The 116,662-nt window shown below is 30.2% G+C and overlaps 12 protein-coding genes across 13 annotated transcripts; 9 read left to right on the forward strand and 3 right to left on the reverse strand.

Moving 5' to 3' along the window:
- Positions 1 to 5,526: 5,526 nt before the first annotated feature.
- LOC124931247 lies at positions 5,527 to 8,604 on the forward strand. Its single transcript, XM_047471672.1, has 2 exons — positions 5,527 to 6,163; positions 8,131 to 8,604. The coding sequence occupies exons 1-2, from the start codon at positions 5,709 to 5,711 to the stop codon at positions 8,369 to 8,371; spliced, it is 696 nt and encodes a 231-aa protein (XP_047327628.1). The 5' UTR covers positions 5,527 to 5,708; the 3' UTR covers positions 8,372 to 8,604.
- Positions 8,605 to 18,527: 9,923 nt separating this feature from the next.
- Positions 18,528 to 20,198, forward strand: LOC124931502. The gene has a single exon (XM_047471980.1). It carries the CDS (start codon positions 18,637 to 18,639, stop codon positions 19,966 to 19,968), a length of 1,332 nt encoding a protein of 443 aa, XP_047327936.1. The 5' UTR covers positions 18,528 to 18,636; the 3' UTR covers positions 19,969 to 20,198.
- A 5,824-nt stretch (positions 20,199 to 26,022) lies between these two features.
- LOC124929709 lies at positions 26,023 to 27,581 on the forward strand. Its single transcript, XM_047470104.1, has 3 exons — positions 26,023 to 26,109; positions 26,179 to 26,694; positions 26,895 to 27,581. The coding sequence occupies exons 1-3, from the start codon at positions 26,023 to 26,025 to the stop codon at positions 27,579 to 27,581; spliced, it is 1,290 nt and encodes a 429-aa protein (XP_047326060.1).
- A 2,213-nt stretch (positions 27,582 to 29,794) lies between these two features.
- LOC124929711 lies at positions 29,795 to 31,338 on the reverse strand. The gene is made up of 3 exons (XM_047470106.1): positions 31,252 to 31,338; positions 30,667 to 31,182; positions 29,795 to 30,466 (listed from the first exon to the last, which is right to left on the reverse strand). Exons 1-3 carry the CDS (start codon positions 31,336 to 31,338, stop codon positions 29,795 to 29,797), a joined length of 1,275 nt encoding a protein of 424 aa, XP_047326062.1.
- Positions 31,339 to 39,159: 7,821 nt separating this feature from the next.
- LOC124929408 (protein PHYLLO, chloroplastic) lies at positions 39,160 to 53,407 on the forward strand. The gene is made up of 28 exons (XM_047469763.1): positions 39,160 to 39,694; positions 39,783 to 39,974; positions 40,282 to 40,499; positions 41,024 to 41,141; positions 41,384 to 41,500; positions 42,659 to 42,760; positions 42,974 to 43,033; positions 43,193 to 43,261; positions 44,223 to 44,333; positions 44,409 to 44,603; positions 45,047 to 45,145; positions 45,439 to 46,005; positions 46,291 to 46,515; positions 46,908 to 47,207; positions 47,846 to 47,913; positions 48,302 to 48,460; positions 48,669 to 48,794; positions 48,880 to 49,008; positions 49,100 to 49,211; positions 49,319 to 49,474; positions 49,610 to 49,846; positions 49,926 to 50,093; positions 50,372 to 50,515; positions 51,092 to 51,553; positions 51,937 to 52,236; positions 52,334 to 52,491; positions 52,594 to 52,701; positions 52,884 to 53,407. Exons 1-28 carry the CDS (start codon positions 39,509 to 39,511, stop codon positions 53,125 to 53,127), a joined length of 5,130 nt encoding a protein of 1,709 aa, XP_047325719.1. The 5' UTR covers positions 39,160 to 39,508; the 3' UTR covers positions 53,128 to 53,407.
- A 643-nt stretch (positions 53,408 to 54,050) lies between these two features.
- On the reverse strand, positions 54,051 to 58,304 carry LOC124929409 (telomere repeat-binding protein 2-like). Of its 2 annotated transcripts, none has more exons than XM_047469765.1 (10): positions 58,094 to 58,304; positions 57,351 to 57,503; positions 56,710 to 57,274; positions 56,470 to 56,634; positions 56,353 to 56,388; positions 56,179 to 56,258; positions 55,697 to 55,950; positions 55,076 to 55,339; positions 54,937 to 55,000; positions 54,051 to 54,541 (listed from the first exon to the last, which is right to left on the reverse strand). In XM_047469765.1, the coding sequence occupies exons 2-10, from the start codon at positions 57,426 to 57,428 to the stop codon at positions 54,368 to 54,370; spliced, it is 1,680 nt and encodes a 559-aa protein (XP_047325721.1). In that variant the 5' UTR covers positions 57,429 to 57,503; positions 58,094 to 58,304; the 3' UTR covers positions 54,051 to 54,367. The 2 variants fall into 2 exon arrangements, with proteins under 2 accessions (XP_047325721.1, XP_047325720.1); XM_047469764.1 differs by having other exon boundaries at positions 56,470 to 56,637; positions 58,094 to 58,303.
- A 1,877-nt stretch (positions 58,305 to 60,181) lies between these two features.
- On the forward strand, positions 60,182 to 61,142 carry LOC124929712 (glucan endo-1,3-beta-glucosidase-like). Its single transcript, XM_047470107.1, has 2 exons — positions 60,182 to 61,027; positions 61,125 to 61,142. The coding sequence occupies exons 1-2, from the start codon at positions 60,182 to 60,184 to the stop codon at positions 61,140 to 61,142; spliced, it is 864 nt and encodes a 287-aa protein (XP_047326063.1).
- On the forward strand, positions 61,142 to 61,756 carry LOC124929713 (glucan endo-1,3-beta-glucosidase-like). Its single transcript, XM_047470108.1, has 3 exons — positions 61,142 to 61,282; positions 61,355 to 61,634; positions 61,734 to 61,756. Exons 1-3 carry the CDS (start codon positions 61,142 to 61,144, stop codon positions 61,754 to 61,756), a joined length of 444 nt encoding a protein of 147 aa, XP_047326064.1.
- Positions 61,757 to 66,645: 4,889 nt separating this feature from the next.
- LOC124932589 (ENTH domain-containing protein C794.11c-like) lies at positions 66,646 to 68,292 on the forward strand. The gene is made up of 4 exons (XM_047473244.1): positions 66,646 to 66,813; positions 66,957 to 67,082; positions 67,187 to 67,348; positions 67,428 to 68,292. The coding sequence occupies exons 1-4, from the start codon at positions 66,716 to 66,718 to the stop codon at positions 67,912 to 67,914; spliced, it is 873 nt and encodes a 290-aa protein (XP_047329200.1). The 5' UTR covers positions 66,646 to 66,715; the 3' UTR covers positions 67,915 to 68,292.
- Positions 68,293 to 68,847: 555 nt separating this feature from the next.
- Positions 68,848 to 71,467, reverse strand: LOC124932868 (actin-like). Its single transcript, XM_047473580.1, has 5 exons — positions 71,342 to 71,467; positions 70,549 to 70,621; positions 70,076 to 70,469; positions 69,312 to 69,925; positions 68,848 to 69,147 (listed from the first exon to the last, which is right to left on the reverse strand). The coding sequence occupies exons 2-5, from the start codon at positions 70,606 to 70,608 to the stop codon at positions 69,082 to 69,084; spliced, it is 1,134 nt and encodes a 377-aa protein (XP_047329536.1). The 5' UTR covers positions 70,609 to 70,621; positions 71,342 to 71,467; the 3' UTR covers positions 68,848 to 69,081.
- Positions 71,468 to 86,752: 15,285 nt separating this feature from the next.
- On the forward strand, positions 86,753 to 87,232 carry LOC124929714. The gene has a single exon (XM_047470109.1). The coding sequence runs from the start codon at positions 86,753 to 86,755 to the stop codon at positions 87,230 to 87,232; it is 480 nt and encodes a 159-aa protein (XP_047326065.1).
- Positions 87,233 to 87,238: 6 nt separating this feature from the next.
- LOC124929715 lies at positions 87,239 to 87,664 on the forward strand. The gene has a single exon (XM_047470110.1). The coding sequence runs from the start codon at positions 87,239 to 87,241 to the stop codon at positions 87,662 to 87,664; it is 426 nt and encodes a 141-aa protein (XP_047326066.1).
- Positions 87,665 to 116,662: the final 28,998 nt, after the last annotated feature.

Genomic DNA, 116,662 nt, shown 5'->3' on the forward strand with positions numbered 1-116,662 from the left:
ATGATGTAAGTGAATTTTTTTTAAAAAAATTATGTTAATATTTATTTTCATTTTCAAATTCCTTATTTAAAATTTGGAATTTAGCTAGATTCCAATTTCAAGAACAAGACAGTTTTCTAAAAAAAAAATTTATTTTGATAGACTAAATTATTCGAAAATAATTGAATAGTAAAATATCTTTGGTAAATACAAATATAGAATAAAAATAAAACTGATATTGATATTTTAGTCAGTAATTTAAATGAGATAATTTTATGTTTTGCAACACCTTAATCAATAAAAAAATGTCAACAAATATATGTATATTTAAGTTATATTTAAGAACATGATTTCATCTTAGTCAATATTTGGATAAAATACTATACAAAATAATTGTTTTGAAACCATTATCAGACATTTTTCCGTTAAAACCCAACTTGTTCCAAATTGATTTGTTTCCAAACAATAATATGTTAACTTATTTGAATAAATGAATTAAGTTTGAAAATTTCACACCAAACAATACTAAACGATTCAAATCCAATGATAAACCAGCCCAAAATTGGTTGGTAGTTTGCACTAATTATGTTCCATTTGAGAATGCTAATCCCAATCAATACCTTCCTTCTTTAATCTACTCCACCTTTGCTCACCTAACCTTTTGGATCAAAATGGACATTGCAGTTGGAAATCCAACCTTCATCACGTAATCTTGGTTTGATATTAAAAGCGTTATAAGTGAAAATTGAAACCTTTGACATTTAGTTTCTTAAAAATTATTTTTTTTCATTTAAACTATCTTAGTATATTTATTAAATAATTCAAATGATATTACATGATTCTTTTAAGAAAATCTAGAAATAGATGGTGAATAGTCTTCTCTAAAAGAATAACACGTAAAATAATGATTTTTTTTTTTACATTCTCTTCTAATTTTTTTCTTAAACATATATGATAGAACTCAAACTAGTTCTTCTCGAAATTGATACGTTGACATGTTTTTCGAAGAAATATTATACTTATATATTTTCTAATTGTTTTTAATTAAAGTATATCAAATGGGATCATGTTTCAATTGGACAATGAGTAATGTGAATGGGAAGCCTCAATGGTTGATTGAGTATGAATACTTTTATGAACAATTGAAAGAGGAAGTTAATATGTTGAAAATTTCCATTGGAGGTCATTGATTCCTTCCAAGGTATTAATTAATTAATGTATACATGTTTCGAGTTTATCTTTACTTGTATTGTAGTGGTCTTTTCTTTTAGTTGGATGTTTGGAAAATGTCAAGTTTGTGAGTTGTCAAATCTTATTTTCTTTGAAAGAGTTCTTGTCAATTCAAATCTCTAAGAAAGTAATAAGACTTTAAGAGTAATGTTTGTATGTTTCATTTGGAGCATTTGAATTGATTAGAATTCAATTATTAGATGGTTTATGATCATCCATAAATCTTGTGATGTAAAAAAAAATAGTTACATTTATTTTTGCACAATCATTATTATAATCATAATTATATTTAGTAATAAAAGTGTTGATAAATATTTTTAATATAAAAAATTGATTGTGATGTATAATTTTGTTTGGAGTGTGCAAAATACAAGCTTTCATTCTCACTCAAAATATTCTAGATTTGTATAATAGATTTTCTAAACATGTACACCATTCATTTAATATTATTTTATATACAATTCTATTTTTTCTTTTGTATATAAATATTTAAACTCATAAACTTTAAATTTTCACTCATCTATACAATTCTATTATATAACATTTAGAATGTTACTTTTCTAATAAATCTCTAATAATTTGATAATAACTATTAGTAAATTAATAAAGCCGATTCACTTTGACCTAGTGGTTTTAATTGATCTATATAGCAAAAAATTAAGGACCATTTGGTTGGAACATTAAACCAAATGACTTTATTTCATTTAGAGTCTATGAGCTATTTTTTTTCCATACATTGTTTGCTTAATTACATTTTTAATATAATGATTTTATCTAAAAGAAAATTAAGCTTAGAGAGACCCTTCTACGAGGAAGTACAGGCTTGTTCGGTTAACTAATTTATATCTCAAACATCATTTATCTCTCTATTCAATTATAAATTCAATTTATTAATAAAAATATTTTATTATTATATGTTAATATATTTTAAAGATTTTTTTCATCTTTTTTTTTTCATTCTCTAAATTATAACCAATTGTTACTTCCTCACTTTTCAGATTATTTAAAAAAACTCCAATTCTGAAGCTCCTCTATTTTTACTATATTTTTATATAATTTTTATTACTTTTTTAGTTATGGGTTTGTTCGAATAAGGATATGTGAATAATGATTTTTAAAAAATGTTGATTTTTTTTATAAAAAGACTTAAACGATAATAATATATATATAAAATAATAATTTAAAATAAAATGTATGAAGAGAGTAAAATATGTTTATTTAGATTTGAGTTTAACATGTTATGAATATTGTTGTCTCGGTTAATAATTTAAGTTTTTTATATTAATCGTTTGTGTGAGATGGTTGATGAGTATCCCATGCTAGTTTCATAAAATCAAACTAGTTGAAATAGAGAAAACCAAAAACAATTAATGGTCTATTTATTTGTTTAAAACACTAATTTGCATAGCGTTTGACTTTGTAGAAATATTTTGTAGAATTATACAAGATGTTATTTCCATTTTAGAGGCTAATAGGTCGTGTTGGGCCGAGTTATTTACTGTTAGGCACGACATGAGCACAATACAATTAACACGAGACACGACATGTACACGGTACGATTAACATGAGCACGACACGACATATATCCGTTCAAGTGGATTCCAGACAATTTTAGATACAGAGAAATTACAAACATTAATGTAACAAATGAGGGAAGAAATCAATAGAAATCGTTGTTGCCATATCGTTAATCATGACACTCTGGAAGGAGAAATCCAATCAAGACAAACAAGAGAGAGGGAATTGTGAACATGTTATCTTAAAAAAAATTGAGACTTATAAAGTTTATAGTTTTTATTAAACTAAAAATAATTATAAGGACTGAATTAAAAAACATATTAATAAAAGTTAAAAGAATTTTCCGAATCCAATAAAGAATATAATTAGTTTTACACATATCTTTCATTGATTATTTGAATATACTTTTTAATTTCAATCCTCATAGGTAATTTTTTAGAAACTAACAAGAACATGTTGCACGGCCCGACACGGGCCTAGTTATTTTACTGTTAGGCACGAAACTCAAAAGGGTGCGATCCAATTTTTATTTTAAATTAATTTTAAGAAGTCTAACAAGGACCTATTGCATGAACCGACACGGCAAGGAAAGCACGACACGACAAGACATGGGACAAAAGGCCATGTTGGGCCAATTTATTTTATTGTTAGACACGACACGGGCAGAATACGATTAATACAAGGCACGGAACGATTAACACAAGCAACAACACGACACGACATGTATAACTATTACAAGAATACCTTTGCAAACATTGAAGGAATTAGTACAAATCGCTGAGATACTTCCTGGTCGACGATAACAAATATTGTTACAAGATTTACCTTTGCAACTAAGAGGAGGTATCTCATTAGAGCTACCTTCTAATATAGTAATTTTGACGGCAATAACGTTTTAAATCCAATAATGAATATAATTATTTTATACCTATCTTCCATTGATCATCTAAATATACTTTTTAATTTCAATCTTCGTATCTAACTTTTTAGAAGCCTTACAAGGACTTGTTGCACGGCTCGGCACGACACGGGCCAATAGGCCATGCTAGGCCGAGTAATTTTACTATTAAGCACGACACGAGCACGATACGATTAACACGAGGCACAACACAACATGACACAACACAGATACAGTACGATTAACACAAGGCACGACACGACACATCACATATCACTGATTAGCACGACGGGCTGGGCCGGGCCGGGCCTACCTAGTGCCGACCTCTAGTTTTTATTGTGGTGGTGACACAAATTTCCTCGATGATATTGGTCTTGAGTGGATTCCAAACAGTGTTAGTTACAGAGAAATTACAAAAATTTTCATAACAAACGATAGAAGGAATCAGTACAAATCGTTGTCGCCATTATCGTTAACCATGACACTCTGGAAGGAGAAACCCAATGAAGACAAACAAGAAAGAGGATATTGTGAACATTTTATCTTGAAGAAATTGAGACTTATCAAGTTTAAGTTTTAATTAAACTTAAAATAACTATAAGGACTGAATTAAAAAACATATTAATAAAATTTAAAAGAAAATACAGACCATAATTAAATAAAGGAAGAAGATAAAGGTAAGTATAGTAGACCATTTTATTGCTGAGATACTTCCTGGCCGACGATAACAAATATTGTTACAAGATTACCTGTGCAACCAGGAGGAGGAGGTATCTCATTAGAGCTACCTTCTAATACGGTAATTTTGACGGCAATAATGTTTCAAATCCAACAATGAATATAATTAGTTTACACCTATCTTCTATTGATCTTCCGAATATACTTTCTAACTTCAAACTTCATATCTAAATTTTTAGAAGCTTTACAATGACTTGTTGCACGGCTTAGCACGACACGGGCCAACAGGCCATGATAGGCCGAGTAATTTTACTGTTAAACACGACACGATTAACACAAGGCACAACACGACACGACACATCACAGATACAATATGATTAACACAAGGCATGTCACAACACATCACATATCATTGTTTGGCACGATGGGTCAGGCCTACCTAGTGACGACCTCTAGTTTTTATTGTGGTGGTGAGACCAATTTTCCCGATGATATTGGTCTCGAGTGGATTCCAGATAATCTTAATTACGGAGAAATTACAAAAATTTTCGTAACAAACAATAGAAGGAATCTATACAAATCGCTACCGCCATTATCGTTAACCATGACACTCTGGAAAAAAAACTCAATCAAGACAAACCAGAGAGAGGGAATTGTGAACATTTTATCTTGAAGAAATTGAGACTCGTTAAGTTTATAGTTTTAATTAAACTAAAAATAACTATAAAGACTGAATTAAAAAACATATTAATAAAATTTAAAAGAAAATATAGACCATAATTAAATAAAGGAATAAAATTTAAAAGAAAATAAGAAGTTCTCGTGCGATGCACACGGATAAAAATATAATGTTACAACATTCCGCGTTAATCAAATTTGGTATTGAATTTAAAATATAAAATGTTATTAGCTTAGTTGGTTAAAGAGTTGTACATATTTTGTTAGGTTGTGAGTTTGAAACATACACATTTACTCTTACATATATATCCAAATTAACCACAGTTCTCGAACCGATAATTCGGACATTTTCAAAATTAAGTATCATTATATATAGACAAGTGATTACATAATAAAAAATAAAAATAGTTTAAATTATTTATTTTTTAAAATGAGTGTAGAGAGTGACTTTATTTTTCTAATAATGTAATTGTTTTTTTTTTATATAAAAAGAAAAAATATATCCAGACTATCTTAATTATTATTTATATATATCATTCTTTGCTGCGCTCTGTATATCGTCTCTCCAGAGAGAGATAACGACTGTCCATGGACTGAAGGACAACTGAAAGGTTTTCACCTACTACAACATCATAATAAGCTTTCTTCTACAAGAGATCGTGGACATTGATGTTCTCCATCTCTTGCGGCCTTTACATGAGGAATCCTTCTACCTTGCTCATCGAAAATGGCAACTACGGCGGACCAAACACATGTTGATTTGGAGGACGGTTGTGCCGATATTGGACGACACCGGCATTCCGCTCCTTTGAGCGACGGAGGAGCCGAGAATCACACCTCTGCTTCCTCCGATGCTGATGAAAGATCCTGGCATTCGGCGGTCGACTCTGCTGCTGGTCGGTGCTCTAGTCTCTCTGCAATTGAGATTGTCGATTTATCTCACAAGAGGAGGGATTCATCTGCTTCCGATCGCTCGGTTGAGGTAGATCTGGAAGCTGGTGTACCTGAGAGAAAAGTACATTTGGTGAAATCTGATAGGGATTGTAGGATTTGTCATTTGAGTTTCGATGCAACGAATCAGGAATCTGGTTACTCTATTGAGTTGGGGTGTTCTTGTAAAGGTGATTTGGCTGCTGCACATAAACAATGTGCTGAAGCTTGGTTCAAGATTAGAGGCAACAAGTATGTTTTGCTTTTCATTTACTTATCACTTATTTCTTGTTTGATTGCTTCATATGATATCTTCATTCATAAGAATCAGCTCAAAATTGATTGATGAAACACATCAAAAGTGTATTGCTTAGGTAAACCACGTTGTAGTTAATGCTTCTTTTTTCTGAGTGAATAAAGCATTAACTTTAAGCCATTAATGAAGAAAGTAAGGGAAAGGGAAAGTGAAAGGGAAAGATAGAACAGATATATATATAAAAATATTTGAGAATCAAGAAATTAGGGGAAAGATGGAGGCACTGTCTTCATTTAGAAACACTATTTCATCCGATTTTCTTTTCTCCTATGGATGTGGATTTCTGGGTACAAATTCCATAGTAATCAGACTGTTGAATATCAAATGCATCTGGATATGTATATAAAAATATTGGTGGGTTCTCATTTCTCAACCAAATTTGGATCCCAATTCAGATAAAAAACTGTTTTCAAATGATGTTAGAGTGTGATCTTTTTTTTATTCTCTTTTCTAAGGGGTTTCCTTTACTCTATGTTTTGTCATGTCTGATTTTGATTAGAGATTGTTTTTGGAATTACTCAAATGCAACTTTCGATAATTTCCCTATCAAAACTCTCCAATGGGGGTAATCTGACTTTTCTTGACCATCCCTTCACTAACTACCATTTGGGGCATGGAGAATTATAATTTAATTCTCTTTTTAGGCTATGTTTAAGGGAAGTTGGAAATAGAGTTGAAGTTAAAATTTTAATTTGATTAAATTATAATTCTTATGTTTTGTCATGTCTGGTTGTTCTTTTGGTTGTTTGACTAGAGATTGTTTTTGGAATTAATCAAATGCAACTTTAGATGTTTTTTCCCTATCAAAACTTTTCAAGGTAATATAACCTTTCTTGACCATTCCTCCTCTATCAGCCATTTGGGGAATGAAGAGTTCTATTTTAATTCTTTAGGCTATGTTTGGATTAGTGAAATTGGAAATAGAATTGAAATTAAAATTTTAATTTCATTAAATTATAGTTCTTATTAGATTTTTTTGAATTTTTTTCTTTTAACCAACTTTAAGCATTTAAAGGCATCTAAATACATTTTTAGCTAATTAAGAATTAGTTGGAAGATAATCTACCGAGGCTTGCTTAAGAGATCACATATTTCTGTTTCGATTTCCACTAAGAACACCTTGATTGATGTGGGGGCTTGATAGCTTGTTATGCTAGAGTATATAATTAGAACTGAATTTCGGATGGCACCTGAACAAATTATTCACATTTTAAGTCTTTAAAAAACAACAAAATTTGAATTTGACCCCACAATTTCAAAATTCCAATTCAGCTCTAACCAAACTTAGCCTTAGGGTTGTTGTTTCCTTACCATAATTTATATATTTAACTTAAGAGATCTGTCTTCTCTCAACTTGATCAGTAATTATGAATTGCAACATGGATGATGTGATTTGAGAATTGTCAATAGATGAGATGAGACAATTGCCATTAAAAAATTTATGTTTCTAGATTTCATTTAGATCTGCATTACCCAAGGAAGTCATGACTGGAATTGGTCATAAACTATTGATGCTTTTCTCTATAAGCATTTGATCTTTATTTTATTTATTTATACCTGGTCACTATACAAATCTTTGAGAAAGTATTACACATCTTGGTTGTGTAAAAAGTTATGAAGAAAGTGACAAACAAACATCTATATCTGATTCAACTCCCACTATGCCTGCAATTTAATAATATTGTGCCTATTCAGAAAACAAGCATTTTTTTCTTTTTCTTTTCTGTTTCTCATCTGAAGAAGGTGTTATTTTGACACATGATTGTGATACTAACGTTATCAATTTCACATCTGAAAATCAATTTAGTTAAAGACTAAGGGCTGATTTCTCCTTTTTGGTGATGGTACGAATCTTTAAGAAGACATAAAAACAAAAATAACATGTGAAAATGATTATGGACAGGGTATGTGAGATCTGCGGATCAGTGGCCTGTAATGTAATGGGAGGGAATGAAGCAGAAATGGAACAGTGGAGCGAAGGAACAGATACTTCAACGGTGGTGGCTGAGGCTGTAATGATGCCACCGCCAACAATTGAGAGGAGAAACTTCTGGCAAGGTCATCGATTCCTTAACTTCTTGCTCGCTTGTATGGTTTTTGCTTTTGTCATATCATGGCTCTTCCACTTCAATGTTCCTTCATGATTGTTATTTTTTTCAGAAAAAAGAAAGAAGTTATTGAAGTTTGTATTATTAGTACTGAAGTACGTTGCTGTGACGACGACTTCTAATAATACAAACAATGTGTATATTATCAAATAGTTTGACACGAGACCATAATGTTGTTGTGTTCTGATTATAATTATGTCAAAACCTTTTCCCATTCATAAATATTGTCTATTGAGACTTGAGAGTGCATAGGGTTTAAATATTGTCTATTTCATGTCTTGTTTTCGATTATGTTTGATATTTTATTGTTTCGTATGGGCATGGTTATTAGTGCTTAAATGGGTTCAATTTTGAGAAGAAATTGTTGGGTTGAGCTTGTTTGTTCTTTTTTCATTGGATTTTTTGTTGTAATGTTTAAATATTTTAATTTTATTTGTTAAATATGTTTTTTTTATCTATAAATTGACTTAAATAGTTATATTCATGTTTCTAAATATGTATATATTTGGCCTTTTTTGGGTTTGAACCAATCATTTTTGTATAAATCATTATTTTTTTAATATTTAATTTTAATATTAATTTAAATCAAATAATATTATAAAAATACTTTAATTATATAAATATTAATAAATTTAATAATATATTTTTATTAAAAGAGAGTAACTTTTTCAGACTCATCTTGTTTAAAAACACTTAAAATGTATAAATATTATTTATTTATTTAAAAAAATATATATTATTTCATCTTAATCAATATACAAATAAAATATATATAATTAATTAAATTATAAAAAAAAATCGTCCATACTCAACTCAGGCTCAGGCGGAGGTGGGTTCAAACTTCAAACAGGATCATTATTAATTAAAATTTTAGATGAATTAAAATCAACAAATTTAAGTATAATTGTTTTTTTTTAAATGCTCCATTGTCATATTCAAATTACTTATTTTATCAACTATTTTTTAAAATTTTATTTATTTTTAACAATTAAATTACTCATTTTATCAACGGACCACTCAATTACTATATGTGACTCGAACTTGGGTTATTTTTACTCGAACGTGTAGACGAGATATGGGCTCTAATTTAGTAATTTACACTTATTTGACAAGAGGGGGCTTTTTTTCTTAATGGCATCAACGTCCTTTGTTGTATCCTATCTATGTGACATTTATTTATTTATTTTTATATTACCATGTCATTCTTTTATTTTTCTATATAATTTATATTATCAATCATCTTGAAACCACATTTTCGAATATCAACAGACAAATCCCCGGCTAGGGAGATATTAGCAACTCTCAGCCCTTTTGTCGATTTCATCCGGCCCATGCACCGAGCGGATCGTGATGATTCAACTTGAACGCCGTGAGAGCCAGGATTTTTATATTACCATGTGATTCATAATTTTTTTTCTTTATAAAGGATCTAAATGTAAAAAATAAAATGACGTGGTAAAATAAAAAAAAAAAGGATTTATTTTATTTTATTTTTTTGAATAATATGAGAATTTGTGCAAAATTCATGTGAAGATATTAATTAATTAATCTTATAACTATAATTTTTTACTGTTATTATTTTATTTTATTTTGTAAATTAATTTTATACTTAATTATATTTATAATTATAAATAATAATAATAATATATAAAGAATACAAATTTTAAAATAAAATAGGTATAAATTTAAGAAAATTCTTGATTTTAAGTGTTTATAAATTGTCAATAATTTTAAGTAAAATTTAGATTAATTTAGTCTAGTATAATTAATTTTTAATTAAATAGTGTTTAATAAAATGACTTAAAACTTAATTAATTTAATGTATTATGTTAATTTGCCACTTATTTTGTTAAAAGTATAGTTAGTTAAATGAAAATTAATAAGTTAGTGTGTTAGCTTATTTAAAAAAAAAAAAACATAAATGAACTGAAATAATTGTTAAATTAAAGAAATAAAAAAGAAAGTATATCCTTATAAATATAATAAAATTATTCATAAGCATTCCTCTTCTAGCCTAACGGCAATTCTAACCTAACGGCAATTCTAGCCTAACGGCAACAAGAGGTGGATATCCACCCTAAGTTCCTGACTAACATACTTAATCCGTTGTTCTCAACAAAAATAAAATTATTCATATATATCTCTTTAATAATATTACAAATTAAAATATATCTATTTAAAACATTTCAAAATATAATTCATACTAAAAATAAAAATAAAAAATCGTTTAAGTATACAACGACAAAATATTACATTAAATAAAAAAAATATTCGTTAGGTTATGAAGCTTGTAAGTTTTTAGAAGATCGGACTGACTCTATTGACTTTTCGGAACGAATCTTAGAAAACATCATAATAATAGCATTATGAATGATACGTATTTGACGACTACGATCATTGAAAGTTCAACGATTTCTCTCCCATCGGATAGTCCACCAAAAAAATAATTGAAATGATAAATCAAATATGTTTGCATGTCATATCAGACATATCAATCTAAATTTTTCAGCAACTAACCAATGAATCTCAGTAATACTTCACAAAAAGTTTCAGAAACTAGTCACCACTCAATAATATAAAAATAAATGAGTTGTCAATTCAACATCATCATTACATATACGACAAAAAGTAACTATAATACAATTTTTTATGCATATATCATCAATTAGGATTTTATCGTGAATAACACTCAATTTAAAGAACGAGATATTGAATGAAATTTTTTTACTCCCAAAATTTTTTCTAACAAAAAGGTATATAAAATCATTTTAGCAAACAATTTGTAACAATGTCATGAAAACTATTAAACTATTCATGTCTTGACAACGCAAAACATAAGTTATACTGTATTTATTATATTTTATGAATTAATATAAGAAAAATGATTTGGAGAAGAGAATGAGAGAGTGAATGACATGCCCAATCTAATTGACTGAAAAAATAAAATAAGTTATCTTTCTTTTTACACATTTTTTTTTTCATTTTCCTATCAATGAGGTGATGTCACATCATTCTCTCTCATTTCTAATTCAAATTTTCTTATCCAATCACTTCTCTTAATATATATATATATATATATATATATATATATATATATATATATATATATATATATATATATATATATATATATATATATATATATATATATATATTATTTATTATATTTTAAATTAATTATATACTTAAATAATAATAATATATAACTAATCATTTTTAAAGTAAATTTGGTATGATTCAATTAAAATTCTCTATTTTTGATTGATTTAGTCAAGTATAATAAAAAAATATTTAATTAGATAGTATTTATTAAAATGTAGTCCAACTTAATTTATAACTTATTTGATTGTATTAATTAATTATATAAAATATTTTAATTTTATAAACACTTATTTTGTTAAATTCAGATAATAACACATGATAAAGTAGAGTATATTAAAACTTTAAAATTTATTATCCAATTATTGATATTATCCAAACATTTCTTTGAAAATAAGTTGAAATTTATATTTTTATTTATTTAAATTTTAATAATGAAATAAGAGATCATTTAAAAATGCATACATGAATAACAAGTATAAATGTATATATAGATTGGAGAAGACATATTTAGTTTATTATGTACAAATTAAAATTGTGCAATATTATTTGTATTAAAGTGAGCTCAGCCTAATTCTATATATTATTAAAAATAATATAGGTTGACCATAATTAAAATATAATTATGTTAAAATAATTAATTTATATATTTAATCTTTTTAACTATTTATTTGTGTCACAATTCAAAATATACAACCTATACATATAGGATACACTTGCAACATACTAAAATTGATGTTTTTGTTGCTTTAGGGTATGAATCAATATGTTTTGAATCAATAACAATGTGTATGGCATATTGCCAATGTGATAATTTAAATAAGATGAGACTAGAATAGTAATGGTACTAATAATAATAATTGAAGTGCAAAGTTAATATAATTTTGAATTTTTTTATTGAGAAATTCATAATATAAATTTATTAAAGAATTACAAATAAAATTTATAATGTAAATTTAGTAAATAATTACAGATTCTACCTAAAAAGAAACATAAAAAAAAAATCAAATACAGCTCAGGCTAAATTGCAAGATAAGGTTTTGAATCAATTAAAATGATAAAGCAAACGTGTTAGTTAATTAAATTTCCTTAAAACCTGTTAGTGTTATTAAAGGTGCTTAAGTCAATAGAGCTTTAAATTCAATGCTCCAACTTTGAACCATTGAATTTTTCACATTTTTGGTTCTCTTTTTATTTCTTTTCAATAATAACTTTTTCAATTTGATTACTGACATTTCTAAATGAGATTATTATTATGGGTATATCCTACTTAAAAATATATTATTACTAACATTTTGAACTATATTAAATGATTTGTTAGCAAAATAATATTGAAGACCAAAAACATAAATAATTATTTGCACTCGTACTGTTCAATCAGTATATATAAATATTTTCCTTAAATCTGAATAATCATGAAAATGATCACAGTTGTTCTGCAAAGATTAATAATCAATCACTTAATTATAATGGTCCGTCTAATTACAAATTAATTAAGTTTGATTTTCCATTTGGTGACCGGGGCACATTTGAAATAGTTGATTACATATATTCAAAGTGTAACTTTTTCAAAACATTTCTAGAAATGGGCTGACTTTTATTCTACCACCATCGATGATTGCGGTTAAGTGAAAACAGCATTTATATTTATTATATTTATATATAGTTGAGTTTGATTGAATTAAGAACAAATTAAACCATCAATTTATTTACAAAAGTATATATATAGAGAAAGATTATTGAGATGATCACAATCTTAATTTAATAATAGAATATAACATGGATCATGTATTCATGTTAATGAAGTGATCTAATTATATATGATAAACATGATGGGTTCACTTTCTTTGGACAAATTAAAAAGATCAAGCAAGCTTTAATTGGATATAAAAGATTAAAATATATTTGATTTTTTCTACCCATTAATTAAGTTTAATTAATTTTATTGATCCAGGCAAAAGATCAAGTGATTACTACTACGGCTTAATTTGGATTTTGACTTTGTTGCATATAGAATAGATTAAAATGTAGTTGACTTTGGATTTTGACTTTATTCATAATATTGTATTTAAAAAAACCAATTAGATAAATCCTAAAGGATAAATGCTGAATAAATTATAAAATAAAACAATTAAATTTTATCTACTTGATCTTCACATAATTTGAATGAAATAAATAAAAATTAAAAAATGAATTTAATAAAATATAAAACTAATGTTTATAATATTCTATTTTAATTTATCACAACCATTTTACATTTATGGTAGATGTGATTATTACAATAATCGGGTTATTTAGAAAATAATGATAAAAAAAATATAATTTTTTATTTTATTGTTTTTAAAAAAATGATTTAAATAATAAAATATAAAATAAAATATATTTTAATATTTTAAATAATGTGATAGAATAGAAAGAGAATAATAATATGATATTTTTGGTTATGATTAATTAAATAATTCATACTTAATCGGACCAAAATGTCATTATAAAGACTTAATTAGGAGACTGTATTAAGTTACTGAATTAAAAAATAATTGCATAGATCTTAATTTAAACTTAGTTATTCACTTATCAAATTGATTTATTTCAAATAAATATTAAAATTTTCAGATTAAGTGATAAAATTGTATTTTCCATTTTTTTTATTCATTTAAAGATCAAGTGATTACTACTACGGCTTAATTTGGATTTTGACTTTGTTGCATATATAATAGATTAAAATGTAGTTGACTTTGGATTTTGACTTTATTTTTAATATTGTATTTAAAAATCCAATTAGATAGGTTTTAGAATAAATTATAAAATAAAACAATTGAATTTTATGTACTTGATCTTCAAATAATTTGATAAAATATAAAGAAAATTACAAATATATTTTATAAAATATAAAACTAATGTTTACTCTTACTCTATAAGATAAGTTAATTAGAATATTCTATTTTAATTTAATTGATGAATGGATGTCATATCACAATTATTTTATTATGGTGAGAGATTATATATTCAAATAATCTGGCTATTTAAAAAATAATATAGAGGATAATTTTAAGAAAGTGATGATTTTTATATTATTATTTTTTTTATATAAACGATTTAAAAGGTATTGATATATAATGATAAAATAAAATTTTAAAATAAAATATATTTTAGTATTTTAAATAATAAAATAAGTATATGATAAAATAAAATAAGAATAATATGATATTTTAAATAATCCATATATACCTAATCAGACTAAAATGTCATTATAAAGACATAATTAGGAGGTTGTACTGAATTTATTGAATTAAAAAATAATTATATATATCTTAATTTAAACTTAGTTTATAAAAATTAAATAATTTTAAATAACACTTATCAAATTAATTTATTTCAAATAAATATTAAAATTTTCAGATTAAGTTATATACAAATTGTATTTTCCATTTTTTATTCATTTAACAGATTTTCTTATCTCAACTGTTTCCTAAATATCAATTTTTTGAAAATTCATCCATTAAATACTGCAAATAGCTATTTTAAAACTTTTCTAAACACAAGGAAGGAGTCTACAAGAGATATTACAATACTTTTTTGCCTAAATAAAAGATAAAAGATAAAAGACATATATCAAAATTTGTAACTCAAAAAATTTATATAATATATTAACGGGTATCAAATAGAAACTATTGGTTTTTATTTATATATTTTTATAGTGATGTCCTTCACTTTTTAATTTAAAACTTTTTTTTAAGTAAGAATTAAACATATTTCTTTAATAGTTTAGATATTGACTTTTGTCACTATTTAAAATATATATATGTTTTATGTATGACTTTTTAAGATAAATATATAATAGTAAAATAAATAATTATTTATTTTTAATGTAAAAAACTAGCATGAACCCACCTCAACTTAAGTTATTTATAGTATAAATAAAAATCCGTAACATTTACTCATTTAGAAACCATTATTGTCTATTAGAAGATTCATTAAATTAGAGTTGGAAAATATTGAAGGGTTTATAATTTGATTCTCTAATAACACAGATGAGGGAGTTTTTTGGAATTATTTCCAAACTATATATATAAATAAAGCATCACTATTAAATTAAAGCTATAAAGTGACAATCATTTCGTGTATATTTTTGTCCCTGTCGTGTACAAAACAATGAAACAGCACATGAACACAACAATAAAATGAAGAAACCATAACATGATGATCCATGTATTTATTTATTTATAAAGTAATTAATTATATTCCCTTCACCGTTTTCATATATTATAATTATACTAATTAATCATTTCCAAAAATTCGGTTCACTCATCTAGCTCAATACATCTCAATTTATGTACTGATGAATGCATTTATTACTTTCTTTTTATTATTATTATTTTTTTTAATTTTGTCATCCACTATTTGTTGAGATGGGTTATTTGTAATTATCCTTTATCCCTTGTTTGAATCAATAATGACTATCTAAGATTCTCATGCAAACACGATAAACAATTTAAAAACGTTATTAGTAAGAATCGAAAAATAAACTTATAAAGAGTTGAAATCATTTAAATTATATATATAGTACGATGTCATTAAAATATATGGTAAGAAGAATTAATTATACAAGAACGTGGGTGACATGATTGAGGTAGAACATTAATATCTTATTTATATATGTATATTATATATATTAATTAGCACAAAAATCATAGGTTATGGAAACACGTTACACGTGTCAGTGAATCAACGGTGGGGAAGCCCAAATTAGGATAAAAGATTCAGCGCACTTGGTAACAAACAATATGATGAAGAAATACATATATATGGTTGTTGATTAATTAATTAATTAATTTAAATAGACACAATCGGATTGTGTGTCTTCTCAACAACCTATAATATATACTCTTTTTTCGTTAAATAAATGGAAATGTCGGTCGGCCATACCGATCGGCCGTTGCTTTGTCGAACCTACCTTCCTTCATATCATTTATTATTATTATTATTATTATGTTTCATTTAATTTATTTTATTTTAATTCAATTCTATGTTAATGTTTAAAAAATAAAAACAATTCTATAATAATGTTTAATACCGACACAAGAATTTTTAAAAATATCTAATATTAGAGATCAATAATGGAGTGGCAGGCAAGTATGATACTAAGTGAGCGCCATGGCAACTTGTCAAGTTAGTATACTGTAGGACCATGGTCCATGGCCAAACAAAATGGTAATTAACTATATACCTGGAGAAAAAAAAAGTAATTTGAATTAAAAAAATAAAAATCATAACCCCTTCCAAACACACCAAAAATAAATAAAAAAAACTATAATTATAATATACAATAACCTGACCATCGTGGACCCATCGTGGAGTAGTCCATATATAAGAGTTAGTTTAAGAGACCAATCGGGTTTGATTTTATTTGAAAGTGCGGGGTTTGAGACTAGTTCTCCTTATTTTAATATAATATTTATTTAGTTTAACTATTTATTTTATATATAATGCAAAATTATTCTACATTTTTAATTTAACTTAAAATATGTAAAACGAAAAAAAAAATTAAGTTAAGGCATTAAATCTCATAACAATTACTCACCTATGTCATAATTGATTAAGAACAACCAACCAACATGATAAGTACTTTTTTCTTACTTCGGAAGTGACTAACATGCATGAATTAAAATGTTTAGGTTAAGAATCTAACATAAAATATTTAATTTCTTACACAAAACATTTGTCACTTAAACAAGCAAAGGGTACTATTATAGAAAGAAAACATTTAGTGACATTTACCCTAAAATACAAAAAATAACTTGAAACGTTATATATACACAAGAAAATTATGTTCAAAAAGAGAATCATATTAGGAAAAAGGAAGAATTAATTAAAATATATATTGTAGTAATTAGTAAACAATATTTGTTAATTAATTTGATGAAGCTTTATATTTAATATGTAGATATTATATCCATTTAAAAAAATATATAATATAGCCAAATTGTTATTTAATCGTATTCAATATGTATAACCAAATCATTTAGTATAATAAAGTATTAAGATTTGATTAAATTCCAACATTTCAAAAACAAAATAAATCGTGAAAAATCTATTATTCTATTAATAAATTTCATTGATTGAACAAATTGTCTTCGTTTACGTACAACTAGACTAAAAATTGGATGATTAGTTGACGTACCATTAAGTCCAAACTAAACAAGAATTGTGAAAATTATAAATGAATGGTAGATTTAAAATATATATATATATATATATGTGGCACTCTATTTTTTTTTTAAACTATTTATTATTTATTTATTTAATTCTCGAGAAAATATGCACAAACTCGTATTAATTCATGAAAAATTTGTGCTAATTTGACCACTGTATTTTTTTTTTGTCAGATTTTTTTTTATAATTTTAAAATAATAATCTATTTATGAGAAATTTTGTTTACAAAATTGCCCTAGGTATTTTAATAGATGAAAAGAGTGATTAGATAGATAAAGTAAATATTAAATTGTTAGTTAAGTTTTTTATAAAAAACGTTAAAAAATCAAAAAATCTAAAGATCAAACAAAGTCTTATATCATAATTCTTAAATGAACAAATTAGTTATAATATAAATGAAAAAATAAATAAATTGTGGGCGCTTGAACCACTTCAAACTTAACATAGACATTTAGTTTTTTTTTATATAAACTAGGGGCAGATTTATGTTAAGGTTGGAGTGGGTTTTAGCACACATCAAAATAAAATAAAATAAAATATTAAATCAAAATTTTTATAATTTTTTAAAACATACTTAATCTACCTATTTTGTAAATAAATTTTCAAAAAATATTTTAAGCCGCAGTTCCAAATATTAGACTATGGGATCTAAACTTCAATTTGCCTTTTCCACCTCCTAAAATCCATGATTAAATTTAGAAGAATGGGTATTATATAAAAAAGAGAATAAAAGAGAAAATAAGTAGTGGTAAGTAGATTTAAAGTGAATAATAAATTAATTAAAGTATAATAATTAATAATAAAATAGAGAAAGTAAGCGTGCAATCACGACATGGCTGGCAAAACGACCAATTCCATGCTCTCATTCATTCGGTTCTTCTTCTTCTTCCTTTTTTCAACTCTTACTTATACTCTCCCCCCTTCCACACCATAACAACACACTACCTGCAAATCTCTCTCTATCTCTCTCCATCTCTCCTGGCTCAAAAATGAGGATGCTTTCTCCCAATCTCGACCGAGAAGACGGCCTAGAAACCGTCCTTGAAGTTCCCATCCCAGACGAGGTTTTTGGATCCAATAATAACAAAATCCGTCCATGGCAAAACATGAAATCATGGGTTAAACCTAATCAAGACAGATCTCCTTCTTCCTTCTTTGGCGGCAGCCGCAATGCCGAAATCCAACTCCTTCTCGGCGTAGTCGGAGCTCCACTCATTCCTCTCCCCATCGACGACCACACCCGCCCCATTAATTCTCGCAACATCGCCGGAAACCTCCCCATTGAGTCCTCCATCGCAAAGTACATCGTGCAACAGTATATCGCAGCCGCCGGAGGTGACAAGGCGCTCGATTCAATTGAAAGCATGTACGCCGTAGGCAAAGTCAAAATGTCCGCATCGGAGTTCATCGACGGCGACGGCTCTAACCGGCGGATGAAAACCGTCACTAATAATACCGGCGGTGGAGAAATGGGTGGATTTGTTTTATGGCAGAAACGGCCGGATCTATGGAGTTTAGAGCTTTTGGTTTCCGGCTGTAAAATCACCGCCGGTAGTGACGGTAAGGTAGCTTGGCGGCAAACTCCATGGCATAATTCCCACGCTTCCCGTGGACCTCCAAGGCCTCTCCGAAGATGCTTACAGGGTCTTGATCCGAGATCGACGGCGAATCTATTCTGGAACTCAGTCTGCATCGGGGAGAAGACGATCAACGGGGAAGATTGTTTCGTTTTGAAGATGGAAACTGAATCGTCCACTTTAAAAGCGAGAAGCAGCAACAACGTCGAGATTATTCGTCATACAATTTGGGGATATTTCAGTCAGAGAACTGGATTGCTAGTCAATCTTGAGGATTCACATCTCCTCCGTATCAAAACCCTAGCCGCCGCAGAATCAGACGATGATAATAGTATCTTCTGGGAAACGACTATGGAATCATCCATACTTGATTACAGAGTCATCGACGGCGTCAACGTCGCCCACGGCGGACGCACCACCGTTTCGTTGTTCAGGTATGGAGATGGAAACGGGGCCCATACGAGGACGAAGATGGAGGAATCGTGGATGATCGAAGAAGTTGGTTTTAATGTGATGGGGTTATCGTTGGAGTTCTTTTTGCCTCCCGGAGACTTGAAAAGAGATAAAGAAGATGAAGGTGGGATGATGGCCGCTGCTATCGGAAATAATAAGATTACCGGCGCCGGCGCCGGCGGAGATTTGGGGAAGACGACATCGCCGTGGAAGGGCAGAGGAGGAGGGTCCAGGGTAGCGAATGTGGACCTGCATTATTTAGGAACCGTTGATGAGAATAGACGGCTGTAGATGGATGGATGGATGGATGATATATGATTTTTGTATATAAATGTTATTAGCATATATATATATTTATTTATGAATTTAGTCCTGATCTATTAATTAATAGTGAAGGACTACATGAGAGCGAGCGTGTCAGCATTCATCATTTCGACATTATTATTATTTAGTGTTGGAATTTGAAAGGAATGTTATAAAATTTTATTATTATTGATCTATTTGTTTGGTTTTTATTAGATTCTTGTTTTCAAAAATAGTTATTTGAAATTTTAAATGTTTGAATTATCTTCGTATATTTTTTATAAAATACAATATAAATATTTTAATAAATAAATAAATAACTGAATGATTAAAAAAATTAAGAGATGGTTAAATTTTTATTAACAACCAAAATCAAATGAGAAAATATCATTAATGCCAACTTTGTACATTGAAAAATAAATGCTTACCTTTCAAATCATTTAGGATTCACAATTTATGTTGGATTTGGGTTGACATATTTGGGTCTACTGATTAACTTGAATCTAATCTAAATTAGATATATCTATTTTTAATTGACTCGAACCCGACTCGATTAATCCATCTCAATTCGAATCCAACCGATTTATCCCGGTGTAATAAATATTTAATATCACATCTCTCTGATTCAAATTATAATAACATAAACACAAAAAATTAAATAAAGTTAAATCACAAATTCGTTCATAAAATAAAAAATGAGTGAATCGGTAGAAAATGACAAACACAACACTTAAAAAAAAAATATTATAAACGGGTTGACGGATCTACTATAGGTTATTTCAGGTCGATTCGATTTCGACATGTTTATTAATCGGGTTAAACGGGTTGACCTGATTTCGACCCGAATCAAAAATTACATGAATATTTTCTGATTTTATTTTTGTGTGTTTGATTAGGATTGTATATACATGTTGAGTTAGGAACACCCTGCTGCTATGAGAGCCATAAGTGATAATCTGAATTTTCTGATGTTAATTAAACTTAAAAGATGTGATCTTACACTATATATAAAATAGATATTAGTTAGTTCAAGACGTTCATGGGCCTAATGGCCATTTTTTAAATTTGTCGCGATCAATTAAATTGTCGATTGAGTATATTTTCCAGCCAGGATAGTGATGGAAGTCTGGTCCGGCCCGATTCAACCCAACCCATGGTTGAGACAAGTCCCACTTTCTGTGGGTACCCAATTTTTAAATATATAATATCATTAATTATATCTTATTTATTTCTTTCTCTCTATTTTTATATTATATATATATATATATATTTCTCTCTTTTCCATATATCATAAAATATTCTTATATATAAAATTTCTGACTTGCTAACCAAATATCTTCAGTTGATAACTTTTGTCCACGTTTGAATCATCAAGTTCTATATCACCCAACCTGAGCCTAGGGACGAATTCATTATTCTGTGATGGGGTGGGGTGGATTTAAAATAAAATTATGATGGACTTAAATAAATGACGATTTATATTTTTTAATAAAACAAGTAAATAAAAGTAGTGTGAGCCTTTTGCCATCGATGTTCATGTTGTGGAGCCTTTTGCAATCGATGACCATATCCATATTGATCACAAGAGTAAAGTGCAGGAATATGCTCAACTTATATTAATGCATATTAAAAGATTTGAAAAACATTATGGAATTAATTAAGATTTACATGCATGGTTTAATGAAAGACTTAGCTCAAGACACCATATTTAGTTTGGTATTGCTACCATTCATGACTTTGAGAGTTTAGTAGTGAACTCACACATGGACCAGATTTTAGAAAATATTGTGACTATAAAAAATATAAGGCTACTATTCTACAAAATAATCTATACTGACATTAATTAAAATGAATTATTAGATCTAAAACAGGAGGTCAGAGACCAGAGTGTCAACCTCTGTTCAGAGGGGAAATTTGACGAAATGACCTTGCAAACCGGGTTATTTGACCTGGTGGAATTTTATAATTTTTTTTGCGCTCGTGGTGTTCTATTTTTTTTTATACGATTTTGCCCTTGTCGCGAAACGCTAAGTGACTTAGCGTTTCGCGAAGTGGATTAGACGTTTGTATAAATACCCAAATAATTTCATTTCCCTAAATTTTTTTCTCTCTCTTCTCCAATTCTCTCCTTCACTCACGGGGGCCGGCGACGACGGCGGCCGGCGGCGACGACGTCTCCGTTTCCATACAAATCAAACCCGATCCGAGCTCTTCTAACCTAACTAATTCATTTATGTTTATCTATTGCCGATTTCTAACCCTAGATCTATTTTGCATGCAGGTTTCTTATACTAGGGTTTATGTGATTTCTCCGATTCTAACTATTTGAACGGCGTCGAGGTAGATCTTCATTCTAACAGTTATGTTCTTGTTTAGGCTTTCTTCATTTCATAAACCTTTTCATATTTCCTTTATGTCCATCATTTTCTCCGTTTTGTTGATTCTTATTGCTGATATGGTTCATATTGGTTCATGTTTGAGCATTTCGTTAGGTTATTATTTGTTATTTGTTCATAATTGCTGAAAATCTATGTCTGATAAGAGCGTATGTGTTTCCGTTTCAGATCTGCTTACCGTTTCGCTACGGACTTACCGTTTCGCTACGGACTTACCGTTTCGCTACGGACTTACCGTTTCGCTACGGACTTACCGTTTCGCAGTATACCTCGCGATTCGCTAAGTATCAAGATTTTTTGTTATTTATAGTTAATCATGAACTTCATTTGACTAGGTATTTACATCACTTCATGGTTATGAAGAGAACATGTGTTAACAAAACAAACCTTCTAATTTTACATTGGAAACATTTAGATTCTTCAGAAAATGCCTTTGAAGAATCTATCATTGACCTCCAGATAAGAAATAAATTTCAAACAATTTTCTCTTATCTGGAGTTCAATGATCGCTTCTTCAAAGACTTTTTCTGAAGAATCTAAATGTTTCCATGTAAAATTATAGGGTTTGTTTTGCTAACACATGTTCTTTTCAAAACCATGACTTTGTTGTTGATACCTTGTCAAACGAGATAGATTACCTATGAAACCAATAAAAAATTTTGTACTTGACGATTCGCTAAGTACTACGAGCTCCAGCTAGGAGAATGGTTTGAATTCGATTTCGTTATTAAAATATATTAGCGAAAACGTATTCAAACCATCTTCTCTTAGCTGGAGCTCGTTGACCTCCCGATTCGCTAAGTCCCTCCCGATTCGCTACGTCCCTCCCGATTCGCTACGTGTCTCCCGATTCGCTAAGTCCGTCCCGATTCGCTAAGTCCGTCCCGATTCGCTAAGTCCGTCCCGATTCGCTAAGTCCCTCCCGATTCGCTAAGTGCCTCCCGACTCGCTACGGAAGTTGAAGAGACGCGCGTACTCACACGCGCTAGACCTTATATATTCAAAATATTAAGAACATTTCATTTCAACCGCCCGACTCTCTCTCTCTAACCCATTTTCTCTTCACTGAATCTTGTCAAGCTCGATCATTTCTGCTTTCTTCTCGTTCGTGGTTAAGGTTAGTTCATTATCATTTTCTGCTTTTTTGTTCATTGGTGGTTTTTGCATGTTAGTGTAATGTTAAGTGTTTCTGTTCAGTATATATTTTTCGCCAGTAGGGTTTCTGTTCAGTATATTTTTGTTTGTTGTCATTAGGGTTTCATTAGGGTTTCGCTAGGTACCTTCCGATTCGGTAAGTACCTTCCGATTCGGTAAGTACCTAGCGATTCGCTATACCTAGTTGTGGCCGATCATTTTCTGGTTTTTTGCTTATGGATTTTGGTCTTTGCATGTTAAGTTTAAGTGTTTGTTTCAGATTTTTGTTTAGGGTTTTTGCATGTTAAGTTTATTGTTGTTTCTGATTAGTTTCGTATTGTTTCCGATTCGGTAATGCTGTCTTATGTTCAGTTAACGGCGGTTTCGCTCGGTACCTCTCGATTCGCTAAGTGCCTCCCGATTCGCTAAGTACTTAGCGAATCGGGAGGCACTTAGCGAATCGGGAGGTGCCTCCCGATTCGCTAAGTTCTTACGTTTGTATGTGTTTGTTCGAACATTTTTTATGATGTTGTTTCCTTTTGTAGATGGCAGAAACAACTGTTACTGAGTTTCCCGGTCGGATTTCGTGGAAAAGTGCCCTCACCCTGAAGAAGATTGTGAATAAGTTCGAGGAAATGGATCTTCTGGAGAGTGTGTACAATACCCAGTTCAGATCATTATTCACAGCCCCCCTCTTGCAGTTCTCAGGAAGTATTGTTCATCAAATGTTGTTGAGGCGGTTAAGCTCAAACTCCAAGGAGATAACTTTCATGGTGAATGGGCAAAAGCTTGTATTTGGTATGAAGGAGTATGCGTTGGTTACCGGCCTATGTTTCGGCGTTTATCCTGAGTTGGACCAAGAAAAATTGCGCCGTTGTCCACCTCTCTCGGTTAAATACTTTAAAGGGAGCATGAGTGTGAAAATGTGCGAGTTCGAGAAGGCTTTTTTCAAATGCAAAGACAAGGAAGATGCATTCAAGATGGGGCTGGTATGCCTGATTTGCCAGTACATATTCACATTTGACCCAAAAAGAGTTATATTTCCAAAAATACTCAACCTGGTGGAAGACAAGGACACTTTCTTCCAATATCCATGGGGGAAGGTCACCTTTAGAGCCACCCTCAAGGGTTTAAACAAGAACATGAAACACCTCTGTACCTCATTTTTTGAGAAGAAAAAGTTGGCTGAAGATCCTTATGCTCCTTTTGCATATAACATCTATGGGTTCGCATTGGCACTTCAAGTGTGGACGTATGAGATCTTCGAAAACTTTATCCCTAAATTCGCCAGAAGGAATGAGATTAATGACCCTCTACGCCCAAGGTTGTTACTCTATCATTCCAACAGGAAAAACACATCGATGGAGGTTAAGACTGCTCTAGAGACCACGGATGTGACTGAGATGGAAGAGTCCTCCATGGAGAAGAGGTTATACAGTGGTGATGTATTTGAGCAAATCGACGAGACAGCTGATGATTTTTTTGAGGGATTTACTGATGGGAAGGTAATAAAAGATGATGTTGATGAAGAAGAAGAAGAAAGTGAACATGAAGAAGTTACTCCGATTCCCAAACCTGCCACGAGGAAGAGAAAGGCTGATGCTACTCTTAAAGAAGCAGCCAACTTGAAGAAGAAGCTTGCTTATGAATCGATTCCGGCCCACATTCTTACTCCCCCATCCGCGACCTCAAGTCCTCGGGCTGACACACCTTCTCCTCGGGCTCCAACACCTACTGTTGGATGTGATTTTAATGAGATGAAGGAGGAGCTGAAAATAGAGTTGAAAGAGGAGATGAAAAAGATGAAAACAGAGCTCATCAAAGAGCTAAAAATCACAATCCAACAAACTCAACAAACTCACGTTGAGTCGTTCAAGAAGATGGTTTTTAATATGTCCACACAGTTGTTAGAAAAATCCAACAAAAGGATGTCCATATTATTAACCAGATTAGATGATATGGAGGATAATATAAAGAAGAAGAAGAGTAAGAAGAAGGATTCTAAGAAGGCTGTGAAGGTTGAAGAGGAAAAGACTACTGAGGTATGGAGATATTGAATTTTGCACTTTACATTTTATTTCGCTAAGTACATATCTGATCTAACCAGTACATATTTTGCAGGTTAAGGATTCTAAGAAGGATGTCGAAGTTGAGAAGAGCAAGGTTGAACAGGAGGAGGAGAAGAAAGAGGTATTCTGCGAACTTTTCGTTTCGCAAAGTAGTTTCCGTTTCGCTAAGTTAGTATTTTTCGTTTCGCTAAGTTAGTATTTTTCGTTTCGCAAAGTAGTTTCCGTTTCGCTAAGTTAGTATTTTTCGTTTCGCTAAGTTAGTATTTTTCGTTTCGCAAAGTAGTTTCCGTTTCGCTAAGTTAGTATTTTTCGTTTCGCAAAGTAGTTTCCGTTTCGCAAATTATTTGTTGTCGATTCGCTAAGTGTGAATTTTGTCTATTTTGTAGGAGACTGTGGGGGATGATGAGAAGGTGAATGATGGGACTGATGGGAAAGACGATGTAATGGAGGACAATGAGAAGGTGGAGGATGAAAAACAAGAGGACGTTGAGAAGGTGGAGGACGCACAGAAGGTGGAGACCGATGAGAAGGTGGATGATGATGAAAAGATGGATGAGGATAAGGTGGAGAACGATGAGAAGGTCGATGATGAAGAGAAGGTGGAGGATGAAAGAAAAGACAACGATGAGAAGGTAGATGATGATGAGAAGGTGGAGGATGCGAAGGTGGAGGACGTAAAGATAGAGGTTGAGGCTAAATTGGAGGACGGTGTGGCTAGGGTGGATGATGTGGAGGTTGATCTGAAACTGAAGGATTTGAAAGTGAAGGTGAAGGATGAGAAGACTGTGGGGGATGTGAAGGCAAATGATGACAATGATGACAATGACGATTTCCAGTTATACAATACTCCTCCTAAAGGAAATTATGGGAGGAGAGTGAGGAAGCCGAAAAAAGATGACTCGTACACCAACCCTTCCTTGTCAAAAATGCCCAAGACAAAGGATCCTATGAAAGTGAATCACCTTCAAAAATTTGATGATGAGCTACTTCATAAAGTAAAGGCGTGGTTGGATGATCCAAAAACCGATAATTCGACAACGGATTTACATACGGTTCAAGCAAAGAAGGAAGTGTTGGTTAGAGTTGTAACAAGGCTTACATGGATTGAAGACGAGGTAAGTCGTTCAAATCAATTCATTAATCTTCGTTTCGCAAATTACTCTTCGTTTCGCAAAGTACTCTTCGTTTCGCAAAGTAATCTTCGTTTCGCAAAGTGCTCTTCGTTTCGCAAAGTGCTCTTCGTTTCGCAAAGTACTTACTTAGTCAATGTTGTTTGATATGTACTCAATGTATGTTGTATGCTCCCATTGTGCAGGAAATCGATGCATTCTGCCATCTTCTGCGGAAAAGGATTTCCTGCTATCCCAAAACATATAAAAATACACTTGCGGCAATTGGGGATTGCGTATTGTCGGATAGAATCAGGCGACTGCACAGGGATTTTATTAAGGATCCTGCCAAATTTCCAGTCGACGAATTCAAAGACTATTATATGGGCGCACCACATAGATATATGCCAGAGTGGTCTACAATTGACGACGTCTACATGCCAGTGAACATTAACCAGAAACACTGGATTTTATGTGTAGCACGTCTTCAAAAGTACCGCATTGACGTGTACGACTGTGACGCCTATCTTTATAAGAATCTGGATCCTTATTTGAAACCCTTCTGCGACATGATTCCATGTATATTCGCCAAAACAATCACTCCCGGTGAGAGGGTAAGGTATCCTAATTTCAACTTCGAAGGCCCCCTCCAACCAATGACATACAAACGGTTTCCACACCCCAAAGTGAAAACCGCTGCTCCTAAGGTTGGAGAAGTCCCGCGGGCAACAGAGAGCGGGGACTGTGGGGTCTTCACGCTAATGTACATGGAACACTTGACCGCTAATCAACCCGTGCATAATGTGACCTCAGAAAATATGGGATTTTTAGGCAGAAGATGGCGGTCCGGTTATTCCATCAGATTATGGAACCTTAAACATTATTATTTGTAAATTGGATAACTTATTTTGATGTATTGTAAACCTTGATGAATATGTTGGAAGTTGGATTATGTATTGTAAATTATTTTGTGTAAATTGATGTATTGTAAATTCGCAAAGTACTCTTCGTTTCGCAAAGTCCCTCCCGTTTCGCAAAGTACTCTTCGTTTCGCAAAGTCCCTCCCGTTTCGCAAAGTCCCTCCCGTTTCGCTACGTGTCTCCCGATTCGCTACGTGTCTCCCGATTCGCTAAGTGCCCTCCCCCATCAGATTGATTATATTTTCCATCTGTTTCTTTAGCAACCTTAATTCATTTCTCAATTGAGATTGGATTATATAATGCCAATTGACAATATTTTAAACAAGCATTAAACCTCAATTAATTAACAACATACCAGTACCATAGTTCAATTAAAAACATATATTACAACATAGTATCTATCAAGTATCTATCAAGCTAAAGGTTCATATTGTTGAGATGATGAGTCATGCTGCTTAGATGATGAGTCATGCTGCTTAGATGATGAAGCTCGTGCAGTAGATGGTGCAGGCATCACTGCTTTGCATGTTGCCCTATTATGTCCAAGCCCATCACATGAGCTGCATCGTCTCGGGATCTTACGGACCTCACCCTGGGATGACCTACGCTTTGTTTGTGGCCTGCCTTTCTTAACCTTCACATTTGGTTTAAGACATGAACGTTGCTTGATATTTTCGGGAACATCCCAATTTTCTTCATCACCGGGAGGATAACATGTCTCGGCATATGAATTTATCCAACACTCAGTTGTGTAATACCTGTGTGTAGGGAAAATATAACGAATTATTAATTGGTTAAACAGAATGAACACGTGAGCTAGATATTAATACCTTGAACAGAAGTCATAAGAAACCAAATTCCGACTACGGGCAGCAGCCATTGCATGCGTACAAGGAAGACCCGAAACTTCGAATACTCTACAAGTGCAGTTCATGTCTTTCAAATTGACTTTGAAATGGGACTGATTGTCATGCACATAAAACTCGAATCGGTTAAGCGATTGGACTGTATAGAATCTGGCCTTCTCGAATCCCTCACGTAACACCTTCTCATAATTTGGGTACACCTTCTCAAGTTTTATCTCCAAATTATGAGAAGGTGTTACGTGAGGGATTCGAGAAGGCCAGATTCTATACAGTCCAATCGCTTAACCGATTCGAGTTTTATGTGCATGACAATCAGTCCCATTTCAAAGTCAATTTGAAAGACATGAACTGCACTTGTAGAGTATTCGAAGTTTCGGGTCTTCCTTGTACGCATGCAATGGCTGCTGCCCGTAGTCGGAATTTGGTTTCTTATGACTTCTGTTCAAGGTATTAATATCTAGCTCACGTGTTCATTCTGTTTAACCAATTAATAATTCGTTATATTTTCCCTACACACAGGTATTACACAACTGAGTGTTGGATAAATTCATATGCCGAGACATGTTATCCTCCCGGTGATGAAGAAAATTGGGATGTTCCCGAAAATATCAAGCAACGTTCATGTCTTAAACCAAATGTGAAGGTTAAGAAAGGCAGGCCACAAACAAAGCGTAGGTCATCCCAGGGTGAGGTCCGTAAGATCCCGAGACGATGCAGCTCATGTGATGGGCTTGGACATAATAGGGCAACATGCAAAGCAGTGATGCCTGCACCATCTACTGCACGAGCTTCATCATCTAAGCAGCATGACTCATCATCTAAGCAGCATGACTCATCATCTCAACAATATGAACCTTTAGCTTGATAGATACTTGATAGATACTATGTTGTAATATATGTTTTTAATTGAACTATGGTACTGGTATGTTGTTAATTAATTGAGGTTTAATGCTTGTTTAAAATATTGTCAATTGGCATTATATAATCCAATCTCAATTGAGAAATGAATTAAGGTTGCTAAAGAAACAGATGGAAAATATAATCAATCTGATGGGGGAGGGCACTTAGCGAATCGGGAGACACGTAGCGAATCGGGAGACACGTAGCGAAACGGGAGGGACTTTGCGAAACGGGAGGGACTTTGCGAAACGAAGAGTACTTTGCGAAACGGGAGGGACTTTGCGAAACGAAGAGTACTTTGCGAATTTACAATACATCAATTTACACAAAATAATTTACAATACATAATCCAACTTCCAACATATTCATCAAGGTTTACAATACATCAAAATAAGTTATCCAATTTACAAATAATAATGTTTAAGGTTCCATAATCTGATGGAATAACCGGACCGCCATCTTCTGCCTAAAAAATCCCATATTTTCTGAGGTCACATTATGCACGGGTTGATTAGCGGTCAAGTGTTCCATGTACATTAGCGTGAAGACCCCACAGTCCCCGCTCTCTGTTGCCCGCGGGACTTCTCCAACCTTAGGAGCAGCGGTTTTCACTTTGGGGTGTGGAAACCGTTTGTATGTCATTGGTTGGAGGGGGCCTTCGAAGTTGAAATTAGGATACCTTACCCTCTCACCGGGAGTGATTGTTTTGGCGAATATACATGGAATCATGTCGCAGAAGGGTTTCAAATAAGGATCCAGATTCTTATAAAGATAGGCGTCACAGTCGTACACGTCAATGCGGTACTTTTGAAGACGTGCTACACATAAAATCCAGTGTTTCTGGTTAATGTTCACTGGCATGTAGACGTCGTCAATTGTAGACCACTCTGGCATATATCTATGTGGTGCGCCCATATAATAGTCTTTGAATTCGTCGACTGGAAATTTGGCAGGATCCTTAATAAAATCCCTGTGCAGTCGCCTGATTCTATCCGACAATACGCAATCCCCAATTGCCGCAAGTGTATTTTTATATGTTTTGGGATAGCAGGAAATCCTTTTCCGCAGAAGATGGCAGAATGCATCGATTTCCTGCACAATGGGAGCATACAACATACATTGAGTACATATCAAACAACATTGACTAAGTAAGTACTTTGCGAAACGAAGAGCACTTTGCGAAACGAAGAGCACTTTGCGAAACGAAGATTACTTTGCGAAACGAAGAGTACTTTGCGAAACGAAGAGTAATTTGCGAAACGAAGATTAATGAATTGATTTGAACGACTTACCTCGTCTTCAATCCATGTAAGCCTTGTTACAACTCTAACCAACACTTCCTTCTTTGCTTGAACCGTATGTAAATCCGTTGTCGAATTATCGGTTTTTGGATCATCCAACCACGCCTTTACTTTATGAAGTAGCTCATCATCAAATTTTTGAAGGTGATTCACTTTCATAGGATCCTTTGTCTTGGGCATTTTTGACAAGGAAGGGTTGGTGTACGAGTCATCTTTTTTCGGCTTCCTCACTCTCCTCCCATAATTTCCTTTAGGAGGAGTATTGTATAACTGGAAATCGTCATTGTCATCATTGTCATCATTTGCCTTCACATCCCCCACAGTCTTCTCATCCTTCACCTTCACTTTCAAATCCTTCAGTTTCAGATCAACCTCCACATCATCCACCCTAGCCACACCGTCCTCCAATTTAGCCTCAACCTCTATCTTTACGTCCTCCACCTTCGCATCCTCCACCTTCTCATCATCATCTACCTTCTCATCGTTGTCTTTTCTTTCATCCTCCACCTTCTCTTCATCATCGACCTTCTCATCGTTCTCCACCTTATCCTCATCCATCTTTTCATCATCATCCACCTTCTCATCGGTCTCCACCTTCTGTGCGTCCTCCACCTTCTCAACGTCCTCTTGTTTTTCATCCTCCACCTTCTCATTGTCCTCCATTACATCGTCTTTCCCATCAGTCCCATCATTCACCTTCTCATCATCCCCCACAGTCTCCTACAAAATAGACAAAATTCACACTTAGCGAATCGACAACAAATAATTTGCGAAACGGAAACTACTTTGCGAAACGAAAAATACTAACTTAGCGAAACGGAAACTACTTTGCGAAACGAAAAATACTAACTTAGCGAAACGAAAAATACTAACTTAGCGAAACGGAAACTACTTTGCGAAACGAAAAATACTAACTTAGCGAAACGAAAAATACTAACTTAGCGAAACGGAAACTACTTTGCGAAACGAAAAGTTCGCAGAATACCTCTTTCTTCTCCTCCTCCTGTTCAACCTTGCTCTTCTCAACTTCGACATCCTTCTTAGAATCCTTAACCTGCAAAATATGTACTGGTTAGATCAGATATGTACTTAGCGAAATAAAATGTAAAGTGCAAAATTCAATATCTCCATACCTCAGTAGTCTTTTCCTCTTCAACCTTCACAGCCTTCTTAGAATCCTTCTTCTTACTCTTCTTCTTCTTTATATTATCCTCCATATCATCTAATCTGGTTAATAATATGGACATCCTTTTGTTGGATTTTTCTAACAACTGTGTGGACATATTAAAAACCATCTTCTTGAACGACTCAACGTGAGTTTGTTGAGTTTGTTGGATTGTGATTTTTAGCTCTTTGATGAGCTCTGTTTTCATCTTTTTCATCTCCTCTTTCAACTCTATTTTCAGCTCCTCCTTCATCTCATTAAAATCACATCCAACAGTAGGTGTTGGAGCCCGAGGAGAAGGTGTGTCAGCCCGAGGACTTGAGGTCGCGGATGGGGGAGTAAGAATGTGGGCCGGAATCGATTCATAAGCAAGCTTCTTCTTCAAGTTGGCTGCTTCTTTAAGAGTAGCATCAGCCTTTCTCTTCCTCGTGGCAGGTTTGGGAATCGGAGTAACTTCTTCATGTTCACTTTCTTCTTCTTCTTCATCAACATCATCTTTTATTACCTTCCCATCAGTAAATCCCTCAAAAAAATCATCAGCTGTCTCGTCGATTTGCTCAAATACATCACCACTGTATAACCTCTTCTCCATGGAGGACTCTTCCATCTCAGTCACATCCGTGGTCTCTAGAGCAGTCTTAACCTCCATCGATGTGTTTTTCCTGTTGGAATGATAGAGTAACAACCTTGGGCGTAGAGGGTCATTAATCTCATTCCTTCTGGCGAATTTAGGGATAAAGTTTCGAAGATCTCATACGTCCACACTTGAAGTGCCAATGCGAACCCATAGATGTTATATGCAAAAGGAGCATAAGGATCTTCAGCCAACTTTTTCTTCTCAAAAAATGAGGTACAGAGGTGTTTCATGTTCTTGTTTAAACCCTTGAGGGTGGCTCTAAAGGTGACCTTCCCCCATGGATATTGGAAGAAAGTGTCCTTGTCTTCCACCAGGTTGAGTATTTTTGGAAATATAACTCTTTTTGGGTCAAATGTGAATATGTACTGGCAAATCAGGCATACCAGCCCCATCTTGAATGCATCTTCCTTGTCTTTGCATTTGAAAAAAGCCTTCTCGAACTCGCACATTTTCACACTCATGCTCCCTTTAAAGTATTTAACCGAGAGAGGTGGACAACGGCGCAATTTTTCTTGGTCCAACTCAGGATAAACGCCGAAACATAGGCCGGTAACCAACGCATACTCCTTCATACCAAATACAAGCTTTTGCCCATTCACCATGAAAGTTATCTCCTTGGAGTTTGAGCTTAACCGCCTCAACAACATTTGATGAACAATACTTCCTGAGAACTGCAAGAGGGGGGCTGTGAATAATGATCTGAACTGGGTATTGTACACACTCTCCAGAAGATCCATTTCCTCGAACTTATTCACAATCTTCTTCAGGGTGAGGGCACTTTTCCACGAAATCCGACCGGGAAACTCAGTAACAGTTGTTTCTGCCATCTACAAAAGGAAACAACATCATAAAAAATGTTCGAACAAACACATACAAACGTAAGAACTTAGCGAATCGGGAGGCACCTCCCGATTCGCTAAGTGCCTCCCGATTCGCTAAGTACTTAGCGAATCGGGAGGCACTTAGCGAATCGAGAGGTACCGAGCGAAACCGCCGTTAACTGAACATAAGACAGCATTACCGAATCGGAAACAATACGAAACTAATCAGAAACAACAATAAACTTAACATGCAAAAACCCTAAACAAAAAATCTGAAACAAACACTTAAACTTAACATGCAAAGACCAAAATCCATAAGCAAAAAACCAGAAAATGATCGGCCACAACTAGGTATAGCGAATCGCTAGGTACTTACCGAATCGGAAGGTACTTACCGAATCGGAAGGTACCTAGCGAAACCCTAATGAAACCCTAATGACAACAAACAAAAATATACTGAACAGAAACCCTACTGGCGAAAAATATATACTGAACAGAAACACTTAACATTACACTAACATGCAAAAACCACCAATGAACAAAAAAGCAGAAAATGATAATGAACTAACCTTAACCACGAACGAGAAGAAAGCAGAAATGATCGAGCTTGACAAGATTCAGTGAAGAGAAAATGGGTTAGAGAGAGAGAGTCGGGCGGTTGAAATGAAATGTTCTTAATATTTTGAATATATAAGGTCTAGCGCGTGTGAGTACGCGCGTCTCTTCAACTTCCGTAGCGAGTCGGGAGGCACTTAGCGAATCGGGAGGGACTTAGCGAATCGGGACGGACTTAGCGAATCGGGACGGACTTAGCGAATCGGGACGGACTTAGCGAATCGGGAGACACGTAGCGAATCGGGAGGGACGTAGCGAATCGGGAGGGACTTAGCGAATCGGGAGGTCAACGAGCTCCAGCTAAGAGAAGATGGTTTGAATACGTTTTCGCTAATATATTTTAATAACGAAATCGAATTCAAACCATTCTCCTAGCTGGAGCTCGTAGTACTTAGCGAATCGTCAAGTACAAAATTTTTTATTGGTTTCATAGGTAATCTATCTCGTTTGACAAGGTATCAACAACAAAGTCATGGTTTTGAAAAGAACATGTGTTAGCAAAACAAACCCTATAATTTTACATGGAAACATTTAGATTCTTCAGAAAAAGTCTTTGAAGAAGCGATCATTGAACTCCAGATAAGAGAAAATTGTTTGAAATTTATTTCTTATCTGGAGGTCAATGATAGATTCTTCAAAGGCATTTTCTGAAGAATCTAAATGTTTCCAATGTAAAATTAGAAGGTTTGTTTTGTTAACACATGTTCTCTTCATAACCATGAAGTGATGTAAATACCTAGTCAAATGAAGTTCATGATTAACTATAAATAACAAAAAATCTTGATACTTAGCGAATCGCGAGGTATACTGCGAAACGGTAAGTCCGTAGCGAAACGGTAAGTCCGTAGCGAAACGGTAAGTCCGTAGCGAAACGGTAAGTCCGTAGCGAAACGGTAAGCAGATCTGAAACGGAAACACATACGCTCTTATCAGACATAGATTTTCAGCAATTATGAACAAATAACAAATAATAACCTAACGAAATGCTCAAACATGAACCAATATGAACCATATCAGCAATAAGAATCAACAAAACGGAGAAAATGATGGACATAAAGGAAATATGAAAAGGTTTATGAAATGAAGAAAGCCTAAACAAGAACATAACTGTTAGAATGAAGATCTACCTCGACGCCGTTCAAATAGTTAGAATCGGAGAAATCACATAAACCCTAGTATAAGAAACCTGCATGCAAAATAGATCTAGGGTTAGAAATCGGCAATAGATAAACATAAATGAATTAGTTAGGTTAGAAGAGCTCGGATCGGGTTTGATTTGTATGGAAACGGAGACGTCGTCGCCGCCGGCCGCCGTCGTCGCCGGCCCCCGTGAGTGAAGGAGAGAATTGGAGAAGAGAGAGAAAAAAATTTAGGGAAATGAAATTATTTGGGTATTTATACAAACGTCTAATCCACTTCGCGAAACGCTAAGTCACTTAGCGTTTCGCGACAAGGGCAAAATCGTATAAAAAAAAATAGAACACCACGAGCGCAAAAAAAATTATAAAATTCCACCAGGTCAAATAACCCGGTTTGCAAGGTCATTTCGTCAAATTTCCCGTTCAGAGCTTGTCTGATTTAATTTGTTATTATTAAAATGTGTTTGTGTATTTAAAATTTAAATTTAATAAAAGTAAGATAACAGTATTAATCTTTTTTAACATGTGCATGTTATCTATTTTTAAGTTTGATTCCTTAATAAGGTTCTAAATTGAAATTGTGCATTTTAAAAATTTAAAATTTTAAAATTTAAAAAGCATAAAAAAACTAAGAGAGATTAGTTAATTGTTTTGGCTATGTCATTCATTCAGGATACTTTTTTGACAAAATTTGGATTGGAGGAAAGTAGAATATCCTATATATATAAGTTAGTTTTTAACATTTAAAGACACAGTTGTTAGAAATTATTATTGAAGAAATAAACATTCACAGAAAATATTCATTATTGGAAACACAAATAATATATATATATATATATTTATATAGTAAATAGATCAAGACTTAATAAATAATTGGATCTTATTTGATCTATTTGTGATCTAATTATTGTTGTATTCTATAGTATCTCAGAGTCAATTATATATATGTATATATATATATATATATATATATATATATATATTTTTCATTTTATGTTTTTTGGCTGTTCTTAAGTAATTTCTTATTTTAAATTGTATGAATCATTTAAAAAAAAATTGAATCTTATTTTCTTTTTATCATATAGACAAAATATAATATATATATATATATATATATATATACTTATATTGGGTGGATTAATCATTTAGCTTAATAGGTTCAGACAACGGCCTCGAAAGTGATATTGTACATGCTCATTTTTATACTTTCTTAAAATTATACAGAGATATATAATAGTTTAATGCTAAAATTATTAAAACTACCTTAGTTGAGTTAATTAGTTATATTTTTATTTACTTAATAATTATAATCCAGGAGAGTTTAGACCTTTGATTTTTTTAAAATTAATCAATTGAACAAAAAACTATGGCTATCTGTAGCTCATAATAATATTATTGATTAGAATTTATCAATCTAGTTGGTTTCCTAGTAAAATAACTATTTATTCAAAATCATGTCATCCATACTTCTAGAAGAGTTGAAAAGTGGATGTATATGTGAGAGAATTTAGTTTGAATTCTTGCTACCTGAATGTCTATGGCAATATTGTCGGATATGTATATAGTATGAAAAAATTAAAATAAATCCTGCCGTCAACTTATAACACTATTATTTATATACATATTACATAGTTGTAATAATTTTGTTCTCTTTCACCTTCTACAACACATCTTCTTCTTAACTATAAAAGTAGTTATACATGATAATATATAAGAATGTTGATAGAAAATAATGCAAATATGAAATTACAAGGAAGATCGGTAGTTCGACTTCAACACTAACATGATCCAACTCGGTCATGAATCAACCAATCAAACCCAACTGAAAATGTTGCAAAAATCAATTAGTAATAGCCTAATAGGGTGTTTGAATTATTAGTGAAACTAAAATTCTCATACACAAAAATAAACAATAAATAGTTTCTCAACATTTTTTCTTTCTTTTGTGTACTGTTTATATATATATATATATTTTAATCACAAACCTCCTAAATATTGATATCAAGCCAATTCAATCATACTCATCACCGTTTCAAACGAGATCTCGTATGATATCCAAATAATAATAAAAAAGCAAATTTGTAGCACATGTCTTTAGTACAATGATGCTTGAATCTGGATCTTAGATTATGACAAGTTACATTTTTTTTTCACTATTCTCATTTTTCTTTTTCTGAATTCTACGTTACATTGATTATCAAACAACTCCAGTCTCATTTATATCATATTGGATAAAAAAAATTAAAAATTATATAAATAATAATAATAATAAAAGTTAATATACATAGAAAAAATAATAATATAGAAATAACCTCTTCCAAAACCCTAAAAACCGCTAAAAAGTCGACCATACACATGAAATTAGAAACTTAAAGTAAATAATTCATTCTTCACTAAGCAAGTTTTATTTTTACAAAAATATACAATAACAAACTAAATGGACAAGAAGACAAAATATTCATTAAAGGGTAATCCCGTCTTTAGATTCCCATGAATGTCGTCATAAATGTGCAAATTAATGACACTTAACTCCTCTCCATGTCTTTGTAGGCCTTTTGGTAAATGTCTTCAAATATTATCCATGTCTTGTCATATATAAATGTTGCATTATTTTCTAGGCAACATGAGTAATTGATGACCGTTCTTGGTCAATTCCCATATCTAGGTTAATTATTTTTTTTTACCGTAACTAGAGAATTTTTTTAGAATTTTGCTTAATAGCATTAAAATGTTGTTTTAATGCAATAAATAATTAGGACCAAAAGATTGTCCTATTCCTTACCTAATAATGCAACTAATTTTGTAAGGGTTCATATATATGATAAAGATCTCTAATCCTTTGGTTAGAGTTCAATGATGTACATGTGATTTTTTCAATCTTAATTAGTTTGGTTGAATTAAAGACATACATGAGAAGGCTTCCTCAAATTAGAGATGACACAATGGTAAATGGAGTTTGGGGTGGGCACAACACACATTTGATACGATACAATATTTGAGTTGGACTATACTCGGCTCAGGTTTGCAGCTTGCGGGTTGGTAGACACGACACAAACACAAACGAACAACACAAACGAGCATGATCACACAAAACTTGATATATAATTTATACATGTTTATTATTTAATTATTTACTTTTTTTTATTATATATATATATTTTTATTTTATTTATTTACTAAAAAGATATGAATAAAAAATTTGTTATTATAATATTATTATTTTTTATTTTATTGAAAAAATATATGGACAGAGATAAACATTTATTTTTTTAAGTTATATATATATTAGAAAAGAAAAAAAAGTCATTTAAACGTATGTAGTTGTACAACTAACCTCACTTAGAATTAACCTCATTTATTTTTAATAGTATATATATATAAATAAATAAATGACTTTTTATTAATATATAAGTCTAAGTGAGCTTTTTTCCTATTAAAAATAAAAAAATATTTAAGCGAAACAACAAAACATGATAAAAATAAAAAAATAAAAGAAAAAAACTTGTAAACTCTATAAAAAAAATGATTAATTCCCCGACAAACTCTACTTATTTTCCTGAACAAATTTAAAAAACGCCATAATAATAATAATATTATGAATTATACAAATCAGACGATTATAATGATAGAGAGTGCACCCATTAACTTTATACTAATAATTAAGTTTAGATTTAAAACATAGTAGGCATTAAAAAATATTTTTTAAGTTAAAAACAAATATGAACCGAGCAAATAAAGGAAGGTGACAAAAATAAATAGTTTATCAAAATTGTGAAATGAGACATTTTCCTATTAAGCCAACAACAATTCTAAAAAAAAATGTCTGAAGAAATGTTTGACTTAGTGATAGATCTAATTGAGAAAAAAATCCAAGATCAAGGTTTTGTAATAAGTATTTCTTTGAAAAACAATATTTTAAACAAAGTTTGTTGTAACTTTTGGTTTTGGTAGATAGAACTTACATAATAATTAATAACTATATTTAATTTAAAAATAATAATTTACAAATTTCTGTCGATGTTTAAAGCACGTGAAAAATGTCATTTCTCTCACACACAGTGACACACATCTATCCTTCCAAATCCAATTTGAAAAATTAAATTTCAGTTCCGATGGCTCTCTCATCCTCCTTTCTCTCCTCAGTTGAATCTCCGATGTTGATGTCGCTACCTACATTTTTATGATCCACCAACCTTTCCGTCTCCATTCATGCATGTTACTTGGCTATCCTCTTCCAATAATTTATTCGCAAATCCGTCTCCTTTTTGCTATCTGCAATTACCATTCAGTAATTTCACTAATGGCGAGTCAAAGCTTGTTGGGAAGAGTTCAAGTATTTAAATTTCTCATTTCCCCTCCTCCTCAACTTCACATCCATCTGCTCCTGCTTCTCCTTCTCCTTCTCCTTCTACTCTTCTTTTCAATTAGCTCCCGTCCCTAATTGGCGCTCTGGGAGATGACAACGACAGCAGCGGGAGCTCGTATTTCCGACGCAACCATTGTATCGTCTCAAAGCTCTCTTCTTCGGTTGCAATCTGTCGCCCATTTATCTGGTCGTAAGCTCGTACAAACTGCAAAGGGGAACAACACCTCTTCCTGCCGCATCTTTCTCCTCCCCAGACATCAAAATCCTATTTTAATGGTTCTGACTCTCTTCTTTCATCTGGTATTGAATTGGGGAAATCTTGATTTGCTGGATATTGAATTTTTGTTATTCTTACTGTTTTCAGCCTGTTCGATGCGTGATGGAAAAGGTTGATGTAGTGGAAGTTGAAAAGGTGCAGTTACCTGCAGAGACCTGTATTATGAGGACTCTCGCGCCTGCATTGACACTAGAGCAGGGTCTTGAGAAAATTGAGCAGGCTCTCCGAGAATTGAAGTTGAATCCTCCTCGCTCCCCTGGCGGGTTATATAGAATTCAGGTGATAGTTGCTTTCTTCTCATGCATAACTTTTGACAGTTAAGTTCTAGGAATATCTGAACGAATCTGGACGTTGCTACATATTAAAGACTAGTGAGTGATCTTCACTAGCAAAATCAGCTAAAAATAGCTTGATCCTCAGAGAGTGAAGCTCAATGGTGATAAGTTGTGCTAAAGAGACAGGGCTAACTGGAGTAGAAAGAGTGTTAAGAACTTGATTTGAAATTAGGATTTTCCTTGGAAGATTTGATACCATAGTTGCTTGAAGGTGGATTAGCAACTAATTATGTTCAATGGTGGTTCTGCAGATTGAGGTGCCCCCAAGTGCTAAAGCCTTGAAGTGGTTTTCGTCGCAACCAGTGGAATCACAAGTATTCCCACAATTTTATCTTTCAGGTGAGAAGGACGATGCTTCTTTCAAATCTCTTGATCTGAATGGGCCCAAGGGAGTTTTTGGTCTAGGAGCTGCAATTGCTTTCAATGGGTCTACTTCATCCACATTGGCTGACTGGAATGCTTTTAGCAGGTTTTGGGATTTTCTACTTGCTAAAGATTTCATATTTTCTTAGTCATTTCCTAGTTACATTAAATAAGGTTCTCTTTAGCTGAGTAATAACCTAGATATAGTTCATCTTCATGGAATATTAGGCTTGCAACCCATATCTTAAGTGCCATTAGTGGCTGAAATAGGATTGATAGTCACCTAATACCAAGGTGAATTTGCACCCTCAATCTAACATGTTTCTTTCTATGGAACCCTAAAAATCAATCACCAGCTATTATTTCATTTCTTATGTTGACAACTAGATCAACCCAGCAATCACAAATCACAGAACCAAACACAATGAAGTCATATTTATTTTTTTACAAGGTCAATTTTAATGATCTATACCCCCAGTCATATATGTGTTTGTGTTAAATGGTTAAGTGTGTTTGCGGGTTATGTGCTTAATCCATTGTCCCATTTGTGGCCACATTTTTTTAATATGTGTTTGTCTTTTATTTGTAGTTTAAAAAGTTAATGGAAATTCTTGTGCATTGTCTCCTCAGGAATATCTCCATTGACTCAGTTCCTCTAAAGATTTATGGTTTAACGGACATTGATGTTGATACGAATTCAACTTCCATGAAACACGAAACTGGTTCATCATACCTTTTTATACCACAGGTATCCATCCATATATTTTGTTTAACTAAGTACCTGTAACTTCCCCTGATCTTTAATATCTATTTTGATGTATTATATAATTGGTTAGAATTTCAGTTTCTCATAATTTAGCTAATCATTTTTCAAAATAACCATGGGCTAGCTATCTAGGCCTTCAAGCTAGAGTTGTAGATTTTCTTTCTCTTTCTAGTGGCTGGTCTAATAAAGTGTATGCTTCTTAACATGTGAATGATTTTCAACAGATTGAGTTATATGAACTTGAAGGTTCTTCAACTTTAGCTGCAACCATAGTATGGGGTGATTGTTCTGCTCGTAATTTTGACGAGGCATTACAATCTTGTGAGTTAGCTCTTTATCAGGTATTTCCTCGAGAATTTTTTTTTTTTTTTTTTTTTTTAAGTTTTCCTTGTATTGTCCAATTTCAAATATACCTGAATATTTAATATTCTGAGGTTAGTTGCATCTGATGCTAAAGTTCCTACTCAGTAAATTGTTGAACATATTAAAACAAAACTAATTTGTTGATGCAATTTAGAAGGATGACACAAAAGTAAATTGGTTTGGATGTTTGTTCTTGAAGCTTGGATCTATAACCATCTGAGTAGTAAAAAATGTGATACACTGAGCATCTCAAGTAGTATTACAGTTGAAAACATTGCAGCTGATGTCCTGTCTGAGCTAGTTACAATTTAAAGGGAATGAGGTCTAAATGTAATCACCCAACCAGTGATATCAGAACTATACAGGTCTCCTAACACAACATGTAAACCGACATGTTTAACTAAACAAATCAATCAACTCTAAGCAGAGATCTTGACGAGAGACTTTACATTGATTATCTTCATCCACAATTTAATGCAATAATACTAAGATATTATTAGAAAAAAAGGACTTAACCTAGGTTAGTATATCATACAAGTCTTAACCATATCAATATATCTTAGACAATCAACACCAGTAAAAATACCAAGGTTAGTATGTAGAAATACAGGGGACAAGACCAAAACCTAAGAAGCATTGGGAATTTAAAACATTTATCTTGAAAATTAACAGACAATTGTTTCTAAAGAGCTGCCTTTCTGGCAATGAACTTGAGATATTTGATTACTCTCTGTAGAGGAATATTGAATCTGCGCATTTGTTGCCCGTACAGTCACAAGGCTCGTTTGCTTCTTGTAATTAGATTCAAATATCTCAAAGATAAAAGTGAGTTAGGATTCAAAAGGTTGAACTAACAAGAGAGAAAGCAACAAGATTCTCTTTTTTAGATGTTACGGATTATATTCTGAATGGATTGTATTGATGTTCCCAGAATTGCAATCTCTGATTCTTTTAAATCATTGAATTTGACTGATGTGAACTGGAATGCTCGAGTCAATTTAAATGCCTCATTGTTTGAGCTAGTAGCTTGTAATGAATTCCATCTTTTAGATTGATTGGATTCTCTGGATGTTGTTGTGAATGGTTCAAATTTTACTTTCTAACTTCTTTTATTTGGAATTATTTTTTCTGTTTAGGTAAATCAATATCTATGGCCTACAGTTGATAGATGCTATAACAAGTGCCTCTCCTCTGCTGTTGGAAAGTTTGATGTCTTGGAAGATCCTCAATCCCAGATGGTAAATTAATGAGTTATCTAGATTCTGTATGCATTGGTGTGTTTAGATGTCTGTGTGTAAGATGCCACAAAAAGATGGAGCTTAATCAGTCCTATACTGCACATTTTCTCAGCTCGTTTGTCTTAATATTTTCTTTAAACCATCTCACTTGTCTTATTAAGCTCAGATAAATTTAACCTTTACTATTTTTCTTACCTATGCCCACTTTTGTAGGTGTGTGCTAATGCTAACTCACTGAGTGGAAGTACTCATCTTACTGATCCCAAGGCATTGGTATCCCCTTGTTCCTGTACTTTGTGTATTCTCTATATGGACAGATTATAATTAGCACAGACAGGAAGGACTGATTAGTGTACTTAAGCCTCTCAGTTTATTCTTTTACATGTGTTCATGGCAAGCTGACTTCCTTATTGAACTCTTTTCTCTTTGCAGAAAGATGTTTCTTACTTTCCCCAATTCTTGGTCAGGCTTTCACGCACTCAAGGAATATCCAATAATATGGTAAAATTCCACTTCAATATTTTTCAGTTGTTTATCAACTTTGTGGACATAATATTTTATCAGTATAAATATCAGATTGTATAAAGAGTTATCCACATAAATGTCGACCCTTTAAATAAAAGAAATTCATACTCTTGTAGCTCTCTTTCTGAGTTTATGTTCCATTGATAAATACCATTGTGCTTTTGGGAACCAAGACCAAACAAAGTAAAAAAAATTCTGGACTAGGATTACTGCAGTTGCCTTTTGTGACTTGAAACTTCTGGATGTGCAAATTTTGTTTCAAGATGTTCTCTTGAGCTTGTTTTTCATGGTGTTGATGTTCTGATGAGGTTAAATATTTCAAGCAACTTCTTGATGAAAAAGGCATATGTCTCACTTTTCATTTGTTCTACATGAAATGATTATATTTATTTTAAACTCCTGTAATAAACTTCTATCTGCATCTTAATGAGAATTTCCTGGTAGAAGTGAGATCTTCTTTCTAGTTGTTGTATAAGTTCTGGAGTGTTAACCCTGTGTTCTTAAGCATCAGTATAACGTTTTAAACACTTTTTCTTGATCACTAGTCTCAAACTTCTCTTTTCTCCACAGTTAGTAAATCTCATTGTACTCCTTTCCACATTTTAATCCTTTTTTTTTTTTTTTTTTTTTTCTATTTGTGTAATGGATGGATCGTGATCATGGTTCTATTTAGATAGTCCTGTTGCTATCACAGTGGTGATATTGTTTATGGGTTAATTTTATCTATATATTTCTTCTTTTTAGGCTTTTTTTTTGAGGAAAGGGTGGACCTTTTATCAATGAAAAAAACAAATATTGTGAACAAAGAAATAGAAACTATTACTAGTTAATTCTTTTTAGACTTATCATGGCCTCTAGATCAATTTTCAGTTGTTTTTTTCTTGAGTAGTGAAAGTTCATAAACCTCTAATAATTGCATCACTGTCTTCATTTGCAGTGTGTACCAGCTCATGTTCCCTCAGCTGGTCAACGACTATCTGATTCTGTAAACATAAATACTCTTTGGGCGTCTCTTATAGTTGAAGAGTGCTGCCGCCTTGGTTTAACAGTAAGAATATATGTTATTTTCCATTTGAAGTTCCCAATATGAGAGGTTACATGTAACTTACACACTGTTCTTCAGTATTTTTGTGTAGCGCCAGGATCAAGATCATCTCCCCTTGCCTGTGCTGCTTCCACTCACCCGCTTGCAACTGCTATTTCTTGTTTTGATGAACGATCATTGGCATTTCATGCGGTTGGATATGCAAGAGGCTCTGGTAAACCAGCAATAGTAATAACATCATCAGGCACAGCTGTTTCCAATCTTCTTCCAGCTGTGAGTTCCTTGTAATTTATCTACAAGTTGACATTCTCATAATGTTATTCTTCCAACATAATTTCATCATCTGTATTTTTCTGTTTAATGTTACGACCCCCAATAATTTCATTTTTTTTGTGTTGATAAGTATTTACCTATCCCTTATGATTTAGGATGTCAAATGAGTGACTGGAAGTAGTGTGAATAACATGGATGATATCTTATTCCTTCTCTGGTGTCTTATTTCATTTATTATTTGACATCATTTAATTGCCTTTGTGTTACACTTCACCTCAAATCATTTCGATTTACTTTATTCTTTTATTGTCTGATCTCTCTCTTCAAGGATTTTTGTCTTTTCACAAAATCAATATTCTTGAATGTCTATTTTCTGGATAGCATCACAATATATACTTTTTTTTGTTGTGTTTCACTAAACATCCTTAGTTGGCAATATGTAGGTTGTTGAGGCAAGTCAAGACTATCTGCCACTTTTGTTGCTCACAGCTGATCGTCCACCTGAGTTGCGGCAAAGTGGAGCAAACCAGGCGATTACTCAGGTAAATGAATTATATGCCTTAGGTATGTTTCTCATACTTGAACCATACGCAAATATGAGATAAGTCAATGTATGATATGTTTTCTATGTTGAATGCACAAAAGGGGACCCCCACAAAAGAGCATACTAGTAAAAACCTGTCCTAACTTTTATCTTTTTATTCCTGCTTATTCTTTCTCATGTTTATGTGTGATGGAAGATGTGTGATGCTCGTCCACTGGAATTTGTGATGTTTATTGATGCTAACATCAATAATGAGTATTGTATTAATCTGCATAATTTCTTTATCCTTAGGTCAACCATTTTGGGTCATATGTAAGGGTCTTTTATGGCTTGCCTGCACCAAGTGATGATATCAATGCAAGGATGGCACTCACAACCATCGACTCAGCTGTTCATTTGGCTACCACTTCTCCATGTGGCCCCGTTCATGTTAACTGTCCTTTCAGGGATCCGTTGGATAACAGTCAAAGAAAGTGGATGCTGAAAACTTTAGATGGATTAGACTCGTGGATCTCGAGAAGTGAACCTTTCACAACCTATGTGCAGATGCAGAATCCTTTAGCAAGCAATAATACTAGCAGCCAAACTGCGGAAGTTCTAAAGTTAATTCAAGAAGCAAAAAAAGGACTTCTAGTCATCTCTGCTCTCCACACAGAGGATGATATATGGGCAGCTTTACTTCTGGCAAAACACCTATCATGGCCTGTTGTAACTGATGTCTTGTCAGGTCTAAAATTGAGGAAATATTCCCCTGATTTTACCGACATGGAAGACAATATATATTTTGTTGATCATGTAGATAACTTTCTGTTATCAAAGTCTGTCAGGGCTTGGGCACTTCCTGATGTTATCTTGCAGGTTAGTTCTAGACCTTTCTTTTAATAATGCAGAATGTCATGGTGACGAAACTAAAGTATGGAAGAGTTAACTTCGAACATTTTGTGTTCTTATAGTGGTGTCCTCAATGAAATCATTCAATTATCTTGAAAATTTCTAGGGTGAATTGCATAGAATCTGATCATTAAGCTTCAAATTATACAACCACACAGACAAACCATTTCTTATATCAATTATTTGTTTCTTGGTTCTATTCTATATCCATATGGCCAAGTCTTGGTAACTATCCTAGTTTGACTCCTACAGGTAGGAAGTAGGATTACAAGCAAACGCATATACCAGATGATGGATGATTCTGTTCCATGCTCATACATACTAGTGGACAAGCAACCGAGTCGTCATGATCCATCCCACATTTTGACACACAGGATTCAGAGTACTATTCCTCAGTTTGTGGATAGTGTGATTAAAACTTGCAGTCCACAGGTCAACAACAAATGGTTCAGTATTTTGCAAGCTTTGGATAAGAGGGTAAGCATTACCCTTTGTAAGATATTTTATTTACTCTCATAGTAATTATTGAAGGTAAACATATTGTCATGGTGGTCTTGTTTAAACATAAATAGTAGTGAATTTCTTCATTAGGTGGTGTATTTTTTTCTGATAATGTCAATGCTATCTTTGTTATATTATGACCAGTTACTTTCATTTAGTGAGCTTCCTTCAAATGCATTTGGTGTTTTAAATGTGGCTTGTAGTAGGAAAGGTTTAGTTTATACCATGACCCATGTCATGGTTTGTCAGTTTTTGATGAATGTAGAAGTCGGTTGTACTTTTTGTTTGATATAGTTACCTATGGATGGATGCTTATACTCTTCTTTTTATCTTCTTAATACCCCAACGTTACTTCTCATGTGCTGCAGGTTGAATGGGAGATATCATCACTCTTTGATTCAGAATCTGCATTGACAGAACCGTATGTTGCATATACGGTTTCAAAAGAGCTTCGTCATGGATCTGCTATATTTATTGGGAACAGTATGTCTATACGTGACATGGACATGTATGGATGTAAACAGTCCCAGTGGACTAATGGAAGTCAAAGATCATTGGCCTCTGAACTATCATGCCAGTCTATTCAGGTTGTCGGGAATAGAGGAGCTAGTGGAATTGATGGCTTACTGAGCACTGCTGTTGGTTTTGCTCGGGGATGCAGCAAAAGGGTGAGTATACTGTGAAACATTCTTCTTCAAGGTTTTTCTCTAGTTGGATGCCATTTTTTAATTATGGATCTGCTTGAATAACTATCTATTATTGATTTCCAACTGAATCAGCAATCATTTCACGTCCTCTTTCTTAACATATCCATTGTTTTGTTAATATATTATTTCATTTCAATTTCAGTTCACAGGAAGTGGCTAGAAACTATGTTAACATGTCTTTTCTTCCCATTACCAAATTAGGGCCTAATGTTGACAGATTTTTTGCACTCTCTTCTTGTTTGAGTTATAGAACAATTTTTTTGTCAAATAAATCAGCTGAAACGGTGTTATAGGGATATAGGGATGAAATAAAAGGGCCATTTAATCAAATATCATAAGGTTTCATTCTTGAAATCTTCTTTTAATTAGGGTGGATTGTAGTAGCCTAGTTGCGATGCAGCTGAGACATCATGTCTAAGCGGGATAATGGGAAGCAAGTTGTGACATAGTTGTTCAGATTTTCAAATTGATTTCCTTTAATTGTTTCATATGTGCTTATGGGATTCTGACCGCTTTCCCCTTAAAAATGAGCTTACTAGTTTTCTTGTTGCAAACTTTACAAGACTACATTTCTTACCATTTTCTCTTAATCATTCAAGGTAATATGTGTGCTGGGAGATATCTCTTTTCTGCATGATACGAATGGATTGGCACTGCTGAAGCAAAGGTAAAAAGTTCTTCTTGTAACCAAACCATATTATACATAACTTGCAGATATCTGTGGAGATCTCTTTTATGTATTTAAAAAATCCTAAGAATCTTGTCAAATGTTCTGATAGTTTTTTTCCCTGGGTTTATGTTCTTCCTTTCCCTCACTGACGGGGGAAGTTCACTCAGTAATTTTACTTTATCCATCTATAGTTTCCCTCTACTTTATTCGCTTATATTTTCTTCTATCCTTTTGGTTTAGGCAGTTGTTCTGGTTTGAGGCAGATTATCATCCATATTTTTTGTTTCTTCCAAAACACTTATTTTTCATAGCTTTTTTTACTCGTAACTAGATGAAAAGTCAGCTATATCAACTACAATTTTTTTTTTGTGTGTGACCTTTTCAGGATAAGAAGAAAACCAATGACCGTTATCATAATCAACAACGGGGGTGGTGCAATCTTCAGTCTTCTTCCAGTTGCAGATAAAACTGATAGAAAAATATTGAATGAATTTTTCTATACCACCCATGATGTTTCAATTGAGAACCTATGCAAAGCTCATCGGTAAGGCTTACAACAGAAACATTACTGCTGTAGATTTTTCCTTCACTGTAACTAAACTCACTCCACCACACCTATAGTTCTGTGACTATCATTGTCATTTTAGTCCAATGTTTCTAACGTGCTATATACGGGTTCATGAGTTTTTTGGTAGCTGAAATCATTCTAACATATCATTGCTCCAATGTATAAACTTATGCAATTTTTGCAGTCTGGACCATGTATCTGCACGAACTAAACAAGAATTTCAAGATGCATTGTTGACATCTCAACAAGGAGAGTCTGATTGTGTCATAGAGGTTCAAAGCAATATTGATGATAATGTAACATTCCACAGGTAGTCAAACTTTGCTATCTTGAGTAAACCTATATAGTTTGATAATATCACTTTGCTGACCCCTTTATCACATTTTCATTTACAGTAAGCTAAAGAATTTTACAATTCAAGGAGTGGATCAAGCCTTTGATATTATATCAAAATTCACAGATTCTGCATCCGGTGATAGTTTCTCTCTAGCTGAAATTAGGAAAATGGAATATTCTCCTTACAAGTGAGTTCATAATATTTCCCTAGTGCCTTGTTTCCTATTTTGCTACCCTAAACCAGCTTTCCTTAACAATTCAAATCTTCTTTATTGGCAGAATTCAGCTAAGTGCCCCTCCAACATATGCGTACAATGATGCTTCATTGAGCTATAGAGATGGTTTTATCATAAAGTTATCTTTTGAGGATGGAAGCACAGGATATGGAGAGGTTAGTTCATTTATGACTTTCTTATTTTTTCATAAATAAGAAAAAAAACATTGCTTTTTATATCTGATCGACATGTGGCCTTGATTACATTATACCTCTTGGGATAGGTTGCCCCACTGGGAAGTAATGAAGAAAACTTTGTTGATATTGAGGAGCAAATTCGGTTTCTTGTTCATGCTACAGATGGTGCAAAGATTAGTTGTGATCTTCCACAGCTGAAGGGCTCATTTTCCAATTGGATATGGAAAACCTTAGGAATATTGGTATGTCTGCTCATATGTGATTGCCATCCAAGCTAGTATACCATGGACTATGTCTTATGCAGCATATAAGCATCTCAAATTGTATTCAACATATAAATATACATCTTATAGAGTTAATCCTTCCTCGTTTTACAGCCAGGATCACTCTTTCCCAGTGTTAGATGTGGTTTGGAAATGGCCATCCTCAATGCTATAGCGGCTAAGAAAGATTTGACCTTGTTGAATGTGCTTCGTCCAGAGACAGCTTCTGAAGCTGAAGAATCCTCTGCAGTTCAGATCTGTGGCCTCCTTGATTCCATTGGCTCTCCAACAGATGCTGCTCATGCTGCTGCAGCACTTGTTGAACAGGGATTCAGTGCAATAAAAATTAAAGTGAGTAGAATCATCTTCAAATTCAACATCTTGATAGATGATTGAAGTATTTGGGTTGAAATAAACTTTGAAATTACAGGTAGCACGCCAGGCAGATCCTATAAAAGATTCTGAAGTTATTCAAGCAGTGAGAAAGAAGGTTGGCCGTGATGTTATATTGCGTGTTGATGCAAATAAGAGGTGGACATATGAACAAGCAGTTCAATTTGCTTCCTCAGTTAAGGAATGTGATCTGCAGTATATTGAGGTATACTCCATATGAACAGGTTTATGTGGGATTGATATATTATAAAGTAGAGGTTGGATGCCAACAAAAAAAGACAAAATGTAATATAAAATGTAGCCCGGAGGGGAAATCAGTTCTCAGATATAGCCTTAAAATGGTCAATAATTCTTCATTACCTTTTTGATGTGGTGCCCTTGTCATTCTGTAACATATCAGATTCTTTTTACAATCAATTTTGCAATATCCCTGTTTATTGAATACATTATGTAAATCACTAACTTGTAAGAGTAATCCATCAGGAACCATTGGAAAATGAAGATGAGATAATCAAGTATTGTGAAGAAACAAGATTGCCTGTAGCATTGGATGAAACAATTGACAAGATTAGGGATAATCATGTGGAGATGCTTACCAAGTTCTCTCATCCAGGAATAGCAGCAATTGTAAGTTGTGTTGTATTTCATTGTTTATTTTCTGGGAGATAATTGCTTATAGTTGTGTAAAGATAAAATAAGATACTTATCATGACATGGGATAATATTTTTGGGAAATGTCTCTGGTTACAAAATACTGGATTGAAGGAATTGAAATCTGAAAATTAAAAACCCGAGAAGTAAATGAATACAAATTGTTTGTACTGATACTGAATCTCTGTATTCTGTGCACACAAAAACATTGATATCTCTTAAAGAAGGTTAAGCATTTCCATGTACAATTCAATATGACTACTATGCTTAATTCCTGGAGCTTATATCTTCTTATACTCATTCCCCCTTATCTCATTTTATATGATAACATTTTGTAGTCATACATTCATTATTCTCTTTGGTCAATCATCACCTTCTATAGATTATTTAATATGTCACTTTATCAATTTTTGCATACCAAAATTTATGGTGGTTTGTTATGAGTAAGTTTACCTAATTAAAATTGTGAAGTCAAAATGGGACACAAAAAGGAAGGTATAGGAAGGTTCTTGCTTCTAAATTTTTTTTTTCTTTCTTTAATTTCCTTTACAGGTTATCAAGCCAAGTACTGTGGGTGGTTTTGAGAATGCAGGGATAATTGCAAGATGGGCGCAGCAGCATGGGAAGATGGCTGTTGTCAGTTCTGCATTTGAAAGCAGCCTTGGTTTATCAGCATACGTCCAGTTCTCCAAATACATTGAGTTGCAAAACATAGATGTGTGCAAAGCAATTAAAAAGGAACCTCTTCCAGAAGTAGCACATGGTCTGGGAACATATCAATGGCTTAAAGAAGATGTTTCTACCAAAGGTCTGAATATTAGACGTAGTTCGAATGTTGGCCATGTTGAGGCATCTTCTTCTGATGCTAGCTCTCTCCTGAGGAAATTTGAAGTCAATGATAAGGCAATACTTGGTAACTATTCTGGCGAACAAGTGCGTAACAACCGTGTATCAGTTGATTCGGAGGGTTTCTCATTCTCCATCAACACACATGAGACTGGACCACAGAATGGAGTAAGTTCAAGAACTTCTTGTCCCATGCTTGGAATTGCATTTCTTTTAAAAAAATGAATCACCCTTCACTGCTGCTTATTAGCTTATAAGTTATTGCAAATATTTAAAATGAAAGATGATCCGACTAAGTAAGCCCAATTTGAAATACTCGTTATTTTGTATTTGGATCTAGATACGTTTAGAAACTAAACTTAGTAAGAGGCAAATTTCTAGTTTTTTTATTGTTTCTCATGTGGATATGGATACAACAACAAAAGTTATTAGTGTTTTCAAATAGATCAATAGTCTCTATGTAAATATCCAACTATTTGAGCGACTGAAGCTTATCCATCTTAAAAAACAAATAGAATAATCTTTCATGTGTTGGATTGACTTGTATGCAGGAAAACACAGTAGTGTTTCTTCATGGGTTCCTGGGAACTGGTGAAGATTGGGTTCCCATCATGAAGGCTATCTCCGGATCTGCAAGATGCATTGCTATTGACCTTCCCGGCCAGGGAGCATCAAGGGTTGATCGTAAGATAACTAGGGAAAGATCGGATGAACCTAATCTCTCAATTGAGGGGATTGCAGATATAGTGAACAAGGTAATTTCTCAAATTGCTCCTGGGAAAGTCACAATTGTTGGGTACTCAATGGGAGCGCGAATTGCACTGTATATGGCATCGAGATTTGCAGACAAGGTATATATGAGTTTGAGTTTTTTTGTTTTGTTTTTGCTCAGATGTGGATGGATGTATATTCAAGCTACTAAAAAATCACATGTTTTTGTTTCTCAAGATAAAAGGAGCTGTCATTGTATCTGGAAGTCCTGGACTGAAAGATAGTTTGGCAAGAAATAACCGCAGGGCTATTGATGATTCAAGAAGCCAATCTCTCATTGCTCATGGATTGGAACAATTTTTGGATGGGTGGTATAAAGCATCATTGTGGAATAGGTTGCTTAATTTTCCAAATTTATGTAAAGCTCCTTTTAAATATAATACTTTAGATAAATCATTTATTTTTAAGGCTATTGGTATCATTTCTGTCATCTGCAGCTTAAGAGAGCATCCCCATTTCAAGCGTGTTGTTTCCAACCGTCTTCAGCATGACAGCGTTCAAACTCTTGCCAAAGTCCTCTCAGATTCAAGTGTTGGGAGGCAAAGGTAAACGCCAATTCATCTTTTTTTTTAAAGTTATAGTTCTTGGAAATTTTTCCTTGGACTAAGTATTTATCTAAAAGGAAAAGTAAAAAAGTACTTGTTTTCTTGATTTATTTTTTTCGAGAAACAGACAGTTTTGAAATAATTCCTATTTTTCTGATTTGTTGACTTACTTATGATGATAGGCCATTGTGGGATGATCTGAAGCACTTTAAGGTGCCTTTACAAATTGTTGTGGGAGAGAAAGATGAAAAGTATAAGCAGATTGCTGAGGAAATGTTGTATGAACTCAATCTTGGCATGTCAAGCCAAAATGGTCATGGAAAACACACTTCTGAAATCGTAGAGGTTCCAAACAGTGGCCATGCAGTTCATATAGAGAATCCCCTCGCAATTATCAGCGCGCTAAGAGCTTTTTTGAAAAAGTGAAAATAGTATTGATCTTCTTCTCCTGTGCTGTCTCAGATATCTCAATAAGACTATGGCATGACTGCTCTTCCGTTTATTTTTTGTTGTGAATATGCCAAATTAGAGGCACACATCTTGTACCATGTTTTTTTTTTATTGAACTTCCTTGTTTGGAAGTGGCCATTTTCCCTTTTTTTTGTTCCGTGACTTTATTGGCTTTTGGAGCCATTGTTCCTTTTGGCTAAATCTTTTACTAATAAAAATATGTTCGGTGGCGGTCCTGGCGGACATTGTTGTTACATTGGAAAGTGGGTATTTTGATAAATAGATAGTAATTGCAATATCATCAAAATAAAAGGGATTATGAGGTCAAACTACCATATTTAAATGGATTTTTTTTTGTCAAAGTTAAATGGGATACACTTCCAAGAGTTAAGACTAAAGTAAACGCAAATATCACCTACACCACTGTAATAATTACAACCAACATGGCACAAATGAAGGAATCGAAATGACAAGGTAATAAGCAAGATGTGGAAGAGGTCAATGTAGAATAGTTATAATCCTCCCCAACTGCAAAAGTGGCCAAATTAAGATGCTTGCCCCCAATTATGTATACTTATCTATGGTCCTAATATTTTCTATTCCAGCTTTCAACCTTTCCCCTTCTTGCCTCTTGGTCTCTTATTAAAGGAGGGAATTCTTCAAAAAAGTCGCACAAGGATCTGAAGCTAGAGAACTTTGTTATTGGAGAATTTAGGGATTTTTGTTTTTTTTAGGATTTAAGTAATGATTTAATGCAGCATAATGAGTGAAAAAATATTTCATTCCATTTTCTGATAATTTCCAGTGAACTTATTATATCCCAACTACTACATGATGATTATGAGAAGAAATTTGTCAAAAAAAAGGTTTGAATTATATTATAATAAATGATAAAGATGTACATGAGATCAACTTTAGTCCAACCACTTCATAAGTCCCATAAAAAGTGAAACAATGAAATGTAAAAGCCAACTAATTAACCTCTATGACTATCAAATTCACCAGCAACAGCCAGCAGAGTTTGAATTCTGTTAGAAATCTCCACTTTTTTGGGGGGATTGTCCATTTACAAATAAATATGCCAGTGGAAGTTGCAGTTGCTGTATCGACATCGAACTAGCTAGCAACAAATCAGTAGAGATTTTCCTAAAATCCATTTTACACGTCTTTTTGGAGATATTACTTTTGTACAAGAGCTCAGAAGTTACATCGTTTCTTAGGTCTCCAGGATCTTGAAGTGTTCTTCCAAGACGAAGAGAGGCTTAGGTTGATTATGTGACCAGAAGGCATGAGCGATCAGAACCCTATCCAACAGCTCTTGAGGAACCGGCTCCCCTCTTCTTTGCTGGGGGGAGATGTTTGCTGTGTGAACCAATGTTTTCCATTTGTCCTGTGCAAGACATAAAAAACATAAATAAATAAATCCATAAGAGGTCATTTGCTTATGTCCGTTGCCCATTCCTTCCTACAGCCACTGAAATGAAAACGACTATATATCGAGTCTTAAACACACGTGACTTAAAAAGACAATTGTTCATTATTGAACAACTCGATTATCAAGACACGTTCAATTCGTATTTATACTTTAGGAGATGGAATTTTTAGGGTTTCATAAATCTCTGGAAAACTACTCTCCATAGCTCATAACATTTGTTCATTATCTGTAAAAAAGACTTCCAAGTGATTTATTAGAGTCTATTTGACCACAATTAGGATAAAAGAATATTCTCAATATTTACTCATCATCATCATCATCAAGATATATACATTTACAGGAATACCAACCTTTAGATCCACATAAGTTCGATGCTCTGCATCCTCGAAGGCAGACAGTTTAACATCCCGCCACCTAAAAGAGCAGGATGAGAGATTAAAGCTTCATTAAAGCCGGAGTGAAATAATATTAAGACTGTTCCAACCAAACCTTCCAGTTCCAAGTTTCTCAACAGTTTCAACCAATGCTTCCACCTCTGTTACAGTGAAAGGTCTTCTAGTTCTACGCTGAACTATTTCCGACCCACTAGCTTTCTGATTTATGGGAACAACAGAAAGTGCGTCCTCCATAGCCATAGCAGGCACAGTAACCAATGCCTTTGAATAATCAGTAACTTCCATATCTTTCACCACATCAGTTTGTAAAGGAGGACCACCACCAAAAGGAGTATCCACAACTGGGCTGAGTATTGACCTGGTCAAAATAATAATCACTTGAATTTTTTAAAGACCCAAATTTGTCATGTTTCAGTTATCAGAAAACAAAACTTTTTTACCAAATATCTAGAATCCTACATCACCAACTTAAATCCAAGGATCTTGTCAACATAACATGTTAGTGAAGCTTTCTTGAGAAATATACCCAAGTCCTCCCCTTTTTTCTTGAAAGAAGGTCAACTTTTGTAACATTAAAAATCTGTGACCACAACTTTGCGTTCACTTTTTAATGATCATAAAAGCAAAAAAGATATACAAAACGGGAAAGGTTAGATTCAAAATGTCAACTTTTATATCAATTTTTTGTTTGAGGAATCTAAAGAATGAAAATTACCCAAGTATTTCATGATGTTTTGTTCCAGATGGAACCAGATCATCCAGAACTGTATGATCTTTGGGCGAGACAGGTGGAGGCTCCATCGCAGATTGAGGCTCCAAAATAAAACCTAGAGCATCTAGATCACTATTGTCACAAATACCACTCTGCAATAGGGTTCTATTATCATCTCTGACCTTTTTCCCTCGGAGTAGTACACCAACATGTAATCCATCTTGAATAATTGAAGTCACTGCCTCCATTACTTTCCTCTGTAGCCAATATCAAGCAGCACATTTATAAATTACAAAATTTCACAATCTCTCATGCATGACAGAATCTATAACTGTACAAGTAAACCAGGTCAAAATGGGAGAAGGGAATTTTAATCAATGTTCATAACTCCATATTACACAAGTTCCTCTAGATACATAAACGTTTGAAAAAAAACTCATAAATTTATTTTTGTTTTCTGATAACTGAAAACATGACAGTTTTACCTTCAGCGAGCCAACTGTGGCAGTTTCAGGAACTTCAATATACAGATCCGGTACTCTGAAGGACTTTATGCTAAGATTCACTACAAAATTTCAATATAAATCAGCAAGTATAGAAGAAAGATAACAAAAAACAGTAGTATTTGTCGTATGATTAAGAAAAGTTTCGTTTAATACCATGGGATTCTCTAACAACTGATGATGGTCCACTTGCTGCCAGAATAAAGAAGAAGAATCAAGACAATGGTGAGAAAACAAGTGTTAGCCCTAAACTTGGAGAGGAAATGTTTCAACCTATGTGCAATTTTATTGGCGATCCGTTCATGCCTCTCTTCATACTCTTTCCAGGTGAGTTGGAAATACTTTCACTGCTACCCTCACATTCAAATCCTGCCGTAGGTTTATTATGGTCATAGAATTTCCTTTTTCTTGAAGGACCCTCATGTTGACTTCTCCCATCAGCTATATCAATAAGCAAGTTTAATACCAAACAGCATATCATCAAAATAAATTAAATTCTAAGCAGACACATACTAGTTAAGGTGAAGTCACAATCTTTCAATTTTGGACCCGCTTTCCAATACTTGGACATAAGTAACTTTCTGATTCTTCGGAATCCAAAACGCGACTGCGGTCGAAAAAACCTTGTCTTGACACTATGCCCATTGAATCCAACAAACTTTTTGTTATCATCTGTACATCCTACTTTAACATAGTTCCCGTTCTTAAGAGAGGATACATTACTATTATTCACACTTGTAGCTGTCAAATCTGGTTTAATAATGACTTCAGGGTTATGCTCTTTCTTAATTACATTATCTAGAGCAGAACCACGGTCCACAACATTATAGCAGCTTACATTTTCGAATTGGATTTTTGGAATTTCCAATTTCACATTATTTTCTAAGTATTCAGTTCTCCCAGGGTTAGAATCTTCCTGTTTAACTTTCAGACTCTCAAAACTACACTGTTTCTTTCTTTCTGCATTACTAGATGCAGAACTTTCACATTCCAGCAACAGTTTTCCAGCAACAGTGGCTAAGAGTTCAAAAGCACAAATTTGACCATCCCCCAAGCTCTTTTTCTTGGAAACCTTACCCTGAAATTGAATTAAAAAAATGCATTAAGTATAAATCATGATTATGCCTAACAAGAGAACGCAATAAGGTACTTACTCTAATAGATCTTGGAGCCCGAGGTATGACTGGAAACTGATAGCCACAAAATTCATAATTTAGACTCTTCTTCAACATCACAACTCACCGAAAATAATCAGCCAATAAAAGTTCACCAGCAGGTATCAATCATTACAGGGATCCTATATAAATCTGCCCAAGGTGCAAAAGAAAATCTCAATTCAATAATAAGTTTGGCGTCTTACAGAAAGATAAATCCATTATGGATTGTTTAGATGTTCTAGGTAAACTGCTTTATTAGGAACAATTACATGGATGAGTTTGAAATAAGAAGTCTACAAGAGTTACTAAGAATAAGTTCAGATCAAACAATCTTCTCATTTAAATCATTTACGGGTGGAAAACCTAAAATGCTACAGGATTAAAACTCAATTATATATGATGATGCACTGGGAGGGCAATCAATCAATTTCAGTTATGATGAATCATTTTGATTAATCATATCATAGTTGCTGATGAGAAAAAGGAAAGAGATTTATGCATAACAGACTAGAATTCTCCATCCCCACCTATCGTAATTGGAGCAAACAGAAGAAGACAGAGAAATCTGATCAGATATCACATCAAACAGCAAAAATTCAGCATAGAAATAAACCCTCCACGCAAATTTCCCGGAATTCAACAAGATCAGAGGAAAATGAAATTCCAGATCACTCAGATTCGTAGACGAAGCAGAAACAACAATAAATACAGATTTCAGATATGTGGATCGGTTGGCTTACCAGTTGTGAGAAACCAATCTTTTGTTAGATTTATACATACATATATGTGTCAAATTCTGCAGGAAAAAAAACCCTCGTCAAGAAAACAGTTTGCAACTGTCTCTCTTTCTTTCTTTCTTTCTTTCTTTCTTTAAGGAGATGTGAAGATGGTGGACAGCGACAAAAAACCCCTGTTTCAGTTTTAACAAAAACCACCGAATTGCCAAAAAAATAAATAAAAAGAAGAATAAAACAGTTGGCTTAAACCCCATCTTCTTTTATGCCTCGGATCTCTCTCTACACTTCCCAACCACAAAACAGGGATGAGCCAGTTGAAGGTCATTGTCGTCTTTCACCACTATTTTTTTTTTTTTTTTTTTTTAACAATTTCCCGCGACAACAAGAGAATTTACCCACGACACGCATTACTCTTATGCGTTATGCCTTGTTTGTTTTCCTGTAGGTTCATTTTAGGAAGGGTCGGATTTTGAAATTATAAATTATTTTAAATATAACATATTTAAATAAAATTAATTTCATTAATAGATATATGAGTATTACTTCAATTTAATCATAATTTGACAAAAAAAAATAGAAAAAATGTTAATTTTATTATTGAACTATAACGAAATATTCACTTATATCATTAAGCAAATTTTTGTTCGTTCATATCAGTGTAGTTAAACTTAATCTTCATCTATATCAATTAATCTTTATCTATATCAATGGTTAAAAAAACATCAAAGTTCATTCAGTTTTCCGTGAGACAATGACATGTGTGATTGACATGTCATTTTTTTTTAATTAATATATATTATATTTTTATTTTTATTACTAATTTTTAAATAATAAAACTTTTATATTTTTAGAGATATTAACCAAACAATCTAAACATTTTGAGAGACACTAATCATAGTTTTTTTTTTTTTTAATTAATATATTTTTAATATTTAATTGTATTAAAAAAATTTATTATTTGGAAATGTTAATAAAATAAATATTAAAAATATATTAATTAAAAAAATGAATTATTATTAATGCTTCTCAAAATGTATAATAAATTAAGTTTTATAATTTAAAAATAGTGAATAAAAATAAATATATAATATATATATTACTTTTTAAAAAATGACATATCAATCAAAAGTGTTATCATTTAATGAAAAACTTAACGGGTTTGAATGTTTTTGTCCAGCAGTGACATAAATGAACATTAAACTCAATTACAGTGGTATGAACGAACAAAAATCAGTTCAGTGATATACGTGAATATATTGAGTGATATACATGAATATTTTCAATGATAAAATTAGCATTCCCCACCAAAAAAACTCAATCACAATTTTTTATAGTACGTTTTCATATATATATATATATATATATATATATATATATATATATATATATATATATATATATATATATATATATCAATTAAAATATTTTTTTATTATATATTAATTTTCATCCAAATAATTCAATTTTTAATAATCTTAATCTAAACAAAATTATTTAAATAATTAGAGATACTAATTGATACAAATTTTATAATAAAGTCATTTTTTCTTGAACAATTAATTTTATAACTATATATTGATCTTGCATTATATTAATAATTATTAGACAAATCGATAATGTCATTATAGAAGATCCATAAGGCTCTTGCGGAACAAACTCGTGCTAGTCATCCCCTTAAAAAAATTATAATTCTCTTGATATATTTGAGTTTAATTTATCAAATGAAGACAAATAGTTAATTAATTTATGTAACTATAATGAATGAGTTATCTAATTCATATATCTAACCCTAAATTGGATTGAGTATCATGAGTATGTAATTATAAATTGAGTTTTGTATGAGCTTTGATATTTCCTAGCTAATGCTCACCCTAGCTAGCTAACCATGGTCCATAACAATAACCATTTTTTAAAATCAAATTTCACCTCTCATGCATGCACACTATTTATATAATGCATAATTGATATTATGAAGATTGCTGGTATGAGATAGATATAATATATGTTCATTGGCTTTCCCTATAAATCTGATGAAAATATTACCATTGGTCGGGGGATTAATGGATGGCCAATATCCCTTAATACTCAACCATGGATGCATGGATATATCACTCAACAAAGAACCAAATCTCCATACCAGCCCTAGAAAGAATGGCCAAACCATTACATGTCGCCGTGGTGGTCCTCCTTTACGCCGCCGCCTTATCCCATCGTTTCTCCTTCTCATTGGCCATTGGAGTCAACTATGGCACCACCGCCAACGACCTTCCGCCGCCACAACAAGTGGCCCAATTCATCAAGGACAAAACCTTAATAGACCGCGTTAAAATCTTCGACGCCAACCCCGACATCATACGTGCATTCGCGGGCACGGGCATCCTTCTAACCATCACCATCGCCGACGGCGATATATTGAACCTCGCAACCCCTCGAGCAGCCCGCCGATGGGTTGCCGCCAATGTACAGCCGTTTTATCCGGCCACTCGCTTCCACCACATCTGCGTAGGAAGCGAGGTTTTCCAGTGGACCGACGCGAACACGATTGCGCATCTCGTTCCCGCGATGAAAGCCGTGCACAACGCGCTATCTCGAGCCGGGATAAAGGACGTATCCGTCACGACCGCCCATTCGCTCATAATCTTAAACCCATCGAACTTTCCGAGCGGTTCCTCGTTCAAGACGGCGTGGGACCGGAGTGTGATAGCTCCCATGTTGGACTTTCATCGTCGGACCAGGTCACCGTTTATGGTTAATCCTTACCCGTATTTCTCCTGGTCCCCACAAAAGGACGCGTTCAATCTTTTCCGTCGCAACCCGGGCGTTCGCGATCCGGGAACAGGGAAAACGTACTTCAACATGTACGATTTTTTATTGGATTCGGTTCATACGTCGATGAAGAAGTTAGGGTACGGAGACGTGGAGATTGCGGTTGGGGAGGTCGGTTGGCCGTCTCTAGGAGACCCCGGAATGAAACAATGTACGGTGGAAAACGCGCGATGGCATAATTTGAATGTGTTGACCAAGTCAAAGTCAGGTGTCGGGACACCTTTGATGCCGGGACGAAGATTTGAAACGTACATATTTGGATTGTTTAATGAGAACTTAAAACCCGGTTCTGCAGCGGAGAGAAATTTCGGGTTATTTCGACCCGATATGACTCCTGTTTACAACATTGGCCTCATGCGTGGTGGAGTACCACCAAAGGTAACATTTTTATGACTAAATTATTGAAAATAAATCTTTAAGTGACATTTTAAACTATAGGGTAACAATGGGGGGAATGCATTACCAGCACCATCGGGAAACCAATGGTGTGTGGCGAAACCGGGGGCCAGTGACGCCGGGCTAGGATCAGCCTTAAATTGGGCGTGTGGCCAACCCGGAATAAATTGTTCACCGGTTAACACCGGAGGACCCTGCTTCGAGCCCAACACAGTCAGTGCCCATGCATCCTATGTCATGAATGCTTACTATAAGGCCAAGGGTTCGCAGCCTCACAACTGCGACTTCTCTGGCACCGCGATGATCACTCACACCAACCCAAGTAAGCATTGACCCAAGAAATAAAATTTAAAAATTGCTTGTTTTTGAAAATTTTATTAGCCTCTTTTGTATACTAAACTAAATTTGTTTGGATTTGCAGGTCATGGAACATGTCATTATTAATAAGGGACAACATAAGAAAGTATGATGCTACTTATGGAAGCCATGTGCAGGCTATTTTGCGAAAATCTTTCATATGTTTTTAACTGTTAAAATCCTTATTAGCTAAGTATTTCATGATAAGAAAATATTCATTTATTTTTTATTAACAAATTAAACTTTCATTGACAAATGGAGAGATGACATTGATTGTTAATTATATTGCGCATAATATAAACTATAATTTAACAAAGAACAAAATCTAAATATTATACTTCTATATCTTTCATTCAAAATATATATTTCTACTTAGCATAAAAATATGGTTTTTTTTCATTGGTATAGTTATCTCAATTAAATGACCACAATAACAACAAAAACAACCATGTTTCTACTAACATATACATTTTTTTTAGTGTAGTTTGGAATCATCATATTGGTTCTAATGCTCTAAAAACTAAAATTCATATCTAGGGATGAAAATAATGAATTCAATTGCAAAAAAAAAAATAAAAATCAGAGATTAGAGGTTATAATAAATTCTATCGTAAAATAATAATAAAAAACAAAACATTTTTTTTTTCAGGTTGGGATGAAAGCCCTACTCAACTCTAACGTAGATCTGTCTCTGACCTCATTAATGAGTGCGTAAACATGCTCGTTTAGAGACTTATGAAAATGTTGATAAACATATACATTTATGGGCTCGCGAAGCTGTTCATTTAGAGGCTCGTTTAATCTTTATTAATATATTAATAAATTAATATTTAATAACTCAAAAAAAATTAAGCTCTCCGTAAAATCTTCTTATAGATTGTAAACAAGCTCTATAAACGAGTCGATTTCGAGCCGCTCGTGATTTCAACTAAATACATCCAAGTCAAGTTCGAGTTCTAATATAAAAGTTTAAACCTAACTCGAGCTGAATGTATGTTAAACGAGCCGACCTCGAGTCTTTAACTTTCGAATTCACTCCTCCTAACTAATTATAAGTGTTAAATGTTAAAAAAAAAACCTCCAGACTTTTTTTTTAACTAAATAGCCCAAAAAATAATAAAAAAAGAAGTCAATACCAGATAATTTATTCAATTGATCCCTCAATGCCAATAGTAAAAAATACTTTGCATTCCTCAGTCTATGGTTGATATTTTCTACCAATGAATGTCAAACGGCTAATACCAACGTTATCTTCTCACGTAATCCAACATACTTAATTAATTATATATACTCCTCAAATTTGTGGAATATTATAAGTTATAACATACATAAATATTTGTTGATTGACATCCAATGTTTTTATTATTGTTTTCAAATGTAAGATAGATTGTCTCTTCCGTTTCTTGAGGGAAAAGAGGCAAATTTATAATAATGTCAAATTGACTAACCATATGTAAACACTTTAATTTTGTGATTTAATTTGAATGAGAAATTATTAGATAAATGTTATTAAAAATAAATAATGTTTGATATTTCATTCATTGGGATATAAATTTAGACAAAAGCATATATATATAACTTAATTAGATATATATTTACAAATTTATTCACATTTTTTTTCATCCAAACTGAGAGAAATTAAAATGTGTTTTCAAATGAGCCTTAAATATATATGTTAGCAAATTAGTACTATATATTGTTGTCTGTTACTATAAAGGAAGTGGAGCAGTTAAGGCTGGCTGAGTAAAAAGCATATGTAATAATACTAATAAATTAATTAAAGTTGAAAAAAAAAACATTATATATAATATATATATGAAATACCTTTGATTTGTTCTGTTCTGTTTTTTCTTCAATCGTCAACCACAATACACGGGAACTGACATTTACAAGTAGAGAACAATTAAAAATAATAATTTTAATATTTTAATCAATATGAATCAACCACGTACATACAAAATACTTTAAGTTTGTGACACATTAGGGATTATTATTTTCTATAGTCATCTAGGATTATTTTTCCTCTTAAAACTCTGGTCCACTTTCAATTTTGGTTATTTAAATAACCTTATTCATGGGGGTGTTAAAAAGGCAATTTTAAAATTATTTGAATGAAAAATGTTTAAAAGATATTAATATATAATTAAAAGTTTATAAAATTTTAATGTTTTTTTATTAAATAGAAAATATTTTAATTAATATAATATTAATTAAAAATGTAAAAAATGATTCATTATCGAATTTTAATGTATGGAGCAATATTTTTTCTTCACATTTCATAAACATTTTTCTTAGCATTGCTATTGTGATATTTAAATTGTTCAATATGACAAAAAAAAATAAAAAATTAGGCACCTTAGAAATTATTAAAATTAAGTTTTTCTTTAAAAATTCAAAAATCATACATGAACTTGTTTGTTTCGAAGTTTGGGAGAGAAATAAGTTTATATAATAAATGATTTCATAATATATCAAATTTATAATTAAAATAGTGATTTTTAAAAGAAGAAAAAAAATATTTTTTTTATCAGAAAAACTGAAAATCAAACAAACCTTAATTTAGTTGAGTAGTCGATAATCTATATATATAATGATGCTTAATTTTTAAAGTGTCCGGATTGCCGGGTCGAGAGCTGTGGTTAATTTGGATACTTGGGTCGGATTGTGGGTTGACCCGTTTTTAAATTTAAAACGGTTAAAAATAAAATTAAAAATGCTAGAGGTATGTTTCGAACTTGCAACCTCACAAAACATGTACAACTCTTTAACCAACTAGGCTACAAAGACTTTTCATTGTAAATTCAACACCAAATTTGATAAACGCGGGACGTTTTAATATTAATATAAGTTCAACTTTTTAACTAACTAATCTATATATATATAATGATGCTTAATTTTTAAAGTGTCCGGATTGCCGGGTCGAGAGCTGTGGTTAATTTGGATACTTGGGTCGATTGTGGGTTGACCCGTTTTTAAATTTAAAACGGTTAAAAATAAAATTAAAAATGCTAGAGGTATGTTTCGAACTTGCAACCTAACAAAAACAAGTACAATTCTTTAACCAACTAGGCTACAAAGACTTTATATTTTAAATTCAACACCAAATTTGATAAACGCGGGACGTTTTAATATTAATATAAGTTCAACTTTTTAACTAACTAATCTATATATATATAATGATGCTTAATTTTTAAAGTGTCCGGATTGCCGGGTCGAGAGCTGTGGTTAATTTGGATACTTGGTCGGATTGTGGGTTGACCCGTTTTTAAATTTTAAACGGTTAAAAATAAAATTAAAAATGCTAAAGGTATGTTTCGAACTTGCAACCTAACAAAACAAGTACAACTCTTTAACCAAATAGGCTACAAAAACATTATATTTTAAATTCAACCCCAAATTTGATAAACGCGGGACGTTTTAATATTAATATAAATTTAACTTTTTAACTAACTAATATATATATATATATAATGATGCTTAATTTTTAAAGTGTCCGGATTGTCGGGTCGAGAGCTGTGGTTAATTTGGATACTTGGGTCGGATTGTGGGTTGACCCGTTTTTAAATTTAAAACGGTTAAAAATAAAATTAAAAATGCTAGAGGTATGTTTCGAACTTGCAACCTAACAAAACAAGTAAAACTCTTTAACCAACCAGGCTACAAAGACTTTATACTTTAAATTCAACACCAAATTTGATAAACGTGGGACGTTTTAATATTAATATAAGTTCAACTTTTTAACTAACTAATCTATATATATATATAATGATGCTTAATTTTTAAAGTGTCCGGATTGTCGGGTCGAGAGCTGTGGTTAATTTGGATACTTGGGTCGGATTGTGGGTTGACCCGTTTTTAAATTTAAAACGGTTAAAAATAAAATTAAAAATGCTTGAGGTATGTTTCGAACTTGCAACCTAACAAAACAAGTACAACTCTTTAACCAACTAGGCTACAAAGACTTTATATTTTAAATTCAACACCAAATTTGATAAACGTAGGACGTTTTAATATTAATATAAGTTCAACTTTTTAACTAACTAATATATATAATGATTTTAAGTAAATGGATACTTGGGTTGGATTGTGGGTTGACCCACCCATAAATTTAAAACGGTTAAAAATAAAAAAAAATGTTATCCGTAAATTTTTTTTCACGATTTTTATATTATTACTCGTGCAAACGGGCTAAATACTAGTTATTATGATAATTAATCAATCACTTCCTAATATAAAATGTTACATTATAACCCAATCAATATACTGATATACATATATAATTTGAAATAATCGAGTGTATTAATTATTTACAGAAGACCCATAAATAGGTCCTTAAATTATTAGCACATTTTAATATCCACCCTAAAAGCTATTTATTTATTTAGACCTCTTAAAATTTTAACTTGTTAAAATAATCCAATTATTTAATTTGACATTTAGTGGCTCTATAAATTCATTTTAGGTTAATCCAATTCGAGTATAGAACCCTTGTAGTTCTATGTGCATTTTTTTGGTCATACACCTATTTTATTTTTTGTTGTCAAAATTCATTTAGTTATAGTTATTAGATAATCATTTTTAAACATTTGTTTTATAACATACTTTTGTCATAATTTTGTAAAGTAAACGATATTATCGCTCCAAGCCTTTGTTGATATCGAAATTAGATACTAGTTTCGATTACATATCTCAAAACCAATATTTAACCCTTGTACCTTAAAATTATATATGTTATTTAAAAAACAAAATAAAGGGTTAAAAGTTTGGGGTGGAAAATAGTATAAGGGCTTATTTATTAATTTTATCAATTATTTATTATTAGTAACTTGTTTTTGTTTTTAGACAATTCCTTATCTTTCAATATTTGAAATCTATTTCTAGAATTTTCCTTAAATATTTGATAATTCATAGGCAACATGAATTAACTATATATCAACTCTATCTCTAGCCTTTCACCAAACCAAGATATATTTGAATAATATATTCCAAGTATCTTTTGACACCAAATTAAAAGCCTTGGAATATATCCAAATCAAGAACAAGAAGATGGGTATCCATGATGTTAAAAGGAAAACAGGATTTCACCTTAAAGAGAAGGTTTTGAATGCACGTTTGTCTTTCATGGGAGTTACCTTGGCGCAATAGTAAGTTGTCATATGTCAATACTAGTTACTTTGAAACAAAAAAACTTTTGTTCGTAATATATAGCTAGTGATTTTTTATATGAAGTTTAATTTCCCTTTTTTATCCGCGGTTGAATTGGTTTCCATTGTTTCGCGATATGAAGTTTAACTGAACGATCGACACGTGGAGATCATCATTGGTTACCCGACCCATGCGCGATGGATCTGATATCACGGGCAGCATATGAAGTTGATGATTATTGGAGGGTTGTAAAGATCCTTCACAAAAGGTATCTTGAATTGTGCATATGATTTTGGTAGTCTTTTCTAAGTTCTATATATATGATGTTCAAATTTATTAATTAATAAGTGGTATTTTATATTATATATATAGGTTATCAAAATTTAGTGAAAAGAAATGGAGAGGCTCTTACAAGGCTTTGATTTTGTTAGACCATCTTCTTCTCCATGGACCATTAAGAGCTGCCGAAGAGTTTGAAGATGATGTTCATATCATAATAGAAATGAAGAGCTTTCAATATGTTGACCACAAAGGGTAACTCTAAAAATTTTACCCCTAGAAAATTAATCCATTTTTTTTTTTTTTGTATTTGAGATTTTATTTTGATTCATAGATTTGATTGGGGTTTATCTATAAGAAAGAAGAGTGGGCACGTATTAAAGTTGATTGAGGACGGGTCCTTCCTGAAAAATGAAAGAGACATAGCCCGAAAAGTCAAGATTGATCGGATCAAAGGTGCAAAGAGTTTCATCTTTTGGCCTTCTACTACAAATAAAAGTTGGAAAATATTTGAAGAGGAAGGTTATAATAGTAGGTCGTGTATTTACCACCCTGTTCCTAGCAAGTGTCAATATCATGAAGATGTTCTTGAATTAGATTTGGTCGATGAGGAGAAGACAAGAATCGTGGTTGATCGATTTGAAGGGCGATATAACGATCAAAACTCCTCGGTTGGAGTTCAGGATGAGTTGTGGCTGAATAGTATTGAGGAAGAAATTTACCATGGTGGAGAAAGTCCAAGCAATTGGATAAGTTTTGAAAAAGAATTACTTTTTCCAGGCATGAATTATGAGGTATTTGGAAAAATGAGCAAGGAATGAGACCCGTAATGGTTTCTTCTATGGAAAAATAAGCCTTGGGGAACAACATGAGAATGAATGACCTAATACTTAAGTCAATCCACTTGGTTTATAAGTGTTTAGAAAGAAATTTCATCAAACATGAGCCAAATTAGCTTGTTTTTAACATGTTTATGAATGTTTCAAGTTCTACCTACTTTCCATTTTGACGAGTTATTGAGTTTTTCTAAATTTTATTTGGTGGCCAATTCGGCCATTGTCTTTATGATTTGTTGATATCCTATGTACATTGTTATGACATATATTCAGATGTAGTCTGTTAAACCTTTGAGGGGGTAGAAACTATTTAATTTGGAGAATGTTTGATTGCATGATTATACAAATGACAAGTTTTTTCAAGAAGTTATGGAAAACAGTCTCAGTCTTTTTCTTCAGTTCCATCTTGTGTACAAGAAGTTATCAAAAATGTCTCCTATTTGGATGCCAATGCGGAAATTTCATTGGAACAGAAGCTTACATACCCATAACTCCATAAGTTGCAAAATATTGTCGTTTTGAATTGCTGTAGCAGAAGCTTCCATACCCATAATTGAAGGCTGGAACAGGACCTCAAGGGACCAAATTATAATTGAGAAAACAAATGGAGCACCTAATCTAGCCAATTCAGAAACACTTTATAAAATTTGTTCTAATTATAAAGGATGATCTATTGTATTTAAGTTGTAATATTCATCAACTAATTTCATTTTCCTTGGAGTGATTTGATTTATATATCAAATTAACATATTCAAGATATTAGATAGCAAGATGGACCTTATCTTGTTAATTAACCGGCCTAATGATCTGTCATTAGGCCGTGGCCTCGCCTAAAACAAACCTGAACTAGAGGAGCGACGATAGAAGGCCTTAATCCAATGAAAACCTTCATGAAATAAACATGGAAGAGAAGGAACATGAGACTAGAAAAAAAATAATACTTTAGAATCTGAAAGGAGGAACTCTAGAATTCAATTTTAACACAAGAATATGACAATCCAGACAAACAATTTCTTGGTCTTTTTTTCAAATCCAGACACAAAAACAAATAACAGAGGCACCAAACAAACTTAACTTTTTCTTGCCAAAAATTACAAAAAACCAAAAAAATACACCCCATATCTTCAACTTATACCACCATTGAAGACCAAATTAGAAGCATTTTCTGTGAACGATAGATGGACCAGACTCATCATATTCTGCCTTGGCAATCCACATCTGCACTCAAATCAAATTTCACAGTTAGTGTGAAACAAAAGAGAATAATATTAAAATCCGGAAACAGACTCATATCATAAATTGTTACCAAATGTGATCTCATAAGGAACCAATATACTTGACAGAAAAAATATACTAATATCCAAATAGTAGATGGAACATACCTGTTGGAAGGTGCTGAGTGATGCTAAGATGGATCCTCCGATCCAAACACTGTACTTCCTCTCAGGTGGGGCCACCACCTTGATCTTCATGCTACTCGGAGCCAAGGCTGTAATCTCCTTGCTCATTCTATCGGCTATTCCAGGGAACATAGTCGACCCACCACTAAGCACAATGTTTCCATACAAATCCTTTCTGATATCAACATCACACTTCATGATTGAGTTGTATGTGGTCTCGTGAATTCCAGCAGCTTCCATACCAACCATTGACGGCTGGAATAGGACCTCAGGGCATCTGAACCGTTCAGCTCCAATCGTGATCACTTGCCCATCAGGTAGCTCATAGGTCTTCTCAACAGAAGAACTGGTTCTCGAAGTTTCAATTTCCTGTTCATAATCCAGGGCAATGTAAGCAAGCTTCTCCTTCACATCTCTAACAATTTCCCGCTCTGCTGTCGTTGTGAAAGAGTAACCACGCTCAGTAAGGATCTTCATTAAGTGGTCAGTCAGATCCCGACCAGCCAAATCAAGACGTAAGATTGCATGTGGAAGGGCGTAGCCCTCGTATATGGGCACTGTGTGACTCACACCATCACCAGAATCCAGCACAATACCTGCATACACACACACAAGAGATTCATCTTTCAATACCCATGTACTTCAATTTTAGACATTTATATTTGATTTATTCAAACATTTATTTTTCTATAATAATCCTATAATGTTCTCTACAATTCAGTTGAAAACATTTGTAAGTTACTCACCGGTAGTACGACCACTTGCATAGAGGGACAAAACAGCCTGAATGGCAACATACATAGCAGGAGTGTTAAAAGTCTCGAACATGATTTGGGTCATTTTCTCACGATTAGCTTTAGGGTTGAGAGGTGCTTCGGTGAGGAGAACAGGGTGCTCTTCAGGGGCAACACGAAGTTCATTGTAAAAAGTGTGATGCCAAATTTTCTCCATATCATCCCAGTTGCTGACTATACCATGCTCAATTGGGTACTTCAAAGTTAAGATACCTCTCTTGGATTGAGCCTCATCACCAACATATGCATCTTTTTGTCCCATGCCAACCATTACACCAGTATGACGGGGGCGACCAACAATACTAGGAAATACAGCCCTCGGAGCATCATCTCCAGCAAATCCAGCCTAGTAGTACAGGAGTAAAAACACAGGCAAAATTGTATAAATGAACATCTTCCATAAGTCAAACCATACACATCAATACCTTAACCATTCCAGTTCCATTATCGCACACAAGGGGCTGAATATCCTCGGCATCGGCCATAGTTTTCTAACTCCTGACAAACATTTAGTATTAATAGGTAGAAATAACCGCATTCATTCTTTTTTGTTCTCAATTTCCATTTATAATTTGCATAATGGGTAGATCCATATTGTGGTTTAGAACAAAGACAACTACAACAAACAGATCAAGGGAAAAAATAGAACATTTATCACAGCACATAGAAGAGTTTTCAGTGATTTAAACTTCAACTAGTCCATAACTTTCAAATCTGATGGAGAACTAAAGTAAAATCAGTTCTTGAATAGAATTATTCAAAGAATGCAAGCGAATCTATTAATATTTTGATTCATAAAACAACCTTTAATCATAACAATTCAGCTCCAAGTATTAGATCAAGAACAAAAATGGAAGATCTCAATCAATTGTCCAAACATCAAATTGACTGAGAAATATTTATAATTTAATTTCAAACTAGATCTCAAAAAACTGCATAAATCTATCATCTTCAATTACAATCATAGAGTAACCAAAAAGATCAAAGTGTTTGCAGAGAACATGGAGATTTAGAATCAGTAGCCAAAATGCGTGAAGATCTACACTGTAAAGTAGCAAGTTCACATCGTAATGCTTCAGATCTAAGCCGATGCAAACTAAATCAACAATGTTCAATCATCGGACACGAATATAGAGAAATGTATCATAAAGGGTCAAGTGTGAATCAACTAAAAGAGAAGAAATACAGATCAAAATTTAATCTTGGAAAATTTCTGACCTTGGGATGACCAGCAAGTCAGCAAAGGAGAGAGAGCGGAAATCGGCGAGCACCAACAAATGAAATCCTACCCAAGGCAAAGAAGAAATGTCGGGAGTGCATATATGTTGGGTACTGGGAACGAAGCTGGTACGTTGGATTCGTTTAGACAGTCATCATCTTGAAACCAGTGTAGGGCCAAAAAATGGACGGTTGTTTTGGTGGACACAGCGTATCCTTCCCCAATATCTTTTTTTTTCTTTTCTAATAACTAAAATATTTTTTATTTTTTAAAATAATAACAGCAATATTAGAGTAGAATCTTTTTATAATATATAATTTGATAAACATAGCTTTTAAATTAAATATTTGTTGAAATTACAGTGATTTAGTTTCTATATCTATTTAAGATTTGATGTCAATAATATTTGAGTACTAAGATAAGAGAATAAAATTATGAATAAGATGGATATATTAGATATGAGTAATAAGAAGATATATAATTGATATAATTTTAATGTTTTGTTAAGATTATTGAATATTCTTTTTTTTCATTGATAATATTTGAATTTATTAAAGAGATTATTATTATTTTGTAATCAAAAATAGTATTTTAATATCTCAATTTCATTTTATTATATTTTATTTTATTAAAAATATAAAATATTATTATCTTTTACATTATAATTTTTTTAATATACAAAATATTTAAGTATATCATAATTTAATAAAATATCTCACCAAAAAAAGGCTAATTAAAACCAAGGTTTTGAAAACCGTTTCGATAATTAACCCAATTTTTGTGGTGTACTTCGGTCCGACCGGTTAAACCATTGGTTGAACCGGATTTTTTTTAATTTTTTTTAAAATAAATTTAAATTTATTAATACATAAATTATATATATATTAGTTAAGCATATAAAATAATCAAATAAATACTAATTGAACTTAATAATTATCAATTAAATTTATATTATACTAAATATCCATAATTTTCTACAATTAAATTAACAAATAAAATAACCATAATTCCCTACAATCAATATAACAATCACACTAAATATCTATAATTCTTTACGATCAAAAGATTCAAAACAACAATAACACCAATTAGTCATAATTCCCTACACTTATTTTCTTCTAAACCCTAATTAAACAATGAATCCTAATTTCATATTCATTGTTTGCTGCTCATCAATGATAAACCAACATATTATCGGAAATACTACAAAAATTCATATTTACTGAGATCTGAAGAACAACCGTAAATTTGACAAACAAACGTAGATCTGAAGAACAGCCGAAGATCTAAAGTAAATAGTCGTGAGAAGAACAGTCATCTTTCTTCTTCAACCTTTTTCCTTTGTCGTCTTCAACATATTTCTTCTTTCTTTCTCTGTTTACTGTGATAAGTTAACTGAACAAAAACAAAAGTCTATAGCAAAAATAAAAACGAAAAAACAAAAAGTAATAATATAGGCTCATAGCTCATTAATAGGTTTAATAAATTAATAGTATAGTACTAAGTACTGACAAAGAAATAATTAAATATTATTATAATAATATTATAATAATAATTATATAAACTTTATATAATTTACCTTTCCAACCGGAAAAAACCGGTTTGTTTTTCAGGTTAAATCGGACGGTTGGACCGGATTTTGACCGGTTCGAAAGGTGACCGTTTTAAAGGCAAAACCCGAACCGCTCACCAAACCGTTTCGCGGTCGGACCGGTTGGACCGCCGGTCAAACCGCGTATTTTAAAACCTTGATTAAAACAAATAAAAATTTATTAATCAAACAAAAATAACATAAGAAAGTCTTTAAAATATTATAAACTAATAGTGAATAAACAAATTTACTCAAATATAACGTTTTATTTAATAGCATATATTATAGGATGTATAATTTTTTTATTAACAATTTTTAGAAAAATGATTAGAAGAGAAAATTTGGGAGAGATAATTTTAAAAGAATGACATGGGCGCAACTTGGCGGAAAAATTAAAAAAAATTATTTCTCTTAAGTCTCCTCACATTTTTATCATTTTTCCAACTAGAGTGACACAACATTCTCTCCCTCATTCCCTTTCCCAAATTCCCTTCTCTATCACTCCTCCAATTTTTATTAAAATGTTTTATATTTAATTTTTCTAATATTTTTAAATATATTTTATATAAATTATTAATATTTTTTCTTTTATTCGTAGGTTTTATATTTTAATTAATTTATTATATTTTTATTATTATTATTATTTTTTAAATACTAATATATTAAAAATAAAAATAATCGTTTAAGCACATAGTAACAAAGCATGACATGAAAATAAACGAAAAATGTTTACGGTAACTTTTCTATATATGATACTCCATATGCTACATCCCACGAGGCAATTGAATATTTTTGTAAACAACCCGATCAATTTATCACATATTTGTTTTTAATCATATTATCTTGGAGACTTTCTTGTTCTATAAAAAATAATTAGATCATTTTGACAATAAAACCTTATTAAAAACACATATGTATGTCACGAAAATTCAAACTACCTTCATCTTCTGGTAATTTTACTTTGTTCCCACTAAACTATAATTTTCTTTAATTTTTTTATTTTTTTTAATTAATAAATTATCTTTCTTAGATTGAAATTACATAATCCAATATCATTTTAACCATTATTTTATCTATCACATTATTTAATTTATTAATCAAAATATCTTTTATTTTAAAAAATAATTATTAATACATTTAAATATTTTTATCATAAAAAATTCACTAATCATATATTTTAAATAATCTACAAATTATATTTTAAATAATCTACAAATTGTTTAAAACTTATGAATCATGATCATGGTGATCCTAACCTTTAAAGATTTTAAGTGATGATCGTACATGTCTTTTAACTGCAACATCTCTATAAATATAAATACTGCAACATCCCTATAAATATAAATAAATGCAAACACAGGATGACATCGTAAAACACTTACCCATACCAGGCAACTTCCCAAAAACGGATGGATTGCGACAAAAAAATTAATAACATGCTGCTTTTAGAGCTACTTTTTAGGGAGCATCGAAGCGTGAATGGAAAATGGAACTGTTCTCTTAAGACAGTAGAAAAAAGAATAAGGAATAAAGTAACCAACGCATTCCATTTCAGGGAGTAGAAGGCAGGCAGTCCCATAACATGAAGCTTGGATTTGTGGCTTTTTGTCGTCTCACTTTTGTCGTCGGCAAATAGCCCGATGCTTTCGCTTGACTTATGATTGACTTGGAAGTCTAAATAAAAAGATTCTCATAAAGCGCTAAAATAAAATATCACTGCCTAATACAAAAGTAGGTGAGTTGTCGATTCAATCTTTTCATGACGCATACGACTAGACATAATACAACTTTTTAATGCACATATCATCCGTAAGAATTCCACCGTGAATAACGTTTCATCCAAAGAACGTGATTTTGGATGAAATCTTTGACTCACAAAGTTTTCCTAGCAAAAATTATATGGAACCATCTTAGCAAACAACTTATAAAAATGTCCCACATGGAAACTATTCATATATTATCAATGCATAACGTCTTGTTCAGCCGGGGACACTTGTTTGCGTCTTACCAAAAGTAAAACTCTATTATGGGACAAAATCTCCATAATGTTTAATCTCATTTTATATCTAATTCGACTAGCAAAATTGCTAGACTGAGGATCAAACATGTGCTTAACTGTGACATTTCTACATATAGCAAATGAAGCAAGCTCAAGATACGTCGTATTTAGACTTTTAACACTACACCAAATGTCGTCCAAAAAATTAATCAAAAATAATCCCCCACAATGAATCTAGACTACTAATGAAATTTTTTCCACATAAAATAAATTTCCCTCCAAATACTATACCCCACTGGATAATTAGACATTGTGGTGAACCAACCATACCAATAACGATCATACTTAAATATGATTATCAATGTCCAAAGACTATTCGGCTCTGTTGCAAATTTATTACACAATTTTGATAGAAGAACCTTATTAAAAAAAATAAGATCTTGAATATTCAAATATCCTTGATCTTTACAACATTTAATATTATCCCAACTAATTGATGACAAAACGATGAGTTAGAAAATCTCCAAAAATTACACATTATTCTCTCTATTTTTACCGCCATATTCTTAGGGAGAATGAATAACGACATCATATATGTGGACATATATGACAATACACTCTTAATGAGGATTAGTCGACCCCCTTTCGAGATTATTTTACTTTTATATCTAGACATTTTACATTCCATTTTAGTGATAATATGGTCTTAAGAGACATTGGATCGTAATTTAGCACCGAATGACATACCAAAATATGTTGACGGAAGACCAAAAACTCTCAATTGACATTACCATAAGTTTTTCTAATGTCTAACTTGAAAAAAACACATTTTTCACCTCTTGAATTAACTAAGACAATGCATTGACTATTAATACATCATCATAAATTTGACGATCTTTGATGAACATTGTCTAATTACTAAATTTGACTGTCTGTAATACCCTCCGCAACATGTTGACCAAACAATTTGCAATAAACTTATAAAGAGATAAAACGAGACTAATAAACATAAAGTTCTCCACATCAATAATTCCTAGACCTTTACGACACATCAAAGTAGATTTTCAACTCTTATCCAATGATAAAAATCAATAAAAATAATTAATTACTTCCATAATTATAGTCGAAAGGAAATTCCAAATATTCTTAAAAAAAATAACTCGTCAGAAACTTTATCACTATATTATTATTATTATTAAAATTTTATTTTATAAATTATATTTTATTTTAAATAATTATTTGATATTATTTAAATAATTGAAATAATTTCTTTTGAATAAATAAAATAATTTTTTATTATAATTTTAATTATAAAAGAATTTATATAATATTTTAATATATAAATTTAATTTATTTAGTATATGTAATTATAATTATTTTATTTTAATCGTAAAAATATATTATATTATTCAAATAAAATGATTAAAAATTATGTTATAAAAAAATAGAAAAATGTTAATAAAGAGAAAAAAATAGAAAAAATATAAATAAGAAATATTAAATTCTTATATTTTTCAATTCTAACATATATATTCTTAAAATAATTTAATATTAAATTAATTTAGAAAAAAATATTTTGTTAAATTAAAATTGTTACATAATAAAAATTAATTTTCTTATTAAAAATAGTATATATAATAAATTAAAAAATAAAACAATTTATTTTTATATTTAATTATACAAAATACAATTATTAAACAAAAGTTAATATTGTTTAATTCAAATAAATATAATAAATAAAATAAATTCTTTTTCTTTTTATTAACAAAAAAAATCTAATTCATATTTTTTTTAATTTTTATTAAATTGTATAACCAAATATTCAATTATTTAATCTTTATTAAAAAACATAATTTACAAATAAACATTTAGAAAACATTTACTATAATATTTTAATAAATATAATAATTTATATTTCTGTTTATAACTATTTAAAAAATATCTTTTATTTTTGTTTTCTATATAAGTTTAATATTTTCTTACATAAATTAAAAATAATTACACAAAATTATTAAAAATATTTTCATTCTTTTAATTAATATAAATATAATAAATAAAATATTATCTTAAAAAATGTTTTTTTATACATATTTATATCAATTAAATAAAATTACAATACAAAAAAACATGAATAATTTATAAGAATATTATATATAATATAGATAATCTTTATTTTATTTATATATAATTATATTAATTTATTTAATAAGTGTTATTATAATTTATTTATTTGAAATAAAACATTCTTTTTGTAAATTATTATAATGATAAATAAAAGTAAAATAAAAAAACTTTATATTTCATTAATTTTATATTTTTATTTATTTTAAAAATAATTTCATATGAAATTAATGTTTTTATTTAAATAATATATATATAATAAATTTAAAATAAAACAGCATATGTTTATATCTAATTATAAAAAAATATTCTACAAAATTAAATGATTATAAAAACAAATCATAAAAAAAATTATTTTTTTAATTAATATAAATATTTTTTTTTAGAAAAATCTCTTTATTTAACTAATATTTTTTAATCTTAATTAAATTATAATTACATTACAAATAACTAAAACAATATTTTAACTTAAAAATAATATTACAAATAAATTATTATAAAGTATTTATTTTATATAATATTTTAATAAATAAAATCATTTATTTTTATTTTTATAATTATTAAAAAAATACTTTTATTTTTTTGTGTATAAATTTAATATTTGAGTTGTATTTAATTATACAAATTAATTTTTTACAAAATAAAATTACTAAAAAAATCATTCATTAATAAGTAATATAAAAAATAAAATTAAAGATAAATTATATTATTAATAAAAATATTACTATACTGTATTAAAAATAAAAGAATATTAAAGAATGTGAAAAAAATATGAATTAAATGAAATTTGTTGAATTAAAATTGTTAAATAATAAAATTCATATTTTTATTTAAAATAATATATATAATAAATTAAAAAAATATAACATTTTATTTTTATATTTAATTATACAAAATACAATTATTACACACAAAAATTATAAAAAATATTATTTTTTTGCAATATAAATATAATAAATAAAATAATTTATTTTTTATATTACAAATAAATTATTAGAAAATATTTAATATTTTTATATATAATATTCATTTTAAAACAAATTAATTACCTTTCATTTCTTATCTTATTAATTAGTCTAATTGTAGAGAATCTAATACATTATACATTAACTTTTTTTATTATTTATTTTTAAAATTTATATTAATATTAAATTAATTTCAATAATTAAATTAGAAAAAATAAATTAGGTTAAATGAAAAAAATTATAATATATTATACTAATATTATTTTTATATAAATAATATATATAATAAATTAAATATTAAATATTTTATCTTTATATATAATTATAAAACATACAAAATAAAATAATTCTAATAAAAAATCATTAAAAATATTTATTTTGTTTTTAATTAATATAAATATAATATATAAAATATTATTTTTTTAATCTTAATTAAATTACAAATAACTAATAAAAAATAAATATTTTGACTTTAAAATAATATTACAAATGAATTATTAGAAAATGTTTAAATTTCTTATATAATATTTTATTAAATAAAATATTTTTTATTTCATTTTATAATTATTTAAAAAAATTAAATACTTTGTTTTCTCTAATTAATATAAATAATGAAATTATTTATTTTTCAAACAAAATTTTTTAATATCACTATTCATATATATATATATATTAATTTGAATTAAATAATAATATCAAAATAAAAAATAAATATTTTATTTACTTTTGAAAATAATATTATTATAAATGAAATTAAGTATTATAAAACTTTAAATTTGTTTTATTATAATATTTAATAAATAAAATATTTTTTTATTTCTTTTTATAATTATTTTAAAAAATAATTATTTAATTTTTGTTTTTTACATTATAATTGAAAAAAAAATTAATTAAGTAAAAAGAACTAATTTTTATATTTAGTTTTTTATTTTCTATATATACATATATTTATTAAATATAATATATATTTTTAAAAAATATATTTTTATATATTTTTATTTTTTTTATTCATTTTTTATATTATTACCTATTTTACAAATATATTAATTGATTGATTATTAATACCAAAAATATATATATTTAAAAATTAATAGATGCGAGAAAAGAAAAGGGAAATTATTAAGTTGGATTAAAAAAATTAATATTTAAATTTTTATTCTTTTATATATATATTATATATACTCTCTTCTATTAATATTTAAATTCAATTTATTATTTATAAAATCTATACTATAAAATATAATTTACTTAAAATTTAAAAATATTGATACATTAATTATTAAATTTATTTTATTAGTAATTTATATTATTATTAGATATAATTATAAATTTAAATAATTTATACAACTGAAAAACTAATAGAGATCAACATTCATAAATGGTTAATATATATAATTAATAAATGTTTAAAAATATGGGATGGGTTGTGAACAAACTAATAATATTAAATTTGTTAATATATATATATATATATATATATATATATATATATATATATATATATATAATTAAAAAAATTCAAAACATTATTAAATATAAATTAATATTCCAATAATATATTAAAAATATATTTTTTAAGTAAATTATATATATATATATATATATTTTGATTAAACCCATCCATTTCAGCTACGGAGTTAGGTTTCCAAAAAAAGAATAATGAAGTAAAATTTATGAAAAAATTTATAAATTATGAAAGATACGAAATAATGGCAAATATTTTTTATCACTAAATATTATATATGTTCTAATTACCAATTCCTAGATACAAATTATAAAATCTAGCCACCTAATAATACTTTTTATTATCTATTATATCATAGACTATTTTCCCTCATATTTTAAGGTGAGTAGTTTTAAAGACTACAAGAGAAAGATTTATTTGTGATAAATATATATATATATATTTTTTTTAAATATTCATTATAAATAATAATAATGATTTAAGTAAACGATAAAACATGACATAAGAAAATAAAAAATAAATAAAATACAATCACTTTATTTTATAGAGCTTGTAGTTTAAAAAAAAAACAATTAATTCTTTTAATCGGTTTTACCAATTTTTTGAATATGACAAATATTTAATTAATTTGGAGTTTTGGGACAAATATTTTGTCACTAAATTCATTATTAAGAAATTTTAGTTGGTATATTAGCTGCATAATTTGTTTAGTTTAAAAGTTTAGACTTGCAAAATCTTAATTATGGCTAAAGTCAATGAATTTGAACATGACAATTTATATATATTAAAATGCTGCAATTCTCATCATTAAAATAAGAACCACACAAAATTAATGTATCAACTATTTTGTTGGCGTTTATCATTTTATAATCAGTAGTTGAATTCTTAAAGTCATATCTATTTGTAAGATGGAGAATAATTTATTCTTAATTTCTCCGTAAGTCTCAATAATTTATTTTTTTGTTATAATATTGGTTGAAAGACTTAATTAGTTAATTAAGCTTTCAACTAACCATACTTTGTCTTTAGTCAGTTTAAGAGCTTGTTTGATCCGAGGTTTCCCAATTATACGAATAAGTAATCCTCCTATTTAATCTTACATAAATAAACTAAAATCAGTTCATTGGATTCCTTTACGAAATTATGAAGACTAATGACCCTTAAGAAGTGATTGTCACACTCATTTTTTTTTACTTAAGACATGTATAAATTTGATTTTCACTAAAAATAAAAATAAAAATATTCTCATCTAAAAGGAATCGTGACTGTGAATTGTGAAGGGGTTAAAGAATAAATTCGAATAGAAAAAACAAACATACAAGTAAACTACATCCTTAAAATATTAGTTCTTACAATTAAAGTATATTTTACTCGAATAATGCTTCAATATGATTTGGTATTTAATTAATTTCATATATAGTTTGTTAAAAATGGTGGTTGAGAAGGAGTGGGAAATGATTTCAATATATATTTTCATAAGAAATGACTTTAAATAAGTTTAAACATTAAGTCAAGATTTATCTTAAAGACATTGTGAATGTCCCTATTTCACATTGTTTAATGGAAGCTAAAACAATGCTTATAAATAGGGATTTCAAGTACCCTTTCAATCTCACACAATTCCTTCATATTCATACTTTTCGGATTTCTTTTCTTGTAACTACTAGAATGGCGTCTTCTTCGCACCTCAACCAAATCGACAACATAATGTCGAAATGCCACGGAAAGGTAGAACACGATTTTTTAACGAGGGAAGGCAAAATGATTGAATTTTTCTTGTGCAACGGATGTGGAGGCGAGGGAAGAGGAACTAGACACAAATGCAATCGTTGCGAATTCAGACTCGACGAAATGTGTTACGAGACAAGAATGGCCATGACATGTCACGTGACGAAAGGCGAACATAGATTCGCTCGAGGAGAGGATGACCTCACGCCCTTTTGGTGCGACGGGTGCAAAGAAATGGGCACGGGCGTGAGATTCGCGTGCACTTCTTGTAAGAAGTACGCCCTACACCAAAAGTGTCACAACCCGCCTCCTAGCATGACTCACGAATGGGTCCCGGGCCGCACTTTTAACTTCGTTCGCCGCCATCCCGAGTCAAATCACTCCAAACGCGTTTGCTCTCCTTGTGGAAAGGTGGTGAACGGGTTTGTCTACGAGAGCAAAGATTTGAAAAGGGGGACTAGTAAGTATTTACATCCGTTGTGTAGCGACACAAAGGCCAAAGTGTTAGTCCAGGACACTTACTTCCAGCTTTGCGATTCTACGGTTTCTGATTGCTTGTGGTGCAAGAAAAGGAAAGGGCGGTCGGAAGGATGGGCGTATGTTTCCAAGTGCGGGAATTTGAACTATCATTTGGATTGCTTGACGGGAATGGTGGCTCGAGCTTGGATGGCTGGACATTTGGATAAGAAGTTGATGAGATCATTGAATGACAAGGAACTTGATGCATTGGCTGAGAAAATGGAGAAGAAAAACCACTTGCCTTGGAAGAAAGTGTTGTTTCCATTCTTGAGTTCTTCACTTGGAGTTATGTTAGGAAACCCTCATGCATTCAGGAGTCTGGCAGATCCAATCTTTGATCAATCTACGTGGGTCTAAATTCTGTTCATTTATTTCTATTTTGCTTTGCTTGTTAATTTCTTATGCTCAAATAAAGATTAATTAATTTCCATGTATGGAAATTAATTAAACTCTGCTGGTTAATTTCTATGGGTGTTTGTATTTGTCTGGATCTTCGGAAATTCTCCTTACTTATTTTGTTTGTTTTGCACCACAAATTAAGTTGAAATATGCATTGATTATGTTCAAGGTTTTCTAATTCCCAGAAGAGTAGAATATCAATTAGTTTTAATGTTCAAATCAATTAAATCTCTGTGAAAATAATTTGATTAAAGACATCAAATATCATTCTAAAATCTTAAAACATTGGTGAATCGGGGGAATATAACCCTTTTCACACAAACGTTCTCGTCTCCAAAGTCTTTTGATGCATTTGAACTTGTTTCGTCAACTGATTTTCGAAGTTTTCAGATCAAACAATTTGACCAAAGTTTTCAGAATAGTGGGTTAAAACATCTATAAATAAGTTCTAAAAACACTAAAACTTGAAATAAGGACAGTGGGAACCTACACCAAATTTGTTAATTGATTTGATGAAAGTACTTAATAAAAAAAATCTTGCACCTCCTCTCAAATTGAGTTTTTCATGTTTTTATAAAAGTTTATATGAAATATTTTCATTTTTTTTTTTCAAATTAATAGGCAAAAATATTTTATCTTTGGATATTTTTGGATATTTATTTAATTATTTTAGACAATAAATTACATATAATTTATGTCTAAAATTATAATTAAATTATTTCAACTTCTTTTTAGGTTTAATTTGGATAAAATAAATACAACATTTTAATTCAAATTAAATTATTTCTAGTTTTTTAATTACTTTTTTTAATTAGGGTTTAATTATTATAATAATTAATCCTAATTTAATTTTGACCACTCCTTCTATATTATTTTTAAAAAAAATTAAAATATTTTTTAAAATTATAAATATTATTATAAATTAGATTAATTTTTAATGTTTATATATATATTTAATAAAATAAATAAATATAAAAATCATTAATTAGTTTTTTTTACTTAATTATTTTTTTTTTCAAGTCTAAGCTTATATAAAGTTTATTTCACAATTATATAAAAAAAATACTATTGATTTAATGATTAAGGTTGAATTAAACATTTAAAATAATAATATAAAGAAGTAAAAATTACATATTTTAAAGATTTTGAGTAAAATTCTAAATGACTAAATTAATTAAAAAAATACTCTTTTAACTTATATAAAAAAAGATTTATCATAACAACAATCATTATAAATATTTATTTTATTTAAGAGATAAAAAAAACATAAATATAACATAAAAACAAAAATTAAATATTTAATTTTTAAAATAATTATAAAAAGAAATAACAAATATTTATTTATTAAAATATTATAATAAAAAAAATTAAAGTTTCATAATACTTTATTTGTAATATTATTATTTTAAAAAATAAATAAAAATATTTTTTTATGATATTTTATTTTAATTAAAATTAATATATAGTGATATTAAAAAACTTTGTTTGAAAAATAAATAATTTATTATTTATATTAATTAAAAAAATATTTTAATATTTTGTAATAATCTTATTTTGTAAAAATTTAGTTTATATAAACTTGTATAATTGAGATATAAAAAAATTATTTTATTTTTTTAAATAATTATAAAAAAAATAAAAATTATTTTATTTACTAAAACATTATATAAAAATTGAAAAAATTTCAAATAATTCATTTGTAATATTATTTTAAGGTTAAAATATTTATTCTTTTCTTAATTATTTGTAATTTAATTAAAATTTAAAAAATAATTGTTAAATAAAAAAATATAATATTTTTTTTGTATTAAGGAAACAATTTATTTTATTTATATTAATTTTAAAAAATTAAATATTTTTAATGATTTGTTATTGTGATTATTTTATTTTGTACGTACCATACTAATTTTATAATTATGTATAAAGATAAATATTTAATATTTAATTTATTATATATATTATTTATATAAAAATATTAGTTTTTATTTGTATAATATATTATAATTTTTTTAATTAACATTATTTATTTTTTCTAAAATTAATTTAATATCAATATATTTTAAAAATAAATAATAATAATTTTTTTTCTATTAAATTCAACGGTTAAATTAGATGAGACCAGATAATATATAGGAATTATATTTCTTTTTTGTTAATATAAAAAATAAATTATTTTATTTATTATATTTATATAACAAATAAAAGTATAATTTTTTTTTGTGTAATAATTGAATTTTGTATAATGAAATATAAAAATAAAATGTTATATTTTTTATTTATTATATATATATTATTTTAAATAAAAATATTAATTTTTATTCTTTAACAATTTTAATTCAATAAATTTCATTTAATAATGAATTATTTTTTTAGTAAATTTATTTTGTAAAAATTAATTTGTATAATTAAATATAAACCAAATATTAAACTTATATACAAAAAAAATATATATAAAGTATTTTTTTTAATAATTATAAAAATAAATTATTTTATTTATTAAAACATTATATAAAAACATATTTGTTAAATAAAGAGATTTTTTCTATAAAAAATATTTATTATATTTATATTAATTAAAAACAAAAATAAATAATTTTATGATTTGTTTTTGTATAATTATTTTTTATAATTAGATATAAAGATAAACTATTTTATTTTAAATTTATTATAAATATATATTATTTAAATAAAAACATAAAATTTTTATTAGTATAATATATTGTAAATTCTTTAATTTAACCTAATTTCTTCTTTTCTAAATTTTTAAAATTAATTGAATATAAAGTTATTTTTAAAATAAATAAAAATAGAAAGATAATGAAATATAATATTTATTTATTTTATTTTTATTTATCATTATTTTAATTTACAAAATTCGTTCTATTTAAAATAAATAAATTATGATTACACCTATTAAATAAATTAATTTTATCTTATAAATCTAATATCAATTTATATAAAAAGATTGATTATATAATAATGTATAAATAAAATAAAGATTATATATATTATGTATAATATTCTTATTAATTATTCATGTTTTTTGTATTATAATTTTATTTAATTGAGATTAAAAATTATGTTTTTTTGTATTATAATTTTATTTAATTGAGATTAAAAATTATGTATAAAAACATTTTTTTTAAGATAATAATTTATTTTGTATATTTATATTAATTAAAAAAATGAAAATATTTTTAATAACTTTTGTGTAATTATTTTTAATTTCTATAAGAAAATATAAACTTATATAAAAAACAAAAATAAAATATATTTTTTAAATAGTTATAAACAGAAATATAAATTATTATATTTATTAAAATATTATAGTAAATGTTTTCTAATAATTTATTTGTAAATCATGTTTTTTAATGAAGATTAAAATATTGAATATTTGGTAATATAATTTAATCAAAATTAGAAAAATATGAATTAGAGTTTTTTTGGTTAATATAAAGAAAAAGAATTTATATTATTTATTATATATATTTGAATTAAACAAAAGAAATAAATAAATATTTTTTTAATAACTTTTGTTTAATAATTGTATTTTGTATAATTAAATATAAAAACAAATTCATAAAATATATATATTACTAATATATAACCAAACATTAATTGACTTAGATTATACGTATGTACGTATTTATTTATTTCAAAAGAAGTGGATAAGTTAGAATAGATTCCCATAATAGTATGTACGTATTTATTTATTTCACATAAATTTCTCATTCACATTTATATAACCAAACATTAATTGACTTAGATTATAATAGTTGTATCATGTATTATTTATTTCACATAAACTAGTCTCTTCATCATATATATTACTAAGTAACAAAACAATATATATATTTTTTATTTGTTTTGAATCTTATAATATAAAGTTAGTACCACCTTATAATTATAATAGTTTCATTTTATTTAAATCGTTTTAATGAAAATTAAACTAATAACAAAATAATATTTAAATAAGATTTGGTAACCTTTAATTTTTATGACTTTGTAAAGAAGATAATTGAATATTTTGCTTAAGATAAATGAAATTAGAGATTTACCTCAAAATTATTCTTAGGTATTTTTTTGGGGGAAAGTTTAGTCTCGATTAATTATTTATTTTCATCTCTTATTTAAATTGTATTAAGAAATTTTCACAGTATTGATAATTAAATATTTGGATAAATTGTTGTTGAGAAGGAGTGGCAATATTTTATAGATATAAATTGTTGTTGAGAAGGAGTGGCAATATTTTATAGATTGAAAATATATAAATTTAATCAGTATCTTATTATTTCTTCTTGCATGTGACTAATTAATTAATTTATGAGATGTACAGGTTTCTAGCATGTTCTCAAGTCATTATTTTATAAATCTATTTTAAATTTTAAATTTCAAATTTCAAATAAGATATATAAATAGTTAAACACCACCACTTCAATCTCACAAGTTGCATTATTAATTCTCACTAAATATTTGGGACAATACATACAAGAGTACTCTCAATTTCCTTGACGATGTAATTAGCACACAACAATTACAATATAGCATTTAAATCAATCTCATTAATTACATGCATGTTTGGTTTAATGTTTTTGTCTTCTTGATTTTCTTTTTAAAGTAGAAATGAACGTGGACAGATTTCTAGCAAGATGTCCCATAGAGGGAGAACACAAGTTCGTGGTGAGAGATTGTCCGGCAAGTGAGCACTTTTGGTGCGACTTATGTGGCCTAGATGGAAGCGGGAAGAGACACAAATGCAAGCATTGCAATTATAAGCTCCACGACGATTGTTACAATGCAAGGAAAGAGATGAAATGCCCCTCGAGACCTGGAGGTGGTCATAAGTACTTGACCAGAGATGCCTCTACTCCCTTTTGGTGCGACGGGTGTAGAGAAATCGGGGTTGGAATCAGATTCAAATGTGAGTCTTGTTATTATAGGCTCCATGAGATGTGTTTTTACCTCCAATGGAAGTGCAAGTCTTTTGCCAATCCGCCAACCACCACAAACGCAAATTTCCCCGGAAAAGTGTTCCAATTCATTCCCCAACATCCGGGTAACAGCCCGGGTCAAGTGTGCTCTCCGTGTGGAAGGGATGTATGAGGGTTTATGTTCAAGGCCACTGATGCACATGGAAAAAGTGTTTGTCTTCATCCTCTTTGTAGTGATGTCGAAAAAGAGTGGAATCAAGTTGGCATGAAGTTCATCATCCACGAAAACTCAAAAGCCAAATGTTTGTGTTGCAGGAAAGGGAACGCCCCAGGATGGGCTTATGTATCGAGTGATAGAAAATACAGCCTTCATGTGGATTGCGTGATGGAACTGATTGTTCGCAGTTGGAAAGAAGGTCGGTTGGATGAGGCGAAGATGGAAAAGTTGGAGAATGTGAATCTCGCGGAGCTGGCCGAGCAACTGGAGAAGAAAACTGGTTTTCCTTGGAAGAAAGTGGGGATCCCTTTGCTCAAGTTCGTGGCAGAAATGGTATTAGGAAACCCTAAAACAATTGGAGGTTTGCTCTTTGCGCTCTTAGTCTGATGATCAGTTGGCTCTATTCTTATTAATGATTTCGTTTAGTGGTCATTGCAATTGGGATCGATCCTATTGGTGTATGTGTGGAATAAGGTGGTAAGTTTCATTTATTCTTTCATGTGTATTAGTTTCCTTTGGTTTCAAATACTTTTAATATCAATCTTAAGCACCTTTCAATGTCTATATGTTTTATTGTACTTTTATAGAATATTATGAGAAATACTGTAGACAAATTAAAAATGAATACAATGATCATGTTTCCTCATATTCCACCCAATTCGGTCTATTTACAATAAATAAATAAATAAAGAAATAAATATATATATATATATATATATATATATATATATATATATATATATATATATATATATATATATATATATATATATATATATATATATATATATATATATATATATATATATATATATACCAAAATAACAATTTACACGTTTTATTGGGAACCAATCGTAATTTGGGATCTCTTCTTTTAAACGTCACAATTTGGGACTCCTTAATATTGGGGTCAATTGTAATTTGAGACTTCTCCTAGTTGGACTCTCCTACCTTCCACCTCACGACGTTTGACTATCTTGACTATTCTCATCTTCACATCACGATGAAATGAAGTTGAGTCGGGTTTAGAGCGTTTAGAATTATGTGTCACTATTAATTTTTTAATTATAAAAGTCACGTAATACATTTTTTTTACGAACGTTATGTCTGTTAGGGCAAAATCCCATTTCTATAGACGTGACAATGTGGAGCTCCAAATTATAAGATTTAAAAGAAAATATCTCAAATGGTTATTATCTTAATAAAGAGCCTAATTTGTTATTTCTTTATATAGGCTGTAATTATTTTTTAATAAGTACCAAAATGATATGTTTCATTGCTTAAGGGATTCATAAAAAAATATGAATCCTATGGATAACATATCCTCAAATAATATCTTAATTATTTCAAAAATAAATCAACTAACTTTTTCACTGTTATAATCTCATAGTATTAAGGTTCAAATTGTCAGAGGCCCAAATAATAGATTGGGGCTTTTTATTATGGACTAATTACAATTTGGGACCTTTTCTTTTTAACCTCACAATTTGAGACTTCTTGTTGGATGTCAATTGTAATTTGGGACCTCTTCTTTTGAATCTCACAATTTATAGCTCCTTATTAGTGTCAATTACAATTTGAGACCTCTTATTTTGAACCTCACAATTTAAGGCTTCACATTGTTAAGTTTGTACAAAATGGGGTTTTGTCCTAACCGACATAGACTTTCGTAAAAAAAAGTATTACGTGGTTACGTTAGTATTATTTAGAATTAAATGTCACTATTAATTTTTTTAATTATAAAAGTCACGTAATATATTTTTTACAGGCATTAATGTTCGTTAGGGCAAAACCCCATTTTATACAAACTTGACAATGTGGAACCTTAAATTGTGAGATTCGAAATAAGAGGTCCGAAATTGCAATTGGTCTCAATAAGGAGCCCCAAATTGTAAGGTTCAAAAGAAGAGATCCCAAATTACAATTGACTCCAATATTGAGCCTCAAATTGTGAAGTTTAAAAGAAGAGGTCACAAATATCAATTAATCCCAATAAGAAGCACTAATTTATTATTTCGACACTTTGTCAAATATATTCGTGTATGGAAAATATTTTATATGTCTTGACATTCTTATTCCAGATAAGTTTTTTAAGGTTCAGTTTTGTTTTAATACAGTCGACTTCCTACATGTACTTAAATCAAAATTTAAAATCTTTGATGACAGCATGGTTACATACTTCTAATATATATTTTACATTTTAATTTAATTTTATTATAAAAATATAATAAATAAGAAATATTAAAATATTTTAAAAATTAATAATAAGTTTTTTTTTCAAAATTTGAATAAAATTAATAATTTTAATTTATATATATATATATATTATTTATCATTATTAAATTTAATGATAATTTCAAATTAAATAATTTAACATTTATTCTATTTTTAAAATTTTAATACGGATTAATTTTTTTAATTTATTTATATTAGATGTTTGAATAATTATGAAAGTATTTATTAAATAAATTAAAATCAAATATGTTGAGAAAATTATTTTATTTTAATAAAATTAAAAAAAAAATAATATACATATATAATATTAATTATATATATAAATTTTATTTAATATTATAAAATTATTATAATAAAATTTTAAAAGCTATTATTTTAAAAAATATAACTTCTTAACTTCTCATCCTCACTAATTTATATATATATATATATATATATATATATATATATATATATATATATATATATATATATATATATATATATATATATATATATATATATATAGATATATATATATATATATATATGATATCCACAAAATATATAAAGAAAAATCATATATATTATGTTCTTAATTCTTTTTTCACTTAAATATATATACATATAATAATATTTGAAGAAATTATATATTTTATATCATCAATATATATAAATATATATATGAGAATATATATATATATATATATATATATATATATATTCTCTTCATTAATTTATTTTTATATTTATATATTTTTATTAATTTATATATATATATTTCACTTATTTTTAATATACAAAAAAAAAAGTTTATATATATATATATATATATATATAATAATTTTGCTTAAAATAGAGAAAAATATTATGTTTATAATTTATAATAATATTATTTTTAAATGTTATTTGCTCATTAGTTTATATATATATATATATATATATTGTGAAATTAAACGAGTCGAGTTGTTAATTTGTTAATTTGTGGGTTGACTCACTCACAAAACTTTAAAAATTTTAAGTGGTTAAATTTACAAAAATAAGATTAAAAATAATATATATAAGTCTTGAATTTGAAACATATAATACAAATACAACAATATAACTCACATGTGCTAATATAATATAATTTTATGCTTCAAAATCAATAAACAAAATTGATAAATTTACTAGGTTGTGTTTATATAATTTTAAACTTTTATTAATTTTTTATAAAAATATTTTTGTAATGTTAGATGATAATTTTTTTAAGACTTAAATGATGTTTTATATATTAGATAACGCTTCACTAGCTATATTTTAATTAATATTTTTGTATTGACAAAGATTAAATAAATTAAGATAATAATAGGGTGGTTATTATTAGGATTAACCAACATGTCAAAAATTTACATACAATATATATACTTAAAATTATAAATTGAATTCAACTAATCACGTATTTAATGGTTAAAGTGTTCGTACACTCAAGAATCTTTAATTGGTGAGACTTTATGAGTGAGAAGTTCAAATAATATTTTGTGTGAATTTGAGAGTAGGTGTTAAAAATATTTAAATGGTGTAGTGTAATGAAGATATTTGTGAGAATTTTTTTTATACTTAAAAATTAGTTTTTTTCTCTTAGAAAATGGTATACTAAATTATTTGTTACAACCAAAAAAGGACATTACAAAATAATTTTAGAAGGTAAAAGCATATTTAACTATCACACAAACAATTAATTGTGTTTTATAAATTAGATAAAACATAATTATATCTTTTTATTAATGTTTTTGTAGTGAAGAATGTTAAATATTCACATTTGTTTTGGATCTTTATATAAATGTAAATGAGTTTGGATAACATGATAGTCAATATCCTAATTAACTAGCAAGAAAAAATCATATATACAAAATTATAAATTAAATTCAACAACCACAAGTGGTATATTATTTCAAATGTTCATATTTCACGCTCATGGTAAGGGTTCGAATTTTAGGTGGTTCGAATTTGAATGAATATTGCAAAGTTTTAAATGAAAAGAATTGTGATATATGTGTATGCAAATTTCAAGGAATTACATAGGCACAGAAGAGATTTGAATTTGAGGGTGAATTTAAATGATATATAATTGTGGTATATATGAGTAGGAATTTGATAAAATTAATTATATGCACATAGATTAGAGGTTCCAATGACATATAATGCAAATTTGAGAGTAAGTGTTTAAATGAAAATATAGTGGTTTATATGGGTGCTAATTTGACAAATATAGAGTAGGGTTAGAATCAAAGTTGGTGCGAATTTGAGAGTGTGTTAAAAAATTTAAATGGAGTAGTGTGACGATGATATTTGTGAAAAAATATATTTCGAAAATTTTATTTTTTAATATAGATTTGACACGATATGTTATAAACAAAAAATTTTGTACTAGAAAATAAATAAATAAATTCTTAGGAAATTGTATAAATTATTTGTTGAAACCTAAGAACAATTCAAAATAATTTTAAAAGGTAAAAGTATTTCAAGGTGTGACACAAACTTACAAACAATAAATTTCAAACACACAATTAATTGTGTTTATTAATATATAACACACTATATTTTATCTTGAATTACTAAACTAAACTGTTTAAAATTATAATATATTTAACTAAATAACTTAATACTTTTAACAAATGGACTACTTTGTAGAGTGGGTTACTCTAACACGAGGGCTTGACGGGCTTATCCTCAACCTAATAAAATCAATTAAAGACATCATTGTTATAAAATCTTAAAACATCGGTGGTGAATCGAGGGAAATTATAACTTTTTTCCACACAACGATTTTCTGTCTCCACTTGTTTCGTCAACTTGTTTTTTTAAGTTCTTAAATCAAACGTTTGACCAAAGTTTTCAGAGTAATGGGTTAAAACATCTATAAATAAGTCCCACAAACATCAAAACTTGGAATAACATGCTAATGCTAGTAACCTAAACCAAATTAATTTGTTGATGGATTTGATGGAAGTACTTAGTAATTTTTTTTTTTCTTGCACCTCCTCTCAAAATTTTCAATAAATTTCTCAAATTTTCGAACCCTGCCTCGTTCTTTCTTGTTACTGAGTATCATGTGCAAATACCTATTTGAGAGAAGTTGTTCTTCCCTATGAATGTGATCAATCGATCCATTCATTTTTGTGTTCTCTAAAACATGTGGAAGACAATACGATCATATTCTTCCTCCTTTTCATTCTTCATGCATTGTGTTATCTCTCTTGCAAGGAGATCGGTTCTTTAATGGTAAGGGCAATCAACAATCAGCGTCTCAATCCGGCTCACAAGGTGTAACTATAATCTCGCCTCTAAGAGTTTCCATCAGTGAGTTATAAACTCTGGGAGTGATTCCATTTTGACAACCACACCTACAACACCCAAAGGCGTAGCCAAGTACAACTCTACTGGGCTGTAGCCCGGGTGTCCCTTATATAAACCTATCATATATAACTAGTGGGCGGAACCAGGATTTGAAACCTATCCGGGCTAATTTTTTAATCAAAAAAATCTATCCGGACTATTTTTATAATAATATCAAACAAACAAAATAAATTAAGTTTACTGTCTCTAGTGCCTTTTAGCGACGGGAAATAATCAATAACGACGGTAATTTACTGTCGTTATTGATAAATACATACAGGATGTTTAGGGCTACTCGGGCTATAGCTCGGGCCGGCTTGTACTTGGCTCCGCCCTTGACTAGTTGTAAATGTTTTAAATGTAACAATATAATCTTAATTCTTTATTGTTAAAAACATTTATAACTCGTTAAGATAATTCAAAGTGAAAAAAAGTCATTAAGGTATCAGGTTGCGTATTATCTTATCAAATTAAAAAAGAAATAATAATAATAATAATAATAATAATAATAATAATAAAAGACATTATAATTATTTTCAATAATACTGTTAGTTGAGAAAACCAGTAATAATGCTCAAGTATTTATATATATCTATCGGAAATGGATAATGAGTGGTGGTTAGAATATAGGGATCCAAAGTCTTTTGTCCTAAATTCCCACATTAAGTTTGACTTAGATTATAATAGTAGTATGTACGTATTTATTTATTTCACATAAATTAGTCTCATTCACATTTATATAACCAAACATTAGTTGACTTAGATTATAATAGTTGTATGTATTATTTATTTCACATAAATTAGTCTCATTCACATTTATATAACCAAACATTAATTGACTTAGATTATAATATATAGCTGTATGCATTATTTATTTCACATAAATTAGTCTCATTCATATTATTAAGTAACAAAACTATATATATATATATATATATATATATATATATATATATATATATATATATATATATATATGTTTGAATCTTATAAAGTTAATACTGCTTATAATTATTATGGTCTCACTTTCATTTCAAAAGTTTTTAATGAAAATTAAACAAATAACAAAATAATATTTAACTCAGATTTAGTAACTTTTCATTTTTATGAGTGTGTAAAGAAGATAATTTGCATATTTTGCTTAATTATGATAAATGAAATTAGAGATTTACCTCAAAAGTCTTCTTAGGTATTTTTGGGGGAAAGTATATAGTCTTGGTTTAATTACTTTCATATCTTATTAAAATTGTATTGAGACATTTCACAATATTGATAATTCAATATTTCAATAAATTGTTGTTGAGAAGGAGTGACAATATTTTATATATTGAAATTATATAAATTTCAAAAAACATATAAATTAGTTCTTCTTGCATATGACTAATTAATTAATTAATTTATGAGATGTACTGGTTTTTAGCATGTTATCAGGTCATTATTTTATAAATCTATGTTAAATTTTAATTTCCAAATAAAACTATATAAATGGTTAGTCTACCACCAATTCAATCACAAGTTACATTATTAACTCTCACTTGTTTGGGCAACATACTTGCAAGCCTCTCTATTTCCTTGACAAGGTAATTAGAAAACAACAATTGCAAACTTTCTTTTAGCATTTAAATCTCTTTACATGCATGTTTGGTTTAATGTTTTTGTCTTCTTGACTTTATTTTTGTTAGTAGAAATGACATCTTCCTCGATCAGTGCTAAGAACGTGGACAGGTTTCTAGCAAGATGCCCCATAAAGGGAGAACACGAGTTCTTGGTGAGAGATGGTGCGACAAGCGAGCACTTTTGGTGCGACTTATGTGGCCTAGATGGAAGCGGGAAGAGATACAAATGCAAGCATTGCAATTATAGGCTCCACGACAATTGCTACAATGCTAGGAAAGAGATGAAATGCCCCTCCACTAGAGGCGCTCATAAGTACTTGACCAGAGATTCCCCTACGCCCTTTTGGTGCGATGGGTGTAGAGAAATCGGGGTTGGAATTAGATTCAAATGTGAGTCTTGTTATTATAGGCTCCATGATAAGTGCTTCCACCTCCAAGAGAAGTGCAAGCCTTCTGCTCGTCCGCCAACCACCACAAACGCAAATTTCCCCGGAAAAGTGTTCCAATTCATTCCCCAACATCCAGGTAACTTCTCGGGTCAAGTATGCTCTCCGTGTGGAAGGGATGTATGTGGGTTCATCTTCAAGGCCACGGATGCACATGGAAAAAGTGTTTTTCTTCATCCTCTTTGTAGTGATGTCGAGAAAGAGTGGAATCAACTTGGCATGAAGTTCCTCATCCGTGAAAACTCAAAAGCCAAATGTTTGTGCTGCAAGAAAGCTGGGAACGCCCCGGGATGGGCTTATGTATCGAGTGATGAGAAATACAGCCTTCACGTGGATTGTGTGATGGAACTGATTGTTCGCAGTTGGAAAGAAGGTCGGTTGGATGAGGCGAAGATGAAAAAGTTGGAGAATGTGGATTTGGTGCACCTGGCCGAGCAATTGGAGAAGAAAACTGGTTTTCCTTGGAAGAAAGTGGGGATGCCTTTGCTCAAGTTCGTCGCAGGAATGATACTAGGAAATCCTGCAGCAATTGGAAAATTGCTCTTTGCGGTCTTAGTCTGATCATTTTGCTCTATGCTTATTTCTCTCCTAGTTGTTGAATAATGATTTCGTGGTCATCGCTATTGGGATCCTTTTGGTGTTTGTGTGGAATAAGACACTTGTTTCTATGTTTTCTTGCATTGTATTAATTTCCTCTATGTTATAATGTGGACGTGATTTCTAAGTAATTTTAATATCAATCTTAAGAACTTTTCAAGTTCTATGTTTTATTGTATAACAAATTAAAAATGAATACTTATTGATATGTTTTCTCTTATTTCATATAACATGCTTTATTATATTGTCAATAAAATGAAAAAAAAAAGTTATATATATATATATATATAGAGGTATGATAAACCCAACGAAGGGTTAGCGAAAGTAAGGCCACGAATCCTACTTGCCAGCTAAGAGAGAGAAAAAGCAAAACAAAATAAAAAAATTAAATATTTCAGTTTTCCTCTCTTTCTTCTTTTCTCTCTTTCTTCTTTCCTCTCTTTCTTATTTTCATTTATCACTTTCGGCGAACCCCGATTTCTTCTCTGACGATTTTTCTCTCCGGCATCCCCGACTTCTTCTACTTTCTTCATCTTCTTTCGATCGAAAATGGTAAGAAAACTCTTTCGTGTATGTTCACTTCATTGTCTGCCTTCGTGTTAACTTCATACTATCTTTTCAGGCTGGTGGTCCAGGTACATCTCCATACAAGACTTCAAAATCTCCCAGATCTCAAAAGACAAGGTAAATAACATTTTCTCTTTTAGAATCGTAGATCATTTTAATGATTTGAAGATCGTTTAGCTTTTTGCGGTTAGGGTTAGGGATTTTAATGATTTTAATGATTTTAACGATAGAAAACTATGATTATTGTGTATTTGCTGCATTATGAGTCCGGAAATGGATGGTTTAGAGACCCGAAAGTATGATTGTATAATGTTTGGCTGTTATGGGTCCCGAAAATGTGATTTCGGGACCCGAAAGTATGATTATATAATGTTTGGCTGTTGTTATGGGTTTAGTTGCAGAACTAATTTCAATTAGGTTGTAAGAAAAACCATTTCTGGTCCCGAAACCACTCATTTCCAAAAAATAAAATAAAAAAATATATATATATATATATTTTTTTTTGCCGTTTCGGGTCCCGAAACTACTCATTTCGGGTCCCGAAACTACTCATTTCGGGTCCCGAAACCAGCTTTTCTGGTCCCGAAACCAGCATTTTTTGTCCCGAAATCACCATTTTAGGGTGATTTCAAACTCCGAAATGGTTTCTATATGATCTTTTATGGCTATTTTATTTTTGTATAAACCAATAATCTTATTGTAATGTTAATTTGATTTGTAGGTCATTTATGAAGATCCAAATCTTCTTATTGATCAAGTTAATGAAGAAATGAGATTATTTGAGATCTCTCAAATTGTAGGTTGTATTTTAAATGTGATATAAATGACAGATTGTAACATTGTAAATAAATATTTAATTATGTAAATTTCTAGTATAATAACATTATCTTCAATTATTTTTGATTTTCTAAGATTCATTATAATGTTTCAGATTAAAAAAAATTAAAAAAAAGTGTCCCGAAATCACTCATTTCTGGTCCCGAAACCACTCATTTCGGGTCCCGAAACCACTCATTTCGGGTCCCGAAACCACTCATTTCGGGTCCCGAAACCACTCATTTCAAAAAAAAAAATGTATATATATATATATATTTTTTTTTGCCGTTTCGGGTCCCGAAACTACTCATTTCGGGTCCCGAAACCAGCTTTTCTGGTCCCGAAATCAGCATTTTTTGTCCCGAAATCACCATTTTAGGGTGATTTCAAACTCCGAAATGGTTTCTATACGATCTTTTATGGCTATTTTATTTTTGTATAAACCAATAATCTTATTGTAATGTTAATTTGATTTGTAGGTCATGTATGAAGATCCAAATCTTCTTATTGATCAAGTTAATGAAGAAATGAGATTATTTGAGATCTCTCAAATTGTAGGTTGTATTTTAAATGTGATATAAATGACAGATTGTAACATTGTAAATAAATGTTTAATTATGTAAATTTCTAGTATAATAACATTATCTTCAATTATTTTTGATTTTTTAAGATTCATTATAATGTTTCAGATTAAAAAAAATTAAAAAAAAGTGTCCCGAAATCACTCATTTCGGGTCCCGAAACCACTAATTTCCAAAAAAAAAAAAAAAAATTTTTTTTTTTTTTTTTTCCGTTTCGGGTCCCGAAACTACTCATTTCGAGTCCCGAAACCAGTTTTTCTGGTCCCGAAACCAGCATTTTTTGTCCCGAAATCACCATTTTAGGGTGATTTCAAACTCCGAAATGGTTTCTATACGATCTTTTATTGCTATTTTATTTTTTTATAAACCAATAATCTTATTGTAATGTTAATTTGATTTGTAGGTCATGTATGAAGATCCAAATCTTCTTATTGATCAAGTTAATGAAAAATGAGATTATTTGAGATCTCTCAAATTGTAGGTTGTATTTTAAATGTGATATAAATGACAGATTGTAACATTGTAAATAAATGTTTAATTATGTAAATTTCTAGTATAATAACATTATCTTCAATTATTTTTGATTTTCTAAGATTCATTATAATGTTTCAGATTTAAAAAAAATTAAAAAAAGTGTCCCGAAATCACTCATTTCTGGTCCCGAAACCACTCATTTCGGGTCCCGAAACCACTCATTTCGGGTCCCGAAACCACTCATTTCCAAAAAAAAAAAAATTTTTTTTTTTTTTGACGTTTCGGGTCCCGAAACTAACTTTTCTGGTCCCGAAACCAGTTTTTCTGGTCCCGAAACCAGCTTTTCTGGTCCCGAAACCAGCTTTTCTGGTCCCGAAACTAGCATTTCTTGTCAATAATCTTATTGTAATGTTAATTTGATTTGTAGGTCATGTATGAAGATCCAGATCTTTTAGAACTCTAATGTAAATCGATTCAGCAGCTAAACCATAAACGTTAAACATAAATATTGATATGACAATCATTTCGAACGGAAGATAAACGAAAGAAAGAAAAAAGACTTTATATTTCAATCGATCAGAAGATAAGAAGTCGATGAAACGTTTCAGTAAGATTGACAGTGGGTTGGGTTTTGGGAAATGGAAACGAAAAATAAAGAGAGAGATTGTCGTGGGGGTTTTGGTTTTGGGAAAAAATAAAACGTTTCATTAACGGAAGAAGTCTTACCATTTCGATCGATCGGAAGAGAAGTCGGTGAAAATGAAAGAAGAGAATCGCCAGTGGGTTTAGGAAAAATGAAACAAAAGAGAAAGAGAGAATAAAACAAAAGAGAGAGAAAGAATAAGATTTTGGTTTTTGGGGGAAATAGAAATATAGAAATAATAGGATTTTTGGTTTTGGGGGGAAATAGAAAATTTCAATTTTTTTTTAATTTTTTTTAATTTTTTTTCTCTCTCCTAGCTGGCAAAGCCACGTAAGATTCGTGGCCTTGCTTTCGCTAACTTGTCGTTGAGAATATCATTTCTCATATATATATATATCATGTTACAACAAGATATATATATATACAAGGGCGGAGCCACCCATGGGCTAGGGTGGGCTCCAGCCCCACCTAAATTAAAATGCTAAAAGAAATTTTTTTATATATTTGTTTCACATGTGAGTTTTAGCTCAGTTGACTATGTTAGTTGGCTATGTTATTGAAATGTGAATATGAGGTTAGGTGATCAAATCTTGGCCTCACCTTTAATTTAATATATTTTATAATATATAAATAAGATTTATTTATATATAAAATTTTGTAAATCATATAATAATATTATTTATTTTAAAATTATATTTATATAATAATTATACATTATTTTTTATTTATTTCAATATAAACCTTTAACTTAATATATTTTATAATAATATATAAATAAGATTTATTTATATATAAAATTTTGTAAATCATATAATAATATTATTTATTTTAAAATTATATTTATATAATAATTATACATTATTTTTTATTTATTTTAATATAATTAATAATACAAATTATTTATAAGAGTAAAATATAAAAATTAAAATAATAATAATAATAGTGTTTTATATTTTTAATTTTAAACTATTTCAAAAATTTATAAGAAAATATAAATTAATATTAATAAACAAGTTAAAATAAAGAATTTGATATCTCTACTCAAGAACTTAACAAATCTCCTAGAATTGATGTTGATGTAAGTTCTCTTAAACTTGATCCAACATTACGTATTCCGATATGGAAATATCTTTTTAATCAAAGGGATGAAATTAAACGAGCTTATATCAAGATGGGGTCATATCAACCTATTAAGGATGAGTACCCGCCGACCAAATTTGGAAATCAAAATCGACGGTTCCAAAGTCATTGGTTTAAGAAATTTACTTGGTTAGAATACTCTCCTTTGAAAGATGCTGCTTTTTGTTTCCCATGTTTCTTGTTTTAACATAAGTAACCCCCAAAACCTACATTTACAATAGATGGATTCAAATATTGAAAGTGAGTTAATAATGAGGATAAATGCTCTTTTGTTCATATAGGATATAATATTTCACCACATAATAGGGCAGTTGAATATCTTGATAATCTAATGAATATCCTTGTCATATTGACAAAATACTAAATGCACAGTCTTCAGATGAAAAAACAAAATAACATATTACGGTTTACAGCTACTATTGAAATCATTCGGTGGCTCACTTTGCAAGCGTGTGCATTGAGGGGGCATGACGATTTTCCATCTTCTAATAATCGTGAAAATTTTATTGAAAGTGAGTTAATAATGAGGATAAATGCTCTTTTGTTCATATAGGATATAATATTTCACCACATAATAGGGCAGTTGAATATCTTGATAATCTAATGAATATCCTTGTCATATTGACAAAATACTAAATGCACAGTCTTCAGATGAAAAAACAAAATAACATATTACGGTTTACAGCTACTATTGAAATCATTCGGTGGCTCACTTTGCAAGCGTGTGCATTGAGGGGGCATGACGATTTTCCATCTTCTAATAATCGTGAAAATTTTATTGAAAAAAAAACAAAACATAGAAAGTTAAATCTGAGATGCAAGTTGGAGTCAGCCCCAAGTAATTTTTCATCCTGGCTCCGCCCCTGTATATATACGTGACGAAAGTATGAAAATATTGGGTGTAATTCATTTGAAATAAGGATCAAAATTATATGTTTCATTGCTTAAGGGTTCATGAGGAATTCTTGAATCCTTTGGATAACATCTCCAACAACAAACTAAATTTAACTATTTTTTTTTTCTGAAATGTTTTATATTTGAACATATAACAAAACTTTCGGCACGGGAAACGGTATGTATAAAAATACGGTATACCCGTAACAACCTATTAATGTATGTACTTAAATTTAAGGAATCCAAACGAGACAACATGTTACATACTCCAAGTCAAAATTCACAGGACAATAATTAATTTTTCATTATAAAATATGTTTTATAATATATATTTAACATTTTCATTTAAATATTTTATTATAAAATATAATAAATAAGAAATATTAAAATATTTTGAAATTTAAAAGTAATAAATTAAAAAAAAAATGAATAACATTTATAATTTTATTTATCTATTTTTTATTTATCATTATTAAATTTAATGATAATTTCAATTTAAATATTTTAACAATTTTTTTAATTTTAATAAGATTAAAATCTTATTTATGTAATTTTGTTTTTTTAAATACTATACGATAAAGAGTCTCATTAAAACATAACAAAAAAAAAATATTACACGAAATATTCGAAGAAAATTAAAATAAAGAAATTGAATAATTTAACAAAAAAAACAACAAAACAAAAATATATAATTACCGATTAGGAAGATTTTTTAAGAGAAAAATGAAAATCATATGTTGAGTCCACATTTATATCGAATCTCACCTTCGACAACGTCAAGATATTACGTTGTGAATTGACATAATCAGTCGTTTATAGTTAGGGATGGCAATGGGCGGAGAGCGCGTTTACCATCCCTACCTCATTCTACTTTAGGATTGATTTTTACTATACCATCTCGTCCGTCCTGTTCAGTTTTAAAATTTCTACGGGACACTGTTATACCATATTATCTCAAAAATAAAAAATAAATCTTTCATAAAATTATATAAACGAATATTTTAATATTACGTATATTAAAAATTTATATTATTATAATGAAATAAACTTAAAACTCTTATAATATGAAGAATAAATAAATATATTGGTAACGTTATATATTCAATTGTTTTTATTAATTTTTAGGGTAGAATCGATGTGAAATCGGGGCAGAGTCGGGGCGGGAGACACAAATATCATTCTCACCCCATCCTAGTTCGATTTCGGAGAAAAACCCTCCTAACGGGGGCAATTCAGGTCAAAAACCACGAGACGGGCTATAATTGATATCCCTATCTATAGTTATTAAAAGTCCTCTAGTTCTTTGTTCAAGCCAAATAATTCACTAAAAAAACAACGGAATAAAAGTCCATTGTTTCAGACCAGTAAATTGGTTGTCTCCATCTAAACATCTCAACAACTGTCGTGGGCTTTGACATAACTCATTGAACCCTGATTAATTCAAAGAAAGCTCAAAATCTCAACCACAGACAAACAGACAATACAAGAAAAGGTGCAAAACCGACTCATTCTACTTATAACACATACAACATTGACAAACATGATATAGCTCTTACGCTTAAATATGTCATTTGTTAAAATATCTCTATAAATAAGTCGATAACCAAATAATGAGATTTGTGTATACACATTTAAGTCTCATAACAAAAATTAGATGGGATGATTTATTAAATAAAGTAGAACAATGACCAACATCAAATGTATCCATATTTTTTGATCACATAACATAACGAATAATTGAGTTGACCTTCTTAGAACTTACCATCTCCAACAATTTATATAAATTTGTATTTATAAAATATTTTATTTGAATAATTATTATAATATTTATTAAATAAATAACAATAATTTAAAATCAAATATATTGAGAGAATTATTTTATTTAATAATATTAACAATTTTAATATATATTATTAAAATATATAATGATTTTATTTAATATTATAAAGTTATTATAATGATACCTTCGAGATATTTGCGTAGATGACATCCTTTACATGGTTCAGGTTACCTACATTAATTTTAAACACTTTCGAGATATTTTATGGTTATTCGGTGTATGTTTCGGTTTTTGAGTTGATCTTAATAAGTTAGACATCTTAATTATTATCAAATTCTTTTTCGAATAGAAGAAGGATGAAGTTGTCAAATTTGTTAGAATTCTGAATTAGTGGTCTTCCGTCAACCTATCTTGGTATGTTACTGGGTGCTAAATTATAATGAAGATCTTTTGAAACTCGATATCACTAAAATGGAATGTAAACTATCTAGATAAAAAAATAAAAATAATATCTAAAAGGGTTGCTCATTAAGAGTGTATTGTCATCTAAGTCCACATATATGATGCATTTATTCATTCTCTCCAAGGGCGTGGCGATGAAAATAGAGAGAATAATGTGTAAATTTTTATAAGGATCTTCTAACTCATCGTTTTGTCATCTAGTTAGTTGAGATAAGATTAAATGCTTTAAAGATCAATGAGGTATGGATATTCGAGATCTTATTTCCTTTAATAAGACTCTTTTATTAAAATTGTGTAGTAGATTTGTAACGCAGTCGAATCGTTTTGGGGCATCGATGATCAGATGTGTAAGTATGTTCACTAAAATCTCTAATTATCTAGTGGGGTAGCATTTGGAGGGAATTTTATTCTATATGGAAATTTTTTTGTGAACAGTGTAGATTCATTGTGGGGATGGTTCTTTGATCAATTTTGGGGATATTTGATGTAATGTCTAGAGTTTTACTTTTGATATGACGCAAACAAGTGTCCCTTTCTAAACAAGACGTTATGTGTTGGCAAGACATGGATATAGTTTCCATGCTGGGTATTGCTACAACTTGTTCACTAAGATTATTCTATATAATTTTTTTTGGGAGAAACTTTGGGAATCAAAGATTTCATCAAAGGTATCGTTCTTTTGATGGAGTGTTGTTCACAGTGAAGTTCTTACGGATGATATATGCATGACAAAATGTTGTATTATGGTAAGTCGTATGTGTCTAATTTTCAAATTCTTAATTTTTAAAAAGTTTTGAAGTAAAACATTTCATCAAAATAACTAATCAAAATAAATATTTCAGATTAAAATAGGTTTAAATTTCTAATTTGATTTCAATTAAAGTTTAGTTGAACGAGAATCCTCGTTATGCATTCATGAGAATTTGTTTATTTGGAATTTTGACTTTTCGACTTCATTTTTTTTTAAATTTGATCGACAAGTACACCTTATTGACATAATGTTTTTTTATGTTGTATAAATATAAGTTAACCATTTTGTTAATATATTCAAATTATTTCCTAATGAATACGATAAACAAAGTAAATCATTAATGAATCCATCAAAAAAATTCGAAAAAATCGACTCAATAATCCGATTCTAGATTACACGTTCATAACCTTGTCTATAATCAATCATATTATCAACACTATATTTAATACATCATATTATAATTATATATATATATAATTTACAAAGTTAGTGTGACCTACATTTTTTACTAAGATTATAATATATATATATATATATAATATATAATATATATATATATATAATATAATATATATATATATATATATATAATATATATAATGTTTAACAAGAGGTTGTTGATAATCTCTTTTGGTGAATATGATATCCAATTTGAGAATTTTTTAATTTTATTTTTAAGATTTTTGGAATTTATTTTTGATTTGGAGATACTTCAAAAATTATCTTCGAAAGAATTTTTATGACTTTCTTACTATTTTGATCATATTGTAGATGATTAGTTATCATTTGGCATATCTTTTTCTGGCGTTGATTACCAAACCTAGGAAAAAGATAAATTTTTCTATTGTTTTTTAATTATTTTTTTAATAATATAAATATGTTTAATATATATATATATATATATATATATATATATATATATATATATATAAAAATTTTATTTGATTGTAAAATGATAGCACTAGTGCTCAAATTATCGATAAGGTTGATTATGGAGTGTATAGTAAATGTGGTCTTCTATCCTAGTGATAATAAGATTTGAATATTCTATCTAAAAAGAAAAATGATTTGGGAGAGAATATGGGAAAAGGAATACGCTGTGTGACGCAGTCTAATTTACTAAAATAATAATAAATTTGTTCTTTCTTCTCTCTTCTCACATTTTATCATTTTTCCAGCAGTGATGTGGTGACAAATCATTCTCTCCCTTATCATCCCTTTAAAAAAAATTGTTTTATGTATTTAAGAAATAAATATAAGCCCAATTTGCATTTATAAAAATATTAAACACAAAATACAAATTTAACCTCAAGAAAAGAAATCAAACTCAAACATTCTAGTTAGTGTCCTACAAATTAAAATAAAGACAAATCAAGATTCAATAAATTTAAGAATTCCATGTAAATAATTAACATGCTAAACAAAATCTTACATTATTATCAAACAAAACTAATCAAGTTAAATAAAAGAGTGGAAATTTTACAATAAAAAAAAAATCAAAAATATTATTTGTAACTAGCTAGCTAGACAAGTTAAAATATTGTCGTCCTTTAGATAATGCTTGTGAACCATTCGCTTTATCCCTAGCTACCAAAAACACCCGTGCTTGATTTTATAAGAATTTTATGACAGCAACATCATACAAAAATATTATTATTTTGTGTATGTCCTTTAAAATAATGTTTTTGGTCGATATTTTCTCATTAATTATTTCTCGTTTAGTCTCTTTTTTTACTGTTTTTATTTTTCGGTTTAAACTACTCTCATTTATATCTTTTAAATTTTAAAAAAAAAATTGTGAATAAATATGTAACTTTGTGTATTCAATTTAAAAAATATATATTCAATCACAATATATTGTTAGTTTACATGAATGAATAAATAAATGAAATAAAGACTATTGCGGAAATATGAATTACTTAAATAAAATCAAAAGATAATGCACTATGATTGTAAAAATTCTATAAGATTATATATAGTTAACCATACATTCGAAATTTTGTGTGACGAGTTTCAAATCTATGAAAATCATTCGAATATTTAATCGACTTGTATTTTTAAGAAAATAAAGAAATATAATATATATATTGAATGACTTTAGAAGAGTTAGAACATTTTTATTAGAACACAAAAACAATTCTTTATTAGAATCTCTAGCATCACATAATTAAATAAATTATCTATGATATTTTCTTAGTTTTTTTAATGATTTTTAAATAATTATTACTTTTATAATAAATTAATTCAACTAAAATACTAAAATAAATATTATTTATATAAAAAGTTGTTTAAAACTTTCAAGATTAAATCTTTTCACCAAACTTTTCATAATAATAATAAAAAAGGTTGAAATCTTAAAAAAAAATAAACGCCAATTAAATCACACGATCTAAAAGATGTGTCAAAGAATTGTAGTCAGTCCTTATAAACACAAATAGCACCAAAATATGAATATATATATATATATATATATATATATATATATATATATATATATATATATATATATATGAAAATCCTAAAATACATGTACAATCACTGAAAATAAAATGATCTATTAGAGAATATTTATAATTTAAGATATTATATTGTTATTTGTTTATATAAAAAATAAAAATAAAATAAAATAAAATAAAATGCTATACTAAAGTTGATAATAAAAAATATTATTATAAATTTTTTAGAGAAAGGACAATGAAGTGGTAGTTAATTAATTATATAATAACTAGTTAGAATGTGGTTTAAAAATTAAATTATTTATATGGGAGTTTTACTGGTTTTTTAGCATAATATTATCATGTGCTTATATAAATTAATACATTGACTTTATGCTCTACCCCCTTCATCACCACACTACTCTATTTTTTTTAAAAAAAAATTAAGTTCCAAATAAGACTATATAAATGGTTAGCCTACCACCAATTCAATCTCACAAGTTACATTATTAACTCTCACTTATTTTGGCTAGATAATTGCAAGTCACTCTACTTCCTTGACGAGGTATATAGTTAGCACACAACAATTATAGACTTTCTTTTAGCATTAATATCTCATTACATGCATGATTGGTTTAATGGTTGATTATTTTATTTTATTTTATTTTGAATAGTAATGGCATCTTCCTCGATCAATGCGGACATGTTTCTAACCAGATGTCCCGTGAAGGGAGAACACGAGTTCATGGTGAGAGATGGTACCGCAAGTGAGCACTTTTGGTGCGACTTATGTGGCCTAGAAGGAAGCGCGAAAAGACACAAATGCATGCATTGCAATTATAGGCTCCACGGCAGTTGCTACAACGCAAGGAAAGAGATGAAATGCCCCTCGAGACCTGGAGGTGGTCATGTGTACTTGACCAGAGATGCCCCTACGCCCTTTTGGTGCCATGGGTGCAGAGAAATTGGGGTTGGAATCCGATTCAAATGTGAGTCTTGTTATTATAGGCTCCATCATGAGTGCTTTCATCTCCTAGAGAAGTTCAAGTCCTCGGCTCGTCCGCCAACCGCCAAAAATGAAAATTTCCCCGGAAAAGAGTTCCAATTCATTGCCCAACACCCGGGTAACTACCCGGGTCAGGTGTGCTCTCCGTGTGGAAGGAATGTATGTGGGTTTATCCTCAAGTCCGCCCGGCCGGATGCACATGGGAAAAGTGTTTATCTTCATCCTCTTTGTAGTGATGTCAAAAAAGAGTGGAATCCGTTAGGCATGAAATTCCTCATCCAAGAAAACTCAAACGCCAAATGTTTGTGCTGCAAGAAAGCTGGCGGGAACGCCCGGGGATGGGCTTACGTATCGACTGATAATAAGAAATACAGTCTTCATGTGGATTGTGTGATGGAACTGATTGTTCAAATTTGGAAAGAAGGTCGGTTGGATGAGGCGAAGATGAAAAGGTTGGAGAATGTGGATCTCGCGAACCTGGCCGAGCAATTGGAGAAGAAAACTGGTATTCCTTGGAAGAAAGTGGGGGTGCCTTTGCTCAAGTTCGTCCTAGGAACGATACTAGGAAATCATGCAGCAATTGGAAAATTGTTCTTGGCGCTCATAGAACATCTGATTTCGATCTACTCTTAGAACGTCTGATCTTGATCTAAGCATATTTCCTCGTTGTGTTTTTCTCGTTGTGTTGTTGAATAATGATTCCGTGGTCATCGCCATCGGAATCCTTTTGGGTTATGTGTGGAATAAGGCACTTTTTATATGTTTCCTTGCATTGTATTAATTTTCTGTGTTAAGACCTGGTTTGAAGTCTTACAAATATTGTGAAATAAGGCACTTTTGATGCATGTATTTGTGGAATAAGACGTTTTCATATTTTCTTATTAATTTATTATATTTCTTCAGATACAAATAATGTCGATAGCTATAAATTCTCTAGGGGTCTAATTTCCTGTTTGGAAGCAATTCGAGTGTTCGCTAAAATCATAGCGAACGAATTACTTCCTTCAAATAAAGTCGGTGCATCGTGCAGATTCGAAACAGTTAATCCGTTCGTTGGTTCGAGACTCAAGAATTTAGTTAGGAGCTAGCTCTGATGCTAATGCCCAGCATCTGAGACTTCCCGAATTATTGGGTGTGAATGCGATTGGAGTTTGATTCAGTCCTCTTGTTTATCGATTCCGTTGCACCACTATCTCACACAAAAGAGACAACCCTCTCACTAACATCCAAACATCACAAAGGAATTTGACCTCTACCTCCCACCAAAAGAGTATTATCTATTTATATTATTAGGTCAAGTCCAATAAGCGGGTTACTAGAGATTGGGCCACAATGTTGGGTCAATCAATACCCAACAATCTCCACTTTTGGCCCAAAACAGTGCAAAACACAATCACGAAATCACAAGACACATCATCGCCAATTTATTACCACCGATGCAACAAAGAGAATACCCAAGGTAAACTCGTGTCACAAAGACTAGGGGCAAGAGTACAAAGAATGCGAAAAATCACAAAGATCAAACGCAAGAGCACAAAGAATGCGAAAATCTCAAAGATCAAACGCAAGAGCACAAGCATGCGAAAATCACAAAGATCAAACGCAATAGCACAAAGCATAGGAAAATCACAAAGATCAAACGCAAGAGCGCAAAACATGCGAAAATCACAAAGATCAAATGTAAGAGCACAAAACATGCGAAAATCACAAATATTAAACGCAAGATCACAAAGCATTGGAAATCACAAAAATTGAAGGTAAAATCACAAAGCATGCCATGTCCACAAAGGACGAACCTCAAAGAGTTTTCCCTAAGTCAAAGTTTAAAATCCGTTGACATGAAATAAATTTTTCAGCAGGTAGACACTTAGTACCCATATCAGCAGGATTAAATTCTGAAAAAAATTTCTCTAACTTAATAATGTCCTTTTCAACAATATCCCGAATGTAGGGGTGAGCAAACGGGTAAACCCAACCCGTATTACCCAACCCATATTCAACCCAAATTAAATTTACCCAACCCATAATTCAACCCATATTATTTACTAATATGGGTTGGGTATGGGTTGGGTAACCCAAATTATTTTATTTTTATTTTTTTATTTAACATTTATTTGACTCATTTAACACATTTTTATTCGTTTAACACGTTTTTCACGTTTTTGACATTTTTAATACGTTTTTCACGTTTTTAACATTTTTAATACGTTTTTCACATGTTTAACACGTTTTGACACGTTGAACACGTTTTTGGCACGTTTAACACATTTTTGACACGTTGAACACGTTATTCATGTTTTTGGCGTGTTTAACACGTTTTTAACACGTTTGACACGTTTTTGACACATTTTTTACGTTTTCGGCACGTTTAACACATTTTGACACATTTTTGGCACGTTTAACACGTTTTGACACGTTTAACACGTTTTATCACGTTTAATATATTTTTCACATTTTTGACACGTTTCACACGTTTTTCACGTTTTTTGCACGTTTTGACACGTTTAACACGTTTAACACGTTTTCCACGTTTTTGACACGTTTGGACACGTTTAACACGTTTTCGACACGTTTAATACGTTTTTCACATTATTGACACGTTTCACATATTTTTCACATTTTTGGCACTTTTAACATGTTTAATGTGTGAAAAACATGTCAAATATGTCAAAAACGTGTATAACATGCCAAAAACGTGAAAAATATATTGAATGTGTGAAACACGTGTTAAACGTGTGAAAACGTGTTAAACATATCAAAAACGTGCTAAAATGTTAAAAACGTGTTAAACGTAAAAAAACGTGTTGATTTATCAAAAACGCGTTAAACGTATTAAACATGTCAAAACGTGTTAAACGTGACAAAAACGTGTTATTAGTATGAAAACGTGTTAAACATGTCAAAAACTTGTTAATCGTGTGAAAAACATGTTTTAAGTGTACAAATGTGATAAAAATATGAAAAACATGTTAAACGTGTGAAAAACGTGTTAAACATATCAAAAACGTGTTAAAATGTCAAAAACGTGTTAAACGTGTCAAAAACGTGAAAATCTTATTAAACTTATCAAAAACGTGTTAAATATGTTTAAAACGTGTTAAATGTGCCAAAACGTGAAAATCGTGTTAAACTTATCAAAAACGTGTTAACGTATTAAATATGTTAAAAACGTGTTAAACGTGCCAAAAACGTAAAAAACGTGTTAAACTTGTCAAAAATGCGTTAAACGTATTAAACCTGTCAAAAACGTGTTCAACGTGACAAAAACGTGTTATTAATGTGAAAATGTGTTAAACATGTCAAAAACGTGTTAAACATGTGAAAAACGTAAAAACGTGTTAAACTTGTCAAAAACGTGAAAACGTGTGAAAAACGTGTTAAACGTATGAAAAACGTGTTAAACGTGTGAAAAATGTGTTAAACATGTGAAAAACGTGTTAAACGTGTGAAAAACATGTTATAAGTGAAACGTGTTAAAAATATTAAAAACGTGTTAGATGTGTGCAAAACGTGTTAAACGTATGAAAAATATGTTAAACATGTCAAAAACGTGTTCGACTTAAAGTTGGAAGATGATTAGTTTATATTGGATTAATAATGGAGAATTAAACTAAATTTATATAATTTGGGTAATTTGGGTAACCCTAACCCAACCCAAATTAAACTCAACTCATACTCAATCCAACCCATACTCAACCCAACCCATATTAACCAACCTAAATTAATATTTTGGGTTTGGGTTAGGGTTGAGTTTGGGTAAACCCATATTATGCTCACCCCTACCCGAATGTAATGAAACCTAACATCAATGTGTTTAGTTCTATCATGAAAAACAGGATTTTTACACAGTTAAATAGCAGATTGATTATCAGAAAACACAACCACATTTTTGTCAAGAAAACCAATTTCAGACAAAATAGCTCTAAGCCAAATTGCTTCCTTAAAAGCTTCAGTGGCAGCTACATACTCAGATTCTGTAGTAGATAAAGCAACAATGGGTTGAAGTTGAGACTTCCAACTTATGCAAGAGCCACACAAATTAATACATAGAAAGTAGTAGACTTTCTATTATCCCTATCATTAGCATAATTGGAATCCACATAACCAACCAGCTTAGTACCTACAGAACACTTAGAGAAAGTCAAGCCAACATCAATAGTGGTTTTTAAATATCTCAAAAGTCATTTCAAAGCATTCCAATGAGGCATATCAGGGTTAGACATAAATCTACTCAAGCAACTAACTGTATATGCAATATCAGGCTTAGTGCTAATCATGAGATAAATAACAGACCCTATAACATTGGAATAAGGCACATTCTTTATTTCAGTTATTTCAGTTTCAGTCTTAGGAGACTAATCCTTACTTAACAGAAAGTGGGAAGCAAGAGCCACATTCACAGATTTAGCATCAGACATAGAAATTTTACTCAAAATTTTAGCAACATATGCACTTTGATTCAACACAAAAGAAAATTTTGTTCTATCTCTAATGATATTCATGCCCAAAATCTTCTTAGCATCACCTAAGTTTTTCATGTCAAAATTTTCACAAAACGATTTTTGCACATGCATAATAGACTTCAGACATGGGCTAACAATCAGCATGTCATCCACATACAATAAAAGAAATACATGCACATAGTCTATATTCTTTAAGTAAAGGCAATGATCATAATAACTTCTTTTAAACATCAAAGATTGCATGCATTTATCAAACTTGATATTTCATTGCATAGGAGATTATTTTAAACTATACAAGGCTTTTTTTAACAAACAAACATGATCAGACAACTGGGGGTCAACAAACCCCTCAAGTTGATGCATATAAATATTCTTATCAAGTTCACCATGTAAGAAAGCAGTAGTAACATTCATTTGCTTCAATTCCCAATCAAAGTGAGCAACTAAAGCAAGCATAATTCTAATAGTAGTGAATTTGACAACAGGAGCGAAAATTTCAGCATAATCTATTCCCTCCTTTTGAGTAAATCTCTTGGCTACTAACCTAGTCTTGAATCTAACTTTTTCAGACTCTTGCTTTACCTTATACAACCACTTGCAATCCACTAAGGAGTAACATTTTACCCTTTAGGGTAGCTTAAGAACACACATTTCTTGGACCTAGGCTCCAACTTGTCAACCTTCTTATGCACATAGCCAACACAACCAAAAACTTTCAAGTTGCTCAAATCAAGAGGTTTACCTGAAAACACAGATTAAGGACATTTTCCTCCTAAGGGAACACTAGGGGACCTATTTATTACATAAGCAACAGTATGCAAAGCATCCCCCCAAAACTTCTTAAACAACCCAGATGACGCTAATATAGATCTCACCCTCTCTAGAAGTGTTCTATTCATCCTCTCAGCAACACCATTCTGATGTGGTGTGTACGGCACAGATCTATGCCTTTTAATTCCCCATGTAGTACATAAATCATTCAATTGTTTACTACAGAACTCAAGACCATTATCTGTTCTAAGATTTTTTAATTCTCTTACCTGTTTGATTCTCAATCAAAATCTTTCACTCCTTAAACTTTTCAAAAACATCATACTTAAGTTTCAATAGTAACACCCAAAATTTCCTAGAATAATTATCAATGATGGACAAAAAATATCGGTTCCCTCCATGTGTAACAACACTAGAGGCACCCCACACATCAGCATGTAAATATTCAAGGATATCAGTACACTTGGACACATTTGGGTAAGAGGAGATGAAAAAACTCACCTTATACTGTTTTCCTAGCACACATGATTCACAGAAGGGGATGGGGCAATTTATCACTACCAAAGTGACCACCTTTATGCAAAATTTCTAGACCTTTGTTACTCATTTGACATAATTTATTATGTCAAAGAATAGATTTATCACCAATCACAGAGTTCACAGAGTCACAAGCAGTCTCAACATGACACACATACAGATTGTTCATTTTTTTAATAGTAAAGATAACAAGAGACCCACGTAAAATTTTCATAACACTCTTCCCCCACTTCCCCTCCAAACCATCATTCTCAAGAGATGCACAAGATAGGAAATTATAACGCAAATCAGGAACATGCCTCACATTCTTCAAAGTAAACACAAAACCACAAGAGAACCTTAGGCATACATCACTTATTCCTAACACCTTGCAATTTTTCGAATTTGCCATAGACACAAAACCATGTTCAATCTTTTTATAGTTATAAAACAAATCTCTAAATGGAATCACATGAAAGGTACAACTAGAGTCAACTAGCCAATCACAAAGAATCAAATAACACAGAGTTCAAGCTAGCATAATCACATAGATTATTAATCATAAAAATATCGCCCATATTAGCCTCACAAACAGCCACATTAGCATTTCAACATGTTGATTTCTCTTAGGCTTAGGACATTCCTTGATAAAATGACCAGACTCATGACAATTATAACACTTTCTAGTACTAGACCTAGACTTAGATTTTCTTTTACTAGCAGGATGAGATTTCTTACCAGAACTCTCATTACTGACATTCTTTTGGGCACTCTACCCACCCTTAGATCTACCCCTCACATGCATGACTTCCCCACCAGACTGTTTATCCCTCTCGGATTGTCTCAAATCTAACTCCTTACTCTTAAGACCATTGACAACAATATCAAGAGTGACACTATCTATGTCATACTTAATGGAAGACTTCACATCATTAAAAAAATCAGGAATAACATTCAACAAGACAATGGGGGCATACTCATCAATGTTCTTATCACCACACAACAATATCAGAAATAAGTTTAGTGAAAATATCCAGATTATCTTCAATATCCTTGGACATATCCAATCTAAATTTGAAAAACTTTTCAAGTAAAAATATTTTATTAGGCAGAGAAGTTTCAGTATAAAGTTCAGACAATTTATCACACAACGTTTTTGCACACTCTAAATTACCAATTTTTCTCATCACAGAATTAGATAAATTCAAGTATATATAGAGGCACAAGCATTTTTATTCATTTCACTATTTTTCTCAACGGTATCAATAGCAGCATAAACCTGACTAACAGATTTAAAACATTTTTTCTAAATCAAAACACATTTCATTTTTTGTTTCCAAATGCTAAAATCAGTTTTTCCGTCAAACGGAACCATACCATATTGATTAACACCAAACATGCTATCAAACAAATTAAAAGCAACATGGCTTTGATTTTCAGCGGTCGCGACAAACGCGACACCAACAATAGTTGAAAAGGACAGCAACGACTTCTTCTCCAGATGCGGCAACGACTTTCTTCTTCCTCCAGTACTAGAAGAAGCAGAGAATAAAAGCAATAGGATTAAAGAAGAAACAGAAGACAGATCTACGCTTATTGGTGAAGATAACTTATATCCTCCAACCCAATCTCAAACTTCAATTACAAACCCTAAACCCTAGCTCTGATACCATGGTTGGGTGTGAATGCGATTGGAGTTTGGCTTAGTCCTCTTGTTTATTGATTCCGTTGCACCACTATCTCACACAAAGGAGGCAACTCTCTCACTAGCATCCAAACACTACAAAGAAATTTGACATCTACCTCCCACCAAGAGAATAGTATATATTTATATTATTAGATCAACTCCAATAAACGGGTTACTAGAGATTGGGCCACAATGTTGAGTCAACAATTACCCAACAAGAACCGTACTCGATTTATTCAATGGTCTTCCCTTTGCTGGTTGACTCCTTTCTCCTGTATTATAACAGAAAAATATTATTAAATTTGTTTATATATATAACATATTATAAAATATTTTTCATTATAAAAATATGATAATAATATATTTTTAAAAATATAGTTAATTTAAAATGAAATTTTTAATTTAAAATTTAAAATAATCAATAATAATTTTTATCTAGAATATACAGTAAATAAGTATTTTTTTATTTTTGTTAAAATTAAGGTGTCTAATTTTCAAACTCTTAAATTTTAAAATGTTTTGAAGTAAAACATTTCATCAAAATAACTAATCAAAATAAATATTTCAGATTAAAATAGGTTTAAATTTCTAATTTGATTTCAATTAAAGTTTAGTTATTCACCGTGAACGAGAATCCTCGCTATGCATTCATGAGAATTTGTTTATTTGGATTCGACTTCATTTTTTTTTAATTTTGATCGACAAGTACACCTTATTGACATAATATTTTTTTATGTTGTATAAATATAAGTTAACCATTTTGTTAATATATTCAAATTATTTCCTAATGAATCCAATAAACAAAGTAAATCATTAATGAATCCATCAAAAAAATTCGAAAAAATCGACTCAATCATTCGATTCTAGATTAGACGTTCATAACCTTGTCTATAATCAACCATATTATCAACACTATATTTAATACATCATATTATAATTATATATACATAATTTACAAAGTTAGTGTGACCTACATTTTTTACTAAGATTATAATATATATATATATATATATATATATATATAATATATAATGTTTAACAAGAGGTTGTTGATAATCTCTTTTGATGAATATGATATCCAATTTAAGAATTTTTTAATTTTATTTTTAAGAATTTTCGAATTTATTTTTGATTTGAAGATACTTCGAAAATTTTCTTCTAATGAATTTTTATGACTTTCTTACTATTTTACTATTTTGATCATATCATAGATGATTATTATTATTTGGCATAACTTTTTCTGACGTGGATTACTAAACCTAGGGAAAGGATAAATTTTACTATTATTTTTTAATTATTTTTTTTAATAATATAAATATGTTTATTATACCATATATATATATATATAATAAATTTTATTTGATTGTAAAATGATAACACTAGAGCTCAAATTATAGATAAGGTTTATTATGGAGAGTATAGTAATTGTGGTCTTCTATCCTAGTGATAATAAGATTTGAATATTCTATCTAAAAAAGAAAAATGATTTGGGAGTGAATTTGGGAAAAGGAATACGTGTGTGACGCAGTCTAATTTACTAAAATAATAATAAATTTGTTCTTTCTTCTCTCTCCTCACCTTTTAACATTTTTTCAGCAGTGATGTGATGACATGTTATTCTCTCCCCTATCATCCCTTTAAAAAAAATCATTTTATTTATTTAAGAAATAAATATAACCCCAATTTGCATTTATAAAATTATTAAACACAAAATACAAATTTAACCTCAAGAAAAAAATCAAACTCAAACATTATAGTTAGTGTCCTACAAATTAAAATAAAGACCAATCAAGATTCAATAAATCTAAGAATTCCATGTAAATAATTAACATGCTAAACAAAATCATACATTATTATCAAACAAAACTAATCAGGTTAAATAAGAGAGTGGAAATTTTACAATAATAAAAAAATCAATTTAATATTATTTGTAACTAGCTAGCTAGACAAGTTAAAATATTATCGTCCTTTAGATAATGCTTGTGAACCATTCGTCTTTATCCCTCGCTACCAAAAACACTAGTGCTTGATTTTATAAGAATTTTATGACAGCAACATCATACAAAAATATTATTATTTTTTTATATGTCCTTTAAAATTTTATTTTTGTTCGATATTTTCTCATTAATTATTTCTCGTTTAGTCTCT

This window comes from Impatiens glandulifera, chromosome 3 (genome assembly GCF_907164915.1).
Source record: "Impatiens glandulifera chromosome 3, dImpGla2.1, whole genome shotgun sequence".
NCBI lineage: Eukaryota > Viridiplantae > Streptophyta > Magnoliopsida > Ericales > Balsaminaceae > Impatiens > Impatiens glandulifera.

What these genes read in the sequence shown, in the direction of transcription:
- LOC124931247 (XM_047471672.1), top strand. Translation starts at nt 5,709, where the DNA reads ATGGCAACTACGGCGGACCAAACACATGTTGATTTGGAGGACGGTTGT. An exon ending in TTCAAGATTAGAGGCAACAA is followed by an intron (nt 6,164 to 8,130) that starts GTATGTTTTGCT and finishes GATTATGGACAG; the next exon opens with GGTATGTGAGATCTGCGGAT.
- LOC124931502 (XM_047471980.1), top strand. Translation starts at nt 18,637, where the DNA reads ATGAGGATGCTTTCTCCCAATCTCGACCGAGAAGACGGCCTAGAAACC.
- LOC124929709 (XM_047470104.1), top strand. Translation starts at nt 26,023, where the DNA reads ATGGAGGACAATGAGAAGGTGGAGGATGAAAAACAAGAGGACGTTGAG. An exon ending in AGGTGGAGACCGATGAGAAG is followed by an intron (nt 26,110 to 26,178) that starts GTGGATGATGAT and finishes GATGAAGAGAAG; the next exon opens with GTGGAGGATGAAAGAAAAGA. An exon ending in TTACATGGATTGAAGACGAG is followed by an intron (nt 26,695 to 26,894) that starts GTAAGTCGTTCA and finishes CCCATTGTGCAG; the next exon opens with GAAATCGATGCATTCTGCCA.
- LOC124929711 (XM_047470106.1), bottom strand. Translation starts at nt 31,338, where the DNA reads ATGGAGGACAATGAGAAGGTGGAGGATGAAAAACAAGAGGACGTTGAG. An exon ending in AGGTGGAGACCGATGAGAAG is followed by an intron (nt 31,183 to 31,251) that starts GTGGATGATGAT and finishes GATGAAGAGAAG; the next exon opens with GTGGAGGATGAAAGAAAAGA. An exon ending in TTACATGGATTGAAGACGAG is followed by an intron (nt 30,467 to 30,666) that starts GTAAGTCGTTCA and finishes CCCATTGTGCAG; the next exon opens with GAAATCGATGCATTCTGCCA.
- LOC124929408 (XM_047469763.1), top strand. Translation starts at nt 39,509, where the DNA reads ATGACAACGACAGCAGCGGGAGCTCGTATTTCCGACGCAACCATTGTA. An exon ending in GTGAGTTAGCTCTTTATCAG is followed by an intron (nt 41,501 to 42,658) that starts GTATTTCCTCGA and finishes TTTTCTGTTTAG; the next exon opens with GTAAATCAATATCTATGGCC. An exon ending in TTCCTGATGTTATCTTGCAG is followed by an intron (nt 46,006 to 46,290) that starts GTTAGTTCTAGA and finishes TGACTCCTACAG; the next exon opens with GTAGGAAGTAGGATTACAAG.
- LOC124929409 (XM_047469764.1), bottom strand. Translation starts at nt 57,428, where the DNA reads ATGTTGAAGAAGAGTCTAAATTATGAATTTTGTGGCTATCAGTTTCCA. An exon ending in GGGCTCCAAGATCTATTAGA is followed by an intron (nt 57,275 to 57,350) that starts GTAAGTACCTTA and finishes ATTCAATTTCAG; the next exon opens with GGTAAGGTTTCCAAGAAAAA. An exon ending in GAGAAACTTGGAACTGGAAG is followed by an intron (nt 55,001 to 55,075) that starts GTTTGGTTGGAA and finishes CTGCTCTTTTAG; the next exon opens with GTGGCGGGATGTTAAACTGT.
- LOC124929712 (XM_047470107.1), top strand. Translation starts at nt 60,182, where the DNA reads ATGGATGCATGGATATATCACTCAACAAAGAACCAAATCTCCATACCA.
- LOC124929713 (XM_047470108.1), top strand. Translation starts at nt 61,142, where the DNA reads ATGCCGGGACGAAGATTTGAAACGTACATATTTGGATTGTTTAATGAG. An exon ending in TTGGCCTCATGCGTGGTGGA is followed by an intron (nt 61,283 to 61,354) that starts GTACCACCAAAG and finishes TTTAAACTATAG; the next exon opens with GGTAACAATGGGGGGAATGC. An exon ending in GATCACTCACACCAACCCAA is followed by an intron (nt 61,635 to 61,733) that starts GTAAGCATTGAC and finishes TTGGATTTGCAG; the next exon opens with GTCATGGAACATGTCATTAT.
- LOC124932589 (XM_047473244.1), top strand. Translation starts at nt 66,716, where the DNA reads ATGGGTATCCATGATGTTAAAAGGAAAACAGGATTTCACCTTAAAGAG. An exon ending in GGAGTTACCTTGGCGCAATA is followed by an intron (nt 66,814 to 66,956) that starts GTAAGTTGTCAT and finishes CGCGATATGAAG; the next exon opens with TTTAACTGAACGATCGACAC. An exon ending in CAATATGTTGACCACAAAGG is followed by an intron (nt 67,349 to 67,427) that starts GTAACTCTAAAA and finishes TTTGATTCATAG; the next exon opens with ATTTGATTGGGGTTTATCTA.
- LOC124932868 (XM_047473580.1), bottom strand. Translation starts at nt 70,608, where the DNA reads ATGGCCGATGCCGAGGATATTCAGCCCCTTGTGTGCGATAATGGAACT. An exon ending in ATGGAACTGGAATGGTTAAG is followed by an intron (nt 70,470 to 70,548) that starts GTATTGATGTGT and finishes CTGTACTACTAG; the next exon opens with GCTGGATTTGCTGGAGATGA. An exon ending in CACTCAGCACCTTCCAACAG is followed by an intron (nt 69,148 to 69,311) that starts GTATGTTCCATC and finishes ATTTGAGTGCAG; the next exon opens with ATGTGGATTGCCAAGGCAGA.
- LOC124929714 (XM_047470109.1), top strand. Translation starts at nt 86,753, where the DNA reads ATGAACGTGGACAGATTTCTAGCAAGATGTCCCATAGAGGGAGAACAC.
- LOC124929715 (XM_047470110.1), top strand. Translation starts at nt 87,239, where the DNA reads ATGTTCAAGGCCACTGATGCACATGGAAAAAGTGTTTGTCTTCATCCT.